Source organism: Nothobranchius furzeri, chromosome 3 (genome assembly GCF_043380555.1).
Source record: "Nothobranchius furzeri strain GRZ-AD chromosome 3, NfurGRZ-RIMD1, whole genome shotgun sequence".
Taxonomy (NCBI): domain Eukaryota; kingdom Metazoa; phylum Chordata; class Actinopteri; order Cyprinodontiformes; family Nothobranchiidae; genus Nothobranchius; species Nothobranchius furzeri.
The window spans coordinates 46442132-46577027 of record NC_091743.1 but is presented as its reverse complement, the minus strand read 5'-3'; the positions used below and the strand labels follow the sequence as shown (position 1 = coordinate 46577027).

Genomic DNA, 134896 nt, shown 5'->3' with positions numbered 1-134896 from the left:
ATCTTTGTTTTGTGGGATACCGCGCGACATGTGCACATGGTCTAACACACGCAGGACATGGGCTCTGGAGGAGCCGGGATAAACACACCTGTAACCTCACAAAGAAAAAAAAGTTTCACTTAAAGAGAAGGTTCATTTGATCCCACTTACAGCTAAATGTGAGACCTTATTTCATGTTTGTGTTTGCAGCTGGAGGAAGGCCACACTGGGCGTCTGGAGCGAACTGAAGACCTGTGGCTGCGTGTGAGGAAGGACCACGCCCCTCGACTGGCTCGCCTGTCTCTAGAGAGCCGCTCCCTGAGGGATGTGCTGCTGCATGGTGAGTCACCACTAAATCCTCTCATTGTTCAACAGCAGCCTCAGCTAAACCCCACAAATAGCTGTAAAACCTATTTTTAAATAAAAGTCCCATGCTGCTCTGAACAAGCTGACTTCAGGTTTTCGTTCAGCACATTAACCTGAGATAGAATTATTCTGCTGCCAAACATCAAGTAGAAAAACCCAAATACTTGTCTTCAGATTGCTGTTTGTTTCTTGTTGAGCTGTATTGTTTTCTCTCAGGCAAGCCAAAGCTGGGGCGGGAGTTGGGTCGGGGTCAGTATGGAGTTGTGTACCTGTGTGACAGCTGGGGAGGACACTACCCGTGTGCCCTCAAGTCTGTGGTTCCACCGGACGACAAACACTGGAACGACTTGGCTTTAGAGTTTCACTACACCAGGTGAGTCAGCAGAATTCAGTGCGAGTGTCACCAGAATCAACCTGCTGGTGCAGGTGAAACATGAGGCAGCAGATTTAGGAGCAGCTTTGTGGCTTTCATTGCACGTGACATGTTTTGTTACGGAGGCTGAACTCCACCCAAATAAAAGAGAAAACTGTTGGTGCTTCAGGCTGGAGGCTGTTCTGAGTCAGCTTAGCATGTTGGAACGCTCCAGTGGTCATAAATATTAGGTACTAAAAGTGCACCGAGCTGGTTGTGATTTACTAGTAAACATTTCTGGTTTGTCCCTGTGGATGTGTGTTTTTCTTAGGTCTCTGCCTAAACATGAGCGGCTCGTAGACCTGCACGGTTCTGTGATTGATCACACTTACGGAGGCGGCTCCAGCATCGCTGTGCTGCTCATCATGGAGCGACTCCATCGAGATCTCTACACAGGCCTGAAGGTAGCTTCAGTCTGCAAACGGCACACACACAGAACTTTCAGTTTCCCATTTATTCCTCAACTAAACATCTGCTCTTTGTCAGGCTGGTTTGTCTCTGAGGGAGAGGCTTCAGATCGCCCTGGATGTGGTCGAGGGGATGCGTTTCCTGCACAGTCAGGGTCTCGTACATAGAGACATTAAACTAAAGAATGTTCTGGTAAGCTCAAAAATATTTAACCCTGTATGAAATCTTCATCTAATCCAGACATATGTGTCAAAAATGGATAAATTAGCCCGTGTCCAGAGCTTTTAACCTGCCGTTTCATTTCTTTCTTAAGATCTCAGAAAATGTTTTCCTAATATTATTTGTTTCCGTTTTACTTTTTACTTATTTTTCTTTGTTTTGCTTAAATAAAATGTGCATTTTATGAGTAAATGTATAAATACATACTCACTTTTCAATATTTTAATCTACATTTGGACCAATAACCCTAAACGTCACCCTACTGCAGGCTCGTCACTCTGAGATGATCAACACGCCTACTAGAAATCCGACCTCGTCTGTCTTGAGTTTTTTTAGAGTTAGACAGAATTTTCTTTATTAAACAGATGACATGAACGTTATTTTGCTGTTCACAGCAAGTGTCGTAGGAATTTTTAGAAACTCTTTTCTGTGAGACGTTAAGGATGCAAAATATTTTTGTATTATTCTTACGTTCAATGTGGTCGTTTTTTAACCTTCGTGGGATTTAACAGTTTAGACTTTTTTCTCTTTCAGTTGGACAAACAGAATCGAGCTAAGATCACCGACCTGGGCTTCTGTAAACCAGAGGCCATGATGTCCGGCAGCATCGTAGGAACTCCCATCCACATGGCTCCAGAGCTGTTTACGGGTATGACCGCTGACCTCTCACACGTTCACCTCACTGGGGAAATCCTGAATTATGAAGTCATTCTGTGTAGTTGGTCTTAGGGCTGTCGCGATTGAGGAATTTCCCCTGCGGTGAGTCAGGGCAGCTCAATATTGCGATATGCGATATTATTGCACCCCGTTTTTATTTATGTACTTAGCAAATTTGTTTGTTAATTACTAAACTCATGGCAATATTTCCTTTGAAACATTGTGCTTACACATTTAAAAAATGTTAGAAAAAATACATGGCCATTTTTAACACTTTATTGAATGCAGATAAAAGGGCAGTAACGGCATTCTCTGACTGAACTTAAAAACAACATTCAGGAGGTTTAACTTTGAAATGCAAATTTGGCTGCAACATCTAACAGAAATAAAAAAAAGTGCCCTACTGTCTCCTCGATCAGCGCGGACTTTACCTCTCAGCATGCGCTGTCGCGAGATTTAATCAAGTGCGGTAATTGCGGTGGCACGTCATGCAGCGCGGTGGGTTTCTTAATATCGCGATATATTGTTCTTGCGATTATTGCGACAGCCCTAGTTGGTCTGACATTTTACAGAAAGCAGCTAACATGTAACAAATACTTCAGATCTAATTAAATTCAGGAAACTGTGCAGATTTAAGAGCAGACATGATGTTATTAGGACAGGAATTTGTAGCGTGTGTGCCTGCCTGCCTGCGTGCGTGCGTGCATGTGTGTGTGTGTGTGTGTGTGTGTGTGTCAGCATAACTATAACAGCCCCCGCTGTGATTCTTCTCCTGACAGGGAAGTACGATAACTCGGTGGACGTTTACGCCTTTGGGATCCTGTTCTGGTACCTCTGCACCGGATCAGTGAAACTCCCAGAAGCCTTTGAGAAATGCTCCAGCAAGGACCAGCTCTGGAATAACGTTAAAAAAGGTAAACGCTGCTCCCAAACATCATCTGTTCATCAGTGATAAGAAATCAAAGTTATTCATCTTCTCTTTTGCCAATGAGACACAAGAGCTTTCCGCAGAAGAGAGATCGCTGCTCTCTGAGCTCATCATAGCTCACTCTGCCACCCACAGCTCAGCCTGAGGACCAGATTGTGTCTCAGAAGATGCTTATTATCCTGCTAGGCTTCAGGCTTTTGTTTTTTTTTTTTACTTAAACATAAACGTTTGGATCATTTAAATGGAATGAAACCACATTTGGACACATGATGAGATGCAGATGTGGACCTTCAGGTAGATTCGGTGTGTTTCAGGTTCCAGACCGGAGCGGGTGGCTGGTTTTGATGAGGAGTGCTGGCAGCTGATGGAGGCCTGCTGGAACGGAGACCCCTCTCTCAGACCTCTGCTAGGTATCGTGCAGCCCAGCCTGCAGAGCATCATGGAACGTCTGTGCGGCTGCGGCTCGGAGCAGAAAAGCAGCAGCCTTGAGGACTCAAACTGAAAACACTCCAGATGAACTAACAGCTACGTGATTCTTATCAGAAGAGGATTTGTCTTGTATTTATGAGGAACAGAGCAGCGTCAGGTGGCCAACCAAGTCCCGAGTTCCTCCCTGTTGGATTTATTTATGAGGAGCTGCCAGACGCCAGGCGTGTGCAGATATACTTGTTTTATTGTTTGTGCGTGGTGTATTTGTATACAAACTCCACACTATGCTTCTCTGGTAGCTGCGGCGCTAACTGCTACATTCTTGTAGAGTTTACTAGATTCAGATTGTTTTAAAGAGTAGTGCATTCCCAGTATTATAAAAAGCATAAATGTAAAAGATTAATTTTAGATTGTATTTAAACTGAACATGTCTGTGTGTATTCAAAAACATCTTTTTTAATAAAATGATCTGTTACAAAGTGGTGTCATAAATATTTAAACCCTCATCCAGGTTAAACAAAGATGTTGGATTAACAGAAATAAGGTGCTTTGTTGTTGGGTTTAGTTTGACATCAGTTACTCTGTACTGTATGTTCCTCTGATTAACATACCTGAGAAACGGGTCGCACCATTTACTTACCTACAAATCCGATTGCACACCTGATCTGAGCAGGTTGTGGAGGATGATCTGCAGTCTGGTAGGTACATTCAGGGTTCTTACAAATTAAAATGATTGAATTTTTAATTATTTCAAGGTTTTGAAATTTTTTTTACTGGAGCGTAACATTTATTTATGATACAATTAGGTCATTTAGGACATAAACATAGCTTGTTGCATACTTCATGCAACAAGTAAAGTGCAGCTAAATTTAGAAAATATTTCAGTGCTTTTGACTGGTTTTGGAATGTTTTCCAGATTTATTTATTTCAAACTAGGAATTAGAAACTTAAATTCTTTATCTGGGATTTTACTGTGAAGGTTTCACTTGGATGTATACAGTGAATTTAATTAGACATTTTCAGTATCTGACACCTCAAAAACAATTGCACAGTTACTGGATACAGATTAACTAGAGAGAAGCTCTATTGAGTCTATTTTTATTATAAAATATAAACGTAGTTGTGTTGGAAAGGCCACCAGGTGGCACACTTGCGGACTCGCTCTCAGAGCAGAGCTGACGACAGTGTAGAGACCACCAAGCAGAGCAGGTGGAGAAGCACATGAGACAGCAGAGTGGAGGAGAGTTTTACTAAGCTAGTTCCCAGGTTAAGTCAGTTTTGTGTGCGTGAATGACTGCTAAACCACACTCACCTACCTACATCCCTGTTAACTAGGTAATCCTTAATGAGTTGGATACTCATTGCTCAGCCCTGTATCATTGTTCTGCGTGCCCCTGTGCATTGCTGTTGCTACTACTTTTCACCTGAGAATAAAGAGGCCAAGTTGAAATAAAGCCTGAACTTGAGTTCTTACAGACACCCCAGGAAGACACCCTTTAACTCCCTCCCTGATACAGTCCATCTACCTACTAACAACAGGCAATCTAACATAGTTGGGAGTAAAGCTGATTCATTCATCTGTTTTAATATTTTACTTCCCAAAATCAATCAATAATCAATTTCCCTCTGGGATTAATAAAGTATTTTTGAATTGAATTGAAAAGCACCTATTTTTGTTACTGGCTGCTTTTAATTTTAGTCCAAACACTGATTTTTGTTATTTGACCCCCTTAACCAGAGGCGGATTTAGCAATTTGGGGGCCCAAGGCGAACACAGACATGGGGCCCCCTTACACTAAATGTTCGACAATCTTACCTTTAACTCATTCACTGCCAGCCGTTTCCTGATCGCTAACGGCCTTCACTGCCAGCGTTTCTCAGCGTTTTTACTGTTTTTTTAAGAGTCACAGAACACTGCGTGCTAGGATTATGTCGACGCCAAAACAACCAAAACAAAGAGGAGACTCCCCTCTTACATCAGGAAGAATCCGTGTGTTTCGAGCGTTATCCGTTCTTTCATAATCCGTTGTCGAATTGTGATCGGCAGACGCTTTCCGGTTCGCGCCTCACTTTTTGTACAGGAACGGCCCAAAACGATCTCCTAACACATGGATGGTCTGCTTCCTGATCACGTGACGTGTGACATATGCGGATGAAGATCGGCTTCAGGGCTGAGATGTTTGTTCTCTCAGGGGTTCGTTCTGATGCTCAAACAGTAAAAACTTTAGCTGTCATTAGCAGTGAAGGGTTGGATCTAAAATGACGACTTTAGTCGTCAATGGCAGTGAATGAGTTAACTGGATTTGCGAAACTCTCCCCTCTTCTGATATGAGTTATTTTCCCTTTTAATTAGTCCTCCTCTTTTTTCCTGTATTTCTCTCCCTTTGAGTGCTTTCAATATTTGCTTTGCTTTCTTTTTGCTGTCACTGCTCCTGTGCTTTAGCCTTAGTTTTTTTTTTTCTATTTTCTATTTTGGTCTATGTTTTCCTCTCTTTAAACATTTTCCATTGTCTTTCCTTTCTGCTTCCTTTTGATGTTTACATCGAAAAACGACGTCACTTTCAGAAGTGAAAATAAAAGCTTTTATGAAGCAAGCTGCTTCTTTCTCTTATTGGAGCCACTAGGATAACTCCATTTCATGCTTAATGTTTTGACTATCGCTTTGAGTTTGTTATGAACGCTCCCGCCTCTCTTCTTATTTGTGGTCTTATGGCACTTGGCAAACAACAATTTGGTGCATTACCGCCACCAACTGGATTGGAGTGGAATGACTACCAATCACTTCCTGTTTGTGCATCGCCGTCTTAATAACCCTCTCATGACCATAATTATAACAGGGCCGCCTGGTATTTTTTAATCTTATGGCTGTAAAACTGTAATAAAATGTGCAAAGTGTGTGTAACTCTTCTTCTTTCAGAACAACCTCAGCTTTCAGTGTATGGTTTGTATTTAGAATTTATTTCTATTAAAGCCTTTAAAAATCAGCTTAAAAGTGAAAAAGGCAAAAAACTGATTTGAATTTTTTACATTTATTACTGAACAGGAACTTCAAAATTACTGGGCAAACTATTTAAACTTTGAACTGAAATACATCTATTCTTAAAAAAGTTTGAACCTTGGTATCTTTTTTAGCAGTTTTTAAGACCATTTATTTTTGTAAACTTTCAGACGTTTTTATTTGATGTGGTAGACCTTGAAGCAGTTTCTCTCCAGCTGCAGGCAGAGCACACCTCACACTGCCATGGGGTGGTTCTCTTGCACACCGTGCACTGCTATACCAAAAACTTTTGTTTTAGCTAATGTAATTATTTATTGTAAAAAGATAAATAATGCTGGAATGAAGCTGAATCTTACAATTAGCAAATAGTTGAGGGTTGTTCAAATAAAAAAATAAAGACTGAACAAACATTCATACCCTGGTTCACCGGAGATCTGTCCTTCTTCGTGGTCACTGTCTTCAGATATAAGCCTTCTGGGACACCTAATAGATCGTGTTGATTTTCTTTGAGGCATTTCCATAATTTCATGCTGGCTTTTTGTGCTAATTAGCTTCCCCGTTCCGTTATCCGCTTTCACCGCGGCGCTGCGCTCCGTTTCAATCAGGCTGTACAGCAGGATTTCCCCTCGTAGCAATGTTTTCCATAACTCTGATTGCTTCATGTTATAGATCGTTGGAAAGCTGCTTTTATGTACTTGAAGGAACCGTTGGAATTATTTGAATCTGATCAGGCATTCAAAAGTTATAAAACGGAGCATTTTGGATGACAAACTCAGCACGTCTCTGAATCTGTGTTGCGATTTGTTGCGCTCAAGACAGGAAATCCTGGCAGCTACCGTAATGTATTGTATATGCACGAAAAGCCCCATTTTTAATTTTTTAAGCACTTTTGGAATTTTAATGATATCTTGAACGGTCAGGGCTTAGGGGGCCCCCCAACACAAAAGGGCCCCAGGCGGCCTCCGACCTATGCCTAATGGTAAAACCGCCTCTGCCCTTAACTGACCGTTAAAGAGGAATACTGTAGAAATCTTATGTGGCAAATCAAATTTAACTTCATGTCAAAAAGACTTAGAAGTTTTAAAAAGACTAAAAGTGTTTTTCTTTTCATAACCAACTCATTTAATCTGAAACTGGAATCTGAATAGTTTTAACTAATTTTAATGATGAAACTTTAAATATGTTCATGAAAACATTTGCATCTTGATTCGGACTGAATAAAAATGATTAGAAAAAAAGAAGAAAAAAGAACAGGTCATCGGGTTTTCACTCTTGGCACCATGAGAGATGAAGAAGTTTACTTCAGTTTTTCACGATGAGTAGAGCATAGTCAAGATAATCAGCTCTACACATCTTGACAGCCTTGTTCCTATATAATAAAAAAATAGCATCGGAGACCCTGCGACTGATCTCCGATATGAGAGACCTATTTCAAAAGAACAGAACACGACATCTTTTGTTTTACTTGTGCCAAACGTAGAACCTAGTATAACAGTTGCATCTTTTCGCCACTGGAGGGCACCAAATCCCCACCCCCTTCGCTTTTAAGCAGTTTACCATCACCAGAGTGCAGTTCAAGCTTTTCACCACTGGAGGGCGTAAACGCATCTCTCAGTTTGTAAATAATTGTCAATGAAAAAACCAGTTTGGAGCACACCTGGGTTTAGCACTTTTAGCAATAGATGTGAAAACTCCAATAAATTATTCACAGCTATTGTATTTAACACTGTTACATAAATACAACTTTTATTCAATTTTAAGTTAAGCAATTGGAGAAAGAGCAGAATTCCTTGTTGCTAACACCACAGATATCATAGCCTTTTATTTTGAAAGAATAAACAGAAAATGTATCTACTGAATATTGCAACTTTATAAAAGTAGTCCCATCCTCCTTAATATTAAGAATACAACAAATGTGAACATTTTTTCTGCTGCTGAAATCAGGAAGCTAAACTGTTCTAAGGATTCGGGTAAACAGTTCCAGCTTTTTGCCACTGGAGGGCGCCAAATACCCATCCCTTTTGTTTTAATGGAACCAGAGTGTAGTTAGTCTTTTGCCACTAGAGGGCGTAAATTCACCTCCCCATTTAAAAATAACGGCATCTCCATGCTTTATGCTACATGGTTTATTTTCCTTTTGTCTTCTGTGTTCACCAAACCCTTTGTTTTACATTTCTTCTCATAGATTGTAAATACGTGTGACCTCCTGGAGTTTGTTTGAAGGTCACACTGATTTAAAGCTCTTTGTTAATTATTAAATATTTTTCTCACGCTATACATAGTTCTGCTTCAGCATATTTCACACTGTGTGGAAAACTGAAACAGTTATAAGTTAATTAGAATACATTCATCTCAAAAGTAACATATGACTAAGCTATCATTACACAGTGGAGCATGAAACATTTGCTTAGCTTGCTAAGTAGGCATTATTATCATTATAGTTTTTTTTTATGTCAAATCTGTTGTGGCTGGTGAGGCATCCTTGGCCTTGGTTTACTCGTGCATGTTTAATGATGAGGAGACAAGCTTCCACAGTACTCCGATGAAAAGATAACAAAAAATTTATTCCACAGCTTGTAATCTTACAGGAGTGTCCAAAATTAAGTTTTCCTCGGTTTAAATAAAACAATGCAGAAACCATATTGCTCCACACCTCACCACGCTCAGCTGGATGTAACTGGTTTTTACAGCCCCACCTCGTGTGTCTGCCTTTTTCTTAAAGTGACAGTAACCTATTTTCTACCCTACATTAATTGACCAAAACAAGACTTATTTTGACAAATTAACATTTTTAAACACACAAAACTGCAGTGATGCGGACGCTGAGCCAATCTGTCGTGGTGAAGAGGGAGCTGAGCCAGAAAGCCAGGCTCTCGATTTACCGGTCCATCTACGTCCCAATCCTCACCTATGATCATGAGCTTTGGGTAATGACCGAAAGAACGAGATCGCGGATACAAGCGGCCGAAATGAGTTTCCTCCGTAGGGTGGCCGGACTCAGCCTTAGAGATAGGGTGAGGAGCTCGGACATTCGGGAGGGACTCGGAGTAGAACCGGTGCTCCTCCGGATTGAAAGGAGCCAGCTGAGGTGGTTTGGGCATCGGGTCAGGATGCCTGCTGGACGCCTCCCTGGGGAGGTGTTTCGGGCATGTCCTGCCGGCAGGAGGCACCCGGGTCGACCCAGGACACGTTGGAGAGGTTACATCTCCAATCTGGTCCGGGAACGCCTTGGGGTCCTGCCGGAGGAGCTGGTGGAGGTGGCTGGGGAGAGGACGGTCTGGAGCTCCCTAGTTGGGATGCTGCCCCACGACCCGGACCCGGATAAGTGGCGGAAGACGACGACGACGAAATACACAAATGGCCAAAAGCGTAACGGCAGTTTCAATAGTAGGCTTGTGCACCAGGTGCATATGCTGTACGTGCACACTCCTTACCGAAAATAACAGCTGAGACAGTCCCTTGTGTGTGTGTGTGTGTGTGTGTGTGTGTGTGTGTGTGTGTGTGTGTGTGTGTGTGTGTGTGTGTGTGTGTGTGTGTGTGTGCGTGTGTGTGGCCCAGAGGACAGAGGACGGGAGAGCGCACAGCTAATTAATTAAATAATTTGGTTCTGTACCTTTCTCTTCAGCACAGCCGACAAAGGTTTAAGATGGGTCTGTCCTCCTGCATGCTCAGATCATTCTCTTCCCTTGCTTGAAAAATTGTTCCAAAATGAAAGTTGAACCTACATCTTTTTTATCTGTGAATTCAATGCTGTTCGGCGAGTCTCAAATAAAAGTTTGGGCATCTTACTGTAAAAAAAGTATACCATTAATGTAAAAAAGAAACTCTAAATAAACTATGTTCACATCCAGAATCAAACCCAGGTCTTCTGCACAAAAGCCCAGCATTTAACCAGGCAAGCTAAAGCTCAAGTGATGTCTTTTGTATCTGTAACATTTATATCCTGATGACAGCTGAAACAACATTCAAAGAACGGTTTGGAGGGCTATGCCTGAGCGTGAACGCGCATGAAGCAGCCTGCTCGACCCGAGCATCTCTCTTTTTCTGTGATTTTACAGAAAAACAGGCAATCACAGTAAAAATGCCAGGGCTCATTCTACAGGACCAGGGCATTGCAGGAGAATGTATGAAGAAGAAATGTATTATTTCTATACATGTTTTGCCTGTCAAACTTCCATAACGTCCCTTTAATTTTTCACAGACTTAAACGTATATGAACTCAAACTTAGCTTCCACATCTGTTCTAAAAACAAGCTTTTTCTGTTGGGAGAGGGGTTGTTTGGGCATGCAAACATTCCCAAACCCATATGTCAAACCATTTGTCTTCTCTGTCCAAAAAGCAAACGTTGTTGTCTTCAAATGATGTCTTTTAGAAGAAGGGGGAAAAAACTACAAACATTTTTCAGAAAGCTTTTGTTTGCTTCCAAAAACTTATTCGATTGAGTCCAAAATCAAGAGAAAACGAAATTCTTTCAGATTTGGAGAAAGGAGCATTGAACATAAATTGTGTCAGTCTATGGTCGTTCCAGGCTCCAGTCCAGCAGGGGGCAGTAATCTATCTTCACGCTGGTTGCCACCCTCCCAAACATCATAAACAGAAGTAGAAAAAAGCAGTCGAAGAAGTAGAAGACCGGAAGTTGTTAGCAAAGTTAGCTTGTTTTTTTAGTATTTTGAGCTCTGTACTAACGTCTTCGGTTTAGTCTCTGAGAGAGTTTATCAGCAAAAGTGACTAACTGTTGCTGATGAAGAAATATTCTTACCAGGCTATAAAAACTTAATTGTCTTCCTCAACCGGGGCGAGTTCTTTCCAGAACCAGAGAAGGAATCTGCGTGACAACCGGTGCTGCAAATCAAGGTAAGCAGAAACCCTGATGGAATTCCCTGTCCTGTGTATCTGACAGAGTCGGTCATTAGTTGGTCATAATGGAGGACCACTAATCGGTCTCTGATCCATCATTCTCAGACTCCGAAGGAAAACTCGAATCAGAATTTGACTTTTGAGTGAGGAAAACCTGTTGGCTCGACTCCGTGTACTTGGTGTTTGAGTGACCACGGGTCTTCTTTTCCCGAATGGCTACATTCTCCGCTGATTAGAGCCAAACCGTTGGATCCTTAATCTAATGTTTAATTCTGAAGTAGCTTTTTAATCAGCTCTCCCGTTTGTTTACTTTGCAGCAACATACAGCAAAACAAAGCGTGCTACTTTTCATCTGTTACGTGTCCCTCACTTCAACCAAAGTTTGTTCCGTATGGATCCAGACTGCATCACGAATACAGGTACTGCTACAGAACGTGTGTGTGTGTGTGTGTGTGTGTGTGTGTGTGTGTGTGTGTGTGTGTGTGTGTGTGTGTGTGTGTGTGTGTGTGTGTGCAAGGCAGCATATACACAAACAGAATACAAAAATGCAGATAAAGACTCAAAGGCATCAGGCGTCTAGTGTAGCCTTAAATAAATAAAATAAAAAATTTAATTGAAAAGTAAGTTTACAAAATGAAAAAGGATTAATAATAAAGGACACATACATGTACATCTGGGTGTTGTATACACACGGATTATTTCATAGATGTTAGTGTGAGGCGGCATAATACCAGTAACAGTTAAGCTGTTGTCTTACTGCAGTGGGAATGAATGACTTGCAATAATGTTCCTATTGACATCGTGGGTGTCTTAATCTGCCACTAATGGTGCTTTCACATCTGGGTCGGCACCGACCAGCCCTGGTAGGGTATATTGTGTTCACGTCTGGGTAGGGCTGAAAGGAATCCTCGAATGGTTCCATTCATTTCATTTCTCGAATCATTTTTTTACTGATTCAAGGCTTTGTTAAATATGTGCACCACACATATTACTGGCGCACAGTGTGGTAATCTAGGTGCTGTGGAGGAAAGTAGAGAAACCAGCAAAGACACAAACCATTGTTAAAAAGCAGAAATGGTTTAAAGTTTGGGATCAAGAGTTAAACTATGGGCAGATTGGCCAATGCTAGCAGGTAGCACGCTCACGATCAAATGGGTTTCTGAAAAAACTAAACTAAAGAATGACTAAACTCTACAAGCTGAAGAAAAAAAACCCACCATTCCCTTTATTTGTAAATGTCTGCAGCCAGTATTGCTATGGGGCAGAGTCACAGCAGCTCTGCCTCATACTGCTTCCAGGACAACAGAAGGAGCATTAAATGTGGGGGAAACGACAATAAATCTGGTCATGTGGTAAGTAGCAGCTATGCGCTGAGAAGAGATTCTGCGGTGATGTCCTATATGGGCCGTATGATTTGTAGTCATTTTATTTACAAATTTTTACAAACTAAAGCCTGATTCATGCTTCTCCGTCTGCGTCAGTGCAGAGACACGCAATGTCCTTGCGGGCCTGCTGGAGAGCTCCGCAAGGACGGACGGAGTCGAGCTCTCTTTTCTAAACATCCGTCAGTCGAGACGGACAATGCAAGCTTGTGATTGGTCAAGACGCTGCTGCGTGTACACTGCCGCCCTTGTGCCCTCAAAAACATAAAGAGAGCCGAGGATAACTAGCGGCAGACACGGAGAAGCTTGAAGAATACCTCGCGAAAAAACTCTAAAAACATGAACGTTTAATTCCCCGTGACTGGAGGAGTGAAAAGATGCACAGCAAGCGTTTTATTTGTGGACGGAAATGACAGGAAACGTGGGTTTAGAGGTGGCGAGCGCATGAAGAGGTGGAGGAGGATGAGAGACAAATTTGTCCGTGCTAAAAAGTCTCTTATATACAAAAAAAAAACAACAAAAAAACGATACAAACACACTATCTTGGACCGGATACCTGACAGGATACCACAGAACAGCGCTACGCCCTCTGTTGTCCTGTTGGGGAATTGCTTTGCAACACTCCCCAGGAGACGGAGAAGTATGAGAGCAAAATGCTTCCGTCAATCCGTGCGTGTCTGTCCCTTGCGGAGCTGACGGAGAAGCATGAACCAGGCTTAACAAGTCTCAAAGTACGTGACAGACATGGTCAAAACTCACTTGATTTATTTTCATTTAAATGGAAGTACAACACATGTCTGAATCAGGGTGTAAGGCAAAGCAGATTAGAAAGTTGTGTTATAAATGTATTTGTTATAATGTAGACAATCATTAATGTTACAATAGCTTTTATAGCCCCATTCACCTGCATTCATCTTTTCTTTCTTTCGGGGACCCATGAGCCGACAGGAAGGGGAGGAGATACAGGCTCCCAGTTAGAGTGGTCTGTAATTCACATTGTGTTTTTGTTTCCTACAGCTGTTCAACAGATGGTGATGGTTAAAGAAGAAGTCCTTGAAGAACAGGATGCTGGTGTGGACCAGCAGGACCCAGAGTGCCTCCACATAAAGGAGGAACTAGACGAACCCTGGACCAATCCGGAGGTAGAACAGCTCCATTTGGAGGAGACTGATGCTGCCACGTTTCCATTCACTGTAGTTTGCATAAAGAGTGAGGGTGATGAAGAGAAACCTGTGTTCTCACAGCTTCATCAGCAGCATATAGAAGATATATATGTTCCAGCCGGCAGCTCAGTTGATCAGATGACAACAAAAACTGTTGGAGAAGCAGAAACTAGCAGGAACCCTTATCTGAACCTTCATGAACAGACATTTGATTCTTCAGAGACAGAAGTTAGTGGAGATGATGAAGAGAACGACGATGTGAATTTAGACTCTGAACATTCAGACTCTAGGCCTGAAACTGGAGATGGAGAAAGTGAATGGAACGAGAGCGGGTCATCTGAGTCAACATTAAACAGTCACTTGACAGCCCACACAGGACAGACATCTTGTGCTTGTGACTTTTGTGGAAAAAAATTTAGCCAAAAGTCACATTTAAACAGTCACATTAGAGTCCACACAGGACAGAAGCCTTTTCCCTGTGAGCTTTGTGGGCAAAGATTTAGTCAAAAGACAACTTTAAACAGACACATGACAGTCCACACAGGACAGAAGCCTTTTGGTTGTGAGCTTTGTGGACAAACATTTAGTCAAAAGACAACTTTAAACAGACATGTGAGAGTCCACACAGGACAAAAGCCTTTTGCTTGTGAGCTCTGTGGAAAAAGATTTAGCCAAAAGACAACTTTAAACAGTCATATGAGTGTCCACACAGGACAGAAGCCTTTTGCCTGTGAGCTCTGTGGACAAAGATTTAGTCATAAGCCAACTTTAAACAGTCACATGTTAATCCACTCAGGACAGAAGCCTTTTGCTTGCGAGTTCTGTGGACAAACATTTAGCCGAAAAACAAATTTAAACAGTCATACGAGAGTCCACACAGGACAGAAGCCTTTTGCCTGTGAGCTTTGTGGGCAAAGGTTTACTCACAAGTCAACTTTAAACAGTCACATGATAGGCCACACAGGACAGAAGCCATTTGGCTGTGAGTTCTGTGAACAAAGATTTAGCCTACAGACAACTTTAAACAGTCACATGAGAGTCCACACAGGAGAGAAACCTTTTGCTTGTGAGCTTTGTGAACAAACATTTAACCGAAAAACAAATTTAAATAGACACATGAGAGTCCATTCCGGAAACAAAGAACTTGTTTAGCTACAACAGTACCAAAAGACACCCATGAAGTTTTTACAATCTGTCAGTTTGTAATCCTAGATCAGGATATTGTATCGCCCATGGACCACTTCTTTCTGCCCTTGTAAAAAAAATTAACTAAATCGCTCACAAGGGTGTTAGTTTATTTTATAAACTGGTGGGGATGATATACATAAATGTGAGTGTGGCTTGAAGACTGCTGGGGACATTATAATAATTTAAAATGATTTAAATATAGGTATTTGTTTGTTTGGCCTTTTATTACAATATACACTGCAGTGTATTGATGGGTGTTTAAGAGTTACCCCTCATTTCCACCGGAGCCGTGATGGAGCCGTCAGCAGCACGTTACTGCAGCAGCACGTCATAGCTGCTGATGTGTACCGCTATGGTCAACAGAACCTTTTCCACCGGAGCCGTAGGCAGCACGAGTCGGCCGCGTCTCAGGAGCAGCATGTCGCGGCCCTTACGCACCGGTTCTATTTTCTACGCGCTACGACTCTGAAACGGGTCAAGTTCGACATTTTTGGGGAAGGAAAGACAGGAAATCGGACTCAGAAACGGAGCAAAGCTTCCCGAGATTTTCAGAATAAAGAAACGTACTACCTTCCCTGACTTAACATAAACGTATTGGCGATTATAAAACGGACAGAACATAATAGACAAACCTTTTGGAGCCATGTTGTAGTTTTCTCCTGCTTGTTGTTGTTTGTTGACTAAGTCACGCGTGATTTTGCTAATGTTGCGTGACTTCGTGCTCTGTCGGTGACAGCTGCTCCCCTGCTGCTTCACGTCTCGTGGGAAGAGCCAAGCAGCAGCATACGCGAGCAAGACGTGCTGTTGCAGTAACTTGCTGCTGACGGCTCCAGTGGAAAGGAGGGGTTAGGCTTAGCTTCATGAGCTTTATTCAGTAAAAAATTGTAAAAGTTGGAATCAGTCCTACTGATCACTGATTGCGAGACAAGCTCCTAACTTCTGAGCCACGGCAGCACTTGCAAACTTTTGCAGAAAAATACCAACAAAATAATACGTAGCTTAGCTGCGTCAAGTTTTGGTTAATCGCATATTCACTCACCAAAGCTGAGCTTTTCCAAGAAAAATATATAGTTGCGGTCTCACAGTAGGACTGCCCGAGAAATTTTTTAAACCAATATCCATCAAAACTGAGCTTTAAGTGCAGTACCAACAGTAAAACTGACAACAAAGTACCAGTTTTATCATGTTTGATATTAACCTAAAGTCAGTGGTGGTTTTACCATTAGGCATATGTCGGTGGCTGCCTGGGGCCCCCTTATGTTGGGGGTCCCCTAGCCCTGACTGCTGGCACCCCTCTGTTAATGCCACAATGGACTATTCCTTTAAGACGCCGATGCACAAACAGGAAGTGATTGGTAGTCATTCAACTCCAATCCAATGGCAGTAATGCACCAAATTGTTGTTTGCCAAGTGCCATAAGACCACAAAGAAGAAAAAGCAGAAGAAGAAGAGAGGAAGGAACGTTCATAACAAACTCAAAGCAGTAGTCAAAACATTAGGCATGAAATTGAGTTATCCTAGTGGCTCCAGTAAGAGAAAGAAGCAGCTTGTTTTAAAAAAGCTTTTATCTTCTCTTCCGAAAGTGACATTGTTTTTCAATGTAAACATCGAAAGGAAGCAGAAAAGGAAAGACAATAGAAAATGTTTAAAGGGAGGAAAACATAGACCAAAATGGAAAATAGCAGGAAAAAAAGAAAGGCAAAAGCACAGGAGCACTGACAGGAAGAAGAAAACAGCAAATACTGAAGGCACTCAAAGGGAGAGAAAGACAGGAAAAAGGAGGATGACTAATAAAAAGTGAAAATAACTCATGTCAGAAGAGGGTAGAGTTTCGCAAATCCAGTTAAAGGTAAGATTGTTGAAAATTTAGTGTAAGGGGCCCCATGTCTGTGTTTGCCTTGGGCCCCCAAATTGCTAAATCTGCCACTGCCTAAAGTTAGCTAAAGGGCTAGCTAGTGTTTACAATTCAGCACGCTGGTTGGATGGGACAGATTTCCCAGCATGCCATGCTTTTTCTTAAATGTTGCAAATTTAACAAAATTCATTAATTATGTTATCTTTATATTCAAAGTAAAATTGTCATTGCTGAAAAGAAATATAGACCTACAAGTATCAGAGAAAAGTTGGCCATAATTTTTGAAGTTATAAGTGAACAAGCGACACCCAGGTTATGAAGTTGGTTAAAATAATTATTTTCTGTGTGGAGTGGAACATGTTAAACAGGTCCTTCACTGAGTTTACTTATTATTTTTGAAAATGATTGGTCACTCTAGAGTTTAACATTTAGACTGAACATGAAAAATTTGTCCTACACATATTTCCTGCATTAGCTTCTGATAGCAAGGATTTGAAAAGCCTGACCACTCTACATCAAGTTGTTTCTTGGACTATCCCATATTGGCTCATGACAGGCTGTTGTTGGCTTAGCGTCCAGGAAACTGCAGAGATCTTCTTGACTAGTAGAAGCTAACCACTCAACACATCAACGTTGCAAGGCAGAGTCAGTGGTAGAGTGGTGTTGCTTTTATCTAATCTGAGAAAAGATGTCCAAATATGAGGAAATGAGACTCCAAATTTTGCTGTCTGAACCTACCCTCTCCAGGTGAAATATACATCTGACCCCCCCCAGGGATGGCTGGATTCTTTACTGAGAGACTTGTGTAAAAGTGGTGGGGACAAAACACCCATTTTTTTATATTTGCGGAGACATGTCCCCAGCGACCCTAGCCAAAATGCCAACTGTGGCCACTCGTCATTACACAGTGATCAGTTGCAGCCTGAGCTGATGTCCCTGGGTTCCACTTTTGGAGTGTTGCGACAGAAAACGTTTAGCATGGCATGTATGCTCTGCTATTAAAGTCTGTGTAGTGTAGAAATATTTGTCTTTTACCAGTGGTTTGTACTTTGTGAATTTCATAAATATAACTAAAGAACTCTTCAGTTTTTTAGCCAGTTGTTCCAGGATTGGCCCCAGCTAGAGTGACAATATGTTGGACTTTGCAGCATTTTCCTTACTTTTCATACATCCCGAAAATCGAGACAGTGTTCCTTTATTAACAGACTTCTGTTTTTTGTTTAAAGCTGGCACTTATAAACTATAAACTGATTGTGTTATGAAAGCTGTGAGGGCAGGGTAACCAAAAAAAAAGAAAAGAAAATTATGTCTGTCTGGAAGTCCATTAGTACTATGAAATAATGTGTTCCTGGTAGATATAAATATATTTTAACCACATATTTACTGAAAAAAATGAGGATTAATCCCTTATAAAAATTATGTTGAACAGGGGTGGGTAACTCCAATCCTTGGGGCTTGCTATCCAGCATGTTTTAGTTATTTCCCTATTCCAACACAGTTAATTCAGTGGTTGAACCACCCATTCAGCAGGTCATCAAGTTATGCAGAAGCCTTTCAAATACTTGCTAATTAAAACCAGGTGTGTTAAAGCTGGGATAAACCTAAAACACGCTGGATAGCCAGGATTGCCCACTCTGTGTTAGAAGATTCCAATGTGCCTCATTTAGAACAATTCTAGAAGGTTTGATTGCAAGACCTAAACAGATGCCCATGCCACCTCAACTGACTCCTCAATGTGGATGAGCAGTGGATCTACTCCAAGCCCCTCCCGGATGATGCTTCGCACCCTATCTCTAAGGGAGAGCTCAGACACCCTGTGGAGAAAACTTTTGTATTCTTGTTGTCATTCTTTTGGTCACTACCCAAAATTTGTGACCATAGATGAGGGTTAGAACGTAGATCGACCGATTGAAACGAGAGCTTCACCTTCTGGTTCAGATATCTCAAAATTAGCATAATCTTTTAAAATATTTTTGTAAAAAAATAATCATTTAAATATATTGAGATCATTTAAAACTACAGGACAATTATATAAAACATTTACAGTGCTAAACATATATGTTTACTTCCGCAGACAGCCATTGCGAAGTCCAGTCTATGTCCAAAACACTGAAGCTTGACCCAGTTGTTCAGTTCGATGGCTCTCCGCTCGCTGTATTCATTAGCATATTATAGTTGTAGCCAAATATCGTCCAACTGCCCCCGGTATTTCCTAGTGCCGCTTTGAAGATTTCTTATGGTTGCCACTAGTGTTTGGCATGTCTTGTAAAGTACCTGTGTGTGTTGAACATCATCTCTCATGTAACCAACCAAACAACCAGAGCGGCAGCCACAGGGTCTTCAGTGTCTGTCGTGGAGGCAAACGCTGAACCCGCTGGTGGTTAGTGATGCTGTTGAGTTGAAGAAAGACTCTTATCAGGTCCTTTTGGCCTGTGGGACTTCAGAGGCCACTGATAGGTACCTGCCGTCCAAGTGAAATGTGGCTCTGGTATTCTTGAAAACCTGGGCGTGGGAGGAGATCAGTGAGACCATGGAGCAAACCCTCTATACGGCGTCGAGGATATTCTTGTCAACTGTTTGATGCCTCAGGAGGGGAAAGCAGTGCACTACCAACACTGTTTGTAGTAGGGACGATGTGCTGCTGACCTCAATTTGGGATGTCGTGGATTGATGCGTGGGACTTCAAAGACCCTCTCAATCCCACCAGCACGTCTTCCAGTGAGGAAGCAACGTTTGGGGACTTTTGATTGGGCTTTCCAATCTTTGGTGCTGAGGCCAATGAAGTGGTCAAAAACTCCTCTGTGGACAAGCTCCAGGGGTCCTCTGGAGAGCACTTCGGGAGAATGGGGTACCAGGCCCTTTGATAAGGGCTGTTAGGTCCTGTATGACTGTTGCCATTGACGGCAGTAAGTCGAATAACCAAAACAAAAGGAAACAGAGTGTACACACAGAGGACAGAGAGTAGAGGAATGCGGTAGAGAAAATGCTTTTACAATGAAGACATGTGGGTTAAAGCTGTTCAAGGTGACTCTTACAGAGTCTGTGATGTTTCTCAGTCATTGCTGTGTCACAATGTTCATCAAAAACAGGTTCCTCAGTAAATGGAGAGGTTGGTGCTAAACCCCAAATAAAATTCCAACAAAGATGAGGTGCTGGGGTTGTGTTGATTCATACAAGTCAAATCTTTTTAAAGCACATTAGTTGAATAATTTAATTGAAGCCTTGATTATTCTGGGAATTCGAGAGAAAAATCAGAACATTAAGATTGGATAGAATGTTTTTGAGAAATTAAGTCAGTGATCTTTTTTCCTCTTCCCTAAATATTTACTATAAAAGATTTGTCATTTTTGAAAATAAATAAATAAATAAATACATTAGTTTTTTATTAAAGGCCCCATGTGTGAAATCCATTGAAATCATGAGGAAAGTATTGCAGCTACGGTGGCTCACTCATGAGTTTGACTGTATAATCAATTTTCAACCTGTCTAGCCTAACCCACACAAAGCTTAAAACAAGCTACTCGACCTCTTTAAAAAAAGGCATTTATAATTATGACTGTTTTATCAACCTACCAGTTCTGAAGGCAGCAAGCTAGTTCTGATAGATCTTGAAGCGTTCACGATTCACACACACAGGAGGGATGACGTCAGCCGGGAGGTCCGGTTTGAGAAACTGTGTTCCCCTGAAATATTCTGTCCCCCGTGTCGGGATTTTGTACTTCAGGCTATTTTCACAAAATTTGCGATAAACTTTTACGGGAGAATGATGTAATATAATGTAATACTGTTGTGCATGTGATTTTTCTTTATCTGGATTTCCTCCTAAAAACAATAAAGATACAGTAAAAACATTCTTGTTCACTCTTTTGCAGCCAGATTATAATTTTTGAAAGTTATGTAAAAAGATGTAATCTCACTCAGTTTAACCATCTTTTATTTGAGGTAGTTTAGTCCTCATAATGGTCAATAAGTTCTGTGAATTTGGAAATATTTGCTCTTGACTGCCCAAGGGAAACGGAATATTTCCAGGGAACATAATTTTCCACAACACAAACAAACTGGCTGCCGCTTCCAAGCTTTTATGGATATGGAGCGATCACTGGCTGATTGTTAACCATGGCTGGTGAGGGAGTGTTGGTGAGCCGGGGACATGCTGGAGATAAAGTAAACAATGTTGACTTATCCACCAGCTAATCGTGGCTCACGGCTGGCGTGGTGGAGATAGGCGTCACAAGTTACCATGGCTAGAGCCGGGGAGATGCTGTGCATGCTGCACGTAAACTCCCACGGATTACCAGCAAAAGGAGACCAAAGTCTAAAGGTAACATTTGAGGAGAAGCCCTCTGTGTCGGAGCGTCTCAGTAACACGTGGAGAACAACATCGCCATTAGCAAAGTGTTGTGGAGCTAACTTAAACGACGCTGATTTAGCCACTGGCTAGCGGACTAGTGCTGGAGCGTGTTGGGCGAGACGGCAGGCTGCGAGAAGAGAGGAGACTTGAATAGAAAGACTTTGGAATGGACACGTTGGGACCGGACCGGGAGTTCTGGTACTAGGAAAAGAAGGATGAACAACTTGAGGTGAGTTTGGGAGTCAGAGACTGGCGTCTAGCTAATAGCGGGCGGGGGTCTGAACATATGCAGCTTTCTTGTGTTGGACATGATGACGAGCTGACAAATTTTATGTTTTGATTTGTTTTTTTATTCAAACTAACAAATACAGCAACGGTGTAGCTATTCTTTTCTATGCTTCCAGGGCGCACTGCTGCCCTCTGCTGGTTCTTTCAGGTTACAGTCATAGTCCAAACGGGTAACGTGGAGCTCGTATGTCCCTAAACAGCTACTATATTTTAAGATGGTGGATGACCATCGAGCATCGACCACATTTTATGTATATAAAAATTTATTACTTCAAGTTGAGAGGAATATTTAGAATTGATGGTGAGAAATATTAGTGAAAAAGGACAAGTTTGTGAACTGGAAACACAGGATTTGATGGTAAACTGGTAAAAATATCACACACTGGGCCTTTAAGTTTTAAATTTTTGAAAAAAGCAAAACTTTTGCACAAAGAGTATGAAAGTTGTCCCATTTCTGGTTTCCGATTAGGAAAGGGCAATTGAAATCACATTTTCCACTCTGAGCATCTTTAAAACTACAACACCAGAAGTAGTTACCAACTTGGGGTTTGTAACCCGCCACCATGGGGGTCCCCACAAGATGGTCTGAGTTGAAGTTGAACATTGACGATTATTGAAAAAACATTTATAAAATCTCAATGACACACCCAATATTATAATCATAACTCTATAAGGGTAAAACAATCTTTGTAGTTTGTAAATTATTTTTAATGGGTGTGTGGGTAGGAGGTGGGGTTGGTGGTCCTTGTCACACAGGAAAAGGGGTCCTTGGAAAAAAGGTTGGGAACCATTCAAAACTGTACAAGATTAGTCCACTGATAGCAGCTTTGTTAAAGGTTTCACAAATTACAACTACCGGTATGTTTGATTTGTGAAGAAAAGTGTTTTCTCTTCCAAATATGGTAATGAAATGTGTTAAAATGTACAAACAGTGAACTTTATCTTGCCTGGCCAGGCACCCCTAAACCTCTTAACCTACAATTGCCCCTGCCTGCAGGTATGGATCCCTCATAGATCTGGACTGTGGGTGCTTTGAGAAGGATTTGGAGAAGAGTTACATAAGGTGTTGAGATGTGGGACATTTCAGTGGTGTCATGTTTGTGCCTGTTTGTGAATTTCAATATTTTTGAACTTTGCTTTTGTTTATTACGTTGATGGTTTTGATCTGTATTGTGTAATTTTTTATTAGAAGTTATTTGGCAAGTAAATGGATTATTTGGAAATGACACCACCCTTCACTTACATATTACCTAGCTTAGCTTCCACTCTTTCACATGTCTTCCCATATCATACCAATTTATTTATACAACACATTAAAACAAAGTGTGACAGCTGATCAAAGCCCTGTACAACAAAACAAACTTACAATACAATAAATAAAAGTCAACAATAAAACACAGAACTAGGAAAAAATGATCACTGACACCAAGTCATATGTAGGTCTTTAATAGCGGCTTAAACGAGTTCAGAACAGTGACATCTTCATTGGCTTAATTCCTCTGAAGGTTGCCACAATTCTGTATGCCTCCCTTGATCTTAAAAATAAGGACCAGAATACTTTTACTCTATTCCTCAAACATCTTCTCACTTAAAATCTTGTAGAACAACTTTGTTGGCAACCTAATGTCAGCTCTCCTAGTAGGGATTTGTATTGGTGAAATTTGGGCGATACGATACAATATACAGTGGTGTGAAAAACTATTTGCCCCTTCCTGATTTCTTACCGTAAATCCTCTAATACAGGCCCGGGCCTGTATTTGACTCAAGCTCATCAAGCTCCAGGCCTTTATTGGAAGGAGGGCCATAATTAGAGGCAGGCCTCAATTTCTATTTGAGCAAAATGAACTAATGGTTCGCTGGAGTTTTTGACAATTAAAATTGCGCCCACATTTTCAAAGTTAAACACATTTCTTTTAACAACGGTAGTTTCTGCTTCAGCCCTCCCCCCCACGCAGCAGCCGCAATCTCACTGATGCGCCTGCAGCCTCTCGGAGTTCCTGCTGCTCTAAACATTAAAATAATTATTTCATTTTCTGTTCCTCACTTCTGATTACCTTCAATGGTGTCTGTTTGTTGCAACCAGCAGGTACAAAAACTAACTTGTTTTTGACTATTTTTCTGTCCTGCCTGTTTATTATCTTCCTGCATCTCCTCTCAATACTAAAGAGAAACTGCTACCTGGGTTCATATATATTCACCTTATGAGTTACCTTTGAACTGCAGTTCTAAAAGATCTACCGACCGCAAAAACAGCAGAGCGCTCGCTGGCCACATCAGTTAGGTGCGTCACCGAGGACAAAACAGGTGATGCGCCCTGATCCACAGCAGCGGAACGCATCAGGCACAAATAAAAGAATAAAAGACAGAAAACATAAAAGGAAATGAGCTGACATGAACGATCGCGTGTTAAATTAGTTTTTGAGGTGGCGACACCTGATGTGATAACGTTACTGTGGCCGTGCTCAGGACGCAGATGTCTGGAGCGCGTCAACAATCAGAGCTTTGCATGCACAAGCTGGTTAAGGTTAGGTTGGGGGTGAGGGGAAGGTTAAATTGCAAGAGGGTAAACGTCACAATTTAGTTAAATGTCCGTTTTACGGCGGGTATCAGTACCGACGCTCTGGCACAGCGCATTGCCTCCAGACGCACAAAAGCTTGCCACCTGCTGACAGCAGGCTGCTGTCTTTTCCGAGGGCTGCATCTTGCCGGTCATTATCACGTGACAGCGACTAGTCGATGACAGGCATAAAAAGTCACTATACAGCGGTGAAGTCGACTAGTGACTAGTTCATACAACCCCTGCTACTGCTCCCCAGAGTGTTCTGCAGCATAATCAGCACGTTCTCTTTGAACTTGATATCAAATTTTCGCCTCTTCTTCGTCTCCGCATGGTTAAAGTTACCCTCGCGGTCTATCACTGGCAAATCAAAAGTGAGACAGATGACACAACCGCCCCCCGTACTTGCTTGTTACCACATTCCACCCGGCCACAATAAAAAAAACGGCCATTATTCACCTCCGCCGACTCCGACACCGGCCAAAATATGATACCCGGCAGTTAATTAAATACAGGCTAATATTAGAGGATTTAAGGTATTTTGCATGTCTGTCACACAAAATGTTTCTGATCATCAAACACATTTAACCATTAGTCAAAGATAACACAAGTAAAAACAAAATGTAGTTTTGAAATGATGGTTTTTATTTTTTAGTGAGAGAACAAAATCCAAACCTACATTGCCCTGTGTGAAAAAGTAATTGCCCCCTGAACCTAATAACTGTTTGGGCCTCCCTTAGCAGCAATAACTGCAATCAAGCGTTTGCGATAACTTGCTACGAGTCTTTTACAGCGCTCTGGAGGAATTTTGGCCCACTCATCTTTGCAGAAGTTGTTGTAATTCAGCTTTATTTCAGGGTTTTCTAGCATGAACCGCCTTTTTATAGCATCTCAATAAGATTCAGGTCAGGACTTTGACTAGGCCACTCCAAAGTCTTCATTTTGTTGTTCTTCAGCCATTCAGAGGTGGATTTTCTGGTGTGTTTTGGGTCATTGTCCTGCTGCAGCACCCAAGATCGCTTCAGCTTTAGTTGACGAACAGATGGCCGGACATTCTCCTTCAGGATGTTTTGGTAGACAGTAGAATTCATGTTCCATTTATCACAGCAAGCCTTCCAGTTCCTGAAGCAGCAAAACAACCCCAGACCATCACACTACCACCACCATATTTTAATGTTGGTATGATGTTCTTTGTCTGAAATGCTGCGTTACTTCTACGCCAGATGTAACGGGACATTTGCCTTCCAAAAAGTTCAACTTTTGTCTCATCAGTCCACAAGGTGTTTTCCCAAAAGTCTTGGCAATCATTAAGATGTTTCTGAGCAAAATTGAGACGAGCCCTAATGTTCTTTTTGCTTAACAGTGGTTTGCGTCTTGGAAATCTGCCATGCAGGCCATTTTTGCCCAGTCTCTTTCTTATGGTGGAGTCGTGAACACCGAGGCAAGTGAGGCCTGCAGTTCTTTAGAAGTTGTCCTGGGGTCTTTTGAAACCTCTCGGATGAGTTGTCTCTGCGCTCTTGGGGTAATTTTGGTCGGCCGCCCACTCCTGGGAAGGTTCACCACTGTTCCATGTTGTTGCCATTTGTGGATAATGGCTCTCACTGTGGTTCGCTGGAGTCCTAAAGCTTTAGAAATGGCTTTATAACCTTTACCAGACTGATAGATCTCAATTACTTTTGTTCTAATTTGTTCTTGAATTTCTTTGGATCTTGGCATGACGTCTAGCTTTTGAGGTGCTTTTGGTGTACTTCTCTGTGTCAGGCAGCTCATATTTAAGAGATTACTTGATTGAAACAGGTGTGGCAGTAATCAGGCTTGAGGGTGGCTACAGAAATTCAACTCAGGTGTGAAACACCACAGTTGGGTTAGTTTTTAACAAGGGGGCAATTACTTTTTCACTCAGGGCAATGTAGGTTTGGATTTTGTTCTCTCACTAAATAATAGAAACCATCATCTTAAAACTGCATTTTGTGTTTACTTGTGTTATCTTTGACTAATGGTTAAATGTGTTTGATGATCAGAAACATTTTGTGTGACAAACATGCAAAAGAATAAGAAATCCGGAAGGGGCAAATAGTTTTTCACACCACTGTATATTGCGATACATTCAGATATTATTAGCAATTTTCTACACTGAATTTAATGTAGGAATATTCAATATACAGTCCAAACTGATACTTAACATGTTCAACATGTATCTGAACCATAACAGAGGGATTTACATTTCAATGGTGGAAACAAAACCCACTGCACACTGCTGCGGACTAGTGGTCGGCATTTGAATTGCACCAAAAGAAAAGAAAAATGTTTGCACATAAATTCTTCCAAAAATTAGATACACGACGTTTGAAAATCAATATAATATAGCTGTAAAAAATATCACAATATATTGCCTTATCGATATTTTCTTACATCCCTATCTCCTAGACATTTTCATACCTCCACAGATATTGAGGTATTTTATCTGATGTGATAAGTCTAAAGATATCCATGAAAGGCTGATTTTGTTGTGTGAGCATGGCCTGTTTCTGAATCCCCAAAACTGTTAAAGAGTACAAATGAAGCAGAATTGGTACAAAACAGTTTTTAATTGGTAAAAACAGGAATAAAGAGACAATCGTTTGTTTGGACATCAGTGTTACAACACCATGACTCGGTGATCCCGATCAGATGATTTTATACATTAAACTGTGTTGTTCATAAAAATGGCATCAGCAGATAGACCCTCCCCTTCCCCCGAGTGACTTCTACTCACGTTTAAGATATGTTCTGGATTCATTTACAGCCATCTGTACAGGAAAAATGGATTACAGCTCAAATCTGTAAATATTTATTTACTTTTACAAAATGAAACCATCTCTGGTCCTAATCTATGAAATACAGCAGTTTAGTCATTCAGCCCAAAAGTTTTCATCCTTCTGATGTTGAAAAATAAAATAATCTGTAAAAAGAAAAAAAAAAAAAAAGAAAAAAAGTTGAATAAAAAAGCCCTCTGAGTCTTTAAATGCAGATTCGAAGGTTTTGAGTTTGTGCAGCTTGAATCAGCCGGAAAAAAAAAAACCCAACAGTGATGAGACGTAGCTTATAGGGAGCATCCCTCAACAGGCAGATTATCGTCCTGTTTTCAAGTTCAGTTTAGAGTTCATGAGCGCAGGAAGAGTCCCGGTGTCGACCCAGAACCCCTGGTTCTGTCACAACTCAGACCTCTGAGTCTGACACAGCAACAAAAAGAACATTTCCCTGAAGGTTTGAGTCTAAAACCAAATGACCCACCCAAAAAAACAAACAAAAAAAAAACTGTCCCACAGTTTTTAAAACGTATCAATAAATCCTGAAACAAAATAAAAACGGTTGATCACCTACAAATCTGGGCGGTAAAACAAAAAAAGTGCATTTCTTCAAGTATGTAAACAAAACAATTTCTTTAAAGGGAGGCTTTTTCTGTCAGTGTGTGGTGACTCCTGAAGTTTGGCACACACACACACACACACACACACACACACACACACACACACACACACACACACACACACACACACACACACACACACACACACACACACACACACTCCTTCAGAGGAACTCCTTGTTTTTCCTCATTTTGTTGAAGGGGATGTCTGGGCCTCCTCGTTGGCAAGAACTGTTGAGGAGAGAGGATCTATGACCTGCAAAGACACACCCCTCCGTCAGCGAGGTCACAGAGGTCACATGGACGTGTTGCAGTGGCTGCTGGGAAGAAAGGGGTGATGTGAGAAGGCGGTGATCAAAATGGTTGGGTGATGAATACAACACAACACAAGGAAGAAAACTAAATAAGGGAAAATAACTATGTGATGATGAAAAATGCACACGCTTGTGGGGGTGGCGGATGGTAAAACGATGCACCAATCTGAAGACAGTGATCCTGATTGGTTGAAAGAGGATCAGAGCTTCATGGAATAAAACTAAAGAATAAAAATCTATGGTTGTTTTTGGAAAGAGAAAAGGAGCAAAAAAAGGTTGATTAGTATTTCCAGGTTATAAACCCACTGTTATTCTGACCTGGTGTGTTAGAAAGACAATAAAGTACCGTTTTTATCCTTTAAACGTCGTTATAAGGAGCCAACAGGAGCAGCAGGAGGCCAGGCCGGGTCTGACTCTGCTTTTATTTACAGATCATTTTCAATTAAACTAAAATAAAATGAACTCTTACATGTCGAAGGTGTTTTAACCCCTCTGGTACTGGAGTCAGCCAGTAGACACGAGTATTTTACTGCATCATACAGCTGGTTTTTTAAATATATTGTAATTATATTTTAATTACACCATAAATAACAGATTTGTTTAGTTTTCTGACTAAAATAAACAAATGAGTTTTTATTAGATGTAAGGTCCAATTTCTGGTTTTATCAGGCTGTTCTACATTTAAAACAGGATGAGTGAGGTAATCAGATGTATAAATGACCTATAATGTGTGTAGTGACAAATAAATGTGTGTTGAGTCGGTTTGCGGAAAAAGATCTAAAACTGTTACTTCTGAATGCAGAACTTTAGAAAGTTCTAGAGTTTTCCAGATGAAGACGATGAACAAAAATAAGAAGCAGCATATCCAAAGCAGTGTGAAACATCAATATATGAGCGTAAACGATGTATTTTTAAATGTGTTCCTAATCGTTAATCACGTTTTGACTCCAGTAGCTAAGGCAGATGCATGTAGAGTTTCAGGTCTACTCTGTCTGACAGGCGCTGGCTCTCTCAGCTTCACCTGCATGTAGAGATGAGATGAGAACAAGACGAGCTGTAACCCGACACAGACGCCAGACGAACAACAGACCAGCAGGGGGCGACACAGACGGGCAGGTAGCAGCACATGGTATGTATTCATGTGTGGTGGTACTCACTCGGACCCTGACGAGTCACCGTCCACCGTCCCAGCCTTGATGCTCAGAGCGACGCCATTCAGCTGATCGGACAGGCCTGGTCTGGCCGGAGCAGATCGGGTCTCGCTGGAGGAGGACCCCTGAGGGGACACCGTGCCCGGTGTGTTTTCACACACTTCACTATAGACGTGATGGAGGCTGTTCCTCTCCACGATGGGAGAGAGCTGCTTCTTCTTTAGGATCCCTGAACAGAATAAAAACCAGATGTCTTTGATTTAAGTACAAATGAAGAAAAGGGTAATGAAATGAAGAATTCTGGCTGAGCGTTACCTTTGTGAGGATGGCTGTAGATGTTTGGGAGAGAGGGCAGCAGCACCGTCATGGACTCCTGCGACCGGTCTTCTGACAATGCTCTAACACTACGACCCAGGACCAGTTCTGGAGTCTCCATCATCACGTTGTCTCCACCTGAGAACTCACCATCACCTACTACTCCTGAGAAGTCTCCAGACCAGAGCATCTTCCCCAAACTGGTGTCTGAAAAACAGAAACGGGAAGACATTAAAGGTTATTTCATGTGTTAAAATAAAAAAATCTGTATGTTGAGGAAATATTTCTACCGTGTGTCTGTGGTCTCTTTGTGCCATTCGATGCCAGGTTTTCCCAGCATTCCTCTGGTGGGAGGGGACCCTCGTCATCCTCGCTGTCAGATGAGTGTGTGGAGGCGTAGGAGCCGCTCTGGTCATCCTCCAAAGACAGATCGCTGTCCGAGTCGCTGTCATGATCTGCAGATTGACAATGACGGTGAGTTCATCTGCAGCAGCAGAGCCAGAGAGGTGGCTCACATGAGGACGTTACCATTAACGTGCTCCTTTGTCTCATGGAAGAGAGAGGCGTGGTCATTCAGAGCGATGTGCGCCTGGCTGGTGTTTAACCCGTCCTCCCTGGCAGACAAGAAAAAGTTGACTCCAGTATGATCCTAAAACCCAGTTAACTTCTGGTGAGACAACTTCCTTACCGCAGGACGAAGGGGACGTAGCTTTGCAGGCTCTTTCCACTCTGCATGGTGCCGTTCAGAGATGCACTGGACTCACCAAACGGGAGGTGGTACAACCTGCCGTCCACATTGCTGCTGCTGTTCCCTTTATAGCTCTGCAAATCCAGTCCAGATGATAAAAAATGATTTGAATTATAAAAAAAAAAAAAAATAAAAAAAGGGATTGTAAAAATAAAAAAAAAACAAGGATTAACAGTTGTTGCTGTGGGCTGAGCTACAGGAAACAAAACCTACAACCAACATTTAAGACTTTCTAATAAACCGTTTTTACTATTAAAATGAAATTTAAAGGAATTCCTAAAGCAAGCTTAAAATGTAATTTTCTGATTAACACTTAATTGGACAATTTTATTTTGAAGCTGATAAATGTAATAATTTTTTTCATTTTTTTCTTATTTTGAAACATTAAAGGTGCAGTACGTAAAAAAATATTGTGAGAATTTTACAGTGAGAAAATCCCTGTTGTTATGCCATTTAATGCTAATTGTAAAGCACATTGAATTGCCCCTGGGTTTGAAATGTGCTATATAAATAAAGCTGCCTTGCCTAATGTTTTGGTCATTACTGAAACATATTTCATATCCAGTTGCGTGGATTGTCAGTTTTTCTCCTTTCAAACAAAGGAAGGAGTGATGTAACTACTGTTTACCATCAGTGAGTGTGGGGTTCCCGTGTCTCCTGTGAGCTAATACTGCAACGCCGACAAATGTAATTTGATGACGGCCGGCAAAAAGCTCCAGAGTTGTTTAAAGTGGTTGCTGTTACCAAATTTTATCACAGGATGTCATTTTACGTCATTTCTACATAATGCACCTTTGTTTTTAATTCTTCATTCAAATTCACACCTAGTGACAATTTAGAGTCTCCAACTAACCTGACAAGCATGTTTTAAATCTGTGGGAGAAAACCTACGCATGTATGAGAACATTCTAAAAATGAGAGAACATGCTAACAACGAGAGAACATGCCAACAAGAGAACATGCTAAAAATGGGATAGCGTGCTAACAATGGGAGAACATGCTAACAACAGAAGAACATGCCAACAATGGGAGCATGTGCTAATGATTGAGAGAATATAACAGGAGAACGTGCTAACAATGGGAGAACATGCTAACAATAAGAGAATATGCTAACAATAACAATAAGAGAATATGCTAACAATGGGAGAACATGTTAACAATAAGAGAATATGCTAACAATGGGAGAATGTGCTAATGAATGAGAGAACATGCTAACAATAGGAGAACGTGCTAACAATAGGAGAACTTGCTAAAAACAGGAGAACGTGCTAACTTCACACAGAAAGGACTAACCTGTGACCTTCATTACTACTCAGACTTTTTAAATGTTTCTGTTTTAAAGTGACAATGTGTAGTTTTTACCATTATTCTCTGGAAAAATCCATCGAAATGTTGTTGTAAATGGATTAAAAGATGCTCAGTTGATGAAAAATATTGGCAGTTTCATAACATATAACCGTAGAAATCTGTTCTTAAATACATGGGAGCGGGTCTCTGGGCGACGCCGTATTGGATGCCATGTTTCATTCTACGGAAACCCGTGAGGACAAAATGCATTTACTGATTTGTAACAAATGGTTACAAAACAATGACCATTAATAAATGTTGTTGTTTTAACATTTGCCTCTTCACTCGTTGCCAGTGATGAAAGGTAATCTGATGTTCTTGTTATATTGCTGGAGGTTGTGCTCCCAGGGATTTTGACCCTAAGGGCCATCCGTTAGTAAGGTCTTCCTTGAACACAAGAGTAATGCTTGCTTGCTTGCAATCATTTAGGTATGCACTGCCCCTTATCGTCAGGGAAAATACACACTGTCACTTAAAATAAAATGGATAAAGATGAATATTTTATCTATTGTATTTATTAGTTTCTTATATTAGGTTCTTTACTTCAAAATTCATTGATCTTCAAAACCAAACTGCCTACACTGATTCAAATTAAGTTCGCTAATGTTTTTCATTAATAGCTCTAAAAAAGTCTAAATTATAAGTCAGAGTTTACCGGCACCACAAATGATGTAAAATGATGCAACAATGTTAGAAATCTGATATTCTAACACTATTTATTAACAATCTATCTATTTAAAGATAAACAATTAAACTAAACTTTAAAAAACTGGAGTCATAGAAGAGACAATGATCTGTATATCAGGTGAACACCCTCCCTCATGGTAACAAACTCACTGATGCTTTAGCTTTGATCATGTGGTCCGGACGTTTTCGGCTGCAGCAGTATTTCATAGCTTTCCTTGCTTCTTTATTGAAGACGATGCGGAAAAAGAAAACAAAGGGACCCTGCAGGTTGAACAAGAACTAAAGTCAGAAAAACAACAGAAAGGACCCTTTAGGTGTCTGAGAGAGTGTCTAAACACTCACCTGGACACAGTTAAAACCTGCAAACAGGTAGTGGAAGATGAGGATGTCGCTGTTGACAGACAGAAGAGCCAGAAAGCAGGTGACAGAAACCAGAAAGAGGACGCCACCTGCAGTTTTCAGGCCTGAGCTGCTGATTAAAACCACAGAGAGCAAACAGAAGTGAGATGAGGACAAACACCTCTACCTGCTGTCATCAGATCTATAAAATAGTAGATCATCTCTGGAGTAGCTCACACTCGAGGCTCCTTCTTCTCGATGCCGCTGTGTTTCAGAGAGCAGGAGGCTCTGGAGGACAGGATGTACAGGAAGATGTTCATCTGTGGATAAAAGCACCACAACCGTCACTTTCATCAGATATAAGCGAGCAGCTGGAGCAGGAGTCAGTGACTCAGGACTGACCGACACCACCAAGGCGATGGGTCCTGCGAAGCTCCAGATCAGCGTGTCGTACATGGACAGCCAACAGAAGTCTGGATTACCGTAGCCTTCAGGGTCCAGTCCCACCGCCAGACCTGCATTCAACCACAAAAATATGTTTGATTTTCCTTTTTAGAGACAAATTCCATCTGACAACTTCTCAAGAAAGTGTTTTGCGTCATGAAGAAGCTGATTTACTGAGTAAAACCTAAACTTATTGATGTCAAGGAAGTCAAAAGGTGACTAAATAAAGTTTTGTTGTTTTCTTTTTGTTCCTATTATTATTATTATTATTTGCATTATGGAGAATCAGTGCTGTGATGATAACATCTGCACACAGCTGTTTGTACATTATGTATTGTGTATAAATTATACCAATAAAACCTATTTCTGACACATAACCTAAATAATAGAAATGTATCTGTGCTGGTTACCTAAACATTAACGACAACTTAAATGACGTGAAAAGTTTCTGATTTACCAGAAATCTGTAAAAAGCTGCAATGTTGACAACATTTCTGTTTTATTTTAAGTATTATGTTGTAACCCTTAATGTGCTTATTGCCTTATGGTAAATTAATCATCCATTGGAAGTATAAGAAACCTGAATTATTCACTTTTTTTAGTCTTTCCTGGTTTTATTTTATTTGTAAACAGACATTTGAATTTATTGTCAATGTAAAACACTGAATTCGTGTTTTATGTCTCATTCAAATGGCTTCACATCTGTGTACTAAGACACAAGATCCAGGCTTGTGGTCCTGGTCAGCAGACGCTTTATTCTGTTTATGATGAAGAGGCAGACCTGTGATGAAGGCGGGAAATCCCCAGCCGATGAGGTAGTAAAACCTCATGGGTCCATAGTTGATGTCTCTCACTTCACTGATCATGCGGTACACATGGAGCCCCTCCAGGAAAAGCCAGGAGAACGAGCAGAGGTAGAAGAAGTGCAGCAGGATGGCAATGACTGTGCAGAGGAACTGATGAAGAAGAGGAAAACGTTCAGCGCCAAGAAGCATCAGGAGAAGCAGGAGGAGGCAGGAGGAGAGAAGATTACCGGGCTGTCAGCGTGGTTGATTCCCAGGATAAAGATGAGTTCAGACAGAAAGAGAGCAGAGGATCCGTTGTTGATGATGCTGGTCTTGTTGCTCTGCATGGCTCTCAGACCCAGGAGGAAGACCGTGGTGAGGAAGAGGAAGCCCAGCGTCACGCCGGCTGTGCTCCATGTCAGGATCTTGATGGGCAGGATCTCTCCGTTCTGACACCAGCATCACGTTTAGCTGTTGCACACTGCTGTGATGATGTTTGTGTTTTGTGTGACGTCTGCGTCACTCACCTCCCTCCTGGAGACGTCCATCAGCACAGCAAAGCTGGTCATGTGATAACACTGACAGCTGATGTGGCTGCTGTTTCTGAAAACCACCTCGCAGCCCTTCGCCGACCAGCCGCCGCTCCCAGAACTAAACAACAACAACAACAAACAACATGAGAACCACACACAGCCTGCTGCAGCGCCCGTGTCCCTGGACTTACAGGATGGTGTGGTTCCAGAAGACACAGATGGGTTTAGAGCGCTCCTCGGTGGTGACCAGGCGGAACTGCACAGTGATGGGTTTGTCGAGCGTGTGCTGCAGCAGCTCCTCATTGTCGTGAACGGTGATGCTGACCACCGGCGTGTTGATGACCGGACGCTTCGGTAAGCTGGGGGGAAAAAACAGAACAACATTTAAAGTTTAAGTCAATAATTATCTATTTCCTGGTTTCATGAGTCCTGTTTCTGACTCTCTCACCGCAGACTCCTCTTGTCTGGATCATAGCTCTCTGGCAAAAGTGAGGCCAGGCTGTGGAAGATGATCACACTGGCAATGGCGTCCTGCGGGCTGTCATCCGGGTGGCGTCTCTTCCTGTGACCTGAGCGGTTCTTCAGCAAAGTTTCTGGGAAAACATCCAGGTGTCTGTGGCCCCTGTTGTCCATCGGCGGCTGAAAGACCGAATCAGGGAGGGTGACAGCGGTCTCCTGGTCCGTGGGACGGGGGCCTCTCAGGGACTGGTACCGCGGCAGTTTGGCTCCGGCGAAATTCATCTTCTTCAGACGGTCAACAGAAATGACTGAGGAGCCCAAACACAGGGGAGGTCAGAGTTATTACTGGTATTGCCTAAAACTATTCAAATAAATCCTCGTTAAACTAAAAGCTGAGCGTTCAAAGTTCACCGATGTTTGGTGTGACGATGGTGAAGGGGCTCAGGTAGGTCTTCCGCATGTTCTGAGCCAGTGTGTTAGCATATTCCTCGTAGCGCCGCAGCAGAGCCGCCGTGCCACCCTCCGTGTGCTGGATCAGCTCCCAGTGCGGCCGCGTGTTTGGAGACAGGATGGCGCTGCCCACGTTGACCAGATTCTGTCAGGATGTGATGGGAGTTTAGTGAGATGGGATGCTGCGGCACAGAGAGGAACATCGCGTCCTAAATCCTAACCTCGGTGAAGTGGACGTCCTGTGTGGCCGTGAGGTTGAAGCCGTGTTGGCTGCTCTCGTGCTGCAGCAGGCTCAGGGTGAGGCGGTACGCCACTTTCACGTCGCTGCCGTACAACTCCTGGGTGTGGGAGGTGGCGTTGGCCAACATGGCCGCCGTCTGCTGAACGTGTCCAGGATGGAGGAGGGAGGCGTTATGGGAAAACTTATCAGCCTGAAGCAGGAAAGTCCACACAAACAATTAGTAAAAAAAAAAAAAAACTAGAAATTGTATTGAAATGATTATTCTGAGCGAGGAGAGGAGCCACGCACCAGAGTTTTGAGTTTGCTGAAGGTGACGGAGGTGCAGTTGAACAGATTTGGAGGAAGCCAGCCTTTGTGCTCATCACAGTGTCTGATGGCTGTGCCTTCAGATGAGGAAACAGCAGAGGTGAGCAACAAGCCGCGGCTGACATGCAGTTTCAGGATGGTTTCATAGATTTTCCATTATTGTATGATAATTAGATGAGCCTTCATACCGAGAGTTCCCTTGGGGCAGGGAACTGCTGCAGGGAGACCAAACTTGGTCCTGGGCCACCATATCGCAGCCTCGATGGTCTGAGGGCAGCTGTCATAAATCACTGAGAGAGGAGGAGAAGAAAACCAAGATTACCTATACACTAATATTTATACATAAAATAATTTAAAAAAAGATTTTAAATGAATCTCAGAGTTTCCGTTCATCTGTCCAGACCTTCACAGCCATTAGGAGAGACCTCGGCGAACGGGTTGTCACAGCCATCACACTGACGCCCGATGACGCCGGCTTTACAACGACACTGTCCGCTCTCTCTGTCGCAGGATCTGGTGAACGAGCCGACGGGGTAGCAGTCACACAGCAGGCAGGTGTCGCTGCCTTCAGGACGGTAGTGGTTGTCCTGGAAACGGGACAGGATGCTTAGTCAGGACTTTTTTTCTACATCTGCACAAACTTCAGCCTGAACGACACCACCGAGCTCCAGCTGCTATAAAAAGAACCAACATCTCCGAGGCTCCTCAGTTAGTGTCTCTGACAGATCCGTTAGTTTATTTTTAGCCACAGCTGCTCTCAAGCTGCACAGCGGTGTCCAATTGGAAAAAGACAAGCAGAAGCTGTTTTAGTAGTAAAAGTAAACAGTCTGGTTTTCCTGTCTTATAAGAGATTTAGTTTTATAAACCATACCGGTGCACCGTAGGTTCTAAAAGTTGCCCACATCACAGCTGAGCTTCAGACGGCAGGATTTGGAGTCTTATTTTCTGATGTTTGGACATCTCGCCTCTGATTGGCTAACAGCAACCACTGACTTGCAACACTGATGTTTTATCTCCACGAATAACACAAGCCCGGAGGAGCTGCTTCTGTGTGCTGAAGTTGCTAATGCTCGGTTAGCTAATGCTAGTTGAGACTATTTCTGCTGTTTGCTGGACGCTAAACCAACAACAACCTCCCCGCTGTGAGTCCAGATGGGTGAGTCCGTGAATGTTAAGTGACAGTGTGACGTACTTCTGTCAGGCTTTTCTAATCCTAGAGTTTCACCGTCTGTTGTCTACCAGAAGCTAATGCAGGAGATAGGTGTAGGAGACTATTTTCATCTTCAGCCTCCATGAAAAACTCAGAGTGACTGATTATATACAGAAATAATAAAAAAAACTTTTTTAGTGTTCCACACTTTGAAGCATCACTTCCTGTTTTATTCTATGCAGGCTGTTTATTTTTATCCCGTCTGCCCACCTGGTACCAGCTACTCAACACGCCTCTTCGTTTCCTCTACATGTCTCCCTTTTGTTGGCTCAGTGTCAGATCCTCGTTGTTTCAGCTGCCGTCACAGAAGGTTTTGTCAAATTCACATCGAGTCGAGCCTATAGTTTTTCTGCCCTCTTAGTTTATAATAATGTATACAGATCTCTACTTCCTGCTGCCTCCTAACTCTGCCTCTGGGTCCTTCACCTGCCTACTGTTAAACCATGAGAAGTACTGTCCAAACTGTCTGCTGTTTGCATGACAGAGCAGGCTCATAGTGAGAACAGCTTTCATGCATCAGTGTATCTATGCAGGATAACTCTTATGAGTTTGTTTTGCAGCCAAAAAAAGTGTACGAAACAACATTTCACTCACATTTAAAACCTCTTTTTTAATGTGTTTTGGGATAAATTTGTATAAAATAATGATAAAACCATGATAGTTGGAAAACTTGAAGTCAACTCATGATATCTGGAAATATTAGAACTAAAGGAGAGTCTTTAACAGATGAATGATTAAGGGCTGCAGACTCACCTTACAGCGACACTCTCCACTCGTCTTGTTGCAGTCTGAATCAAAACCTCTGTCTGTAGGACAGTTGCACGGCCCGCAGGTCTTGTGACCCCACCAGCCTCTAGGACACGGCAAATCAGTCCTGCAGAAACATTAGTTTAGTTTTTTTCTGTTAAGCAACAAAATATTTGCTGAATACCAAACACGAGTGCGTTGGCTACTTTTTCTCGCAGTATTGGCCGAAATAGTTCCTGGGACAGTTGCAGGTGTAACCGTGAGAGGAGCCTGGCTTCCTGGTGCACAGCGACGCGTGTTCACAGGGATTGAGTGAGCACGCATCTGTGCAGTTTGTTCCATAGTAACCTGTAGAGAAATGAAGCAGATGGAAGTGAGCTGCTCTGATGTCAGACTATTGCGGGATTTTGCAGTGAAAAAGCTCGTGAGCATGTACAGACTGACCGCTGAGGCAGGTGCAGGAGTAGCTGTCCCAGTCGTCGCTGCAGTAGCTGCTGGCGGGACAGGGATTAGAGCTGCACGGGTCGGGCACGCTGCAGCCCGACTCCACGTTTACTTTCCTGGCCTGAGTGAAACTCAGAGCTCCTCCAACACGCAGACCCTGAGTGGGAACCGTTCCAAACAAAAACAAATGACAGTTTGGACTCCAGTTTACATCAAATGATCCCAAATCCTGGCAGGCGTGGAACCTTTAGAGGGGACAAACCTGTAGGCAGCCTCGAAAGCCATGTTGAATTTTCCCATCAGGCTTTGCCAAACCGCCTACGTTCACAGTCTTCAGCTTGGAGTCCCTCAGCTTTCCGTCCACCTCCATGTTGGCCTGAAAAGAACCACAACGGTGGACTTAAAAGACCCACGTAAAGGAGTTTTATCAGGAGATCCAAGTACTGAACAGCTCACCAGGTAGAGGCCGTGATCTAACGACAGCACTGCCTTGTGGTGGCTCGCCGCTCCTCCCAGGCTGCTGATGTCCAGCTGTAGATGATGCCAGTCTCCGTCGTTCACCAGCACCTCTTCCACACGGGACAGAGTGGAGTCCTCCCCCCTGTGCAGCCCCATCAGCATGCTCCCCCCTCGAATCTGCAAAACAACAGAGGGAGAAGGAAGAGACAGAACAAAGGGGGAGGCGGGAAGAGGAGGATAAAAACACAATCAGCACTGCAGGTTCAAAAGTTCAAACCTCAAACTGCTGCAGCACATCGAGTGTGTGCAGGGCTGGAAATAGAACAGCTGAAGGGGCTTCTAACATCAAAGAGGCATCAGTCCAGACAAGATCTAAAACTATCACCAGAGCTGCTTCTTCTTCTTCAGCTCGTTTTGTCCCAATGCCTGTTTGATGCAAGCAGATGAGAACGATGTCCGCCTAGGTCAGGGGTGGACACACCTGGTCCTTGACGGCTGCTATCCTACATGTTTTAGTGATTTCCCTGTTTCAACACACTTGATTTCAATCAGCAGATAATCAACAGGCTCCTGCGTAGCTGATGAGCTGCTGCGCAGATGAATCAACTGTGTTGGAACAGGGAAACAAAAAGAGGCAGGATACCGGCCCTCGAGGACTGGAGTTGCCCACCCCTGGCCGAGGTGCTACTCTCACCTGCAGGGTGAGGTTGTGCTGCAGGCCGGAGGCGATGTGAAGCAGCGTGGAGCTGGACTGACGAGTGCGGAACATGAGCTCGATGTGCCAGAGGGTGGAGGCAGCCGCCGCCTCCAGGTTGCTCCACTGCAACAGACTGTTACCCTGGAAACGCAGCGGGTTGGCCATGGCTAGAGAGAAACACAGAGAGGCAGAGAAAAAAGGCATGAGAACTGGCAGGTCTAAGCCTCTGCTGGGGAGTCATCACCCTGACACGTCCTCTTATCTAACTTATCAGATTTAAATGTCACTTTTTACACATGCACATGAAGACACACTGCTGTTGATGCAGCGAGTTGATTATTTTTAAACAATTGTATGGATTTTTAATTGTACTCAGACATTAAAACTTTTCACAGTTTCAAACTTCCACAAAGTGTGGAAGTGACACTTAAGACCTCTCCTCCTGCATGATGCCCAGCAGGCTCCACTCACTGAGTTGCATCGGAGAGAAGATGGAAATAATCGATTAGTGATGACATATAAACCCAACGCACCGAGGCTGCTGGCCCAGGAGAGGCGTGAAGATCAACTACATTTGTAAAACAAGCATAAACATGAGTTTCTAAACTTTTAGCTGTGATTAATACAATTATTTGCTCTTTTAATTTAGTAAAACCACTGACTGGCAACACTGTTTTATTATAGAAGATCTATTTTTATTATAAGTTTTGACAGATAAGGTTTAGACAATAATGAATGAAAGTATTTGTGTGTGATCAGGAGTTCATTTTCTTTGTGCAAAGCTTCAAAAATATTTAAAAAGTAACAACAAAAACTAATGAATTAGGAGTGATTAAAAACTGTTAATAATTTAAAAAATGTGAACTTTGTTTTATGTTTTTTTTTCATGTATTTTTATTCTTGCTCCTTTTAAGGCTTTTACTTTGAATACTCACCCTTTATCTGAATTTTCTTTTTAATGCCTTAAACCTCTGGGTTTCTACGGTAACCAAACACCTTCCTTCACTTTTCTCGTTCAGAACAACACACCCACCATTGTATGGTAATTCCATTTGATCTGCAGGAAAAAGACTCCAGTAGAAGTTCTGCTCTTCCTCTAGCTGAAAACCCAAGCTGCAGTTTTCTCCTGCATGTGTTACTTCCTTTTTTTTGTCTCTTCTCACATTTGTTTGAACCATAAATCAGCAGAAACAACAGCTGCAGCAGATCAGGTGGAACCAGAACAGACACAGGAGAACATCAGGAGATGGCGGTTTAGCTTAAACGCCGTAACGCCATTTAACACCATGCTGCTCTCGGCTGTCATCAACACGCTTGTTTAAAACACGAAACCCAAAGCTGCAGCTGTTCTGGTGTCACCGGCTCGTTTTACGTCTCAGCTTCTCACCCCATGACGAATTGTTGCAAAAAAACAATCAGTTTTGAGTCAAATCCGTTTCTAAATGAATGTTTTGTTTCTACTTTCCTCACCTCTCTCACAGTTCTGCCCTCCAAATCCAAGTGGGCAGTCGCAGCTGAAGGAGCCCCACAGGTTCACGCAGGTCCCTCCGTTCAGACACGGGTTGTTGTTGCAGAAATGTCTTTTAGCAGAGCATCCTGAGGGAGAGTAAAAGAACGCCGTGTTTGATTCGTCCTGTCTCATCACTTCATCACAAAGTCAGACGGTAATCGTGGATTCAGAGCAGGTACAGTGACTCTTCCTTCCAGCTGCGCTCACTTCAGTCAGCGTTATTTCCTCCGCCGGCTTTTCTCACTTAGCTTCACTAAACATTGTTTTACTGGAGAAAAAGAAAAGATAAATAAAAATACGTGAAATGCCGCAGACCTGGCATGGTGCCATTGTTAGCGATGAAGCCGGCCATGTCTATGTGCTGGTTGTCGATGCGCAGGTTCTTCATACATCCCACAAACTGCTGGTTTTGAACAGGGAAGTCTTCTGGGAGTTTGGGGACTCCGCCGAGGAGCAGGGGCCCGGTCAGGTCGAGAGATCTGACAACACAGAGGAACCCCGTTAGACATGAGCAAAACACTCCCCTCTAAATAAATGCATGAAGCACTGGTTGAGAGGAGAGAAATAGAAATAAACAATAAAGTATAAACAAAGCTACACTTAAATGAAAATTTACAAAGAGTAATAATTCAATAAAAATAATATTTAAGAAGGAACGGCTCCTACTTTTTGGATCCTGTTTGGCTCCCTTGAGCTGAACACGAGTAGTTTCCGATCGCATGACCAAACCTCAGCGCCACAGAGGAGTCACAGTTGTCCACGGTCACAACGACCATCTTCTGGTCCGAGGGGCCTTGAGGCAGGCCGGCCTGGTTCAGGATCGGCTGTGAAAAGAGAAGAAGGGAATCACTGATCACTCCTCCTCATTCTTTAGAGGATTAAACAGAGGATAGTCTTATAAATTAATTTCAACCACAACTGGAGCAGATACAGCGTCGCTGTTTTAAATATCTGAGGTGTTTAATAAATAAAGCTCTTCAACAAAACAAATGCATCTCAGCTGCCTTACATTAAAACTCTGATTTATGAGCCAGATTTTAAAGAATTAAAGTAATAAACAACAACCAATCAGCTTCAGTTTAAACCACACACACACACACACACACACACACACACACACACACACACACACACACACACACACACACACACACACACACACACACGCACCTCATTGTCAGAGTAATCAATGGTAACAAAAGAGAGTGGGGCCCGTGGGGTAGAGAGTGATGATCCTGTCAATAAAAGGTCGTGACCTCTTCACACACAGCCCGGCTTCTCGGGGTCACACAGAGCTCATATCAGCATTATGTGTGGGTTCAAGCTGGTGTAGCGAGCCGTTAGCAGAGCAGCCCACGTCCTCGGCTGACCGGCGAACCGGGCCGGACCATCAGGCGGTTGGACGTAAGATCGTAAGATCGGGTGACGTTGTGTTCTGAGGGCTTCATCCAGCAAGCAGCAGGGTGAGGAAATATAATTTTCTGAATGCTTCAGGAATCTTTTTATTGTTAAAATCTGATCCTGTCATTTAGGTAACATCCAACATCTTCATTAAAACCAAACGCTCCACATCCGCTGGCGTGGTCCTGATGGATTTAATTTTAGCTCAAGGTGCCGCCGCAGCCAAACACCTCTCACATGATTTCCACGTTGATCAGATTAGATTAATTCTCTGTGACTTTCTCGTCTGTAACTGAGGTCCTGCAGCTGAATGGATTCTTGTGATCAAAGTGCGGCCTACGCTTGTGACATGAAGTTTGGCAGAATAAGCTGTGACGTCATCGCGAAGGCTTCACACCCGTGTTGAAGGTGTGTGTGTGTGTGTATGTGTGTATGTGTGTGTGTGTGTGTGTGTGTGTGTGTGTGTGTGTGTGTGTGTGTGTGTGTGTGTGAAAACAGAAGATAAATGGTGTGAATGAGCAAGAACACTCAAAGCATTTTCCCCGGGAAGTAAACAGCTCCTGAAAGTCCCCTGGAGCATCCTAATGACCTGCAGGTGGACGTGCAGTCAGTTTTTAAGACTGACCGTCTTGATTCTGGGGAAAAAAATACAATCTCCCAAAGCAACAATGAGCTTCTTATTCAGATTATAGTTAATGTTTAATGATAATCCAGAACTCCACGGGCCGTGCCACTGAGCGTCTTTCCCACAGGAAGCCACAAAACGCTGTGACTCTTCATCAGTCAGAGGTGAAATGTTACAAAAAACACAAACACAGAAGGAAGCTTTCGCTTTGCCGTTTATCCTCCCTCAGGCCAATTTGTTACAAATTTGTCGATGATGAAACAAGCAAACACGTTGTGTGAATTGCCAAAGGTGAAATCATCCGACATGCTCTTTTCCACGGCTTTGCCTGTGTTGTGAAAGCTCTGAAAGCAGGCAGCGCTCCAGCTCTGGCGCTCCTTTCACTGACCTCTGCTGTCATCAGTCACGGCTATTGACTCTCCAATAATGACCGTCTGTCAGGACGTCTCTCTGCTCCACAAAACGCCATCCTGTCAGAGCTGATTGGAGCACACATATTTGCTCTGCAGCACATTAAACACGGCTCTCGCTGCCGCTACAGGGGATTATGGGAATTTGAGTTTCCTGCCATGGAAGGTGACAGAAGTTCAGACAGAGCGCGGCAGCAAGCGGCACAGATAAAGAATCCAAGATTGACTAGAAAAACCATAGCAACAAGAGGGGTCGGCCCTGAAGCGCAGCGTCTCCAAGTCAATACTTCTCCTGCTTTTCTGTCCTTGAAGGAGAAGAGAGGGGCACCGTCCCCCAGGGCCGCATCATTCACTAAACACTGTCCCAAAGGAAGCAGGGACAAACACAAAGGCAGCGGTCATTGCCATTCTCCACAGTCCCTCGCCATACCCAAAGCCTTGTATCAATCAATCTACTCACCCCACCCCACGCCACCCCCTGTGGACAGGGACAGGTCACAGTGGGACACCGTGGGACACCTACAGAGGGAGGAGCCCCGTTTCTACCTAAGGGACTCGGGATGCAGAGGATTAGTTCAGCTGGAGCAGAAGGAGGAACCGCAGACCCTTCAGTCTATGACCAGAACTTGTAGATCATGACCATGGGTTTACTGGACTCCAAACACCTCCACGATCACCAGAGTTCATTCCCGTCCAGAACCTTTGGGATGATGTGGAACAGGAGGTCCTCATCATGGATGAAGCTGATTCTGTCATGCACCAGAACGTCCGTGGGACATCTTGTTGGTATGACACGAGGCTTTAAGGTGGTTCTGAATGGAAAATTTGACAACTGTGTGTTTGATGATGTTTTGCAAAATTATGTCATCATATTATGTGAGCTCTTAATTAATAAAGCCGTCCATCCATGGTCTATTCCCACTTCTCCATGCAGGCCGGGTCTTGGGGGGGCTGTAAATAAAGCTTATATTTTAAAATATAATAGCTTCAAACTTCAAACCAGTGTCACAGAAAGGTGAAATCAGTATCGGATCAGTACCAGGTCTCATAGAATCCTCAAGCTGTTTTCACCCCACAGGTGAGCACATGCAGCCCACTTGCACTGGAGCATTCAGGCTGGAGAAGCCACCAAATAAGTGGTGTTCCACCACATTTGAGTTTGCTGTTTCTAAAATGATTAATGAGACTTTGATGTCTGCAGAGACAAAGAGGGAAAGAAGAGAAAAGAGCCAAAGAGTCAACAAGTTTTCCCCTAAATTTCAACAGGATTCGCCCCCTTCATCACTTCTGCTCGCTAAAATCTGACATGCTCATGTAGTCGTGCACACTGAATAGAAAATGCGATCCGCAGGGGGGTTGCCTGGCAACATCTTTATGAGGCAAAGTGACTTCCTCAATGGACAGAAATCATGGTGTGTGTGTGTGTGCACGCGTGTGCGTGCGTGTGTGTGTGTGTGTGTGTGTGTCAGGGTATCTGCAGGTTTATGGGAGCCAAATTTAAGACTTTTTAAGACCATTTTGAGGCCACTTTGACCAAATTTAAGCTAATTGTTTAAATTAAATTTCTGCTATAATTTCCAGCTATTGCCTGGAACCGGTGTTAACCACTTTGCGAACGTAGGATTAGCCATCCATTTACCATTAAACTTGCACTTCCCCATGGCACAAGCTCCCACTAGCTTAACCAGCTAATGTGCTCATCTAAAAATAGCCCCCTTTCACAACCACAACTTTTTGCCAATATCATACACAAAAAAATGCTCATCACTAACTAGAAATTCACAAAAATTTCAAAGAAATAAAATAATCTAGTTTATTGGGTCTTTGGTAATTTAAGACCTTTGGAAACTGTACATAAGGATTATTTGTCATTTTTAAGGATTTTCAAGGCCTTAAATTTGGAAATTTAAGACTTTTTAAGACTTTTCAAGGACCCACGGATACCCTGGTGTGTGTGTGTGTGTGTGTGTGTGTGTGTGTGTGTGTGTGTGTGTGTGTGTGTGTGTGTGTGTGTGTGTGTGTGTGTGTGTGTGTGTGTGTGTGTGTGTGTGTGTGTGTGTGTGTGTGTGTGTGTGTGTGTGAAAACACTGAGACAGCACAGACAACAGCTCTAAACATTCCAGCACTGATTGGGCTGTTCTCATATTCCTACAGAAACATCTAGAAGGCAAATATATGCAGAACAATGCCGGCACGTCTGGAGACACACCGAGTTCCCACTCACTCAGTAGTTTTCATTCACTTAACCCCCCTCATGTCTGAGTCTCTCCTGTCAGTGTCTAGTTGGCTCGCCTCCAGATCATCATCAGCCTGTCAGCGGTAATTCTTTAGTCCTTTAGAGGAGCACTGAGGAGGTGAAACCACTAACCACACCCACGTCACACCCACCACAGACAGGCTGAATGTTCTAGAGACCACCAGGAAAGAGTGACAGCTGCCAGTTCTCTGACTAGATGACAAATAGTCTCTAAATAAAAAAATAAGAGCCGATGGTACTCTGGATACCTGGTACACGTCAGGGTTGTGTTGTTTAAACAAACAAAATCAAATTTCCACCTCATGTTTGCATCCTTTACATAAAAAAACTAAACGTTATCTATGGTGATCTATAGAAACGTGTCTTCAGTTTGGTTATTTTTGCAACAGTTTACTGTCATTTGTGACTTCCTCCTTTTCTCTCTCGTTCAAAGCTGAAAAATAATTTCTTCTGTATTTTCTAGCAGGAGCTAAAACGATCAGGGGCCTCGTTTATAAAACTTTGTGTAGAATTTTTCCTAAAACACTTCAGAAAAAAATTTGTACTTAAGGAAAAAAATTTTTCCGACCTAAGAAACACTCCTAACGCACAGCTGCACGCAATTCCTGTTATATAAATCACAGCTGTCCTAGAAATGTGCTCAGGTGTTTTTGAATCACACACCCACTTTCTGCCATAAAATATCCATGCAAAGTGTTTCATGAATAAGGTGGCTGATCGGTGGCATTTCACAGGTAACCATGGCAACCAAGACAGAAACTGAGGTGCTTGTGTGTGGCGTGATCGCAATGAACTCAGTAAATTACTTAATTTAATGAAGTGGTCAGATGGAGGCAAAGAGGAAGACGGCAATAATCATTTCAATGATACCATCTAAAACAGCTGCAAGGTATTCCAGAGCTGAGGGGGAAACTCGAAAGGTGCACAGGTGTCCAGTTTTAGTTTATATTACAATTAACAACGGATGCGTTGTCATGCATCAGACAATTAATGTTCCTATAAGTTTAGAAGACGTTGATATGGACATAGCTAGTGTAATATCTTACTAATATCAGTTCAGAGACAGGAGCTGGGTCTGTGTATGTGCGTTCACGAGTCTTCAAGCCTGAAAATGTGTCTTAAATTCAGCATTTGCCATCTCGCTGGCAGTCCCCATCTCCAACATGTGCTTACACCAGGGACAGAATTTGCTTAAAGTTGCCGCATTTCCTGTGAAGTGTTTGTTTTTAAATCACAAAGTTTTTCATGGAAAATAATTTCCTCAGTTTCCAGTAGGGTTGGGCATCGAGCACCGAGCAACGATCGGAACAGTTGTTACGTCGATATGTGTTCCCCCCTCGAGATCTGTTTCTTTTGTACTCAGCTGCAAGTGGAAACGACCCAATTAGAGCCCTGCACTGAAGCCCTAGGCCCGAGGGTTGGCCCGGCCCGGCCCGGCCCGACGGCCCGAGGGCTGGGATTCGGGCCAACGACTGTGTAATTACCACGGACACGGGCCGGGCCGGGCGCCTTTATTTTTAATCGAATTCATTAAAAAAACCTGAAACACTTAAACGCAGCAGCACCTGCCTGCTTCTCACGCACCGGCACCCGTTAGCTCAGTTAAGGTCTGTGTGGTTTATAAATAAGCCTATATAAACAAATTCTCCAACTGCTGATTGAAACATTTGCCCCTATTCTAATATGCCATTTTATGTCCACTTTGATGTGTCAGAAACCATTATTCTCATGAAAAGGTGGGTTAAGTGTCTTGCCCAAGGACACAACAACAGCGACAGACTAAGCTGGGCTCGAACCTGCAACCTTCCGATTACGGGGCGAGCACTTAACTCCTGTGCCACTGTCGCTCCAACCATAACCCATAGCATTCATTGCTGGGTTTTTTTCTAACTGGAGAGCGCATTTTCAGAGCGGCAGATTAAATTTACAAACGCTATATTAATTGGGGGCGTTTATTTAATCTGCCGCTCTGAAAATGCGCTCTGCAGTTAGAAAATTAGAATGCAAAATTTTTTTCTAATTGCACAAGAGCGCATTTTCTGAGCAGATTAAATTTACAAACGCATCCAATTAATATAGTGTTCGTAAATTTCATCTGCCACTCAAAAAATACGCTCTGTTAGAAAAAAAGCTGCATTGATGCTGTTTTTCTTTCTTTTCTTTCTTTTTTTTTAAATGCAGAACGCTTCCCACAGATAATTAGAATGCTGAGCATTCTATCACGCCAAAACATTATGAAAGGTAAAAAAAAATAGTCGGGCTCGGGTCGGGCCAGAGAATCCTCAAAACCTTTTCGGACCGGGTCGGGCTGGGGCTCCACCCCCTCGGGCCGGGCCGGACACGGGCTCAGATTTTAGGCCCGTGCAGGGCTCTAGACCCAATCACAAAAGTGACTCTCTACTCCAAACTGTTTTGGTCAAGGTACTGATTCAGGGGGATGTCACTGAGATACATCTACTCCATCTAACCATAACCACCCAGTCACCAAAAATGTATGTTTGCATAAATATAAAAATAGAAAATATTATGTTTAGCACAATTTTTATGTTTGTTTCAGGGTTATGGTTAGGGTAAGGGTTGGGGTTAGGGTTAGGACACATTTTTTGTGAGTGATGGTTCTAACTCGCAGCTGGGTGCAAAAGAAACAGATCTCGAGGGGGGAACACATATCGACAGAGCCGGATTAAATAAATGGACTACACTAGGCAGGCTGCATTTTTAGGGCCCCCCCCCCACCCCCACCCTCCATCGATGTTATGTAATGAATTGAAATCTGAAACTTACAAAATTTACTTATAAAAGTTCATTCACATTTTACATAGCCTAGTTTTTGGTTACAAATTGGTTGTTTGTATGCCAAAATAAGTCATGTGTTGTAGGCTGTTGCCTCTGCTGAATCAGAAATTCTGTGTCAATTTTCTGAGTGTGAACTTATTGTTTTGCTATTTGAACATTAATAAAATTATTTGACAAATAATTAATAAAACCAGCAACACTTACCAAGGAAACCATTTAGCATTATCTACTCCGGGATAATCTTCAGCCTTCCAGCATCACATGGCCTCAGTCACAGCAGAAACACGTCTAAAGAAATGTTCCTTGGTTAAGCTTCAGTCTATGTCTCCAGATTTCCTCTGTGATGCAGAAGAATATCCAATATTTTGAGAGGGATAGTTTAGTGCAAAGTACTCATCAGTTTGGTACCACTTTGCAGGATCAGATGGGTAGCTAGTTGTTAATACCCTGTCTGGGTCTAGAGGCTCCTATAAGACTATATTGGGCTCACTTCTGGCTGGCTGCTGTTCTTCCAGTTTGTCCTTCTGTGAAGGCGCTGATGTTGACGGCGTTGGCGCTACATCGTCTTCCGCCGCATCTTCCACTGCGTCTTCGGGTTGTGTCTCCTCCGGGTCTTGCTCGGGCCCGGCCTCTGGCTCTGCTGACTCGAGCATGTTCACAGCTGTCGGACGGCTGCCCGAGCAGCCCGACAGAAACTTCTGTAAGGCCCCCCGCTGTCTCTTCTTTAGTTCCTCTTCATTTTTTTTTTTTACGTTTTGCCACACACGAAAGCATCGTGAAAGTTAGCCTACTCAAAAACACCTGCTAGCTTTGTTGTGTCCCGCTCTGACTCTGACCGCTTCTCTGACGTCCTTCATTGGGTGGCGCCTTAACCCTCTGGGGTCCAGGGTGTAATTTGCCGTCAGTTTTCCTTTGTATTTCCAAAATAAAAACCATAACCACTACCTTATGTGGTATCAATCTTTTCAGCACAACCTGGACTTTATGAATCTATGCTTATTTTTTATATTTGGACATAAACGGGTTGCATATTAGACCTTAAATCACTCAAAAACATAAAATCTGAATAGGAAAAAAGTTGTTTATTTTACTGTGAAACCAACAAACATTTATGACGAATGTTTTTTATCATTTAGACTGGTAATCTAGACTGTACATTTATAAAAAATATGACTAAATATAGCAAATAACTAATTTAAAAAAATTATTAGCTCTCTGGGATCCAGAGTGTAAATCACCGTTTTTGACTCATTTTGGTTTGTCTTTTGTATTTTCTAATAAAAACAATAAATATTGCCTCATGGGGTATCATTAATTTCAGGACAGCCTGGACTATCTGAATTTATACTTATTTATTAATTTGGCAATAATATACATGGATTTTGGAGAGAGAAGAGTGGCTCTGTCTCACACCGAGATCTGACAGCTGCGCGGCGCCGCCCACTCCTCTTGTTGGATCTCTGAGGAGCTGGATCTCTGCCTTCATCCTCTACCTCATCATGACCCAACTCTTCTATGAGGAAGGATGGATCTGCCACATCGTCATCAACATCCTCGCTATTTGCCTCAGACTCCGGCTGCGAGTCTCCGTCCACTTCCTCTGCTTCCAGTTCTAAAAACAGCCGTACTATCTGAACTGCCTGGTGGACATTTATCCTTCTCATCATCCTTTATATAAGCCTAGTAAAAGCCTACTAAACTGCAGCGACAATATATCTGTCCGGATCGCTCCAAAATACAAAGTTTACCGTCAATATCTGTCTAATTGTTTGTTGTTACTCCGTTCGCGCCACTCCTTTCCCTGCGAAGCGGCTCCTTTTTGCGCACATCTCGTTACTCGTGCGGCCTTCCTTTCTCTCTCTCAGCTACATAATACTTTTTGTCAGCTGAATATGTCAGACTTCCACCAACAGCAAAAGGATCTCGTGTTTTTGTGGGTTTTTAATGTTCACAAGCACATTCCCGCTCACAGATTACTAAACCGCTGTTTTGACAAGTTATCAGATTGTCTAAAAATAGGTCATTTTTTAGTTTAGTATAACTCCGCTTTTACGTTGCCTATTAACAAAATTTAAAAACTGGGGTGTAGTTTATAATCTCCTTTTTAAAGCCGAATTGAAACCGAAACTCAGGGAGGCGGAGTCTTGCTGCTACAGCGTCCCAAATCAGACCTGTTCAAAAGACGCGTATACTTGTCCGTGGACCCCAGAGGTGTGACGTAGCCAATGAAACGGTCTATGGTTAAGATAAACATTGTCACTATTTTTAGTTAATTGATAAATTATTTAAACAAATTGTAGATTGGAGTCCTAGCTACAAATTCTATCATAGGACATTTGTACATTTAATTTTTAATTTATTTATTTATAATTTTGTTCCTCTGTCTGGGCCCCATCCAGCCAATCAGGCCCTAGGCACGTGCCTACTTTGCCTTTGCGTTAATCCGGCTCTGCATATCGATGTAACACTCTGGATGGTGTGAAGTGAGTTTGTCCCACTGCAGAAATAAAAACACACACGGAGCGTCAGCAGTCAGACGCAGCTGCTCACCAACACTCGTGTGCGTGAGCGTCAGAAGGCTGAACAATAACCTGTAGAATAATTAGTCATCATGCTAGAGCATCTTCTCTGTGGTGGACCACACCAGCTTCTGCCATAATAAATAATAATAATAATAATAAATCACACACAAAGTTGTGAACATTTTAATTTCCTCTCTGAACTATTTCTGTTGAGAGTTTTAATGTTTAAAACTTGTTAGATTGTTACTGACAGCAGCTACATTTAAGTTTCACTTCCTGTTCTGAGTCAAAGCTGCTGCAGCATGGAGGTGTAGTTCTCAGTCAACCTGGACATGATCATCCTGGGAGTTTTAGCTGAAAACAGCTGCACGTTTCTGGATATGTTGGAGACATTTAGCCTCTCATCCCAGAGGCTTCTTCCAGACTTTGGTTGTGGTCAGAAACAAACACACTGGTTGTGCTGCAAGTCTTTTTTTTTCCTCCAAAACATGTTTCTGTCAAAATGAAGGTGATGTTATTGTTCATAGAGTTAGAATTCATGTTGGAGTTAAGATTATTTCATCAAGTAGGACCTATGGTTAGCTGGATCGTGTAAAACATGTCATGTCTTGAAAGAATCGGAATCGGGAATCGATAGGAACCGGAATCGAAACGAGGAATTGGAATCGGAATCGTTCAAAATCAAATGATGCCCAAACCTAGTTTCCAGACCCCATTTTACGTGTAGGTAAGCTTTATAAATGTGGCCCCTGGTTGTGTCATTGCTGCCTTCCAAATGGAAAGAGACACGCTGCTAGTGTTGGTTAGCTTCAACGTATAGCGGTCATTTATTTTATGTAAGGCCTGATTCACTCAGCAGGATAATTATTGACCCGATTCTCACCCTTCAGACTAGCTTAAGAATGCACCTGATTACCATGGCTCTAAAGATAATCTTATCAGACATTCCTGCCATGTGTGGTGTGTTAAGAGTGCTCTGGCTCGCTTTAAACGATGTTGGAACTCGCGGATGATACATCAGGAATATTCAACATGTTGGATTGTTCTTGTTCCGATTTTGAGGACAAACAAGCATGCTGCCTGTTGTGTGTGAGGTGACAGCAACACTCTCCTCCTCCTCCACCACCCCATTTGTTTACATCACATTTGATCTCCAGATGTTTTGCAAAATTTCCCATCTAATTTGGGAATGATGAGTAAAATGGGTCCATGTGTAGTGTGTACATTTTGCCACACACGGTAGGTCCAAAAGTGGATTATCCAGGACTTTATCTCCATATGTGGGTTCTCTTAGGCTTTGAAAATCTTCAGACAATATTTTAAAATACTGCCTTGTGAACTGGGCCACACACACACACACACACGCACACGCGCGCGCACGCACACACACACACACACGCACGCACGCACACACACACGGAGCAACGTATGTTAGAGACATCTTTATTAGCTTCCAACCTCACATCTGCCAACATCTGAGAATCAGGATTCACAGGAGAGAAAAAAAAACAAGAAAATACTACAAGCCAAAAGCCCAAGAACAGAAGATGAGCAACCTCAAACACTCGTGGGGGTTGCTTCAGTGCTCTCCTCTGGTCCCAAAGGCCTATTACTACAGTTGGTTAGAGTCAAACAACTTAAGAAATGTAACTATTAAGAAAAGGTTTTTAAAAATGCTGTTATTGCCAGTAATAATGTCTAAACGAACAGTCAGCCTCTCACCTTGTTATAGTAGTGAACCTCCACCGTGTGCCACTGACCATCACTGACTCCTCCTGGGATAAAAGGAGAAACTGTGGTCTTGGTTTCTCCTGAGGAATAATGTGATGGGAAAAGTTTCAGGACATTAACAGAAGGAACATTTTAAAACACATAAAACATGAGGAACTCTGTTGATGAATGAGTCGTGTACCTGCAGAGAAGGTAAGCTGTATCTGCTCACTGATGATCTCCATGGCGATGAAGTCGTGTTTCTCGTTAAAGCGTCCGTTGTAGAGCAATAAACCATTTTGTTCTTTGGTGGCAAATCTGAAAAACACAAGTTATGAATTATTTAAAGCTTTTTTTTTATTACAAGTCAAAAAGCATCTCAAATATTTATAAAATATTACATGATTCATAAATAAATGCGTTTAAAAATAAGTTGTCTGTCTAAAATGAAAGGAATCACTAGAAAGGAACAAAAATAGAATAAGTCCAGCTTACGATAACAAACAACATCTGATTCATACTGTATAAAAAAGCACATGATCACAGTCACACACAGTCTGGTTTGACCTATTTAACAACATCTGTAGCATTTCCTCACGTTCACCTTTCTAGGGCAAACCTATCACTCCGTAATAAATTATCATAATCAGGAAGCGCTCAGGGCTTGTGGAAGAACACCAAACATAATGGGGTTTATGAAAAGCACAAGTCAAACGGGAAAAAATCTGTTTGCAGTCAAGGAATCTGCGTAAGCTGAATTAAATGATAACTTAGAGGAAAACTAGGGCAAAGTCAAAGCTGCAGGGTGAAGGATCGCAGCACTGCAACACAGTTAGACAGTTCAGAATAATGACGTCTTGGAAATCTGTTTTCCTATAGAAGAGAAGGTAAACAGCTGCTGAGTGCAGCGTCTGCGGCACATTTCTGTTTCTGTGCAACGCTGCACTAACAGCATATTAATGCACACTTAGTTCATCTCAAGTGTTCAAACAGGATGTCGAAGTGTTGAATATTATGGGTGGAACTGGGCCAGGTTTCTATATAAAATAAATCCATACTAACAGAGCAGATTTATTCAGCCTACAGAGGATCAAAAGACAAATCTCCTGAGCATATCGGCCAGCTGCCAGCTCGACATTCCCGCATCTGTATTTTCTGGTCAGTTACTCCACAACAATGCAGCTTCCTTACAGGAGTGATTTCACTTCTCTTTCAGAAAGGTCACTCTGACTCTTCCTCTCTTCTCTAACAGAGCCACGTCTTGAAGAAAGACGCCATTCAGACATCCAAGTGTCCCTACGTGCTGCCAGGCAGCATGAGCAGCTCCTGCCTCTCGCTCAGCCATCGGGGTCAGAGGGGATGCAGTACATGATGCTGTTAGTGCATTGTTCCTGGACCGAAGAGCAGCCAGAGGGCACGGCAACACTGACCTGCTTACTCAGATAAAAACATATCACTGTGACCCTGAAGGAAACGAGGATGCCGATGCTTCTGCGGATAATAACGCTGGAGATGCACGGAAGAGGCACGGAAAGAAGAGCAGAATCATCATGTGGGGGCTCTTCATTCTTTGACATATCGATTTAAAAGGATGCTGCCACACTTCTTCTCGACCCTCCCGAGCCCTCTGAACTATGAGGGTAATCAGCCAGAACTAAATGGTGATTTTACTGGCATCACTGCACGTCGCATTAGGCACCCATCAGTAAAAATAACAACCAGCTTCCCCTTATGTGAAGAACCATGTCACGCTATGCTAACACGCTGAGATACATGGGATGTGAGCGCTGAGGCGGAAAGGTCCTCTGTAAGGGAGACAGCATGTCAGGGAAAACCCTTCAATTCACCTCCGAGGTCACTTTTTCACACGCTATTCTGATCCGTGTCTTCTGATTATCTCAGTAAGTCTGACTTTAGGAGAAGGCAGAGATAAATCCTGTTAAAGCAGCGGGTTTTATCAGTCGGAGTCCAATCACAATAAACTAATGACCTCTCAGATTTATAAAGAAAATCAGAATGATTGTATACATTAGATTATTAAATGTATTCGTCGTACACAGTGCTGTTGTATAAAACGCCCAGACCTAGCTGAAACTAAAATATAAATAGCAAAGGAAAAGCCTTTGCTGAAACATGACTGCATCTCTGATGAGATGAAATTTTGTCAAAATAAGTCACATTTTTTCCAGTAATACTGAATCACTCCTAATCAATATTATCAAAAAAATCAAAAATAAATTCAGATTTTGTGCTGTAAATGAGGTAGATATGTAAAACTGTAACATTTTTTTATAAAAACATGGACGTAAATATCACACCTGATGGCATGAAGCCAGCTTCTGTCAATGTTCAGAGCTGATGAAGCAATTTAGATCATTTTAAAACTAAATTTTTTCTTTATAAGCCCTTAGGGAGCCTCAGTCACGCCCATCTACGTCCGGACCACGGGTCCCCTGAAGAACGAAAATATGAATGCAGGTCAACGGGGCTAAAAATCCTATTTTCTAATTCTGCTTGTTGTGTGCCATGGATTTCACGTATGATGTCCGTGAATTTTAAAGACACATTTTGATACCCAGATCGCGCTTATTTTCGAACGTGGGGAAATGTTATTTCAGGTTTTGTGTGAAAATAAGTCCAGGACTACAAATGCGCTTCATGAAAGTGACGTCATCGAACCAGACACGGAGAAAACTGAGGGGAAAGTGCTGGAAGTTCAGCAAACTTCCCCCAGGAGGAAAGAACCACCACAAATCTGGTCGTCTGGTAAGTAGCAGCTACGCTAGGGGGGAGGAGATTATGTGGTGATGTTACATATGCGACGTGCCGATTTCTGGTGTGTAGTCATGCTAATTAAGAACTTTTACAAGCTAATAAATCTCAAAGTACATAACTGTCATGGTCAAAACACCCATCATTACTTTTCATTTCAATTGCAGTACAACATACGTGTGATCCAGGGTGTCAGGCAAAGCAGATTAGAAAATAACCTTTTTAGCCCCCTTGACTTGCAGTCATGTTTTTGTTCTTCCGGGGACCCGTGAGCCGACCGGATAGGGAGGAGACTAGGCTTCCTATTATCTCCTCTGGTTTCTGCTGTGGTCAGACAAACAACAAGCAACCCAATGGGCACTGAAGTTAACCCTTTAATGCCTGAAATAATAAATAAAACAACATTAATGTTTAAAAAATGGTTTTAAATTAAATACGTTTTATCAAAAGTTTAAAAAATGATGTAGTTATCAGATTAATTTTATTAGGTAATCATAAAACAGCAGCAGCAATAAATAAATGAAATGGACCTGTGGCACCAGTAGACCCTCCACCAGAGGGCAGTAGACATGTGTAGGACAGGATTTTGATGAAGGTACTAATCCTGATACCCCATCTGGATGCTTTAAAGTCAAAAAGGTTTGATGTTAATTTGAACAAGAAGGAGTTGAGTAGATGAACTTGAAACTTCCTTTTTTAAACAACTTTCAACAATATCTGAACAACTCTCAGACACCAGACATCAACTCCTGAAGTTCACTGGAGAGGGTCAGAGGAAATGTGAAAAGCTTTTAGTTAACCAGACACTGTCTGAAGCTTAAACAGGCGAGCATCTCTGAAGAAGCCTGAAGATGACTTCAGCCTCATTATCATCAAACCCAGCTGAGCTGCAAGGATTTCTGCCAAGATGAAGAGACAAATTTCCAAAGAAGTTTCAAAGTCAAATATCTAATAACTAACAAAAATCTGCATTTAGATGATTCTAATCCAGAGTTGTCTGTGACAACAGACTCTGTTTCTAACAAAAACTAGACAAACACAGGTTTCAGGTGCCGCAGCCGCTAAACTTCACCTCAGCAGCCTCAAGCTGCCAGAACCGACATCTCACAGCAGCTACTTCACAGACCCGCCACAGAAACGCGGTCCGGTTTCTAAACTGGTCTGAGCAGTTTTTCATCAACAAGGGGCGGTCATCTGATCCTGCCTTAAAGGAGACTGAGTCTATAAGGCTCACTGAGAAGATTTAATTTCTACTGTGAGAGTCAAACCACCGCAGACCAAAGAGTCACAATAAGTCAAAACACACCTCGGCTCTGTGATGGTATCTCACTTACTGTTTGATCCATGGTGAAAAGAAAAGACACAAAACTGGCTAATCAAATGTGCAGTTTGAGTAATCCGGAAGAACTGATTTTTACAAATGTTTAAATTTTCTGAACAAGCTTTTAGAAAACTAAATTATATTTTATTATGTTTGCTAAACTTAATTTGTGGAATGATCTCCGGCTCTCATTGGAGCGGTTCGCAGCCGAGTGTGAAGCAGCTGGGGTGAGAATCAGCTCCCCAACATCCGAGACCATGGTCTTGAGTCGGAAAAGGGTAGAATGCCTTCTCCAGGTCAGGGATGAGGTCCTGCTCCAAGTGGAGGTACTTAACCCTCTGGAGGCAGGCGTTGCAGATTTGCAACAGTTAAAACCTACCTACCTGGTTACTCCACACACGTATTTCATGAGCATTTTTTAACTCAGAAGTAGCCCTGAAGGACTTAGTTGTTCGTCCTTTTATCAAAACTTATTTTGAGACCGAGAGGGTTAAGCGTCTTGGGGTCTTGTTCACGAGTGAGGAGAATATGGAGCGGGAGATCGACAGGCTGATTGGTGCTGCGTCTGCAGTGATGCGTGCGTTACCGGGCTGTCGTGGTGAAGAGGGAGCTGGGCCAGAAGGCAAAGCTCTCAATTTACCGGTTGATCTACGTTCCTACCCTCACCTATGGTCACGAGCTTTGGGTAGTGACAGAAAGAACGAGATTACAGATTTAAGCGGCCAAAATGAGTTTTCTCCGCAGGGTGGCTTGGCTCTCCCTTAGAGGGATAGGGAGAGGAGCTCTGTAATCCAGGAGGGGCTCGGAGTAGATCCACTGCTCCTCCACATCAAGAGGAGCCAGTTGAGGTGGCTCGAGCATCTAGTTAGGATGCCTCCTGGACGCCTCCCTGGTGAGGTTTTCCAGGCACGTCCAACCGGGGAGAGCCTCAAAGGAAGACCCAGGACACGCTGGAAGGACTATGTCTCTCGTCTGGCCAGGGAACGCCTTAAGATTCCCCCAGAGGAGCTGGCCCAGTGGCTGGGGAGAGGGAAGTCTGGGCCTCTCTTCTAACCCCGGCTTTCCACGGGAGCCGTCAGCAGCGCGAGTCGGCCGCGTCTCAGGAGCAGCATGTCGCGGCCTTTACGCGCCAGTTCTATTTTCTACGTGCGACGCCTCTGAAACGGGTCAAGTTCGACATTTTTGGGGAAGGAAAGACAGGAAATCGAACGCGGAAATGGAGAGAAGCTCCCGAGATTTTCAGAATAAAGAAACGCACTGCCTTCAGGTTGCTTTACTTTTAAAAACAGTTACTAACTGTGCGTCCCCGTGAGAAGTTATCACCTAGCTAGCGGTCTCCTTTGTTTTTCAGGTCCGTATTGGCGATTATAAAACGGACAGAACATAAAACACAAACCATGTTGTAGGTTTCTCCTGCTTGTTGTTGTGTTTACTGACGAAGTCACTCGTGTGACTTTGTGCTCTGTCGGTGACAGCTGCTCCCCTGCTGCTTCGCGTCTCGTGGGAAGGGCCAAGCAGCAGCTTACGCAAGCAAGACGTGCTGCTGCAGTAACGTGCTGCTGACGGCTCCGGTGGAAACCCGGGGTTAGACTGCTGCCCCACAACCCGACTCCAAATGAGGAAGAGAATGGATGGATGGATAGATGGATGGACGGACAGATGGACGGATGGAACATGTGGCATATAGTGGCTTATTTTTTAGTTAAAGGTCTACTCTTTTTGAGACTTTTTGGAGTAGCTGTTTTGGGAGCTTCACACATTAACACAGGATCTAATATGATCTGAGTGTGTGTTAGAGAGGACTCTCGGATACCAGCACACCAAACCTCAGCTCAATATCTGTAAAACTAACTGAGTTCTTTACCTTTTAGTTTAGGATCCTAGCATTATTGTCCAGCTTTCATCTTTTGGTTTCTGGCCCAGAAATAAAGATTTCTCAAAGAACACCAGCGCTACTTTCTTCAGAGTTACAGAGGCAAAAAAATAAAATAAAAAATGAGAATTTGGAGAAAATATAGAAGAGCAGAAACTGGAATGAGAGGAGAGAATAGCTGCAGTAATGATGCGGTATATGTGAGACAGCTTCTGTCAGTCTTCACCCCACTGAGGAAGACTGTGCTGAAATAGGCCAAACACTGAGTCACAGCTCAGAGTGACACAGTGACTGTAATGAGACCTGACTTTATGGGATTAACATCTCAATACAAAAGCTTCCTCTCTACAAACTAATTTTCTCTAACGTTTGAGTCGTGTGTGACTCAGATCTAACAAGCTACTATAGCAGAGAGGCTTTAATCTCATACTTAGGTGTGTTGCTGCCAGGTGGAGGTGAGAGCGCAGAGAGGGAGGATGTGTGGATGGCTGAAGTGAGAATTCACTGAAATCTGATGGAGGAGGTGGAGGAGGGAGGTGGAGGGGCTTACGTGAGTGAGAGGGTGAAGTGAAAGCGCTGACGGAGGCCCTTGAAGGTGAGGAAGGAGTTTGGGGGGAAGTTGCGTGTGGTCATCTCACAGTAGGGCTTGTCGTAGCCGCCCGGCGGACACTCGCACTTGAAGCCGCCGACCAACAGGTTCACGCAGGCGCCTCCATTCCTGCAGACTCCCGGAGCGCATCGACCTGAACGGGAGGACAGCTCGCAGCGCTCGCCTGGAAAAGTGGAGGGAAATGAGGATTAATATTGTTCATGACAAGCTGGATGTCTGCAGCCAAACCAGCTGGGACTTCACACAGATTCATGCAGCAGCTGGGTCACGTGTGTCATTATAAGAATATAATAACAGAGAAATGATTTCAAACATCTGTGACTGCAGGACTGGTACGCTAAGAAAAGGTTGGCTGGATGCATCTAAAAATAATCTGAATTTCAATCATAAACTGCCATCCTTAACAGGGTTTCCTCTCTAGCAGCATCTTTAGTTCGGATCTTTCTGCTTGCTGTCTCACCTACAACTCAGTCTGTCTACTGCAGTTTGGGCTCAATTCATATTCAGCAGAGCAGCTCGATGGCGCAAACGCAGCGAGCTGGAAGTGTTTGTGGAGACAAAATGATGATTGCACTTTCTACAGAGCGTTAATGCTCGTGATGATCATGCTGAGATTGTTCACAGCTAGCAGACGATTGGAGGCTTCATTACTACATGATCAGAAATCAGAGCGCATCTGTCCTGCTGCCCATAAACACTTTATTTACTGAAGTCTCAGTCCAATTTAATGCTCTATGAAATTATAGCAACTTCTCTCTTAAACTGAGCAACAGCAGATTAAATCAGACCCTTTTGGTCAAAAGCTGATATTTAAGATTTTCATTATGGACTTATAGAAAAAGAAATCTGTCATTTGAACACAAACCTGGAAGGATCAGGTTTTCATTAACACAGACAGAAATCTGGCCTAAAACACCAAAAACTCACTAATAAATATTTTTCTACATTAATTACATGTAGCAACACTGATTTATAACACAAACCTAACCAGCTGAAAATACAGCTTCAGTTTGATGGATATTTTTAATTATACCCAGCTATTTTGAATGATTCATTCATAAATTAAATACAATATTTTCTATAAATTATTTAGATAATATAAATTGAGTTATTGTAAAAATTATGTTTCTCAAAAATTTCTAAGAGATCTCATTTGAACTGAATTGTTTTAGGGCAAAAATATCTCTTTTGAGAACATAAAGTGTTAAAACAAAATATAAAATTTACATTGTTATAATAATAATAATAATAATAATAATAATAATAATAATAATAATAATAATAACAAATTACACAAAATATATAATATAAACTGAAATCAAATTTACAGTTTTTAAAGTAATAAATATAAAAATAAAACATAAAAAACTTTGTAGCTAAAAATATTTTTAAATTCAGTTTAATATTACTCATTGAACTCAGTGGCCTTCACCTTTAAAAATTTTTTTTTTTAAATATATCTTAATATGTCTTAATGTAAAGCTTTGGTTACTGCCCCATCATAGATATGATCAGTCTATCCTTAGTAAATGGATACGTACCACAGGATTTTAAGGTTGCTGTAATCAAACCTTCACTTAAGAAACCTTCTCTGGATCCAGATGACCCAATGAATTATAGACCAACATCTAACCTTCCATTTTTATCTAAAGTACTTGAGAAAATAGTGGCCATCCAAGTATGTGAGCATTTAAACACTAATGAACTGTTTCAGGAATTTCAGTCTGGTTTTAGAGAGTATCACAGCACTGAAACAGCATAAGTGAGAGTTACAAATGATATTCTCATGGCCTCAGATAAGAATCTTGTGTCTGTTCTAGTCTTGTTAGATCTCAGTGCTGCTTTTGACACAGTTGATCACAATGTTCTTTTAGAAAGACTTGAACATGTTGTAGGGATCAAAGGAACAGTGTTAGGCTGGTTTAAATCCTACCTGTCTTACAGATTTCATTTTGTAAATGTACATGACAAATCTTCTTCATACTCCAGGGTTACTTGTGGAGTACCACAGGGTTCAGTGCTTGGACCAATTCTTTTTACTCCAATTGGTAAAATTACTAGACAGCATGGGATAAACTTCCACTGTTATGCTGACGATACTCAGTTATATTTATCCATTAACCCTGATGAACCTAATCGGTTGGGTACATTACAGGCCTGTCTGGACATAAAAAATTGGATGACTCTAAACTTTCTGCTTTTAAATCAAGACAAGACTGAGGTTCTCATCCTTGGACAGGAACTTCACAAAAGGAAACTGCTTAGTCAATCTGAACGGCATTAAATTAGACTCTAAGAACAAAGTAAGGAACCTTGGTGTTATCTTTGACCAGGACATGTCATTCAAATCCCACATTAAACAGGTTTGTAGGATTTCCTTGATCTACCTTCGGAATATTGCTAAGATTAGAAGCATACTTTCCAGGAGTGACGCTGAAAAACTAGTTCATGCATTTATTCCATCAAGACTGGATTACTGTAATTCATTACTCTCAGGAAGTCCACAGAATGTAGTTAAAAGTCTTCAGCTTGTCCAAAATGCTGCAGCAAGAGTTCTGATGAGAATTAAAAAGAGAGATCATATCTCTCCTGTCTTAGCTTCCCTACATAGGCTACTTGTTAAATTCAGAATAGATTTTAAGATCCTTCTTCTCACATATAAAGCTCTTAATAATCAAGGTCCATCATACATTAGGAATCTGATTGTTCCATATGTTCCTAACAGAGCACGTCGCTCTCAGAGTGCAGGTTTACTGGTGGTTCCCAGAATATCTAAAAATAGGATGGGAGGCAGATCTTTTAGCCATCAGGCTCCTCTCTGGTGGAACCAGCTACCAGCTTTAGGGGCTCGACACACGGGAGAAGACAAACGACCCCGATCAGCGAAATTTGTCGCTGTTGCTTTTACTACCTGACACACGGGAGGCGACCCGCGGCAGCGGCCTGTGGCAAAGCTGTCTACGCGTTCTGTTCCATGGTGAAATCGAAACTTCCGTTGTTTTGTTTGGCTGTGTCAGGTTGGAGGGAACTAAGGTTATTTACGCAGTTCAGAGTTAAAAAAGTGGTAGATATGATGTTTCACAAGGTGCTGCTGGAGTTATGTGAAATCTTACTTCTGATTTTACTGTATAAAACATAATAATAATCAACTTCTCCTTCATGTTTGCTCGGAGATGTACGGAGCATCCTGTCCGCTCATTGGTCAGTGAATGAAACCTCCGTTGATTGGTCCTCGTCTGAGCGACAGCGATGAAGAGTTGAAAATATTTCAACTTTCTGGGATTGCGTCGCTGGGTCGCCTGTGCACGACACGTGCACGAGTGCCAAATTTCACACGCATGTTTTTTACGTTTCGCTTAGTAGGAGGGAGACCCGCGATTATCGCTTTGTCATGCATGTCTCATTGAAAATAAATGGAGGAGAGGCGATGTCGCCTCCCATGCGTCGAGCCCATTAGTCCGTGAGGCAGACACTTTGTCTACTTTTAAGAATAGGCTGAAAACATTTTTATTTGATAGGGCCTATGGTTAAAATCTGATGTTAGCCTAGATCTGGACAAGTGGGGAGTAAAGGGAGGTGGAGTGTACAGTCGGTAAAGACAGCTCTCCCTTGCCCTGCCTCCAACATGCCTCCATCTAAAAGGCTAGGTTATCCAGAGTTATCTCTGTAGTTATGCTGCTATAGGCTTAGACTGCTGGAGGACATACTGACCACTTTCCTCACCCGACTACTTTCTTCTACAATTTGCTCTTTAATTGTATTATTTCCTGCTATTTCAGCTGTTAACTTTATTTTTTCTCTAAGCTTTTTTCTCCCCAGAAGAAGCTACAATGATGTTCTGCTGAGCTGTGGTGGCCTCACGGAGGGGGCCAACGTCTAGCACACTGCTGCTAACCACTTAAACATTCTCCGCCTCCTGATAACATTTTACTCACTTTGACATGGAATGTGCTACCACTAGTTTACCCGTTTAATTATAGATTCACTAAGATAAAGATAATGAAGTTTATCTCTTACTAAACAGAATATTTACTAAGAAATCACAATGTAGCCATAGCAACACTACTTAATACATATGGTGTGTGTGTGTGTGTGTGTGTGTGTGTGTGTGTGTGTGTCTGCTCTGTCTTCTTGAGTCGTGGAGGATGGCTGCTTATACTGAGCCAGGATTCATTGGAGGTTTCTTCCTGTTAAAAGGGAGTTTTCCTCTCTACTGTCGCTTTATGCTTGCTTAGTATGAGGATTGCTGTAAAGACTCTGACACTAGTCTGTGACTCGATGCAATGTGCTGGATTCCTTATATAGGAAACTTTTTACTGATTGGCTTAATGAACTGACCTGTATTGGAATGGTTACTGTGTGAAGTGCCTTGAGACGACTCTTGTGATTTGGCGTGATATAAATAAACTAGAATTGAATTGAATTAATTTAGTGTCACTGCTGACAGATCGATGATATTTGCAGCTCAGGCTGAAGAGGACAGCAGGTGAAATCACCCTCACCTATCAGACCCTCGCTCATCATCAGCAGACCAGATGGCTGCAGCAGCTGAGGAGGCAAGACTGGTCGCTCTCTCATGCAGAAGCAGGGATTTGTGTAAAAGCCACTAAGTCAGCAGTGTAGAAGACTTTCACAGGACTACTGTAACACCAACATACACACATGTACGTACACACACACATGCACCTGCATACGCACGCACACACAATTTACTCTGACTATTAATCACTCCATTCACAGAGAAAGCTTCTATGTTTTATTGCTGTTGTTGATGGAACGTTGAGAGAGGCGTTATAAAGTTGACATTTTAATAGTCTGATAGAAATTTTAGACTTTGGTTAATGTCGACTGTTTTCTGTTCAGGTTTGTCTGTAGATCTTAAGACCCAACAGTCTAAGATTCACTCTGTGAAGGTTTTGATTCAAATGACTGCCTGACTTTACTTTAACAACAGCTCATGTAGATGGTGAAGTCAGATGGGTTCTGAGAGCCTCCAGGACAAACGTAAGTCCTGATTAATGGTGGAAGCAAAGAAAAAACTCTGAAATCACACAAGTATTTAAATGCAAAAATATTTTTATGGAAGCTGAATCAAATCAAACAGACCAGATAAAAACAAAAAAAAATCACTGCTATTTATAACTTATTTTCATGAGAGTGAATGAAAAAAAAATCCTGATGAGCACATCTACAGATAATTAACATAGACAGATTATTTAGATATACAGATTATATAAATTTACAGATATCTTACTCAAAAAATTATTTTTGCCATACGTTAATTCAGAGATAAATTTTGAAATAATAAAATCTTAAAACTAGAAAAATTAAAATAAAAAAAGAGGTCAAGTTAATTGTAAAGGAAGATTTACATGGATTAATCAAAAAATGTTAAATGTAAAATAGAATTAGTTGTTAGGATTAGAATAATTAGCTGATGATCAGAAACAACGTTTGGTTTGACAATAAATCAGAAGTTTTATTTTTCAATTATTACAATAAATACAGCTTCAATTTGCTCCAAATCATAAAAAAACAAATAAATGCACCCAGGATAAACTTATTATAATTTATATTTATCAAAGAGAAGAATTTTATGGAGCTAAAATTAGATTTATAACAAGATGTTACGTTTAGGGGCAGCAGTAACTCAACAGGTTGAGCCGGTTGTCCAGTAATCAGGAGGTTGCAGGTTCGATCCCGGCTCCGGACAGAGAATTCTGCTGTTGTGTCTTTGGGCGAGATACTTAACCCACCTTGCCTGCTGGTGGTGGTCGGAGGGACCGGTGGCGCCTGTGCTCGGCAGCCTCGCCCCTGTCAGTGCGCCCCAGAGCAGCTGTGGCTACATCGTAGCTCATCACCATCAGTCTGTGAATGTGTGTGCGAATGGATGAATGATACACTGTGGTGTAAAGCGCTCTAGAGTCCTTACTCTGAGAGGTGCTATACAAGTACGGGTCATTATCATTTATTATCAGTTTTATTAGTATAAACACCTCTGTCTGATTACCTGAAAGACTTTATCTGTAGATTTTATGTGACAAACAAGTGAAGCTCAGGAACCTTGTGTGCTGAGAGAAAATTTGATCATAAATGTTTTGTAACATATAACAGTTAAATCTCCTCAATAGGGATCTAAATCAGCGGACCATCTTTTCACATAAATGAGCAAAACTAAACTCAGATACAGTATTTCAGTGAAGCTAATTTCTGATGTTTTACCTCGTTCTAAAACTAATAAACATGATAAACTGATAAATATACCTGTTCTAAGCTATCAGGATGTTTTCGTGTTGATATTTTTAGCCTCCACACCTTGTCACACAGTAATTATTATTTTTTTCAGAACAAACTCCTAAACAAAGCCTTTCTGTTGCAGCGCTGCATGCTTTGTTAGTAATTCACCCACTTGCTGGAGGCAGCAAAAGCTCCCGTGTTCCTGTAAGGTGGGCAAACTTCCCACTGGTAAACATCACTTTGTGCGACTCTGGAATGTGATTACCTACAGGGAAGAACACCTAAACCCAAACACGCTTCTTGGTTTTCCTGCCTGGTTTCTGCCAAACATCCCTGAAACAAGGTGATTCCTGCAGTAGTGCTGTACAATACTGCAAAATTTGGTATCAATCCGATACCAAGTAAATACAGGGGCTAGAATTGCCGATACCAATACCGATACTTTTTACTACTAGTCTAGTACTATCTAGTTTTGTGGGATTTATTAAGATAAATAAGATCAATAAAACTTGAGTTTTCAGACAAAATTCTCATATTGATGATATATTCATCATCAATATGAGACTCTTGTCTGAAAACTCAAGTTTTATTGATTACTTAATTATTTTATAAATTTTCCTTAAATAAATCATGTGTACGATGATAATAAAATACAGGGAACATTTTCGGGCAAATAACATTTTTATTAGGAAACTCAAAATGGTTTAAAAATGGTTAACAAGCTCAAGATTTATTTCTATTGGAAATCTATAAAGCTGTGTAAAAAATTCCAAACAGCGCTCCTTTTTTGGTCTGCCATCACGCAGCCACGACAGTGGTCTCTGCTGTTCTGTGCTTGTCTCGTGCTGGAGCGCTGTTTTACTTTTTTTATGTAATGGCGGACTGCCCTGTTGACTGACATCCATGGCGTTCCAATCACAGTGCTTTAAGGGTTTTTTGGGCCAATCACAGCGCTCTTTTAGTGAGGTAGGGGGGATGTCCCTGCAAACAAATATGGCTGCCGCTCGAAATGGTCCAATCACAGGTATCAGCCAGGTAAACTACAAATCAAGATGGCTGCCGTTCTGCAGTGGTCCAGCCATGGCGCTATATAGATTTCATGGGCCAATCACAACACTAAGTAGGCGGGATGTTACTGGAAAAAAAATAAATAAACGTGACTAGTCGGAGGTCAGCCGCTCGTTTGAAACAGCTTTGGCATCAAGTTTGGACTATTATGACTTTAGCTTTTGTTTGAGTCAAGATCAGATAGAAGTACTAACGTTTATTTAGGGAAAGGATGTGTTTTGTATCTTCTTTGACGGAGTTTGGTGGACTGCCTCGTTGACTGACATCTGTAGCGGTGAGTACGTCATGGCTTTCAAGGCTAGAAGAAACTGAATCGATACCATCACGCAGGTATCTAATAAATACTCAATACCAACGTGAGATCGATACCATCGATATTTTAGATCGATCCGCCCAGCCCTATCCTGCAGCAGCAGGTGAGTCTGTGGTGGGAACCAGCTCGCGCCACAGAATGAATGAATCAATAATTCACACCCGTCTGATCTATTTAGGTCTTCCTATAGGTCCAACCTGACAAACCCACTGTTTGCTGCCAGCATGAATCATTAAGCAGCAAACAGCACAAACACCTCAGAGATCCAGGAGGAAGATCTCTGCTCACTTAATACTCACATGCATGGGCGTAATTCACGGGGGGGAACGCGTGGGACATGTCCCCCTCACTTCCCATAACAGTGCCCTCTGTCCCTCGCACTTTTTCTTCATCTGTTTTATCTGTTTATATGGGGAAACATATTTTTCCGAGCCGTCTTTAAACGCACCTTAGGCTAAGGCAAGCATCCAGTGCCGACAGGTGCTGCTGAGTGAATAGAGGAGCAGCACAATGTTCAGCAAACCAGCCAGAGACAGCAGTTCTTTCCAACCAAACTGTGTAAGCTGAGTTATGCTTTTGCGTGCAGATAATGTTAGCTAAATGATAGCTTGGTAGCCTGACAGCCAACATCATGTTAGTTAGTTAACAATGTTGTGTTTCTCCTTTTCTAGTTAGTTATTGCTGGGAATAAACCCCATTATTGCTGAACTTGTGCTCACCGTGACTTTCCGCATGTTTGAAAGAAAAAATATTGTCAGGATAAACAGGAGAATCAGGGAGGGTCTGTAGGTAAAACGAGGATAAGTGGCTGAGAAATGATGGCATAAAGGGACTTGAACATTTTTTTCCACTTTCACTGTAACCCATCCTAGTTTTATCTTAACACTTTGCTTTCCACATTTTCCATTTATGTGTCTTTTGGCCACACAGACAGAGCAGTGTGAGGGAGAGTCTGTAGGTGAAAAGATAATGTAAGTGGCTGAGAATAATGGCATGAAGAGATTTGAGGTTAATTTCCATAGTAATGTTACTGGTGCTTATCCTAACTCTGTTCCAATATTTAATTTTCCACCTTTACCTATATAGCCACAGCAGAATGAGCAGAGTCAGGGAGGAGACATCAGACCAAAGGACAGCATCAGGGATGGTGATGAGGGTCTCCATGGGTAAGGAGAGATTAGACCTTGGTAAGAGATGGGAGAAACCAGGCAGGCCTTAGGAAAGGGTTTCCAAAGATCTTTCAGAAATATTCTCATTAACACTTAAACAATGTTTACACTGTAATTTAATAGGTAGCCCAGGAAGGGTATTTTATTTGTTTATTATTTATTTACAGATATAATTTGACTACTGCATTATTTCTATCATCTATCTATCATTTTTATCATGCCATTTTTCTTTATCCTGATTATTTTTGCACATATGCTGTCACATTTCACTACAATGTTGTGTTCAGTGTTGTATGACTTTCTATGTGAATGCATTATATATTATATGGCTTATTTTGCAACACTCATTAAATCTTAAGTGCTAGGCAATCATTTTTTTCCCAGCACAGTTGTTTTGCTCAGCATTTTATACTCAGTGTTGTAATTTGGCCCTTGATGATTTTCATGAATCTTTTTTTTTCAACTGAACCTGAGTTTGGCGGCTAAAATTAACAGTTGTATTTATAGTTTAAAGAACTAAAGTTGGTTCACTGGTGCTGTGTGGCTGTTATTAATGTTGGGTATTCAAGAATCTTTTTTCATTTTTATTTTTGGAAAAAATGGCCCACTACTATTTAAACCGTCATTTGTTCATGCTAAGCAGGTGGCGCCCTGTAACTTTAAAATTAAATAATAGTAATAATCATTACTGTATTTGAACTGTCTTTGAACCACTTCGCTAATAACTAAACAAGTGATTAAATGTTTTTATCTACCAAGAAATGTAATATTGAATGCGAGAAGATAATAAATAACTCTGAAAAAAATTGTCCCCCTCACTTTTGAGATGATGGTTACGCCCCTGCTCACATGTTCTGGTAACAATGAAGCCAAACAGCTTTATCTGAGCAACTGGTGAGCTTTAAATTTCACTTTAAATAATCAAAACACAGGAAAAATAAACATATTATTAAACAAAGATATTCACACCTCTGCCTCTGCAGATTATATTTTGTTTTTATGAATTATTTATCTGCAAAGTAGACTTGTGGCATTTCTACTGGCATCATGAATGAATATCTGAGGATCTTCACACTGAGAAAATCAACCCACTAAAATTAAATGCATCATACAAGACTGGTTATTACAGGCTATCTGAAAATATACCAACATCCTGGGATTCAAGTCTCCCATTGCAACAGATCAGCTGTTTATATATCAAAGTATCAAATAAAGCATTTTTATTCCATTTGGAAATGTCTAAACGTCAACATGGATGATGAAGATATTTTTGAATGATCATCTCTGTTTCCTCAGAGGTCCTGAGGCTGAATGAGAGTTTCTAAGCAGCTTAGTAAGAAAATGTGATAACTTAACAGAGAACACGTTTTCTTGTAAACTCACTAAAAAGAGGCAGAGAGAGAGAGAGCTCCACTTTACACACAAACATCCTTCATGTCTGCAGCAGGGAGGAGGTCCAGGGATGCATCCACTGTGGATTATGAAGGTGATTAATGAGATGAGCTGATCAATAAAGCCTTGGATACATGTCCTCCAGCTATATTTGTGATCCAGTCTCTTCATTAACTCACAGTTTGCCTGAAGCCAGAAGACAAAAACATACTAAAGCAGTTCTCAAGCTCTAACTCAGCTGTAATGAAGTTAACACCAGGAAACATTTTAAAGAGCAAAGTTCACAAAATTAATGCAATGTTCCTTTTTTATTTATATAGTTTGGGATATATTTCTGTTTTTATATTAGTGTTAATCACAAACATAAAGCAGCAAGAGAGGAATTGAATGTGGGGGCAAAGTGACTGTTCTGCTGGTAGTAGGTTTGCAGACGAACAAGGAAGAGGACAGGTTTGGACCGGACCACAAGCTATGGATCTCTCTGGCACTCATTCAAACTCTGGATATTCTCAGTCCATCCTGGAATGTGTGTGGTGCTCCAACACTCTTCTTGTTATTTTCCACTGCTAACATGGCAGTTAGCAGCTCGGGCTAGTGTTTAGCTTAGCATTGATCTGCGATTAGCGACCGCGACCAGCATTTATATATAGCTGATAGTCAGTGCGGTTAAATGCGCACTGACCAACATCTAAGTTGATCCAGGTCGATCTTATTGTAATAAGCTGGGAGTCTTAATCCTAGTTTATATGCGCATTAGAAAGCTGGCCTCCCAAATAAAGTTTGTTCTACTCCGGTACAGTAGGTGGTGACATGAGCCTTTTCATGTTGGCATTCTTCCTGTTAGCTTATAGCAACACAAGCAGAAAACAGAGGCTGAAACAGGATATGAGCAATGGCTGAAGGAATGTTCATCAACAACGCTGGAGAACAGCTTATTTGGTATGTACTGTCCTGTTTTATGGTGCTACACATGTTGCTTTGTGACGATGCTCTTGTCACTTCCGGAACACAAGCATCCAACCAGTTCAGTTCAGCTAACCCATTTACATGGTACATGGTAAATGGCCTGTATTTGATATAGCGCCTTATAGTCCTGGAAGCCCCCAAGGCGCTTTACAACACAATCAGTCATTCACCCATTCACACACACATTCACATGCTGGTGGGGATGAGCTACCATGTAGCCACAGCTGCCCTGGGGCGCACTGACAAGAGGCGAGGCTGCCGAGCACTGGCAACCGGTCCCTCCGACCACCACCAGCTGAAAGTATTTGGACTGCTACTGCGTTATCTGGGTGCTTCAGCTAGATTAGAACCAGCCTGCTATCAGCCAGACTAACGTGTTTACATGCATTAAAAAACAGATGTGAGTCTTTTTAGAGCAATGCTTCAGTTTTCTGATGTGCATGTAAACACACTGAGTGAAATTTGCTGGAACATGCAGATGTTTGCAGATGTGGCTTGCTTGTTACGTTATAAACCAGCTTTTCTCAGACTGCTCCCTCGACTTTTCAAGATTACTAATTTAGAACAGAATAAAATAGAATAGAATAGACTGCATTGATGCCACAGCGGGAAATTCACTTGTTACAGCAGCACCAACACGTAAGAGAATAATTTGAAAATAAATAATAACAAAGGTACATGTACATACACATGGGCGGTAATCTAGTATTTTAACGTTCGAACACTAAAAACCATGAACAAAAAAAATAAATAAATAAAACTTGGGTTCCAATACTATGCAGCATACTGCAAGAGACACAGACATTCACTGTATTGCACGAGCATTGTACACATGATTATGCTAGATAATTTACACATAAAGCAGCTCAGACACAGCTCGGACGTTTTGGTATGCTACATATAACCACCCAGGCTGCATTTATTCAACAACAACAAAGTATATGTGGCTTTCCGTTCTACTGCCCATTTAAATGTCAAATAGTTTTGTTTCAGTTTTAATGATGGTGAGTTGAATAAATTCCTGCACTAAGGTTAGGGTTGGGTGATTCAATAAATTACCATTAATGACCAAGTGGGTCTTTGCTTTTTAAATAAATGTAGTCCTCAAAACCCATTTCTGCTGCATTTGTGAATAAGGCTTTAGAGCTCACGAGAAAATACAAGGACCTCAAACGGACCCAGCTGCAGGATCGGAACACCACCAGTGCAGATCTTGTTCAGTAATGTCAGTAGTTAGGTATGAGGGTATATGTGGGCACAGGGAGGAGGAGACTTTGGCAGCAAGAAAAAAAAAAAAACAGTGCAGACCGATAAATTTTCTGCTTAAGACCCAGAGATTGGACTGTTGAGAACTGAAGTGAATCCATTGCTTTGGAGATATCCCTTTTCTGACTGAATTGGAGAAAAAAACTGAGTTCTACTATCAGTCCTGTCTCCTGCCAACAGCAAAACATCCTCCTACAACCATTCATGTGTGGGGTTGCTTCTCAGCCTCACAGCTTGTTTTACAAAGAATGGTGCCTAAACATCATCCAAGAGGAACTCCTCCCAACCATTAAGGACAGTTTGATGATGAAGGTGAAGGAATAACGTATGGCCTGATTCACACAACAGGATTTAAAATTTGTTGAACAATTTTCTACGTGTGAGACCGCCACATGTGGCAAAAGAAATTCGTGGATTTAACAGATGTGATTCAGTGCGTGGTGCGCGGTACACATAAAAACCTACACACTACACATGAAACACCAACATTCCTCAGTCAGATGGGAAATCATGCTAAACTTCTCAAGGTGACTTTGGTTTAAGCAAATATAGTGAAGGAGTGTACATCATGCTTCTATCACCTCGCTTTCTGATTGGCTACAGGTCACATTCAACAAGAGGTACCATTGTATCTGCTCAAAAATCATACCAAGAAAATTCAGTGCAGTGCAGGGCAGCTGTGTCATGGTCTGTGTCTCTTTGTGTTCCTCTTGTGTCCCCTGGCCTTCAGCCCTCCAGATATTCCCTCTCAGGTTCTGTGTTCCTTCAGTCTCCCCACCATAATTTCCATAGGTCTATTATTCCAGTTTTGTGTGTGTGTGTGTGTGTGTGTGTGTGTGTGTGTGTGTGTGTGTGTGTGTGTGTGTGTGTGTGTGTGTGTGTGTGTGTGTGTGTGTGTGTGTGTGTGTCTTTTCCCAGTTGGGTCTGGTGTCCTCTCCTGCTCCTCCTCCCTGATTAGTTATCACTTTCACCTGGTTCTCTCCCCTCACACCTGCAGCTCATCATCCTCCCATTATGCCCCAGTGTATTTAAGCCCTGTTTTGTCTCAGTGTCTTGTCGGTCCATTGTTGTTTAGTATGTCAGCGTTTTCTGGTGCTCTGTGTGAGCCTTTTGTCTCGTCCCCAGACTTTGTGCTCTAAGTGAGCTTTCGGTGTCCTGTGCTCCAGGACTTTTGGATTTTTGGCTCGCAGCCTTTTGGATTTATTTTTGTTGTCATCCTACAAATAAAAGGATTTATTCTTTACATCAACTCCTGCCTCGAGTCATCCTGGGTATCTGCATTTTTGGGTCTTAACCATCCCTTAACGTGACAAGCTGTGGCTGCATTGTAGCTCATCATCACCAGCATGTGAATGTGTGTGTGAATGGGTGAATGACTGTGTTGTGAAGCACCTTGGGGGGGTTGTACAATCCTAAGAAGGCGCTATACAAATACAGGCCATTCACCAGATTACAGTGTGCCTATTCTTCACTTCAATTAATGACTCTCTGCAAAAACCTCATGTCAATGAAAACCTTAGAAACCTATAAATGCTTGAAAATTTACTTCTGTAAACCATAGAAACAGCTGACAAAAAGATTTACCAACACTAAACTCGTCAGCTGAGCTCAGACTCCATTCAAACTCATCTCTGCTTCTCCAAAGTGAGATTTGTCTACGGTCAGATGTTAATTATTCATAAACTATAAACACAATCTCACTTCCGAACATCTGAACTATCCCTTTAGAGAGATAATCCCGGTGGGCAATTTACACTAAGTCGTTGTTACTTCTGAGACGCAACGGTGATTTCTGTTGAGGAATTTGAATCCAGAAGGCCTTTTTAAGAGCTTTGCTGCCAGTAAGGATGTCACGATGTAAGCCAGGAGGAGGTTAGGACCCAAGGCAGGAGTTGTAGAAATGTAAAATCCTTTATGGGGAATAATGGTCCAAAAGTAAAATCCAAAAGGGGCAGGTAGCCAAGAACCAAAAATCCTAATGCACAAACAAAAACTCTAGAGACCAAGAGAGGGAAACGGGACAACGCTGACACAAAAATGAACCGACAACACATTGAGATGCAGACAGGGTTATATACACAGAGGGAACATGGAGGGAAACAATCAGGGAAACAGGAGACAGGTGTGTGGGGAGTGAGATCAGAAGGGATCAGGTGAGACTAATTAACTGAGTGGGGAAACTGACTAGGTAAAATTAATCTACAGAGAACTAAAGATAAGTGAACTAATAAAACTAGGCATCAGAAGAAAAACACTAACAAGGATGGGATAACTAAATCTGAAATCACAAAGGGGGAACCTGAGGGAAACCTGGAGGGAGCTGAAGACCTAAGGGGCACACAAACCTAAGGGGAAAACCTGGAGTGGGCTGGGGAACACAAGGAGGCACCTGAGGGGGGGGGGGGGACGCAGACAAGGAGACACATGAGGAACCCAAGGAGACATATAAAGGGGAACCTAGAGAGGGCAGGAGAACACAAGGTGACACATGAGGGGGGCGCAGGACGCAGAACATGACAAAGGAAAAGAGGGAGGCTGGCATGTCTCTGCAGAACAAAAGCATTCAAACGTTCTAATTTTAAAACAGTACGTGTAGCTGCCGTCGAAGGCAACTCTTGCATTTAAGTTCATTTTATTGGATTTAATGTTGAAACAATTAGTAGTTGAAAGATTGAGATATAATATTTCAATAGTAATTCATGTTCTGTTCATTAGATTTATATGTTTAAATGTGTATTTGTACTAACTGTGCAATTAGAAGGGAACCTTTTCTATAGTTCCATCCATTGTTGCTAAGGGGGCATTTTTCTTGGCACACTCAGCAAGCAATTAAGAGACGAGCCACGAGGTTGCACGCCTGCAGTAAGCTAAATAAAAGGGTGCCTTTTTTGGACTACCTCACGGCGTAAGGATTAAAATTTATTCCCTTTGAGTGAGGCCAATGAGGTAAATGTTTTCTTTTGTTTATTATCATTGTATGTAAATACGCGAGTATTGCATGATATTCTAGTGCAATTACCGCAGTGTGAAGTGTAACGTGTATTTCATTGATCGATTTGTTGAAATGTTTGTTATATAATGCTTAAGGACTTTATTAAGAATATTCATTTAAGTTTGTATTTCTTTTTTTTTTTTTTTTGTTCTGACGGCATTGTATCGGCTGTGGTTGGACATCATTACATGTTAAGACATGTCGAAGAATCCTCCTGTCCGAAATAAATGTCAGTAAAAACAAAGAACAAGTTGAGCTTTATTAAGACTCGAGGGGAGTAACAGTACGTGTGCCTGGCAGCACTTTTTATTCGTGCCATTTCCCAGCAGCCTACTCAAGAGGCTTTTAGCGTTTGGCAGGTAGTCATCTCCGACACTGTGAGATGGTTTGAAAATGGGAGTGTGAACATTTTTTTTACATCAGTTCCTATAAATGCATCCTCAACACAAAAGGGATAAAAAAAAAACCTTTCACTCCTCAGGGGGATTGAGCAGTTAACAGGTGAATAATCATCACATTCATTAATGCAGAAAGGATGGAGTGTAAGTCAGAGAACATGCTGCAGCTGCTGCATGTTTCAAACAAAAACATACTGTTTTTTTTAGCACTGAGTGACTCAGCCGGACCGAATCATTCACTTCGTCCCTTTGGATTTTGATTCCTGCGACCATCTGGTTACACCTACGGTCCAAAAGTTCCCAACACACTCACCATTAACACACAGTCCACAGATTGTCTATCCATCTTTGTTACATATATAATCACAGATTTTCACTCTTACACTCCCACCCAAACACACACACACTGAACTCTATAAAAAGAGGAGCCTGATAATCTCTGCACCCATGAAGGAAGAATAGTTGGAGATCACAGGAAACAACCTCAAACGAACCCGTCTCAAAGACGTTGCTCGATCAGCGTGTTTCAAACAGCTGAAATCATCATCCGCAGAATCACTTTCACATGACTCTGTAGCATCTGCACTGCATCTCAACAGCTTCTGGAGCTAAAACAACTCATGGAAATTATTTTTGCCAACTGCAGATAAAAAGACGCCCACTACACCCACTTCCCTCTGGCTGTTGATTCACGTTAAAAGCTCCAACAGTCCAACTCCAACACCCACAACTGTGCAAAAACATTTAAGTGCCACTCGGTTGTGGACTGAGTGACTGAGCCCACACAATCAACAGATGACACTATTTCAGGCTTCATAAACGAGTGAAGGAAAAAAATCTGTTTTGATCAGTCTAATGGGAATGGTAGGAATTGCTGCTGTGAATCCAGGTTTTAACTATGAGCTTTTCTAGGAATCAGATCGTTTATTTAACTAATCAAGTTTTAGCTAATGGGGGAATTGGATAAAAATAAGCAAGTTTATTTTGTAGGACAGAAGTAGCTCAGGGGGTAGAGCAGTTTGTCCAGTAATCAGAGGGTTGTAGGTTCAATACCGGCTCACGGCAGAGAGTTCTGCTGTTGTGTTCTTAACCCGCCTTGCCTTTTGGTGGTCAGAGGGACTGTATTTTAAGTTCTTCATTGAGGTCATGTTGAAACAAAAACAATAATGAATAAAAAAATATTCTTCTAAAATAACTTCTCCTAAGTTATGAGTAGTATTTGATCACAGTTTCACAGCCAGAACCACAAATCCTGTTCCAAATATGAACAAAAGAGCGATTTAAGTGTAACGTCCAACAATTCAGCTTTTAGGTACAGTTGACATCTGGTCAAAAAGGAGACACGAGACTGCATGTGTCCCCTCTAAATCAGCCTGCCTTCATCCCACCAGCTGAAGCTCAGAGCCTGCAGCTCTGAACACAGATAACGAAATGTCAACAATAACATTCTCTCCTCAAGGTCCAATCTTTCAGGACTCTTCATGCCTCCATATAAGGAACACTCGCAGCCCGGATTTCCTAAATCAGATATGAACTTCTACAACTTATAAGCTAGATAACCATTAAATAAATGTTTGTTTATTGCTACTTGTAATAATTATAATATAATGAAATGTTTCATTAATCTGTGCTCAATGATTAAAGTTTGAAATGAATGTTGTGTTATGATTATAATGATTGAAATACGTTTCAGCATGTTTACATGACACGTCATAACCATTTGCACTCCAACAAGGACAAAGTAAGGTTAAGTTAAACCATGACACATAAATAGTCCTTTACCCCAGTCAGAGCCTCTGGTATCAAAGAAGGCGTGTTTCTGAGATTCTTGATAATATTCCTCAAACTTGTCAACCTCTGGTTGACTACACAAATCATAACATGAGAACATTAAAACTAGATTACTCTGGTGATTCCTCAGTTTTAGAGAACGTTTCAGACCGGCCATCTGAAGCAACACCTCTTTAACCCATCAAAGATTTTGACACGTTGTCAAAACCTTTTTGCACCTGCAAAGCTGATAAAGCAAACAGTTCCTGCAGAACAAGCTGAGATTGTTTAGACTCAAAGAGTCTGCCAGACGTGCGGTTCCATCCATCTGTTGTGACCTGGAGACATCTCTAACACCGGTTTAGTGAGGCCGCAGTTTCTTCTACGGACCGCGGTGCCTGGAAGCCCGAGGACTTCGACATTCCGGATCTATCACAAGGGTCTCCGAGAACGGGTAATGTAGGCACACAGATAGCGTCTGATGTGCAGTTTCATAGCTTAACGCAAACCAAATTCTTTTACATCCAGAACTCAGCTCTCCTAGATAAAGAAGTTCTGACTAACATCGCATTCACACATAGGCTTCATACATCATCTTTAGTTCCATCCGTCACAGTAAAATGTTAGTTAACTTGTCATGTTTTAATTGTTGGTAAAATAAATTCTTACTTTTATAAACCTGACTCTTTTCTGAATCAAAACGAAGCGTGTACAATCCCCTGATAAATAAAGGATCCTAGAATCTTCTGATAAACACACAAAGACCAAGCAGGGCGATATTCTATATTTAGATAGAGTATCACATCTTATTGGCCATAAGTAGAGGTAATATATATATTGAGCTCTTAAAGCACTCAGTTTACCACACCCTACATAAGGAAGGCTACCTTTGTTTTCCCCCTAGAATGTGATCAGAGCTTTGCGTTGATGTCAACAGAGAGCTTCATGGTTGGGTTTGTTTTTCTAGACCATAATGTCGTGCGAGACATGACCGTTTACCACCGGGATAAAGTCCAAAAATTACACTAGATAAAAAAGGCTCACTAGTGAGTATGAATGCTACTGAATCAGGAAATCCTATTTAAAACGTTTGGGAAAGTTTCTGCAACACAAGCCAATAAAACACTGATTTAGATCTTCACAATGTTTTTGTTATAGATCACACTTTAAAGACACACTGTGCAAAATTTACACCTTAAAATAATGTTTTATGAAAAGGTTTTGGCAGCATACTGTCATCTATTATGATCATTTCTGGAAGTACCAACTGCATGTTGCTTCACGGCAGTATCACGTAGACCACATAGACATTTGTTTTATGGCCACCAGCCTGGCCTCTTCAGGTGCAGGAGCCAGGATCACCCAGCCCCGGTGATCAGCCCGACACCGCCTCTCCTCCTGCTCTCTTCCAGGCTGCTGAGGAGCACAGCTGAGCTGAATCCCTCTGACAACCCACACCTGGGATAAAAAGGCTGTGCCTTCAGCAGTCTGGGAGGCAGCAGTGCAGGGGTTCTGCTGTGCTCCAGGCCTCACGCTTTGTTTTGAACCCCTTTTGTGTATTTTAGAAGATTTATGTGGTCGTTTTTAAGGTTAACTTCGTAGTTTACCGACTCTGGGATTTTAGAACACTGTGTTTTTGTAGTACGTCGGTTTTTATTATCAACGTTGAGATTTAAAAAAACTCCTTCTAGTCTGGTAAAACTTTTAACAAAGTTTTAACCAGGGGTTTTTATGTTGATAATTAGTCCTTTAAATGTTAACCCTTTAGTCTTGGTTTTCGTTTGGCATTATTTTAATAATGCTTACCATCTGTTTGCACTTGTTTTTAGAACCTTTTATAACAATTAAACCCATTTTAAACCCACTATCATCTTTCTTATGTTACCCCCTCCTTCACATTTTAACACCTCCTGTCGGGGACGTAACATTTATCTGTGGTTGACCTGCAGTTTGGAGACTTGAGCAACGGCAGATCCACCAAAGAAAGCTAGAAAACACTTAGAGGAATCTAGGAAAAGAAACTGCGAACAAGCTAGAGCAAGAGCAAAGACCAGAGTTAATAATGGGCTGGCTATTTCTCGCTGGAGAGATCTTCTTGAAAGAACGGCATGTACTACGGACTCTGACCTAGCCGTGCTGCTAATGGATAGGTAAGTAATAAATGATTTCACCGGGATTATTGTGTTTGGTCGGGCATAAAGTTGTCCTGTTAAAACTTTATTCTAAGCTGCTTAATGTGTTTGTTTGTGCATGCGAGTTGGAAAACAGCCAGTAAACATGCCTCTTATGCCCAGCAGAGATATTTGATTTTACGACAGTGACGTTACGCAGCAAGCCTTGAGAGGGCGACAGAGAGCACATATCCGTTCAGGAATGCGTCTTTAACCTGGAGCACAAATGTTCTGAAAATGAAGATGAACGAGTTATGATTAACTGGAGTTTTTGTGAATACATGATGTAGGCAGAGGGTTGGAAATGTTTATTTGCACATCGTAGCAAACTAATCACAGCAGGAGCCTCATCAAGCTCAAAGGTCTAATGGAGCTTATTAAGTCTGGGTTTGACCCACTTACCCTCTGAATAAGAAGATGAGAGAAACTACCTTCATATTCATAAAGTATAAATTAGCATCCTTAACATTTTTATTCTCTCTGTCATCCCTTTACCTATAAACTAGAACACATGGTCTTTCAGCCCTTTGAAGATCTGAATAAATAACAAGGGCTGCAAATGTAAGGTTTATTATATCGTTATTATTGTTTATTATGAAATATTTCAATCTGGATTTGTAACAACACTGAGAAGTGCACGCATAGATATGCAAGAGGTTTACTGGTTTCCATGAATAACACCAAATTATTTCTTTAATTGTTTTAAAGAGCAGCCAGGATGCTAAAGGAGATGAGGAAAGATGTAAACGTTAGGGATGAAAACCGAAAGAAATTATGTCAACAATTAGAACCATAGCATTAGAAGGACTGTAAAACTGACCGTTTAAGCGTCAGAGTCGCATTACTGCATTGAACAAGCCACAGCTGCAAGTATAATCCCTGATGAAGGTATTACTTTACACCAGAAGATAGTGGAGCTGTGTAATGTCAATCTGAGCAACACCTTTGGGTGTTTCTATTGAAAGTTTTGGAGATTATTGAGTTTAAAAACTGCTCCTCATTCGGAGACTCCTGACTGAGGAGAGGAGACGAGCAGAGCAGAGAGGAGAGACTTACAATGCTGCCAGGTCTGTTCACTGTTGACAAAGCTCTTTGTCTGGTAACGGCTGACTCTGATTCTGATTCTGAAGAGGAATATTCACCCCCTAATCAAGATATTCACATCCAGTGAGAAAGAAAGTGACGCTGCAGCAGCAGAGTGCGTGTGCTTCATGAGAGTAAACACGCTTCACACACGATCCAAAGCTTATTTCATCGTGTTCAGGACATGGTGGGTGTAGAAAGCATGGTAAACACATCTAATAGTTACAGACGTAGCGGGAATGTAAAAAAAAGAAAAAGCGCCAGGCAGACACGGTGGGTGTGAAACTGGAAGTAAAAAGTGCATCAGATATTTGATATGAATATTCCAGCCTTTGTAATAAAACAGCATTACTAAAAAGTGAAAAATGTTACTTTAGAAATCAGTACGAATGTCTGACTTTTATAAAGCAAAGAGTAAGTTGTCACATGATGGATGAAACAGGGAAAACGGGGTTCACCTGATGGCCTGTTTCAGCCGTGGTGTTTTGGTGATTCTGGTGTTTCCCTTGGTGCACGGACATTTTCAGTGGCTGAATTTTCAGTGCATCCCTGGTAAACATCACGGTCCTAACTGGACACTGGAGCTGAATTAACATGTAGAGGACGTGTGTAGGCAGCCTGGCTGAAAATGAGCCTTAAAGGTGTGCAAAACACCAATCAATTCTTTTTAGACCTTGTTGTTTGTCTTTGCTTTGAGTACGGACGACGTGTGCATCTTACGCCCTTTTCAGATTGACAGTCTGGAATATGTGTGGACAATTCGGTCCGGTTTTTCAGACACACCACTTTTGTACCTGAACTTGTCCTTTCGGCTGCCTTCACACAGCAGGGAAAAGTTCCAGATGTCTGAGGGGGAGGGGGTGGGAAGGCTGTACCCAGATATTGCGTAAACATGGTGCGGCGGGCGTACATGCGTCATTTACCTTAACAAAGCCATTCAGTCAAACATGGCCGACGAAGAGTTATAATTCCTCTCACTGATCGGACTTATGTTAAGCATAATTCTGCGCACACGAAGACGCATAAGAGACCTGGATGATGAAGCTCAATGGTTAAAGGAATCACGGAAGCGGTGTGAAGCGCTCCGTCGCGCGTCTAGGCGACGGTACCGTAGGAGTTGAGCTGCCATGGTTCGCCGCATGCTACAGGAGCGAGCTATCTAGGTGCGCACAGCGTCCCCCGGTCCCCTCCTCCTCCTCCTCCCTGTCCGGATCTCGACCTCACCAGTCGGTCTGAAGCAGCCACCCTGTCCGTGACAAGTCCGGTCCTGTTACTAGGGGCGTCGTCCGGTTTAATTACGGAAAAGGTTATCCGGATGTTTGTATTCAGACACAAAGGTCTTACGAACAGAGTCCCGAAAATTTCTGTTTTTCATGGCCTGTCTGAAGGGGGCTCTAGAGAGTTTGAAGAGCCCCTTAGTGCCTCTCAGAAACCAACACAAGAGATGATATACAATCACTGACACCAGCTGTAACTTGATAGCTCAGATTAACCAATGGAGTTAATGAAGTATTTGTTTTCTGGTGTTTCACAGTACTTGTGAGTGTTTAATGCTGTAAAGCAGTCAGACTGATCTCAGTTCAGAGAACCAGAAAGTCTCATGAAGCTAAGCGTTAAATCAGCGCTAGGCACATTTAAATGTGACTTTCTGCCAAGTGATACAACTCAGGCTCAAACTTTCTCAGACATCTGAGAGGGAGCTGCAGGCTGCAACTCTAACCCAGCAAGATAACGGTCCCACATCTGTAAATGACACATCTTCTGCTGCATGCAATACTTTAAAAGAGATTAATCAGCTGGAAGATGAAAACACAGTGGAGTCTGTAAACTTAAAGGATCTCACCTGTGTAGTCCTCGGAGCACTCACAGGTGAAGCCGCCCTCCCTGCTGCGACACACACCGTTGGCGCCACACGGTTTGGAGTAACAGAGGTCGATCTCCGTCTCGCAGTAGTCTCCAGTGAAGCCGGTGGGGCAGCGGCAGCGCAGCCCAGCGATGGGGTGGATGGGTCGGAACAGGATGGTATCAGACGACACAAACGGCGCTAGGCTGTCAAACTTCAGCACGGACACACACTTCATGTAGTTCTCACACGGCTCCCGCAGGCAGATGTTGTCATCAAAGGGAAGAACTTCCTGTGAGGAGATCTGCGTCAGGAGGCTGCGGTTCAAGTACAGCCTTTCCTGGAGTTCCTCTGAGCAGAAAAACTCCCCGGTTCGAAGCCCTCTGTCACTCCCAAGACCTTTATGTTGACCCTCTCCAAACACAGGCACAGCCACAGATAAGCTGACGTTAAGGATGCGAGCGCTGACGTCTGTGTCATCCTGGATGTTGAAGACGACCACATCTTCGGGAGAAGCGGACAGGACCCGGGCCACTCCGTCCATGAACTGGGTCAGCAGCAGAGACAGGAAGTGCTCCTGAGAGGTGTTAGCCAGACGTAAGGTGATGCTGTTGGACAGCATCTCATCTGTGATGATGGTGACTTGGAGAAGACACTGAGCTGACACAGAGTGGATCCCATCTGGCAAAAAAGAACAAGCAACATCAAGACGTTTATGGGTAAAGCCCACAGACCAAAGACTTCATGTTGAAAACAAAACAAAACCCAGACTTTTCTCCTTGCAGTTCATTTTTCTATCCACACTATGACTTTGTATTGACTTCCATTCATTTTGGTAACTGCATTCATGCCTAACCCTAACCATAACCAGTGTATTCCTAAAGTGAACTGTAACAAAAACTCAATTCACATCTTACCTCTAAACCTCACCCCTAAGCCTAAAGTAGGTGGTCCACCGTATTAGGACCGGGTTTTGGCCCTAATAAGACCCATCAGCCTTCAGAAGATTGGTGAAAATGCCAGTTTATAGGATAGTTAAACAAGTACACACACACACACACACACACACACAACCTTTCGACACAGTCTAGGGAAAAGATCAGTGTAAACAACGCAACTGTATAACTGTAAAATCTCACCATTATTTAATATTTCATAGCACCGACAGACTGTAGCTGTGATCTAAACGATGTCCCTATCAGATCTAAAATACATCAACTGGTCCTCATGTGGGTGTTTCCAGCAGAAGGAAAAGGACTCTGGCTCTCTTGTGTGTTTTCAACAGTTCAGAACTCCAGCAAATATTAATAAATTCAAACAAGAACAAAACTCTGGAGAGGTTATTGAAGTTTTACAGAGATTTTAAGAATAAAAAAAAAATACAGCATCAAACCAATGTCTAATCGACCCCTGATGCACCACCAACTAGATCTCTTCTTTTGGGAGCATCTGAAGTTTTTGAATGCCAGCAAGTGACTCGTGCTCAGTAAAATTGGATTTAGACATTTCTAGCATTTTTTTTTTCAATCAGGACATTTTCCTTTTTAACTGTATTAATTGCTGTGTTCTCTAGTATTAATGAATGCCTTGTGCGTCGTTCTCAGTGGGGAAAAAAAGCACTGTTGCTCCTGACTCAGGAAGTAGAAATTAGAGGAGAGGCGGGCAGAAAACGTTTGGATCTGGAGTGTGTGCAACGCAACTCTACCATTTCCTCGTTTGCTCTGCAATGTTGATGTTTTCTCTTAAATAGCACAAGCCTAAAGGACTTCTGCCATGTTGTGGAGTTGCTAATGCTAATGCTTCTACTAGCTGAGATGTGCTCTGCTCTCTCCTGGCTGCATTTATTCAATGTAAACATTAAAGCTTAAACCTACCAAAGAGCAGCTGCACCAGTAGTCCTGATGAGTTAACAGCTGCTGAAACAGAATAACGGCACATTGAGGAGAACAACAATAACAAGCTTTGTCTCCTTTTTTTTTGGCTGAAACAAGTGGTTTTTGTCAGGTTTTGTGCCAGAACAGATAGCGGAAGGGTGCCAAAAGAAAACCAGTCTTTCAGTACAGTCCAACTTTGTAATCAGAAATTTCACGGCTGTGTTCACAGCTCATCATTTCCTTCTTTGTCCGGAAGCTGAGACGCTGCTTCATTATATATGCTTTAGGTTTCCCAGCTTAGCGAATCCCTTATTTCTGCCCCCATACCATTGATTCTTTGGCTGTGAATGCAAACATCGAGTGTATTCGTTCCTCTATTGTACAGATGTCTTTTGTTCTATTGTACAGTAGGTAAAATACATGAACTCGCATGTAAGCCCTTTATCCACCAAATCTGATTATGCGTACAAATAACATGCAGGCACATAAAAGTGTTCCAACATAAAATTCTGGGTAAACATGCTACAGCTCAGGTTTACACTGACTGCCCTTCAACTGGAACATTTCAGATAAAAACAACTTCCTTCAGCCAAATTTCTCTGACAGCAGCAATCCTTGCATTGCTCACTGAGGGGTAAAATTATGATGAAGATTGCAATAATGGCCCTGAATCAGAGAGCGAGACCAGGATGTTGCTAACAAGCCCAAACCCCCACAGTAAGGGGTAAGCCTGTTCCTAAACGTGCAATTAACCTGGATCAGTTGACTTTCTGCCCGGCGACAAAGAGAGTCACAGAATACAGAGACAAACCTGGAGTTATTAAACAGTCTGGTTTAAATATAGCTATGGGTGCAAATTTTACTGACTCATAATTATCTTTTTAAGTAATTGTTATCATCCCATTTGTGTAGCATATATATATATATATATATATATATATATATATATATATATATATATATAGGGCTGCTCGATTATGGCAAAAATAATAATCACGATTATGGTGACTGAAATTGAGATCACGATTATTTAGGACGATTTTTCAATTTATGTTGATTTTATTTGTTTTTATTCAGTCATAAAATTGCTCAGGGGACAATCAGGACCAAAATAAGAAACAAGATGATCACTAAAATAACTCCTGGTTCCCAGTATAAAAAGACCAATATACTTATAGCTCATAGTTTATGACCCAAGGGCTATAGACCTTGGTTTAACTCATTTAAGTCTAACCAGTACAGACCCAAATACCAATATCTTGCAAATACTGACAGCAAGAATTATACAGTGGCATTTATAACAAATAAATGCAAATAAATTGATGTTCACAAAATGTTGCATAACATTTATTGAGTCGTGTCAAGGTGCTGTAGCACCGTGTCCTCAGAGAGATTAGTTATCAGCGTGAGGAACTTATTTCTACCTTATTTATAAACTATTTATTTACAGGCCCATCAGTTAATGTAATAATTGTCCCGACCACAGCTGCACCCCCCACCCCCCCACCCCGGTCTCACAGCAATCAGGGGCAAGCTGCACGTGTGTTTAGCACGCCGCACGCGCACATTTAGCTGTTTTTAGCTGCTCAGGAGACCGCAGGTGCGGTGTGTGTGTCACTCACTCTGGTTAATCCAACAAGGAGCCGGCTCCGAGAGCTGTCTTTAGCGACCGACACATCACTGCATCATTCCCTTTCCTAATGTTGTGAAGAACGGTCCGGAGCGCAGGTGGAGTGTTTAGCTAACCTGCAGGAAATGTCGACGACAGTTATCCAGAAAGTAGCTTTTGGGTTACCAGAGATGTTTCTCAGGTGTTCGCTAGGTACTTTTAGGATTAAAAAGTCAAGAAGGGGGTCTGAAAAGCTGCTAGAAATAGCGTCAAAGTCGCTAAGTTGGCAACACTGTGGAGGAGCGCTTCATTTGCAACTTAGGGCAGCACAAGCGGGAGGAGCAAATAATCGGCTTGTTATGTTTTTTATAATCGTTCAAAACTCAGATCGTAATCGTGATTAAAATTCGATTAATTGAGCAGCCCTATATATATATATATATATATATATATATATATATATATATATATATATATATATATATATATATATATGTATGTATAGCTGCCATAGTGGCTGGCCACCATCTTGGATGGTTCCCATTCACCCCCAGTGCATTTATTTCTACTGAGGAAGGTGTTTAAGGAACAAATAAAACCACTTATTATGCTTTTCCCACACCATCAGACATGTGGTATGGGCATTAAAGCAAAAACATAGATACAATAAAATCAAATACATTAAAAATATTCAAATATAAAATCCCAACAGGTAAACTAGAGAAGTCAATTGTAGTCCCACATAATCTATTTTCACCAGTGCGCCAGTTATTGCAACCGTAGGCTGTACCACCTCGCTGGCGGGGAAGGAGCCGGAGCTTGTGGCAGAGGTTGAGCGGTACCGGCTAGATATAGTCGGACTCACCTCGACACATTGCATTGGCTCTGGAACCCGAGACCTGGAGAGGGGTTGGACACTCTACTTTGCTGGAGTTGCTCCGGGTGAGAGGCGGAGGGCTGGGGTTGGCTTTTTGTTAGCCCCGAGACTCTCTGCCTGTGTGTTGGGGTTTACCCCGGGGGACAAGAGGGTAGCTTCCTTGCGCCTTCGGGTCGGGGAACGGGTCCTGACTGTTGTTTGTGCTTATGGGCCAAATATCAGTTCAGAGTACCCACCCTTTTTGGAGTCCCTGGGACGAGTGCTAGATAGTGCTCCATCAGGGGACTCCATTGTCCTGCTGGGGGACTTCAATGCTCACGTGGGCAATGACAGCTTGACCTGGAGGGGTGTGATTGGGAGGAACGGCCCACCTAATCTGAACTCGAGCGGTGTTTTGTTATTGGACTTCTGTGCAAGCCGCAGTTTGGCCATAACGAACACCATGTTCGAACATAAGGATGCCCACCGGTACACTTGGTACCAGGGCAGCCTAGGTCACAGGTCGATGATAGATTTTGTAGTCGTATCATCTGACCTGCGGCCGTATGTTTTGGACACCCGAGTGAAGAGAGGGGCGGAGCTGTCAACTGATCACCACCTGGTGGTGAGTTGGATCAGATGGCAAGGGAACATGCCGCGTAGACCTGGCAGACCCAAACGCATAGTGAGGGTCTGCTGGGAACGCCTGGCAGAAGAACCTGTCAAGACGGTCTTCAACTCCCACCTCCGGCAGAGCTTTGACCACGTCCCGAGAGCAGTGGGGGACATTGAGTCCGAGTGGGCCTTGTTCCACTCTGCGATTGTCGAGGCGGCTGTTGCTAGCTGTGGTTGTAAGGTGGCCGGTGCCAGTCGTGGTGGCAACCCCCGTACCCGCTGGTGGACACCAGAGGTTCGGGGAGCCGTAAGGCTGAAGAAGGAGGCCTACAGGGCGTGGCTGGTCTGTGGGTCTCCGGAGGCAGCAGACAGGTACCGGATAGCCAAGCGGGGTGCAGCAGTGGCAGTTGCCGAGGCAAAATCTCGGGCGTGGGAGGAGTTTGGTGAGGCCATGGAGAAAGACTATCGATCGGCTCCAAAGAGGTTCTGGCAAACTGTCCGGCGCCTCAGGAGAGGAAGGCAGCAACTCGCTCACACTGTTTACAGTGGGGATGGGGAGCTGCTGACGTCAACTGAGGCTATAGTCGGACGGTGGAAGGAATACTTTGAGGAGCTCCTCAATCCCACCAATGCGCATTCCGAGGAGGAACCAGAGCTGGGAGGCCTGGGGATGGACTGTCCGATCTCGGGGGCAGAAGTTGCTGAGGTAGTCAAACAACTACACAGCGGCGGAGCCCCGGGGGCGGATGAGGTTCGTCCTGGGTATCTCAAGGCTATGGATGTTGTAGGGCTGTCATGGTTGACACGTCTCTACAACATTGCGTGGTCATCGGGGGCAGTTCCTAGGGAGTGGCAGACCGGGGTGGTGGTCCCCATCTTTAAGAAGGGTGACCTGAGGGTGTGTTCCAACTATAGGGGGATCACACTCCTCAGCCTCCCTGGAAAGGTCTACGCCAAGGTACTGGAGAGGAGGGTCCGATCGATAGTTGAATCTCAGATAGAGGAGGAGCAATGTGGTTTTCGTCCTGGCCGTGGAACTGTGGACCAGCTCTATACCCTTGCAAGGGTGATGGAGGGGGCATGGGAGTTTGCCCAACCAATCCACATGTGCTTTGTGGATTTGGAGAAGGCTTATGACCGTGTCCCCAGGGGCACCCTGTGGGGGACGCTCCAGGAGTATGGGGTGGGTGGCTTTCTGTTAAGGGCCATTCAGTCCCTTTACCAGAGGAGCGTGAGTTTGGTCCGCATAGCCGGTAGTAAGTCGGACCTGTTCCCAGTAAGGGTTGGACTCCGCCAGGGCTGCCCTTTGTCACCGGTTCTGTTCATCACTTTTATGGACAGAATTTCTAGACGCAGCCGTGGTGTGGAGTGTGTCGAGTTTGGTGGCAGGAGAATCTCGTCTCTGCTTTTTGCGGATGATGTGGTCCTCCTAGCTTCATCCAGCTCTGACCTTCAGCTCTTGCTGGGTAGGTTCGCGGCCGAATGTGAAGCGGCTGGGATGAGGATCAGCACCTCCAAATCTGAGACCATGGTTCTCGACCGGAAAAGGGTGGCTTGCCACCTCCGGGTCGGGGGAGAGGTCCTACCTCAAGTGGAGGAGTTTAAGTATCTCGGGGTCTTGTTCACGAGTGAGGGTAGGAGGGATCGGGAGATCGACAGGCGGATTGGTTCGGCGTCTGCAGTGATGCGGACGCTGAGCCGATCTGTCGTGGGGAAGAGGGAGCTGAGCCAGAAAGCCAGGCTCTCGATTTACCGGTCGATCTACGTCCCAATCCTCACCTATGGTCATGAGCTTTGGGTAATGACCGAAAGAACGAGATCGCGGATACAAGCGGCCGAAATGAGTTTCCTCCGTAGGGTGGCCGGGCTCAGCCTTAGAGATAGGGTGAGGAGCTCGGACATTCGGGAGGGACTCGGAGTAGAACCGCTGCTCCTCCGAATCGAAAGGAGCCAGTTGAGGTGGTTTGGGCATCTGGTCAGGATGCCTCCTGGACGCCTCCCCGGGGAGGTGTTTCGGGCATGTCCTGCCGGCAGAAGGCCCCCGGGTCGACCCAGGACACGTTGGAGAGGTTACATCTCCAATCTGGTCCGGGAACGCCTTGGGGTCCTGCCGGAGGAGCTGGTGGACAAGGCCGGGGAGAGGACGGCCTGGAGCTCCCTAATTGGGATGCTGCCCCCGCGACCCGGACCCGGATAAGCGGAGGAAGACGAAGACGAAGACGAAGGCTGTACCAAAAACGGGCATTGTTGCCCACCTCCAGTTGGGTTTGGAGAGTGAGGAACCCATCCAATATGTCCGGCGACGCTGTTACGCCCTCCAGCGCCCAATGGCGTGTCTATGTATTCATGTCTATGTGAAAGACAAATTCCCATTTGTTTACATAGAGGGGGTGGAGCTCAAACATATTCTGCAGGGAACCACTATGAAATGTTCCAGTTTTTCTTGGCTTCAATACACATGCATACATACATATAGGGCTGCTCAATTAATCGAATTTTAATCACGATTACGATCTGAGTTTTGAACGATTATAAAAAACAAAACAAGCCGATTATTTGCTCCTCCCGCTTGCGCTGCCCTGAGTAGCAAATGAAGCGCTCCTCCCACAGTGTTGCCAACTTAGCGACTTTGACGCTATTTCTAGCAGCTTCTCAGACCCCCTTCTTGACTTTTTAACTTAAAAGTACCTAGCGAACACCTCAGAAACATCTCTGGTAACCCTTAGCTACTTTCTGGATAACTGTCGTCGACATTTCCTGCAGGTTAGCTAAACACTCCGCCTGCGCTCCGGACCATTCTTCAGGACATTAGGAAAGGGAATGATGTAGTGATGTGTCAGTCGCTACAGAAACGGCTCTCGGAGCCGGCTTCCTGTTGGATTAACCAGAGTGAGTGACACACACACCGCACCTGCGGACTCCTGAGCCACTAAAAACAGCTAAATGTGCGCGTGCGGCGCGCTAAACACACGTACAGCTTGCTCCTGATTGCTGTGAGACCAGGTTGGGGGGTGGGGGGTGCAGCTGTGTTCGGGACAATTATTGCATTAACTGATGGACTTGTAAATCAATAGTTTATAAATAAGGTAGAAATAAGTTCCTCACGCTGATAAATAATAACTAATCTCTGAGGACACGGTGCTAGTGCACGCTTCTACAGCACCTTGACACGACTAAATAAATGTTATGCAACATTTTATGAACATCAATTTATTTGCGTTTATTTGTTATAAATGCCACTGTATAATTCTTGCTGTCAGTATTTGCAAGATATTGGTATTTGGGTCTGTACTGGTTAGACTTAAATGAGTTAAACCAAGGTCTATAGCCCTTGGGTCATAAACTATGAGCTATAAGTATTTTGGTCTTTTTATACTGGGAATCAGGAGTTCTTTTAGTGATCATCTTCTTTGTTATTTATTTTTGTCCTGATTGTGCCCTGAGCAGTTTTATGACAGAATAAAAACAAATAAAATCAACATAAATTGAAAAATCGTCCTAAATAATCGTGATCTCAATTTCAGTCACAAAAATCGTGATTATTATTTTTGCCATAATCGAGCAGCCCTACATACATATATATATATATATACACATACTTATATATATACATATATATATTTTATGGGGCATAAAAGCATTTAGTCAGCCACCGATTGTGCAAGATCTCCCACTTAAAATGATGACAGAGGTCAGTAATTTTCATCATAGGTACACTTCAACTGTGAGAGACAGAATGTGAAAAAAAATCCATGAATTCACATGGAAGGATTTTTAAAGAATTTATTTGTAAATCAGGGTGGAAAATAAGTATTTGGTCACTTCAAACAAGGAAAATCTCTGGCTCTCACAGACCTGTAACGTCTTCTTTAAGAAGCTTTTCTGTCCTCCACTCGTTACCTGTATTAATGGCACCTGTTTGAACTCATTATCTGTATAAAAGACACCTGTCCACAGCCTCAAACAGTCAGACTCCAAACTCCACTATGGCCAAGACCAAAGAGCTTTCGAAGGACACCAGGAAAAGAATTGTAGACCTGCACCAGACTGGGAAGAGTGAATCTACAATCGGCAAGCAGCTTGGTGTGAAAAAATCAACTGTGGGAGCAATTATCAGAAAATGGAAGACATGCAAGACCACTGATAATCTTCCTCGATCTGGGGCTCCACGCAAGATCTCATCCCGTGGGGTCAAAATGATCATGAGAACGGTGAGCAAGAATCCCAGAACCACACGGGGGGACCTGGTGAATGACCTGCAGAGGGCTGGGACCACAGCAACGAAGGTCACCATCAGTAACACACTACAACGGCAGGGAATCAAATCCTGCAGTGCCAGACGTGTTCCGCTGCTGAAGCCAGTGCATGTCCAGGCCCGTCTGAAGTTTGCCAGAGAGCACATGGATGATACAGCAGAGGATTGGGAGAATGTCATGTGGTCAGATGAAACCAAAGTAGAACTTTTTGGTATAAACTCAACTCGTCGTGTTTGGAGGAAGAAGAATACTGAGTTGCATCCCAAGAACGCCATACCTACTGTGAAGCATGGGGGTGGGAACATCATGCTTTGGGGCTGTTTTTCTGCTAAGGGGACAGGACGACTGATCCGTGTTAAGGACAGAATGAATGGGGCCATGTATCGTGAGATTCTGAGCCAAAACCTCCTTCCATCAGTGAGAGCTTTGAAGATGAAACGTGGCTGGGTCTTCCAACACGACAATGATCCCAAACACACCACCCGGGCAACAAAGGAGTGGCTCCGTAAGAAGCATTTGAAAGTCCTGGAGTGGCCTAGCCAATCTCCAGACCTCAACCCCATAGAAAATCTGTGGAGGGAGTTGAAAGTCTGTGTTGCTTGGCGACAGCCCCAAAACATCACTGCTCTCGAGAAGATCTGCATGGAGGAATGGGCCAAAATACCAGCTACTGTGTGTGCAAACCTGGTAAAGACCTATAGTAATCGTTTGACCTCTGTTATTGCCAACAAAGGTTATGTTACAAAGTATTGAGTTGAATTTTTGTTATTAACCAAATACTTATTTTGCACCCTGATTTACAAATAAATTCTTTAAAAATCCTGCCATGTGAATTCATGGATTTTTTTTCACATTCTGTCTCTCACAGTTGAAGTGTACCTATGATGAAAATTACTGACCTGTCATCATTTTAAGTGGGAGAACTTGCACAATCGGTGGCTGACTAAATACTTTTTTGCCCCACTGTATAAATATATACTCTTCACATCAGGAAGCTGTCACCTTGTTCATTTTAGAAGAACAAAAAGGTTAAATGTAAGGTCATAATGGCAGACTGTAGCCTGTTATCTATTGCCTACTGTAGCCTTGAGAGCAAACTCAGAACGGGTCTGGTCAAATAAAATGTTTTACAAAATCAGGCCTCAGCTTTTCCTTCTAAAATGATGAATGAGAGGCTTTGTTAGTGGCGTCTGGACCATTGGTCTGGACGCACGCCAGAAAGAAGAACCTGTGAGCAGAGATTCACACAAATAGCAGAGTTTACCAGATTCCCCGTTCTGGCAGCGGCTGAGTTTAAACACAGAGTGCCAAGAGAGGGGGGTGGAGGAGAGGTCGTAGAGGAAGTGAGACAGAAGCATGTTCGACACGGCTTTAATCCCTCAGCTTTCAGTCAGGCGATTCCAGCACAGTAATAATATGGGACCTCGGAAGAGGAAGTGGGGGGCTAAAACAAAAAATAAATAAATCAAAACATAGAGACAAGTGAGGGTTGGGCTCTTCTAATTAGCACTTTACTATAAACACCCACATAAAAAACATACACCTGTGCACACAAGGAAGAATGTGTATGAGCTACGGGTGGAAACTAGTGTTTTATACCACAGAGTGAAAGACAGCAAAGATAATTTTAGTAGTTTTTATGTTTGATGAAGAATTTACAAGTGAAAAATAAGACATTTCCCCCACAGTCATATCAAAAACTTTACTGATTAACAAAATAAGTAATTCAATAGTTGATACAATTAAACAGTTTGTATAATTTTTGCTTTTTACAAAATGTTCAGATTTATTTCCACATAATGTTTTCCTTGTAGTTTTGTTTGCTGCTCATGTCTCAGTCTTCCTTTAGAGTTGCTACACTACAGCTCTCTAGCAACTCTTCACCTGCACAAACCATCCATGACAGTCTGATCTTATGATTTATCATCTAATCTTTTCATACCTTACGTTATCTAATCAAATACAGTTTATTCTTGGTATTTAATCCTAGAGGTTGAATTTCCAGCCGTCAGGACATCAGGTTTGAACTTTCATTTGGGTCCATCTGCTGTAGGCTTCACCTAAACTCACTCTGGTTTTAGATCTTTTATGATCGCTTCTTTTCTGAGGAGAATAATGTTCTGGGCTCAGAAGCAACTGTTTGACTTGCTGAGTCCGCCATTTTCCACAGGGCCATCCTCGCTGTGCCGAGCGGACTGCAATGGCGCCCTCTACTGGCTGGTAGATGTGAACAGAAACCCAGTGTCGTGCCCGTCAAAAGAAAATTTTGATTATTATTTTAATTAACTCATTCACTGCCAATGATGACTAAAGTCGTCATTTGCATTTTTTTTACTGTGTGGGCGTCGGAACGAGCCCCCACGCCGAGAGAACAAACATCTCAGCTCTGAAGCCGATCTTCATCCGCATACGTCACACGTCACATGATCAGGAAGCAGAAAATCCATGTGTTAGGAGATTGTTTTGGGCTGTTCCTGTAAAAAAAAAAAGTAAGGTGCGAACCGGTTCAACAACGAATTATGAAAGAACAGATAACGCTCGAAACACGCAGATTCTTCCTGATGTAAGAGGTGAGTCTACTCTTTGTTTTGGTTGTTTGGCGTCGACATCATCCTAGCACGCAACGTTCTGTGACTCTTAAAAAAACAGTAAAAATGGTGAGAAACGCTGGCAGCGAAGGGCTACAGTTTTATTCTTCTGTTGTACATCACCTTGGTGGCATGCTCATGCCTGTAAGGTGCTTTATAAATAAAGGCTGATTGACTGATTGAAGGGCTTTACCGATCAGGAAACGACAGTGAATGAGTTAAAATATAGCTTTTAAATGAAATTCTGTTCCTTCCTTCTGCACACCTCTTTAATGCCCATGGGAGGTATTAAAAAAAAGCTTTTAATTAAACTGTTGCAAATCCAACCTTTAGAACTCATTTACCAAATCTTATCTATTCTAATCTTGTATTTCCTGATTTCACCTAATCTCAGTAGCGGTTTTAGGCACGGGCAGACAGGGCAGTTGCCCGGGGCGGCATTTTTTCATGACACAAAAGGGGCGCACAGGCGCTGATTTAAAAGAAAAAAAGAAATCTGCGCCGCACCGAGGTTTTCTCTTATCGGTTATATGACAGTGTCTGGATTGGAAACAGCGAGTTGGCGCCCCCTGCAGCTGCAGGCACTCCTGCTGACCGAGAACGTTCACGTGCTCCGTGTGTGTGTAAGAAGAGGAAGGGGAGGGGTGTGGCGGGGGAATTCACCTCTGCGTCTTTCCAAATGAAAAGCGCGGTTAGGGGCTGAATCAACTGTATTAACATGGCTAAAGTCAATCTTGATGTTCTTCCATTTAACGCACATTTCATTCATAATATCATAAACACAGGCCTATCGTTCTTTCAGGTGTTTCTGAATTGTGTGAAATGACCAAATAAAAAAAGGAAAAACAAAACGATCGAGGTCAAATTGTTTAGTCCTGACTAAAGGAAACTTATTGAGTCAAGAGCCAAACAGAAGAGATGAACATAAAAAGGCTAAAACCACCAGGTGCCCGATTCAGGAAGAAAAGAGGAGATGATGCATGTTTTCAACCAGGTAACTGGGATTTTAACGGTTAAATTCGGTCAACTAATTGCTAACAGAGCTAATAGGGCTGAAATATTGAAACGAATATTCAAATGGTTCGAAAAAATTCATTGAATCGTTTTTTACTGATTCAAACTAGGATTTGTTAAATGCTCGCTGCAGCCTGTGGCCTGCCTGAACAACAACACATGTTGATCATGTTCACATAATAATAAATAAAACAACTCTACAAGCAGAAGAAAACTCCCCAGTCACCACTAACTATCCTGTTTATTTATTGCAGATGCCTGCACTGATTATTTTTACATGATTTGTTCTGTAAAAATTGGCATTTTTGGTAGTCTACAGTTTTTTATGTTAGTTTAAATTACAATTTCAGAGGCCATTCTAAAATATTATGGATCATGATAAAGATCTATTGGAGATCTACTCCAACTTTTGGACTGCTCTGCCAGTCACCGTGGCTCAAGCTGAGAGGAGCTTTTCAAAACTTGATCAAGTCATACCTGAGGTCACCTATGTTTCAGGGGTGGCTCACTCACCTGGCTCTGATTAGTATCAATCACTCAGTAGGGGAGCAGATTTCATATGATGACATTATTGATGACGTTGCATCAAGGTTAGGTTTTAATTTTAGTTTGTGTTTTCTGTTTTAAGTGCAATGCTGTAGTGATTATCTTTAGTTTGTTATGTGTGAAATATTTTTGCTATTTAGAATATTTATTATATATTATGTTCATATATTCTTAATATTTAGTTATTGTTTGTTTTTGTATATTTGATTCTATATATTTTGATACAGTATATAATGTATATTGCTTTACATTCTGACAACTTCATAGTAATTAATGTAAATATGTGCAACTTAGAAAAATGAATGTTCAATAGTCGTTCTAATAAAACAAGCCTGTTTGTAGAAAACATGCGTGTGTTCGTGCAGGTGGGGTGGTGTGGCGGTGGGTGGGGGTGGGGGTGGGGGGGCGCACAAAGGGTTCCTCGCCCGGGGAGTAATTCCATGTAGAACCGCCACTGCCTAATCTAATGATAAATTATCAAATCTTTTTTTATCTCATCTCTTCTCATTTCATTTCTTTTTCTTGAATAACCAAATTTTATCTGATAACAGAAAAATGCACATAATAATATATTTCTCAAACAAGAAAGGAAAACAAATACAATATATAAAAATACATTTGTAAACCTGGATAGGAAAATGTGTGTACATGTTTAATGTTTCAAAGGAATTCCTAAAATTCATTCATTCGCTCCTTTTCTCATTCAGGTGAAACCTGAAAAATTAGAATATGGTGCAAAAGTTCATTTATGTCTCTAATTCAACTTAAAATGGTTAAACTAATCAATGAGACTGACTCATTATAGACAAAACCAGATATTTCAGCCTTTATTTGTTATAACTGTGATGATTATGGCTTACAGCTTATGAAAACCCCACATTTAAAACCTCAGACAATTAGAATATTGTGAAAAGGTTCAATAATCTCGACTCAAAACGTCACACTCTAATTAATCCAGAACACCTGCAAAGGGTTCTTGAGCCTTTAAATGGTCTCTCAGCCTAAGGTGGATTACTACTGACCTTTTGCACCATATTTTAATTTTTTGAGTTCCACCTGTAGAAGGACCAACACGAATTAAAATCGGCACTAAAAATTCGCTCTCAGGCAGGCTTCTCTCCCTCTTTCTTCTCAAAAATGTCAGCACATTTTCCAGACATCCCATATTGTGGATGGCATGGATGAAAACACTAAACATAGAACACAGGCACCTCTACGTGACAAACTAAGGCTGTTTGTATCGAAACTGCATTGAAATACAATCTATAAGTGAGCATTTAAAAGCCATTTTTACACAAATGAAAAATCATGCCTAAATCACATTAGCACAGAGAGCTGGTCATTATGGTAACTTTACCTTCTGCACAATGTTGCAAAAAGGAGGAAAAAAACTCAATTGTCTGTTCTGTTTGTGTATTTTTAAACTAATCGTTTTAAGGGAACGTCAGCTGACTTCCTGTAGAATAATGCTAACAAGGTCATAAGAGCTGTAAAGGTCACATATGTGTACAAGATGTCATGCTCCTTAAAATTCAGGTTTTAATGGCGTCTTTTATCATAACGGACCAACTTTATAAAGCGTCAGCGCTACACATTTCATCATGTTGTAAATTAGATTGTTCTATGCACGCTTTGTAACAACAGTCGTCTTTCTGTTTCTCTTCAAGTTGGATAAAAACAGATACTATGCAGCAACAGTGGCCAGAACAACACCGCTCTAAACAAACTGGGACTCTTAAAGGTTAGGTCATGTATAAGGACAGGCATCGCCTTAATTACACCCCGCTGCCAATTCACATTCTCTTGGATGGAGGCTCAGGCAGAGGTCCAGAGGTAGATGCAGCGCTGGGAAACTGAACGCGAGGAGAATCTCCTCTCAAAAGAGCCAGACCATCCTTCAAAGCGGTCATTCTCCACGGAAGTATCCTGCGCTCATGAAACGGAGGGTAAGCTGTGCCTCTCTGGGCCAAAAAGGAGGAAAAATGGGATGCTTATTTGGTAAAGAGACAAGGTGCCAGCTCTGAAGTGTGATTCTGCTTTCAGCTTGCAGCTCGACCCCTCTGGGCCTCTGGGTGCCAGGAATGCACCCAGGGAAGGGAAGTGGTGCCAGGGAAAAGATTAAACACACACTGTGGTTGCTGCAGAACTGCCAAGGCTTTGTACGGCCATGAGTGTGAATCCATACGTCACTGCAAGAGGTGTTGCTAGCAGGGAATCTGTGAAGGAATATAATTTAAAAAAAAAACTTGTTCTCCACAGACAGCTGATGCAGTGAGGTCAACAATGATCTGGTTCATTAGAATAAACATCTCAAGATGTGGAGAGGCATTGTTAGACTGGAGATTAGGGATTTCACACAGACAAGATTAATTATTAGCTACAACCCATCTAACTTCTCAGAAATGTGTGGGTAGTAAACATTCAGCTGAATGCTAAATAAAGGCTGTTTGCCTTAAACAAACATCTAATCAAAGCAGGGCGTGTGGATTCCTGCTGAAGACTGCTCCATCAGTCCGAAGCTGGCATAATGAAGAGGAGACAGAGAGGTCAAGACAAAGCCAGAGTACAAATCAGGGAGACGGACCTAATTAGAACACAAAGTCGGCATCCCATCTCCCAGCTGAATCCCAGAAAATGTCACCAAAGTCATGGTGGATGAAGATCAGCAGGACTGTGACCAAATCACTGCAGACTGAGACATCACCCTGCAGCAAGGCAACAACTCCAGCCCTCAGCAGCTGAGCTCGTCACTCTTCTCTCAGGTTTCTGTAAAAGACCTCCAGGTGGAAGAACGAACGTCTGTCTCACTGCCGGAGCTCAACTAAATAAAAAAGCATGTGTGTATGTGTGTAAACTCACAGGTTAGGAAGCTGAGTTTAAAGCTTGTTCCGCTTCCAAAAACGATCAACGGAGCAGGAGTGCACATTCCTGCCGCCACAAGAACCAAAACTAATGTTGCATCAAATCATCAGTCATTAACCAAAAGCAGGAATTCCACTGAAGGGCAGAGAGGGGAGATCTAGAGTTTTACTTTAGATAAAAGGCAGGCGGCGATCCTTGAAAGAGGAAATATAAGATTCATGCTGTGCACAAATCTTGAGTCATTGTTTAAGGTTTTTGCAAGCAGTTAGACTTAATTACCGTTGCTTAAGGTGGTCTGAATCATTAATGCTTCAGTCTTTATGTTGGACAGATGAAAAGTTTTGGTTGGATTTGGTCTGATTTTCATTTTATTTGTCCTTTTATATTTAATGGGGGACATATTATTTGCACCTCACTTTTTTTCTACTATTGTGATGTCACAATAAAGAACATAGACCCCCCCCCCCCCCCCCCCCCCCCCCCACACACACACACACACACACACACACACCAGTCGATGCTGAGGGAGGCTTTTGCTCTGGACTTGGAAAAGCAGCAGCTCAACTCTGAGCTCCTCACTTCATAGCAGCCAATCAGGGTGTGAGTGGGTGTGGCCAGCAACAGAGTATTCGCATAACTACTCATTATGGAAGGTACCGAAACTGTCAAGAATATAGCAGGAGAGACTGCTTTATGAGAGTGATTTGGTGTAAAGAACTTCGTGAAGATGTTTTGTGTTGATCATAGACATGCACAATAAGCCACTACGGTTGGGTGCAAATGCAGCACAAAGAATAAGTGACAAAGCACCAAAAGTATACAAATAATAACAAATTGAAAGATCTTAAGAAAGCTTTAAAAAGTGAAAACACTTTGACAGAAACTTCCAAGTGACTCGTTCCAGGAGGCTAGGATTTGGATTATATCAACACTGTTTGTGTGTGTGTGTGTGTGTGTGTGTGTGTGTGTGTGTGTGTGTGTGTGTATGTGTGTGTGTGTGTGTGTGTGTGTGTGTGTGTGTGTGTGTGTGTGTGTGTGTGTGTGTGGTCAAAGTCCCAAACTCTTACTGCTCCACCTCCCAGCAAGGACATGAACCACTGAATCAGACCTTCTGCTTTCCAGAAGGAGGACAAATGCTTTAGACTCTATGGAAAAGTACCATTTATCACGGTGACAATGAATAATCACACTCAAACAGCCTTTTATCATACTTTTAATACATGAGGAGTGCCTCCCTGAGCCACAGTGGTGTTTAATCTCTGATCCGCTTCCGAGGGCGGCTCATTGCTTCGCAGCAGAAGAGTGTCATGTTTGAGGAAACCTCCGGGTAAGAAGGTAATGAGGTTGAGCAGAGCCCGTCTTAGATGTTTAGCGTCACAGAGCTGCAGTGTGTGCTGCCCACACCCGGTGCTTAAAACATCAAAGAGCGCAAAGCCGAGGTCCCGTTTGATGGATCAATAGGGAGATCATAAATTAAAAATCATTTGGGGATCAAAAGGGGAATGCAGTGAAATGTGCTGCGGTTCACAGCACAACTCCAACAGGAGAGCGGATCATACTTACACCTATTTTATAAAGTTCAGGTTCCAAAAACAACCACACAAGCTACTAAAAAGACTAAAACTAAACTTAAACGTAAACAAACAAAAATAAAAATAAACAACTTTACTGAGTATAAGGATGACATGGAGGCTGCAGAAGAAAGCTTAGTTAGAAGTGTGTATTTATCTTGAGATAAAAAGTCATTTTGTTTTCCTGAGATGAAAGGTTGAAAATGCACTTTTTTTCTCATGATAATTTCAAAATCACAACTTAAACAAATGGTGTACTTCCTTCATCGACCACCGCTTTGCTGTTATGGGTCTTTCTACATGGAATGACAACTGAAAAACGATCTAGCTGTTTTTCAACTGATTGTTATCAGATAGCTTAGCTTTACTTTGGATTAAGTTTTGTTAGCTTGAGAAGAAACAAAAATAGCATGTTTGCTTATAAATAACAGAAAAGTTGGTTCATAATCTCAGCATAGCCACACAAAAAAGAATTAGAAAGCTAACAAGCAATAACAACATTGCCTATCAAAGTTATGCAGAGGACACCCAGATCTACCTAGCTCTAAACTGTGGTCCCCTAGACTCACTCTGTCAGTGTTTGAAGCAAGTCAATGACTGGATGCAATCAAACTTCCTTCAGCTAAACAAAGACAAGACTGAAATTATTGTCTTTAGAAAAAAGAAGTATGGGATGGAGGTTGTTGCTAACTTGGCTCCAGAGGAATAAAGGCCCAGGTTAGAAATCTTTGTGTCATAACTGACTCAGACCTGAGCTTCACTGGTCACATTAAAGGGACTTTACGGAGTTTTGAATTTTTATGCTCGCGATTGCCCCCTCAGGCCAAAAGCGTAACGGCAGCTTCAATAGTAGGCTCGTGCACGAGGCGCGCATGCTGTACGTGCACCCTCCTTAACGAAAATAACAGCTGAGACCAGTGGCAGTTCTACATGGAATTACTCCCCGGGCGAGGCCCCCTTTGAGTTTGTGATATTATGAATGAAATGTGCATTAAATGGAAGAACATCAAGATGTGATTGACTGTAGCCATGTCAATACAGTTGATTCAGCCCCTCATTTGGGAAAGACCCAGAGGTGAATTCCCTCGCTGCACCCCTCCCCTTCCTCTTCTTCATACACACACAGTGCACCTGAACCCTCTCAGGCAACTGCCCTGTCTGCCCGTGCCTAAAACAGCTACTGGCTGAGACAGTCCCGTGTGTGTGTGTGTGTGTGTGTGTGTGTGTGTGTGTGTGTGGTCCGGAGGACAGAGGACAGGGGAACGCGCAGCTAATTAATTAAATAATTTGGTTCTGTACCTTTCTCTTCAGCACAGCCGACAAAGGTTTATGATGGGTCAGTCCTCCTGCATGCTCAGATCATTTCCTTCCTTTGCTTGAAAAATTGTTCCAAAATGAAAGTTGAACCCACATCTTTTTTATCTGTGAATTCAATGCCGTTCGGTGAGTCTCAAATAAAAATTTGGGCATCTTACTGTAAAAAAAATATACCATTAATGTAAAAAATAAACTTTAACTAAACTATAATAACATACAGAATCGAACCCAGGTCTTCTGCACGAGAGTCTGACGTCTTACTAGGTGAGCTAAAGCGCCAATGACATCTTCTGTATCTGTAACTTTTATATCCTTGATGACAGCTGAAACAACGTTCAAAGAACTGTTCGGAGCGAAAATGGCTATTTTGTTGCTAATTTGCAGGAAATATCTAGAAGAAAGTAGCTAAGGGTCCTCAGAAATGTAGCTAGGTTCATCACTAGGCGTTAGCAACAGCGACAAAGTTGCTGAGTTGGCACTACCTCTCTCTCTGCTGCTAAAGCTACCGATAGCAAATACTACGGGCTATGCCTGAGCGTGAACGCGCATGAAGCAGCCTGCTCGACCCGAGCAGCTCTCTCTTTCTGTAATTTTACAGAAAAACAGGCAATCACAGTAAAAATGCCAGGGCTCATTCTACAGGACCAGGGCATTGCAGGAGAATGTATGAAGAAGAAATTTATTATTTCTATACATGTTTTGGCTGTCAAACTTCCATAATGCTCCTTTAAGGCTATAAGTAGATCAGGGTTTTATCATCTTCATGACACAACACGACTCAGAGGTCTCATGTCCAGACAGGACCCAGAGAAACTCATTCATGTGTTCATCTCCAGCAGGCTGGACTATTGCAATAGTCCAGGGATTCCCAAAGTGTGGTGCGCGCGAGCTGCCGCTAGGGGGTGCGCGAGGTGAAAAGTGTAATGGCTGCGGAGCTCAGAGAAGTCTGTCATATGTCACCATTAGCGTAGAAACTCATTTGTGGGCGGGCCTAAGAAAAAATTAGTGGGCCCAATAAATGTAATTGAAAACAAGTATATTTTGCGTGTGCGCGTGTGTGTGTCCTCCACATGTGCCCTAGCTTCATAATAACAATGCGCCAAGCTTCAGCACTCTGGCCTGCGCACGCCGATATGTTCCGTATTTGATCATTTTTAACGGTGTTGGAGGAATCTGAAGGTGGTGAGTCATTCTGGCAGATTGTTATTAACACCCTGTCTCATGCAGGTGTTCTGACATTGTAAACCTCACACACAGAACATTGTGGATGTAACTAAATAAATCAAGAAATGATTCCCATTCAGGCTATTAACAGCCCGCTGAAGATCTGAAGTTCAGAGTGCGTCTGTCAGAGGTTCCAGCGGAACCACGGCTCACGGGTGCATAAGTGAGCACATCTGGGCTGGGCAGAAGTAATTTTACAACACTGGTTTAAATAGCGCCAATAACGAGACGTGGCGACTTGAGCGGCTCATGGAGCTGTGCCACACACACACACACACACACACACACACACACACACACACACACACACACACACACACACACACACAGGGATTCAATAAGCGCGCATGCTGCACAAACTCCGGCTCGCCATCAGACTGAAGACAGAAATGAACGCTTCCTCCTCTGATAAAAACTTTTAAGAGGTTTTATAACAACATTTTTCATTCAAGGCCAAATTAAGATATTAGCTTCTATTTTGGTATTAAAGTCGGGTCCGCTCCAGCCAGTGACTCCGAACCTGAACTCCTGTTACTGCAGCATTTGTTATTCCAGTCCGCGTGGCAGCGGATCGCAGATTCAGCCACACCATAAAACAGCAATAAGTCGGTCTGAGGCAAAATATCTATTCCATCTTTTCCCCTATAGACATTTGATTACGCACAAGTAGGTGATCAGCTCAGGTTTACGCAGAGCAGAAGGAAGGAGAGCGCTCTGGCCGCACAGGTTAAACGTTCCTACTTTAAGAAAACCGTTAAATTGCATTGTTTATGTGCTACCTGGGCACTCTAAATATTCATTTAAAATTAAATCAAAGGAAATTGTAATGGTATCGAATGCTTTTAAATTACTATTTAAAAAATGAAAGTGATGGGGAAAAAGGTCGATCATGTTTTTTTAACCCTGTCTGTTTAGCTTGACGTCTGATATATATATATATATATATATATATATATATATATATGTATATATGTATATATACATATACATATATATATATATATATATATATGTATATATATACATATACATATATATATATGTATATATATATACATATACATATATATATATATATATATATATATATATATATATATATATATATATATACATATATGTATATATATATATATATATATATATATATATATATATATATATATATATATATATATATATATATATATATATATATATATATATATATATAGCCATGCCCTGATGTGGGGGCTAGGTCGACATGGTCGGGACATAGAAGGGGGTGCGCGGCTAAATAAGTTTGGGAACCACTGCAATAGTCTATTGACTGGTCTTCCCAAAAAGAGCTGTGCAGCAACAGCAGCTTATTCAGAACGCTGCTGCTAGACTCTTAACAAGAACCAAGACAACCGAGCACATCACTCCTGTTCTTAGATCTCTACACTGGTTACCAGTAAACTACAGAATGGATTTCACAGTGCTTCCAATAGTTTATAAATCACTCAGTGGCATGGTGCCAGAATACATGTTGGATCCAGGGGTGGACTGGCCTATCTGGCATGCTGGCAGTGTCCCGGTGGGCCGCTTAGCCAAGTGGGCTGCTTGCCCAGCTTGGGCCGACACTACTCCACAGTTGGTGATCTGCAGAACATTAGCTACATGGTAACCCGAAGCTAACAGAGTTTTTCAAGGTGTTTTTAGCAAGAAAAATGCAGTAGAGTGATGATGTAGGAGTTGTTTTATTGCGTTAGCATGTAGCTAAAGTCCCGATGATTTCTGCCCGTGGAGAATGAGCTGATCTGGAAGGCCAGGGCTCCCAGTCGCAGTGGTCTGACCCTGCTTGTAATTTAACAGTCCCAGTCCATATTAGATCTCACATTCGGCCTAGAGATGAGTCCGCGGGTGGCAACACCCCCCACCCCCACTGCTCTCCCAATTGGGAGGGCCGACAATTCGTAAAAATGCCAGGGCTGAATTTTGGTCCCAGTCCACCCCTGGTTGGATCTACTTCCGGCATATATGCCCAGCAGGGCTCTGCGAACCTTAGGTAACAGTCAGTTGGTAGAACGTCGGGTCAGAACCAAATAGGATGAAGCTGCTTTTAGCTACTATGCTGAACACAGATGGTATCAGCTTCCTCATGACCTCAAATGTGCCCCAACTCTAGAAACTTTTAAACTGGTTATGCTGGATGTGTCTTGTGCGTGATCTTAAATGTGTTTTAATGGGAGGGGTTTATATATTTTATTTACTTTTTACCAGGCCATGTCAAAGACGAATTTCTGTTTTATTCTAAAACAGACAATAAAGTTCTCTATCCTGTCTGTCTGTCCGTCCGTATCTATCTATCTATCTATCTATCTATCTATCTATCTATCTATCTATCTATCTATCTATCTATCTATCTATCTATCTATCTATCTATCTATCTATCTATCTATCTATCTATCTATCTATCTATCTATCTATCTATCTATCTATCTGTCTATCTGTCTATCTATCAAAATTGAAAACTTTCATATATTCATATACCTTTGAATTAATGTTCTCATACTGCACGTTCTGCACTGTAACTGCTCATCCTTTAACTTTGTCTGTTTCTTTTTAAATAGTACTTCCTGCCAGATTTATCTTAATGTTCTTGCTATTCTTGCTAATGGAAAGTACTGAATTGCTGTATGAAACGTGCTATATAAGTAAAGCTGCCTTGCCAACAAGTTTCAGTAAAGATATGCTAGAAAATAGAAATTTAGAAACAGACTATGTTTAACATTTCAGTTCATGACTTTATAAATGAATTATAAACTCTTTAAATAACTAGAATAGCTAATTAAAAAGGCTGGGGCTGCTTAATACACCAAGTGTGCTGAATTTGCAATATCTTTATAAAAACAATCAGTAGTTTGTTTAGAAGCTACTGGTGTAAATCAGAGACACATGGGGACAGTTTACTGCAGGTTACTCAAACAAACCACAGATTTATGACCAGAGTGGAGGCCTTCTGGGACCAACAACAGCTCGTTTCTTTAAAATGAATTAAACACTCTGCCCTCGGAGCTGCTTGTAGTCCTGCTCATTAATTAGTGGACTCAGCTTTGTGGGTCCTTTGGCTAATTAATCCCGTGTCTCTGTCAGTAGCTGGCTTGTGCTTGACAAGTCAATGAGAAAGCTCCAGTCTTAGCAGGTGAAAATCTTTTTTCTGGACCAAGTCAACATTTAAACAAAGATGCTTTTCCTCCATGGGCACATATTACAGAGATAACTTTAATCATTTGGTTCCAACTGATTATGGACACAGGAAATTAGTTCCCTCAGCCAGGACCAAAGATTTAATCCTCTACTTTATACCAGTCAGCAGGCTGGGGTTCAGTGAAGCCCTCTGGTGATAAGAGTAAGTAATCAGCCCTAGACAAGCACTAATGAGGCCTGATGTGGGATTAAACTGAGTCAACAGAAGTTTATCTTAACGGTGAAGCTGTGCACCTCTGCCAGAAAAAAAAGTTTATAACAACTGTTAGATCAAGCTTATCCAATGACTCCTTCATTAAGGCTAAGAGCACTCCCTTTGGTGTCCATTTAATTTAAAAGCTGGTATCTCGGGTTCTGGTGATCAAAAGGGGGATGCAGTAAAACGCTGTTGTGAAGCGGCCCGTTTGAATTAAGCAGGGCTGAAAGGTGAAGCACACTCAACCGCTGAATGAATAAAGGCTAATGGCTGTTAGGGCTGGTCGGGATGGAGGCTGTAGGTTATTTGGGGGGTGGGAAGTTAACTCTCCCACTCACAGTCTCGACTTGTCAAGACTTTCACTTCACTGCATAAAATACTTTTACCAACTCCGGCCAGGCTTTCATCCAACATTTCCATCTCACTGTCCTTGAGAAAGACGACTAAGGTCACCCCACTCTTCAAAAAACGTTAAGTTATGCACAAAACTACTGTTCCCTGAAGGAGAGGAACGAGGTACAACGCATATAGTATGGGATATCACGCCCTCGCGTGGTCTGACTGAAGACAAATATAATCACGCCTTTAGGCCACATGACGTGACATGGGGGCAGGGTCCATCTGCTCTTAAATACCCCCTACTCACACATCATGCTCCAGTTTGATGACTGCTCTTCGCCGAGCCCAGCTGCACGGCGGGGCAACAAAGGTGTTGTACCTCGTTCCTCTCCTTCAGGGAGCAGTAGTTATATGCATAACTTAACGTTACCTTACAGTCAATTTACTCGGTACAACACATATAGTATGGGACATGTTTACACGCCCCGCAGAGCAGTCATCAGAAAATCAGGCCCAAAAGGCGATGCTTTAAGGTTGGTTTGTGCTTGACGCGTCCGCGAGGTCCGCACGGCTCCGCGCGGAAAAGTTGCGTCATTTTGCGTCATTTTAACAACCACGGCCCTCCACCGTTCCTCCGCACGGCCCAGAATTTCCGCAACGCGCACCTCGGAAAATTTCTAACCACGCGGACGGACGGACGCGGAAAAACATGGCGGACCGGTATGGCAGAGGTTCGTAAATACAGACATTTGTATGATTCATCTCTCAGAGATCACCGTGATCAACATGTTGTAAATAATTCTTGGAGAGAAATAGCTCGCACTGTCGGAAAAGACGAGGACGCTGTTAAAAATGTTGAAATGCCATGTTGTAAACAGTAATTTCTACTTCTACTATGGTGTAGTGTTGGATGCATGCCGTAGAGCTCCATGCTGCCCCCTACAGTTTGGGAGAATATTGGCTCACCGCAGAGACAAGCCGCATGAACCGTAAACGCTGCGAGTTGTGAAGCGTGTTCCATCCGCGAGCCGCATCACCAAGCGCAAAGTGAATGCGTCAAGCATAAACCAAGCTTTAGTGTGAGCCTTGTGATCCAGCAGACAAAACAGAGTGAGCTAGTGACAGTGCAGTCACATCTAAACGGTAAAACCGAGTAAAAGTGTGCGGTGAAGACCAACTGGCAGCAGCGCAGATGTCGCCCACCGGGACTCCTCTGAAAAGGGCCCAGGATGCCGCTACGCCTCTGGTCGAATGAGCTCTCACTCCCTGAGGTAATTGGAGACCCTTGCTGACATAAGCAAGAGAAATAGCCTCCACCACCCAATGGGAGAGTCTTTGTCTGGACAGAGCTTTACCCCTGGCTGGATAGGCAAAACACACAAACAGCTGATCACAAAACCGCATACTCTGAGTACAGTTAATGTAGATGTGTAAAGCGCGCACTGGGCACACAAAATGAGGCCACTTTGTTCCTCTGAAGCAAAAGGAGGCGAATAAAATCTAGCCAGCTCAATGATCATGGAGCTGTAACTAGATGGAAGCACTTTTGGGAGATAAGAAGCATTAGGTCTTAATGTGACCTTGGCGTCATCAGCAGAGAATTGCACACATGACGGGTGCACTGAAAGTGCATGCAGGTCGACGACATGTTTGGCAGACGCCAGCGCAAGAAGCAGAGCCGTTTTGTATGATAAGATTTTTATATCAACTGACTCAAGTGGTTCAAGCGGTGCGTCACACAGAGCATCCAGCACAACTGTTGGGTCCCAGGCAGGAACGCTTGGTTTAATTCCTGGTCTCAGTCTGTGGACCCCTCTCAGGAAACGAACCGCTAAGGGGTTGGCCTGTTGGTCATAAACTGACCACAATGAGCTGGTCTCATAGGGTCTGAAGAGAAGGGCAACCATGGTCATGAGTCAGGGGGCATCATTGTGGGAGAAAGCTGCTGACATGCAGAGTGTGATGATGGTGAACAGCTTGTTAAGAACGTACATGATCATAACCCAGTATTTCACCAGACTGCAATGATTGGTGACTCGTTGGGGACAGAAAATTGAAAGTGCGAACAATGAGAGCCGAGTCCTTGTTGAGAAGCGTCCATCTTGTTTTCCAGTAGCGCCGCACAGCCACGTGGAAAATGAAGCCGTGCAACTAAATAAACCAAGACCAGCAACAGGTCAGTCTGCCATGACTGATTGGTGTAGAAACAACAGGAACCGAAGCATGTTGACATGGGAAGCCGTAAGACGAGGTTAACAGACGAACCGACAAAAGACACAGGACTGACGGGGCTTAAATACACAGGAGCAGGTGATCAGGTCAACAAGAGGCAGGTGCAACCAATAAACACAAAGAGGGGAGATGAGAGGCAACCAAGGCTGGGAAGCAGAACGTGACATAAAGTGAGTTTTAAAAACATCCGGCCTCCAGAACATACTTATAAGCAGCACTGTTTGTTTGACGCCAGACGGCTCGCAACGCAACAGGTTCTGATCTCAGCTCTCATCACACTCTCACACAGCTTTTTTCTATAAATGTTGTGATGAGTGTGGGACTTTGGTTGTGTGTCAGAAGTATATTAATAAGAGTACGCAGAAAAAAACGTTTGTATTGTTTATATAGCGAGGGCAAAGGTTCGTGCGTGTGTGTGTCGGGGGGGTTGTTACGCTTAACCGACTATATGCTGTTAAGTGCATCAATAACTGGTTAAAGAAATGTAGGAAAACGTGCGTCCCTAGTTATTATTGTGCAATTCTTTTCAGCACAATTGCATTTTTTCAGAGTCCAAATTGTGCTATGAGTTCTTCATGCTTTTTTTCACATTCACATTGTAAACCCTCCCAAAGTTCTCACACTTTCGGACTCGAGAAAACTATTGAGTTACTAATAACATAATTTTCTCTTGCAATGTTTTACAGAGATGGAAATTCCTGTGAGATGAGAGCGAGGCCCAGTGGACGTGTGGATAAAAACCACTAAGGGGTTTCCTAATCGCCAAAACAGTGGAACAAACTGTTGTTAGACGAGTCTTCAGGGCAGACAAAGACAGAAAACTGAAGCAGATTTGTGTCTGATCAGTGATGCAACTCCTCACCTTCTCCAAACAAAGAAACAGGACTGAGCACCAGCAGCTTGTGTTTAACAGAAAACCAACGTGAAAGTCTCAAACTGAACTCTCAGAGAAAGGAACGAACAGCATGCTCCAACACCCACACAACAGATTTACTGCTATCTACATCCAAGTGATGCTGAGAGACCCACAAGTTTAGCTCTAGCGTGCATTCATGTTTGTCTTTGTTTCAGGAAAAACAAGTAAGAACAATATTAATAAATTTGGCTTTGTTTTAGAAATAAAGATGGAAAAGAGTCTCAGTGGTCAACAACACCTAATGCCTACAGTGTCTGTGGAGTCAATCATGAAAACTGCTTGTGCAGCTCAATGTCAGGTGAAGGATATCAGGCCAGAGGAGTCGAAGCTCCCTCTCCTCATCTCTCCATTGGGCAGGACAGCTGACGATGCTGGTCGGAGGCCATTTGTACTCATTTTCAAAATGTGCCTCAGCGTCCCCTGATAACGTTTTTCTGCTGCATCTGAAAACCTCAAAGCAGCAGGACATTCCTCAAGTTCTCCTCCTCATAGTAAAAGCAGCTTTAAAGCCATTGAGACGGTCCTACGCTTCCGATCCCATCATTTGCATTTCAAAGGAAAACCTCTGTCAGCACAACGACAGACACCAGCCTGCAGAAAGACGAGGAAGCCGTTACGCAGACACAACTATAGTGATTTCATATTAATAAATATCTAGCAGCACAATTACAGCGCTGTTATTATTTAGATGCTTTTCCTCAGGATACGTAAATGTGCTGATAGTAACAAATATTAATCATTCGTGTGGTTTATCTAACTCTGCTGATTATTTAGTTTGGATTAGACAGCAGTGGGACATCTTAACCGCCTGAGCTGTTAGGTTCACCACCTCCACCACTCGTACTTCCCGCCCCCGTGTCTGAAAGGCTGACAGGCTGAGCTGCAACCAGGTCTGACACGAAATCAGAGCAACAAAGTGGAAGAAAACAGGCTGTTGGATAATCACACTCAGCTGAGTTAGAAACGTTTTCTTTAGAGGGTTTCTGTACTTCAGCTGAGGGCTGGGCGATGATTATCGCTCCATATTCTGAGGTTTTGTCGTGATTATTGATATAAATATCCTCATATTTCAATATGTCATTTCTAAATGAATGTAGTCATTTCAAATCCTTTGTGTGTAAAGTCGGTGTGGTGACTCTAACACGTGGCTATGATGTTTTTTCTCTCAGCTTGCACGGATAAAGTAGAATAGAATTTGATTTGGAGCCAGACATCTGAAACACGATTGCATATTGGGGCCACAGACTTAAAAAACAAGAGTCTAAATTAAACGTTGAAATGTTATTTTCAGAAAGATGTCAAATTAACTTTGTGGTTTTTATTGAATAAACTATTTAAAAAGCTTCTTTGCTTTTCTACAAAACCTCGAATAACTGTATTTAATCCTCCACAATAAGAGTCTTTAAGAGGCATCTGAAGCTTATAACAGTTTGGAAAAGTCAAAAGACTTCTCCTCATACTCAGTCATTTAAAAAATAACTCACTTGATAAAACCCGTGGGTAATAAAATAAACTCCATAGGCTTCAGGAGAAAAGTTATGTTTGATTCTTTTGGCTATTTTAATATTAACAGAGTTTCCTTAACAGATGAGGGAGAGTTTTTCTGCTGTAACAGAGCTTCAGCTCTTATGTTTCAGTTGTTTTTTCTGCATACACGTATTTTAATAAAGTTTCCTTTTTTATCCCACTCAACAGTCTTTCATATATCCTGAAACAATAAGCCCACACACACACACACACACACACACACGCGCACACACACATTACTAAAGCTCAAGTTTATTGTGTCCAATCATTAATTTCCTGAAACAGTATTAAACCAAATCCTAAATGGCGTCATTCAGGGATGAATAACAGGCCTGGCTCAACTCTTTAAAGGGCAGAAGCACCGGGGGAAACAAGTGGCCACAAAGACACAAGGGTGTGTGTGTGTGTGTGTGGGGGGGGGGGGGGGGGGGGGGGCTGCTCTAGACAGAGTTTGCTCCTATTGTCTGATAGGATAGCGAGGACAAAGCCGGACAACACTAAGATATATGCGAGCAGTGCAAGACCTCACCCCAGCGATGTGCCGACCCTAATCCCAAATGTGATTTCCCCTCCTAGCGCAGATGATGTCATCTTAACCCCCTACACACACACATATACACACACACACGGTTCTCCCAGACCTTCAGAGCAACGTGGCCCTCAGCAGGATGTTCTAATGCTGGCAGCGAGAAACCGGATACGCTCCGAGCGCATCTGTGTCACAAATCAAAGGGCTTCACAACGACACTATCATATCACCGGGAGCTTTCAACTCACTTGTGCTTTCAAAACATGAGGGCCTCTGAAAAGTGTCACATGCAAGATCAGACTTCATCCCTCTCGTGGAAACTTTGTACGTGCAGCCGTTTGGCGGCTGACTCCATGCATGTCTTGTAAAAGTGTCTTCGGAGTGAAAGCAGCCGGCGGGACAGGTCGTTGTGTCCCGGAGCATTACAGGTCCACAGAAAGTCCTACATGCTTCAATGGAAACAGGGAGCTGGGGGGGGGGGGGGGGGGGGGGGGTTGCTCTTTGGAACTTTACGTGCCTCCCCTCTTCCCCCACCTCCAGCCCATAAAAGAGGCCTTACCCCTTTGTCCCCACCCACAAGGAATTTCTCAGGCATTGCTGGGTTCACCATGACAACTAGGTGCTTAATAAAGCATTTCTCTTTGGCATTCTTCTTTTCACGGGGGAGTTGGGGGAGTTGGACAGTCAAAGGAGGGAGAAAGAGGAGATGGGGGAGGGTGGAGGAGCTTGAAATGATGGGAGGGTAAAAGGGTGAGAGCCATAGACCTGAATTAAAGAGAGGAAAAGGGTGGATGGCGACAGGCGAGTGAAATGGAGAAAAGAGAAACAGCATCAAGGTGAAAGTTAGAGAAAACATTCCACACAGGTCTGCGAGGGTGACTAAAGTCATCGGAGCAGGAGGAGGGCAGGGGAGGACCGCAGGGTGACGTGACGACTTCGATCGGAGAGCGTCACAAGCTGTGACTCCCAATCAGGTGACAGGAAACGGGCGTTCATCAAGCAGAGAGAACAATGAAATCCAAGGAGGGCCTGAGTGAAATAATTACACAAGAGTGTGGAGAGGAGAAATCAGAGCAGGCCGGGGGGGGGGGGGGGGACACATTCATCACAAGACCTGCGCAGCTGATTGATTACACAAGACAACATCACAGGAGTATAATACACTAATGAAATTACCCGGCTGCAAAAGTTTTACTTTCAAAAATTGTTCAAATTCCAGGCCTGTAGCTACGTCTCATACAAGAGACGACCTAAAACTAATCCAGCGGCATTCGTTTCAATTACCAGAACGATCAAATAAAACAGCAGCCTACCCGCCTCACCTTAACCCGAGCTCTGACAGATCTCCATCATACTAGAGACGGTAAACATGACTCATATCAGCATATTTCTACGTCTGCCACAGGTCGTGGGGTTGAGCGCCAGCCGGCTTTGGCTCACAAATATTCAACAGCAAGCATCCGCAGTTCTTTTCTGCTTCTCAGCAGTGGTCTGAGAGACCAAACGCCTGCTGTCCACCCATCTGAGAGCTCGCCCAACCTGCAATAAGATGTGAGCCGAATCAAAACGCTGTCATCAGTCACAGAGGCGTGTTTGGCTGTCAGAATTTCTGCGCTGCTGGTTTTGAAAGTGAAAAACGATGCTCAATGAGGGTTAAAAAGGCTAAAGTTTCTTGGTAATGTGCTGTAGAGTGAAACAGGGTTTTGAGCATGTTTTTGCAGCACAGGGAATTTTAAACAAACCAGTGCCAATCCCGCAACGGCTACTTTATTATGCCAAGAATGCACAAAGATTGACACGTAAACAAAAGTGGTAACTATCCACAACAAAGACTCCTCGTATTACCAGGTATAATGTGCTCAGGAGTGGGAGGTAATAATTAGCTTTACTCTCTATATGAAACTGATTAGGGCTTTCTGGATGAAAGCAAAGCAGAGATAGAAAAAAAAAGAATCTCTGCCATCAAATGCAAACACGTACTTATGCAGGCTCACGCTTGCCTGGGAACACTAGATGAGCTCCTGCGTATGTCAACACCGGCCTGACACATCCCAGCATACAGATGCACGTATCTAATCCCGCAAATGAAAACCTGCCTCTCACCTCACAGCGTGACCAGGGTTCTCCTAATAACACGACGAAGAAATAAGCAAAAGCTGTCCTCGCCTCAACGCGGCAGAGATTTTAATTTAGAAATCAACACGTCCCTCACATCTGACATGTCTGGATAACACAGAGATATGAGTTTATTATGAAACTTATCTCCCCATCATTCAGTACCTGCACACCAGTGCTGTGGATTAGGATCCCTAACTGGCTAATTAATTGGTTAGCATTAGTTATTTATGCATGTGAGCACAGACAGTGCGAACAATCCCCGAGCTTAGTGGTTGTGTGGTGCCTGTCTTTGGTTCTGAACAATTACAGAGCTTCTTGAGGAATTTGAATCTCCACTAATACTCTTATTTATGACAATAAACTAAATAAAGATATCTTCAGCGGTCACACATGCTTGTTCTATTCTGTACTGTTTCAATACATTCTTTGTTTTTCTGTGACCAGCAACAAAGAGATGGGAAGCTTGTTATGATCACTCCCACCAACCTTCTAATCACAGGAATGTGCTTGTTTCAGAGGAACCAGACTTTCCTTTATAATTGGTCTTGATTTCAGCCGATTTTCAAGATTTTCTTTGGATTCGAACTGCTTTTTCACTCAGCGCAGTAATTGACCCTTTTCAGAGAAAGTTGTTTAGTTCTTGCTGCTGTTTAAATGACTAAACTCAGACCGGTGACATAAAAAGGCTCTCAAACACAAGGGATGAACCAGTGTTGCGTTGACACACAACCTAACAAAGAGCCTTCTTACCAGAGGTCTGACACAAAGACACAATGTGTTACCAATAATAACATAAAACTAGAGATGCTCGATATTGGCTTTGTTTTACTGATATCCGATATTGTCTAACTCTTAATTTCCAATACCGATATAAATCGATGTATGCAGGGTTCCCCTTAATAAAAAATAAATAAATAAAAATCATCGAGGTTGCTAACATCACACATCTCTTATCATGAATGCTTAAGCTTTAAACATTATCCATACAAAATTGCAACAACTTATTAATGGAAACAAATGTCATATTTAATTTGTCTCCAACAGCAGCTGAATGGCATTCTCCTTGAGATAATCCTGACAAACGCTCTGTGACGCAGTTAGGTCAAAGATAATTATTAGGTTCATGATGGGAAAATTTTTGATAAATAAGGTGATAAATAATACAAGTGAGTTAATGATAATGAGGTTCAAATGTTTTAGGTTTTGAAAACAGATCAAAGTGAGACATCACTGTTACAAACAATCTTTGCTATATTGTCTGTGTAAATGATAATGACCCGCACTTGTATAGCGCCTCTCAGAGTAAGGACTCCAAAGTGCTTCACACTACAGTGTATCATTCATCCATTCACACACACATTCACACACTGATGGTGATGAGCTACGATGTAGCCACAGCTGCCCTGGGACGCACTGACAGGCGAGGCTGCCGAGCACTGGCGCCACCGGTCCCTCCGACCACCACCAGCGCGCAAGGTGGGTTAAGTGTCTTGCCCAAGGACACAACAGCAGAATTCTCTGTCCGGAGCCGGGATCGAACCCGGACAACCCGCTCAACCTGTTGAGCTACTGCTGCCCCGTTGTGTAAAACACAACAGAGCAAACGCTCTGAACTCAGACCTATCATTGACGTAGTTTCCGTCTCCTATGCTCCCATCCTGGTGTGTTTATCTTACATTTAGAAATGAAAGAATTAACAGATCATGAACACGCTGACACTATGTTCAAGCATTAAGGTGTCAATGTGCTCTTGGCACCAGGAAACCTTGGGCTGCAGTTTGATGATTGACTTTGTTGCCGTTTCATCTGAGATGCGACCGCATGTCTTGAACACTCAGGTGAAGAGAGGGGCGGAGCTGTCAACTGACCACTATCTGGTGGTGAGTTGGCTTCAATGGTGGGGAAGGAAGCAGGTTAGGCCTGGCAGGCCCAAACATATTGTGAGGGTCTGCTGGGAATGTCTGGCGGAGTCTCCAGTCAGAAGGAGCTTCAATTCCCACCTCCGACAGAACTTCGAACATGTCCCGAGGGACGCGGGGGACATTGAGTCCAAGTGGAACATGTTCCGTGCTTCTACTGTTGAGACGGCTGATCGGAGCTGCGGCCGCAGGGTTGTTGGTGCCTGTTTAGGTGGCAACCCCAGAACCCGTTGGTGGACACCGGAGTTTGGTGAGACCATGGAGCAAGACTCTGGCTTCGAAGAGATTCTGGTCAACCATCCGGCGCCTCAGGAGGGGAAAGCAGTGTGCTACCAACACTGTTTACAATGATGACAGTGTACTGCTGACCTCTGCTCGGGACGTTGTGGATAGGTGAACGGAATATTTTTGAAGACCACCTGAAGACCCTGGTAAAGTCTATTCAGGGGTTCTGGAGAGGAGGGTCGGTCGGTCGGTCAGATTGTCGAAACTCAGATTCAGGAGAAACAATGTGGTTTTCGGCCTGGCTGTGGAACACTGGACCAGCTCGATACCCTTAGGGGGATCTTGGAGAGTGCATGGGAATTTGCCCAACCAGTCTACATGTGTTTTGTGGATTTGGAGAAGGCCTTTGACCGCGTCCACCAGGGGGCCCTGTGGGGGGTACTCCGGGATTATGGGGTACCAGGCCCTTTGATACGGGCAGTTAGGTCTCTGACCGACTGTTGTCAGAGCTTGGTCGCATTGCCGGAAGTAAGCCAAGCTTGTTTCCGGTGAGAGTTGGACTCCGCCAAGGCTGCTCTTTGTCACCGATTGTGTTAATAACTTTTATGGACAGGATTTCTAGGCGCAGCCAAGGTGTTGAGGGGATCTGTTTTGGTGGCCTAAGGATCGGGTCTCTGCTTTTTGCTGATGATGTGGTCCTGTTGGCTTCATTGGGCAGTGATCTTCAGCTTTTGCTGTAGCGTTTCACAGCAGAGTGTGAAGTGGCTGGGATGAGAATCGGCACCTCTAAATCTGAGACCATGGTCTTAAATCAGAAAAGGGTAGAATGCCTTCTCCGGATCAGGGATGAGATCCTGCCTCAAGTGGAGGAGTTTAAGTATCTCAGGGTGTTGTTCACGAGTGAGGAAATGATGGAGTGTGAGATTGATAGATGGATTGGTGCTGCGTCTGCAGTGATGCAGGCATTGTACCGATCTGTCGTGGTGAAGAGAGAGCTGAGCTAGAAGGTGAAGCTCTTGATTTACTGGTTGATTTATATTCCTACTCTCCCTTATGGTCGCGAGCTTTGGGTAGTGACCGAAAGAACGAGATCGCTGATACAAGCGGACGAAATGAGTTTTCTCTGCAGGGTAGCTGGGCTCTCCCTTAGAGATAGGGTGAGAAGATGGGTCATCCGGGAGGGGCTTGGAGTAGACCCGCTGCTTGAGAGGAGCCAGTTGAGGTGGATTGGGCATCTGGTCAGGATGCCTCCTGGGCGCCTCCCTGGTGAGGTTTTCCGCGCACATCCAACTGAGAGGAGACCCAACGGAAGACCCAGCACACGCTGGAGGGACGATGTCTCTCGGCTGGCCAGGGAACGCCTTGGGATTCCCTGGAAGAGCTGGCCCAAGTAGCTGGGGAGAGGGAAGTCTAGGCGTCTCTGCTTAGGCTGCTGCCCCCGCGACCCAACTCCTGATAAGTGGCTGAAAATGGATGGATGGATGGAACTTGCTGATGTTGCTTTATACGTTTGTACCTTGGAGAACAGTTGTCTTTGTAAGTATCGATGTGTTTAGGGAATGTTTGGGCGTGTGTTAAAGTTACTTATTTGATAAAATGTACGCAGCGTGAGTGTACTCATGCTAAGCGAGGATAATTGCTAAGTGCAACAATAAGATGTGTGTATTAGACAGAAATGTATTTTTTCTGTTTCTGTATATTGTAGTTACGGTGATAAAATATTCATAAAGATCTTTTAAGAAAAGCAAGTCTTGGGTGGAATTTCTTGCTTGTTTTAGTTGTTTGCTAGCTGCTCTACACATGGCTACGTGCTCTAAGAACAGCTGATCCTCAATATAGGTCGAATTCCTAATTATTCACAAGTTGTACCAAATAAAACTAAAATATCTCAAAAACTAAACCTCAGATCTGTCGCATTTTGGCATTTTGAGAGATAAGAGATGAAGCTGAAGAGTTTGATGTATAATATGTGCATGATATCTAAAAGTTGGGTCACTAATGGTGTAAAAACCGATACCGATATTTTCTGATATTACATTTTAAGGCTAATGTCGGTAGACCGATAATATCGAACACCCTTACACAAAATAATACTGTTTTACCAACAAAATGTTGAATCTCTTATTAATAATTATTTTAGGCTTGACACAGCTTTAGTCCTCGATTGCCCACTTTCTTCATTTTTAATCACAAATTGCACCAGTTTCTATCTCAATAGGCACAAGAACGTAGCCAAAAAGTGAAAAAGCAGCTTAAATGCTGAGAAAATGTTGGGAGACTCACAGAATGCCTGCTCCAAACCACTTTACAACAATGTCTGGCAGCAAAACAAAAAGAAAACTTTAGCACACTGTACAAACGCATCCTTGAATATTTTTAAAATAAAGTGAGATGCAGATTCGGTCTGGCTTGAGCAGCTCATTAGATTCATGATGACTAAAATAAACTTCCAGTCGAAACGTTACTGGCATTTACTCACATGAGTTTGAGCATGATGAGAGACAGTGCTCATAAAAGATGTTGATCACAACCCAAAAACAGACAAAAGAGCCCATCAGAAACCATCTATCAGAAGGGGCCTCTGGAAGGAAAGCAGAAAGAGAAAGGGGAGACTCAGGAGGTCTCTGAGGAGACAAGCTTGTGAAAATTGGGGTCAGCAGCTTGTATAGATGGAGCACATCTTCCTGCTCCATCGCCCCCCGCCCCTACTACCAGCTCCAGCATATAAACGGTTAAACACCCGTACAGTAATACTGTACCATCATGTACCCTGTTTCCACAACATGTCCTCCCTCCCCTTGTCCTCCCATCTCCCTCTGTGTCCTTCTGTCTCCAACAGGGTTGCTGACACATGAACCCCAGCAGGTGCTGGACGCTCCAGGGAGACACCGCCTCTAATTGGTCCTCAGTGGAGTCACAGCTGTTGCCCCCAGCCACAGCCCGGTATGAGCTCCAGCTCCTGCCCCTCAATCGACAGCTCACTATTGTCCTCCAGAGAGGCTACGCCGAGCTCCGATCTATCATGACGACTACCCACGCTAACCACACAGTAGCTGCTCCCCAATGTCACCTCATCATCAGACAGGCATGACCTTTAACATGTCTCCATAGGAATCATATTATCTTTCTAAAAACGTTACTGCTTCAAGCACTGATTCAAAAGTCCAGCATCTCAACTATGCTCACGTTTTTCTGTCAAGGTCAAAAAGACGGCAGATTAAAACAGATCACTCTTGAGTCAGATCAGCTCACACTGCAACATCCAACACACACGCGCGCACACACACACACAGTCTCTGTTTAGGAGCAAACAGCACTTAAAGGATTTGTTCAGACATGCAACGTTAAAAGAATTACGACGGGTGAAAATTACAAACGAGCTATCTATCATCAACCTTATATATATATAGTTATGTATGATTACAGCAGGATAACAAAATGCCTTTTAAATAAACATCAGCTCCTCATTCTGACTCTGATTAGGCTGTAAAAGTTTATCATAATTCAATTAAGTCTTTCATTGGCAGGGAGGGAGGGTATCATAAGCAATTATGGGCCATGATCAGTCTGCCCAGTGGCGTGCGGATCCCACAGGACGCAGACACGCTCAGACAGTCATTTATATTCAGACAATAGACAGAACCAGACATGTGTATAAACAGCCGCAGGTTAGGAATCCAAAGCAAATTATTACGTGATTAAGAAAGATTATTCAGATAGTTTTATAAACTACTGTTTGGAAGATGATGGGCCTTACAGTTAATTCCTCACTCGTGAATATTTCTATTGGAGGTGAGTTACTCTGGAATAATAAAACGGCTCCTTCTCCTGTGAAAATGTGAGGGAAGACATGAAGCGCGTGAATGAAAACAGATATGCTACACTAAGCCCAGTCTCTTATTACTGCACTGTGCTGCACTCATTGGGTGGAGCCAACAATTATCTAACGGTCTCACCTGACACCGAGATCCTCATGGAGGCCTCCAGAGGCCGGTTGTTATCCAGTGCCTGGCTCAGCTGAATCTCCCCCGTGCTTTGGTTCAGGAGGACGAGGTTCAGCTCGTTTCCAGCCTCAAAGCTGTAGTGGAGCTGGTCCGAAACATCCGGGTCGAAAGCAGGGATGCGTCCGATCACTCCCGTGGGAAAGCTGCTTGACTTGTCCGTTACGTAGTTATTAAAGATGATCTGGAAGTTTTTAAGAACAGGTACGTTGTCGTTCTTGTCAACGAGTTTAATGTGAACGGTGGCCCGGCTGACCAAAGGAGCAGAGGTGGCCTGGACCACGATGACGTACTCAGACCTCAGCTCGTAATCCAGATCTATTAATGCAGTCAGTTCTCCAGAGAATATGTCCAACTGAAACACCTCTGGGATGTTCCCTTCCACTATCTGATACATAATCTGCGCATTACTGCCTTCATCTGGGTCCGTTGCTAATATGTGTGCAACCACAACACCTATAGGGCTGTTTTCCTCCACCATGATGTCAAACTCATCCTTTTCAAACACAGGAGGGTTATCATTCACATCCAGGATTGTTACATGTATGTGCACTGGTGTTTTCAGAGCAGGAACGCCTTTATCTACAGCAAAAGCCTGCAGGCTGTAAACAGGCACATTTTCTCTGTCTAGTCTGCGCAGCGTGCGTACGATGCCAGAGGTAGATTCAATTATGAAGTCCCCATCTCCATCCTCCCCTCCCTGGAAAGTGTAGAAAACCCGCCCGTTGAGCCCGGAGTCTCTGTCGATGGCGGAGACCTGCACCACGCTGGTGAACACCGGCACATCCTCCATCACAGAGCCCACATAGTGGTCTCTGATGAAACGAGGGGAGTTGTCGTTTACGTCATTCACCAGTATCTCTAGATAGGTGGTGTCAGATTTCTGCGGGATGCCGTTGTCCCGAGCTGTGATGGCTAATGTGTAAGAAACCTGGTCCTCGTAGTCCAGCTCTATCTGTGTGGTGACAGCTCCTGTGTCTGGGTCAATGTCAAACTGAGGAATGTTGTCATCCATAAAATAGGTGATGCGTGCGTTCTCACCTGTATCTTCGTCTGTGGCACTTATGACAACCACAGTGGTGCCAACAGCTCGATCCTCATTAATGTTGACCGTATAATGTGAGCTCTGAAACACGGGCCGGTGTGTGTTGGCATCGGTGACATTTACGAACACCTTAGAGGTGTCAAAGAGGGTACCATCGCTAGCGGTGACTGTGAGGACGTATTGGCGTTCTAGCTTGTAGTCTAAGGGCAGCGCCAGGGTAATCAGACCGCCTCCGCTTTGACTTGTGATGGAGAACCTGTTCCGAGTGTTTCCACTGGATATCTGATAAGTCACCACACTGTTGATGTCCTGGTCCACAGCTGATACTGTCACCACACTGGTGCCCACAGCTGCATCCTCATTCAGACGCATGTAATATGCTTTCTGAGTGAACTCCGGGTTGTTGTCGTTTACGTCTAGAATTGTCATGCTGATGCTAGCTGAGGATGACATGAGAGGGTAGCCGTGGTCGCGGGCCTCCACTCCAAAGTTGTAAAAATCTACACTCTCTCTATCCAGCTCTGCCGCCACTACAATCCATCCAGTGCTGTTGTTGATGGAAAAGGGAAAGTTTGGTGTGGTTTCAGTGAGGCGATATTCCAGCCTGGAGTTTTCCCCCGAGTCTGCGTCTACAGCTTGGATGTGGATGATGGAGTAACCCAAAGGCACATTTTCCAGTACAGTTGCCTGAAATGGGGTGCTGACAAAAATGGGGGCGTTATCGTTGACATCCAGCACCTGTACTGTAACCAAGCCACTGATGTTGGACAGCGGAGGCCGTCCTCCATCCTGAGCTCTGATCCTTAGGGTGTATTCTTTGTTGGCTTCGTAATCCAAGTGACTCACCAGGTCCAATTTACCTGTCTGAGCATCAATGTAAAACTGACCGCGTGTGTTTCCGCTCATGATGCTGAAGTGGACCATAGCATTGTTTCCTCTGTCCTGATCTGTGGCTGTAACCTGTAAGATCTCAGTATTAGGGGTCATGTCCTCAGGCACCTGGACCACGTAGCGTTTCTCACTGAACTGAGGAGCGTTGTCGTTGTCATCTTCCACCACAATGTGAACAGTAGCAGTGGCGCTGCGGGGCCCTGGGTCACGACCCTGGTCATTTGCTTCAACTAGCAACACATAGGCCTCCACCTCCTCTCTGTCTACCAAACCTTTCGTTCGGATTACACCGGACCTGGAATCTATCTCAAATGCATCATTGGACCCATTACTGTTAAGGATGTGGTAGAGGATGTTACCATTAGCAGGTGCATCCCCGTCAGTAGCCCTCACAGTCAACACCTCATAGCCTATTTCTAAGTTCTCCCTGATGCTTTCTTTATAGTCTTGCTGCTCAAACACAGGATTGTGATCATTGGTGTCACTGACTGTGATGGTGAGGGTGGCCATAGCTGTACGCCGGGGTGTGCCATGGTCAACTGCAGTCACACGAAACACATGGGTGTCTTTAGTCTCCCTGTCCAGCACCTCTACCGTCGAGACAACACCGCTTGAGGGGTCCACAGCAAAAAGATTGTTAGAGCGGCTGTCAAAGAGAGCCTCTATAAAATACTCCAGCCTGCCCGCCTCCCCCTCATCCACATCCACAGCTTTCAGAAGAACTACCGAAGTGCCAACCGGCCTGTTTTCTGAAGCGGACACTTGGTACATCGGGGGCTGAAACTGGGGGCTGCTGTTAATGCTTCTCCTCCTCCTGCTCACGATACCTGAATCTGACTGAGCTGCCCTTTCTAAGACTTCCTGTATGTGTGCCTGCATGAAAGGACCCTGCCCCACGCGCCAGTGGATAAAAACTGTATAAACATTTAGTCCACTTCCTGTGAGTATATCACAGAGCATGTCCAGCTCCACGAGGGTTTCCTGTCTCCAGCACAGAGTCTCGGACACAAACAAGCCCCCCTCTGAGAAGTAAAACTCGGGATTGTTGACGACCTTGCAGCGGAGCGGGGGACCAGGCAGCAGACCTCCCACTGGAAATAAAACTGCGTCTGCTTGGTGGCACTCTGAGCTGTGGCGGCTTAACAAACTCAGGACCTCCATGTCCCACTGAGGTTTCCTTTTACGCATGTGTGAACAGTTCCTACCGTGCACATGTACATCGTACTGACTGGTGAGGAGGTGCCTGTGGCCGGAGTCCCTGCAGTCTGCCACAGTGTACAAAGTGAACGGGTTTGACGGCAGCAGGGCGCAATGTATGGAGTCCGAAACAAACACGACGCCCGCCGCCGCGTCAGTCTCCAGAAAGCGCTCCGTGAACTCCGGCGCCAGCACCTGATCCAAACTGCACCGTGCGCCACGCTCCTCCTCCCCGGTCACCACGGTCCTTAGTCCCGCATCCTCGCCGATATGAACGGTGTAACAGCGCACCAGCGAAACCAGTTTACACCACAGCAAAATCAGTCGCAAATCCTGTTTAACGAAGTGCATGGCTCCTCGGTTTGAGTTCAGCCGCGGACAAAAGTGCCAAATGCTGCGGCTCCTTATTTCTTTAAACTTTCCTCCAGCAAGTTTCCCTTTGTTGCAGAAGAGCCATGCTCTCAGCGGGCGCTCCGCGGGGTGAAGAGGAGAGGAGGGGGGGTCCAGCAGTAACCTTGGCCGGCCGGAGCAGCTCTCACATGGACGGACTCATTCACACCGACCGGATCAGCAGCAGCAGCACCTCCGCTCGGTCCGCGTAACTTTCCTAGAATGATGGAAAAATGGCTCCTGTTCCCCATGCGCCTTGAGACGTCTCATTAACATAAACCAGTGTGTGTGTGTGTGTGTGTGTGTGTGTGTGTGTGTGTGTGTGTGTGTGTGTGTGTGTGTGTGTGTGTGTGTGTGTGTGTGTGTGTGTGTGTGTGTGTGAGAAAACAGAACTGCTGTGAGTCTACGGACGACACAAACCCTGCCATAGAGATAAATGGCAACTTCCTCAAAGCTTCATTAAGATGAACACAGACCAGCAGGACTTCAGACTGGGATTAATGAGTTTACTTTTCAGTTTGCTCCACACTGGTCTCACATTTAGCAAATGCATTGTGTTTTTATGGTTTTGATTACAGCAAAACACTTAATCCTGATCTCAGTTACACAGATCTAAGAAATGGTAGCACATCATCCTCCCGAATCTTTACCTTCTCACCACCCCCACTTTCTACTTTGAGAAACACTATTAGAGACTGCTGGCTTTAAAAGAACAAAGCAAACAAGGCAAGCCAGTTATAACAGTGAGACCGGACTAAAGGTGACCCAAATATTTCAGATGAATACATTTACCACATTCATTGTAAACACGGTTACTATAAAGGGATGATGAAATATTTCAGACGCTAAAAATACATTTTAGATTTGTAAAGTACACCCTATAGTGCTTATTATGAGGTTTTGCAAAAATACACCGTTTATGGCAGCATTTATTTTTTTGTACTGTTATCACCACAGCACAGTGGATACAGAACCATACCATACTATACCATACACCATGTCCTATTTATAAAGCAAATATGCGATTTAAACTTAATTTGGTGGACTGTGATTTATTTCTATTCATACTACTGCTGGTATGCTGTTTGGTTTCTTTTGGGATGTTGGTATGTTATATCTTGAACTACAGCTATAAAAAGCTCTACAGCTAAAACCAGTGCATTTACTGAAATGTTGTGCATTGTTGCTATTCAAATAGGTTAATAAAATAAAATATTGATGTGTTACGCAGCTCTTTATGCTGGTGAACCAGTTGCATGAGATAGTGAGTGTATGTGTGAGCTGCTGGTGCTAAGTTGCTGTTATTTTGAAGTTAAGAATAAACCAAGACAGCTAATAACTGCCTTATTTTTCACCATAAATCACCACATGCTACATCAGTGTATGCTTGTGTGTGTGTGTGGGGGGGGGGGGGGATGGAATGAGGGAGGGGTATAGATGGTGGGAGGGTTAAGGTTTAGTTTAAAGCAGAGCTGTGTGTAAAGTTTACACGTTTGTGTAGCAAGCAGGTGCACCATTTTCTAAAGCCATCAGATTCTGTGACCTAGTTACTATAATAAGAAAACAAAAAAGGGATTATTATAGCAATTTATTAGACAAAAATAAAAATAATATCAAAGCAACTTGGGGAATACTAAATAGTGTAACAAAAAGAAATAAAACAGCTTCAACTGTTCCACGATACTTTGTAAATGGACAGTCGGAATCTAGTGAAACTAACACAATAGTAAACGAATTTAACAATTACTTTACTAATGTGGTACCAAACTTAGCAAACAACATTCCTAAAAGAACTAATTATAACATCAGTGGAAAAATAACAAGTAATAAAAATAGTATACTTCTGCGTCCAGTAACTAGCGATGAAATAAGAATCATTGTAAATAAATGCAGAAAATAAAAGAACTACTGACTGTAACGATCTAGACATAACATTAATAAAAATATAATAGAAAATATCATCCATCCCTTCACTAACATATGTAATTTATTTTTTACAACAGGAACATTTCCGGATAACATGAAAATAGTGAAAGTCATACCAATATACAAAAGTGGTGAAAAACACACTTTTTCCAATTGCAGTCCTTATCGCAATTTTCAAAAATATTAGAAAAACCATTTATTACTAGGCTAGATGAATTTCTGACAAAAAATATAATAAACAACAGTCAATATGGTTTTCAACTTCCATGGCACTAATGGAACTAACAGAAGACATATCAGAAGTCAATGACAAAAAGAACCATTTCATAAGTATTTTTAATAAAAATATTTATATATTTATTGATTTAAAAAAGCATTTGATACAATAGATCATGAAATTCTTCTTAAGAATCTTAGTAAATATGGTATCAAAGCAATGGCTCTAAAATGGTTAACAAGTTATTTGAATGACAGGAAACAATATGTACAAATAAATGACATTAAATAAAATCTACACGATATTATTTGTGGGGTACCACAAGGGTCAGTACTGGGTCCGAAACTATTATGTATATAAATGATATTGCTTCTATATCAAATATATTAAAATGTATTCTATTTGCGGATGACACTACCTTTTATTATGCAGGAGATAATATCAAACAGATGGTAGAAACAGTACAAACTGAGATGAAAAAAAATAAAATTATGGCTTAATGGGAATAAATTCTCATTAAACACTGATAAACCATGTTTCATGATATTTAGTAAAAGTAACTCGAATAATACAAGTCTATTAAATGTAGATGATATTAATATTACAAGAGTAAAAGAAGTAACATTTTTGGGAGTTATAATCGATGATACTGTATCTTGGAAGCCACATATAAACAATGTGAAAACTAAAATAGCTAAATCCATGCTGTAGTTCTTTTTTTAAAACACGGAGCAGAGTTGTTTTCCCGCTACGGTTTATCCTCTGCTGCCTGCGGATAAACGGAGATGGAAGTGACGCCACCATCAGCGTCAGCCTGAGGAAGTTTGCAGCCGCAAACGAAACGTAGCGGGAAAACAGGTAAACAAAACTGCTCTGTGTTTTAAAAAAGAACTACAGCATGGAATTAGAGATATGACACAGCAAGAACACACCTAACATGTTCAAAGTAAAATAGCTAAAACAATTGCAATGTTAGAGTAAAATGGTCACTGGATGATAACTCCCTATATTTATTATATAACTCACTTATTGCACCATATTTGAACTATTGAATAGAAATCTGGGGCACAACATATAAAACTTATACAAATTCTATCTATATATTGCAAAAAAAAAGCAATAAGAATCATTACAAGGAGTAATGACAGAGGTCCATCTAACCCGTTATTCATAAAAACAAAAACATTAAAATGCTATGACCTAGTGGACTACAATATTTCTACATTTATGTATAATGCAAACAAAAAAACCCTTCCTAAAAATGTACTTAGAAGATTTATAAAAAACAGAGTAAATATGAACTAATAGGACAGGAATTATTTACAATATCTAAGCATAGAATAATTATAAAGGAGCACTGTGCCTCTATATATGGAGTTAAAATATGCAATAAGCTAGGTAATGTAATCAAGGATGCAAAAACAATATTTACTTTCAAAAACTAATTAAAAATGAAATACTGGAATCATATACGTGCAAATCAATTATATATAATAAATAAATAAATAAAATAAAGCTATAGAGATGTGCGTAGGTATATTCATGTGTGTATGTATAAATATGTATGTATGTATGTATGTATGTATGTGTATGTGTATATGTAGTGGATACATGTGTATGTCTATATGTATATGTATAGATGAAGTATGTGCGAGCATATGGGCATGCGATGCACTTTAATGTATACATGTATGAATAGGTATATGTGCAAAAATCCTTTTGCTTTATGTATTATTATTATTACTATTAATTTTCTCTTTATTCTTTACAAAATGAACTCAAGTTAGCTAACCAGTCGAGCAATTACTTTGTATAGGCTAATTTATAATTATTGTTATTTCATTGTAAAAATGTCGTTTTAGTTAAAAAGGGGCAGATAACATAAGTTTTCTTCTTTCTGTTCCCTTTTCATTTTCTTGGTTTGAGAAACCTCAATTTATTTGTTAGTATTGTTTTTTTCTATTTTAATAATAAATGAAATAAATAAAAAATAAATAAATAAACCTATGGGGGCAGCCTGAAAAAAAGAGGGTTGGACCTTTGATTGTTTTTCCAGGATGAAGCTTGCTTCAATGACTTTTTAAATAATACATACAGCACATTTAATAGATCATTTTCAACAAAGTAGGTGAACAGATGCCTATCTCTTTTAGAAAGCAGCTGAAAACTAATATGTGGCTTTTGTATGAATTACTGTTCACCTTCTTCTTCCATAGATTTTCATGTTGGTGTTTCTATCATTTCTGTATTTTTCAGGCTCCCATGTTTAACTTTTTCATTTTTATTCTTGTTTTATTGTGATTTATTTCTCTTTTTTGATCATTATCTTTTTAAAATCCCTTTAAAATTGTTTTGTGCTTGTGAAGCACCTTGTTATATTTATCTAGAGGGTTATTAAAAAACATTGTGCCTTTTCTTCCTCTTTCTATTAAACAAATGTATGAATTACAACAAAAATCTAATAAATGTGATGGCATTAGGTATCTCATGGGGCAATAAAATGTAATTGTCATACAAAATGTTGAATAAATTGTCCTTACATGGAAAAATGAATCTTATTCTTCTTTCTAGTGAAGATAAAGTGAAGCATTTCTTATGCTACAACTTGCTGGTGAATTGGAGAACTTTCCCAGATTTGATGAACTTTGAAGGGCTCACTGCTGACTTCCACTGGCCTTTTATGAAAGCCTCACAATCTGCTTTGACTTGAATCTCTGATGCATCTAACTTGAGTTAGACTGAGTGAGTGTGCCTCTTGCAGGGATCCTCTCAAAGGATATGGCAGTTGTGACTTCAGCTGAAACACAGTCATCTGCTGACTCCTACTGGCATTTTGAGCTAATTGCAGCATCTAAGATGTGACCAAGTGTTTATCGAAGGGCTCTAACTGAGGGAGCATCTAATGCATGCTGAAGCAGAACTCAGTTGTCTCGCTTGTCTAACAATGAGAGGTTTTGTCTTTCCATTTCAGTTTTATCTGTGCAGCTTTTGTGCAATCTATTTAAAAAACCGTTTTGTGTGGCCATTTCTTGGATGATGACATAATTCATTTTTTGGCATCTTACCATTGACTGGAGAGGTGGTTCATGGTTGTGAAGTCGGGGTCAAGAGTTTCAGAGGGGACAGTTTGCTTCCTTGGATCCAACTGTAACACTTGTTTAACCCTCCCACTGTCTTTATGTGTGACCCCGCGAGGAAAGTTGACCATTGAGCAGGATTGATGGTGTATCCCTTGAGGTCCACGTGGCAGGGGTGAGGCGGTGCTCACTCCTCACCCCTGCCACGTGGACCCAAGGGATAAATGGGGTGGGAGTTGGGGGGTGTGGGGGGGGGGGGGTGCAGTTTGGATCGCTGGCTGTAATGCACATAACACACAAGCTTGCAATATAAAGCAAGACAACACCTGTCCCCCTCCAGCTCGGCTGTGTGACTGCACTAACCTGTCCTGTGGGACCCTCACCATGTAACCCTCATGTCCATGCTGCCTCTGGAGGAGCAGATAGGAGACAAGATCTCCTGTAACTTGAAATGAACCAAAGCTTCCTCCCAGTTTCTCTTTAAGCTGAATTTAACATCAGTTTATCTTCATGAAACAAAAGAATAAAGTGGAACAAGAACTTCTATCTTCTATTTCTCTCTGCTTTTAACTTCTCTGTGTCCCTAAATAAAAGAGACAGATGATTATGCTGCAGCCGCCGTCACTGACCCCGCTCCCTCCCCAAGACCGGACCACCCGACATCACAGCACTCGGTCTGACTGAGCGCTTCCAGGAGAAACAATAATGAAATTATGGAAATAATAACGCGTGTTTGGAGGAGCGTCCTCCGATCCTCTGTCTTTTGTGAGCAGGCAGGCAGGCAGGCAGGCAGGCAGGCAGGCAGGCAGTCTCTCTCTCTCTCTCTCTCTCTCTCTCTCTCTCTCTCTCTCTCTCTCTCTCTCTCTCTCTCTCTCTCTCTCTCTCTCTCTCTCTCTCTCTCTCTCTCTCTCTCTCTCTCTCTCTCTCTCTCTCTCTCTCTCTCTCTCTCTCTCTCTCTCTCTCTCTCTCTGATCGAGCAAGCGGAGTGCGCCACGCGACAACCCGCTCAATCAACATATTTCACGGCCCAAATCCATCAGAACCAATCGGGCTGATTCAATTTGGGTTCGGTCTGAGGTTATAACTCCAGCGCTCAGCCTTGCAGTACCACATAAAGGCAGACCAAAGTTTCCTACCCGGTAAATGTGGAGAACGCCGCTCTGACAGATCTGGATGCTGCGCTGGTGCCGCCGTTAAAATAACAACACTACATTCCACTATAACTGATTATGGTGCTCTTCTATGATGCAAACTCGTTTATGCCCGCATCTCATGCATTATTTTCATCAGCTCTATCCTACACCTCCCGGTCGGCCGTCAGGAGTGGGGGTGGGGTTGCGCGGGGTTTGGCGGCCACAAAGAGAGGGCTCGCGAGCCGGACGTGGCCCGCGGGCCACCATTTGCGGACCACTGCTGTAAAGCATTCAATCTATAGTGATCCTGTTTCTCTTCATAGTTAGTTAGTTAGTTAGTTAGTTAGTTTATTATTCTGCTTCCGTATGTTTTTTGGCATTTAATTACTTCCAGAATTCTTCAACTATTTACACAATTTTGGTATCAAAACGTTCAGCTCGTTCAGCTTATGCCGGCAATGACTTTTGGTATTAAAATATTTTATACGTTTTGAGATATTCAGATTTTTCTGCAACCTGGTGGCCACGACTCTTCTTTTTCTTTTACTGAAACTTACATTCTTGTTTTCTACAGATCTGTGGACATCAGTTTCTCCGTGAAGACATTCAGCTCCTGTTCCTGGAAAGCCTGGTCCTGTCATCCTGAAAGGACAGAACCTCCTTCACCGCCACCATCCAGCCCTGACTCCTGTCTGCCTACAGTTATAATAAAAGTAGCACCGGTTTCAGGAACTAGAAGTTTCTGAGGTGACGACTGCAGGAACCACAACTCCACCTACAGCACCAACACGTTACAGCCAAGTGCTCATTCTGCAGACCGCTGAGGTACAGCGTACACTCAGAGTGATCAAAGCTGCAGAGAAAATACCACACACACACCTGCCTGCCCTGGATGACATCTTCACGACTCGCTGCCTTTAGAAAACCAGAAACATCCGAAAGGACTCAACCCACCCTGCCAAACATCTCTTTAAACTTCTTCCATCTGGCAAAACGATCCAGGACAATAAAAAAAACACACCAGCTTTTATACAGGAGCCATCACTGACCTGAATACTGATGCTAGGAGGTCACTAACAGGGATTCTGTGGGACAATCAGTGCTCTACAGCACCTTTACATTTAGCTAGCTAATCCTGATACCTCAACATGTGACTGTTTACATTCACTGTCTGTTTACCTGTATTTCACTTTAGATTAGATTGTCTTAGTACCGTGTTTCCTTTTATACTAATTTCTGTGCACCTTAAACTGACTGTGTTTGCAAAAGGTGTGTGTGTGTGTTTGTGTGTGATATCAATTTTAGCCTTGTTTATTTATTATTTATTTAACCAGGAAGGTCCCATTGAGATTAAAAACCTCCTTTTCAAGGGAGTGCTGGCCAAGAGGCTCAAAACATGACAGTTACATTTGTTTTAGCTACACAGACATGTTATTTACAAAATTACAGAATGCAGTAACAACACAGGGAATCTGTCTCATGGGCTCTCAGTCTGGGTTTTAAATTGTCCTTATATTTTACTACATCCTTATGAGCTGTCTTTAGTGAGCGCAAAGACATCTTTGTTGTAGACCTGTGCAATGAAACAATGTTTTATCCTGAATTTCTGAAAATATCAGATATGTAAATAACAGGTTCATTCCATTAGGTATTTTATTCGTTTTTTATTTACTTTTACATATAATCAGAAAATTTAAATATGATGAAAGTCATTTTACATTCCTAACAAAGAACACACTTTGAAAAATCCCCCCGTAGCTTTTGGCTTACGTCTGGGTGACCCCTAGTGGTGAATACATCCAACTGATACAAGTCTGATCACATCAGTCCGTGTTTTATTATTGTTTATTTAATAGGGACAGATCGTGTCAGTGTCTTCATTTTATTAATATCAATGCAAGTAGCAGTAATAAAATCATGTTTAACATGAGCTAATGCAACAATCAGTACTATATATGAGGTCATTTTGGTGAATTTAAACATAACATAGCATCTTCAGGAAACCAGGAAATAGCATCTAGGATGAACTAGTACGGTCTGTATTTTCTCATCGTGGATTGGGCGATCAAAGTTTAAAATAAGTGGCTGAGAAAACCTTTGGGAGTGGCCTATTATGGCAGTAGAATAACTAGATAAATGAGCTTTCTGGCACAAATGCTGTTTAAAAGCTGGTTACTGAAGAGCTGAGCAGATCCATCAGGGTATAATGTGTCAGGGATTTAGAAATGTGGGTGGGGGTGAACTGGACCACCCAGAGAAAAGCCCCCATGCAGCACAAAGAGACAGAAATAAATTGATCGGGTGATCTTTTTCCTGTGAGATAATCCTTGTGCTGCATTTTTTATACTCCATGGTGGACGGAGTAGATCCTAGTTAGAAACACCTCCTGACTGCATGTCTGACCCCAACAGGTTTTGCGTTACCACCCATCCCCACGTGCTTCTGGCAGCTCGTCCACATCCAGTGTCTTTGTTATCCAGACTTCTTAATGAGAGAGCTACATTTCGTTTTAAAGGTTTGGAAAAGTTTCTTCTTCTAACGCTTGGGTTTCAGATACGATAATTATCGTACTTGTACCATAATTTTGGGCTCTGTACGATGTATGATCAATAGTTTCAAAAATCCTCAAATGTACGATAATTTCACATTGCATCTAGTAACACCTTCTTTTGCTGTGGCTTTCCCATGACAATTGCATAATTTTAAACTGTTAAGAAGTCAGATTTCACCTCAGTGCTTACAGGTTTATGCTATTGTGTCTATTACAAAAACTGACTCTGGATCTGTACAATAAATAGCCCAATCACATCGATATGGCCTACTCTCGCGAGAAACTGTAAGGTTATATAATGTGGCAGTGGCCCGCCAGTTTTTGCTGTTTGCCCGCGAGCGCGCCGAGTTAAGTCTAAGCTAGGAGGACAGAGCGACGAGACAATGGCTTCTAATCTTAAAAGAAAAACAGAGAAGGGATGGATGAAGGTAAAGCAAAGCAACACCGGACACAAGTTTATCATCCTGCGTGGGAGTTGGACCCTATTTTGGCTTGCACCTGTTACGGGGAACGAAACCAAGGCCTTCTGTCATTGCTGCAACATCCAGATGGTATCAGAAATCAACGTTCTCAAGAATCACGCAAAGAGAGCTAAACACAAAGAAAGGGTAAAATGCATTGCGCCAAACCAGACATCTATACTTAAATGTCGCCAGCAAACTAATGACAAAGAGAAGTTTGAAAATGATGTGAAAAATGCTGAAATCAAGCTATGTGGCTTTTTAGCCGAGCACAAAATTGCAATGAGAAGCACAGACCACTTAGTACAGGTGGTTAAAGGCATTTTCAGTGATTCAAAAATTGCTCAAGCTGTTAGTTTGGGGTGCACAAAAGCCACAAACATTGCAAAGAATGTATTGGACAATGCTACTTTGAAGAACTTTCTGAAATATTACAACGTAAAAAGTTCAGCATCCTTGTAGATGAGTCTACTGTAGCATCATGAAGGTCCTCTAATTTGTGGCAAGGGTCACATTTTCCCAGCTGGGTCAAGCTGGGTCAGACTGTAACTTTCAGTTCCACAGATTAACCCAGGAGCCCTGATGTCTGCTAAAGAATCATCCTCATCTGCTGTTGTTCCGTCCCAGAAGAAGGACACTTCAAATTCACGATAATAATCTAAATAATAATATTAATAAACTCTTTGACTTTATTACTGTTTATTATAATCGTCATAAATAATCACATGGCTCAGTATAAATGTATGTTAATTACTGAAATGAATTATTATGGTTGGGTATAATTATGATTATGGTTGATGATCAGTAATGTGTGTTCAGCAAACAAGAAGGTCACCTTCCACTTATCCATCTAACACAGAGTTTATCCAGAGTAACGGGTAACTGCCATCACGTTTTTGACGCATGACCAAAGTTTTCTTGCTGAGAGTGGGTGTGTTCTGAGGACTTTGTAAAATTAACCTCCCGCAGCTTTCACGTCAGTTCGTGAACCAACACCATCCTGAGGAGACTGGAACGGCTGCCCTGATCCTCTGCCAAGCTGTTCTGTCACGCTGATGAGAATAACTACGAATAAACGTAACTGTAGCCAGCTGACGCAAAACTCCTCAGAGTTATTGATTTTTGAGTTGAGTTAAGACGAAAAACTCCTTCAGAGTTAAGCCAAACGCTCGACACTGTGTACCCGGCGACATCTCTGGAGCAGAGGATCAGTTCACTCGCGTCTTCTCTACCGGACCGAGTACCCTGAGGTGGACAACATCCTCCTTGATCCCCAGATCCACACAGAGGGTCGTCTGTTGGGTGAGGTAACACACAGAATGTGTTTGATGCTGTTTTCTCTAAGTAAACAACAGTTAGCTGCAAAACATCATTTTCAACCCAGAACGCGTTCCTCACTCTGAAAGAAACCTGAGAAATTCATTCACGCATCCAAACTCGTATTTCCCATTTAGCTTTCATCCAGCCACAGGTTTGCTTTTAAACAAGTTTAATATCAAAGCTGTTAAAAATTGTCATTAAATTGTCATCCATGAATTGTCATTTTTAATTGTCATTTAAATTGTCGTTCCAAATTGTCAAGTTAAAAATTGTTAGTAATAAATTCTTCATTTTTAAACTTGCCTCATTCTTTGAAATGAACCACAGAAAGGAATATCTGCCAGTTAGCACACTGTACTTGGGCGTAGGGGTTATGCAGCAGCTCCAAAACACACGCATTAACCCTGCAATTGTTACCCCCAAATTCCACTACCTCCGCTCCGCTGCGCTGCGCTCCACTCCGACACGAACGTCGGAGCAAAATCGGTCCCGTTCTAGTCAATCAGAGCAATTCCACTACTGCGGCCGTGCTCCGGCAGTGCGGCGCCGTGCGCCGCCCTCTGTTCCGGTGTTGTGCCATAAATCGACTCGCTGCCAAAAAATGATTAGCCACTAAAGAAAGGAAGGGGGAAAAAAATCAAATCGCTGGAGAATTGTTTATTTACATTTATACAACGTTTACATTCAATACAGGGCGCCATTTTACATTGTTTATTTATTTTTTTGTATCAAGGCTGTAACATAAAGAAAGCCAGTTCTTACCACAAACCATCTTTCAATCGCAAATATTGCAAAAAGGATTAATATATTCTCATTGTGAACGTTTAAGACAAATAGCAACACTTAAAACAACGTCCGAACTGGAAAAAACTAAGCTACTCATTTTTTGGCAGTGAGTCGATTTATGGCACAACACTCCTGCTGTGGCAATGGACCCACAAGCGCGCACCATTTACCCTTCTCTGTTTCCCATGCTGTGCACTGTGCCTCGCTTACTGGACATCAAGGACACTGACCACATCCAGCTCATCGATGACCAGTGGAGACAGCTGGTTATCACGGACCTCAGTGACAGTTACAAAAGTATGGACGTGGATGCATTCTGGTACAACTTATCCACCATGCAAGACATGAGCGGGAAAAGGTTGATTGCAGATCTTGCTACTTTTGCCTTGGATGTCCTGATTTTTCCCCATTCCAATGCTTCATGCGAGCGAGTCTTCTCAAAAGTGAACCTAATAAAGACCAAACCCCGCAACAGGCTCATTACGGCGAACCCTCAATGGACTAATACAAGCTTCTGAGTGTTAGCAACGGAGGAGGATGCCCAGAGTTTGCTCCCACAAAAACTATGTTGCACTCCATGACTTCATCAAACTTGTACCGAAGCAAGGCCTCCACATCTACTGCTGGCAATGCTGCGACAGACAGTGAATCAGATGAGATCGAGATCAGCAACTAGGTGAGTAGGCTTCTTTGTCATTTATTGGGTCAGTTTTCCCAGTGCTGTGATGTTTTGTCGCAT

General features: G+C 42.6%; 3 protein-coding genes across 8 annotated transcripts in view; 2 read left to right on the top strand and 1 right to left on the bottom strand.

Moving 5' to 3' along the window:
• Window positions 1-3877, top strand: part of dstyk (dual serine/threonine and tyrosine protein kinase) — a 41441-nt gene extending 37564 nt beyond the window's left edge. The window contains exons 8-14 of one of the 2 annotated variants that reach the window (XM_015959870.3): window positions 190-319; window positions 562-718; window positions 1029-1161; window positions 1244-1357; window positions 1919-2033; window positions 2821-2955; window positions 3284-3877. In XM_015959870.3, coding sequence (XP_015815356.1) covers window positions 190-319; window positions 562-718; window positions 1029-1161; window positions 1244-1357; window positions 1919-2033; window positions 2821-2955; window positions 3284-3471 — 972 coding nt within the window. In that variant the 3' untranslated portion in view covers window positions 3472-3877. Of the gene's footprint in view, window positions 1-189; window positions 320-561; window positions 719-1028; window positions 1162-1243; window positions 1358-1918; window positions 2034-2820; window positions 2956-3267 lie in introns of both variants that reach the window. The other variant, XM_054748927.2, reaches the window with a different exon arrangement.
• A 7128-nt stretch (window positions 3878-11005) lies between these two features.
• On the top strand, window positions 11006-20693 carry LOC107385918 (zinc finger protein OZF). The gene is made up of 3 exons (XM_015960077.3): window positions 11006-11251; window positions 11572-11673; window positions 13654-20693. Exons 2-3 carry the CDS (start codon window positions 11646-11648, stop codon window positions 14949-14951), a joined length of 1326 nt encoding a protein of 441 aa, XP_015815563.3. The 5' UTR covers window positions 11006-11251; window positions 11572-11645; the 3' UTR covers window positions 14952-20693.
• Window positions 20694-26607: 5914 nt separating this feature from the next.
• celsr2 (cadherin, EGF LAG seven-pass G-type receptor 2) lies at window positions 26608-124046 on the bottom strand. 5 transcript variants are annotated; one of them, XM_015959871.3, is made up of 34 exons: window positions 119119-124046; window positions 81599-82279; window positions 58871-59093; window positions 52557-52672; window positions 52367-52455; window positions 41300-41457; window positions 40949-41112; window positions 40594-40719; window positions 39121-39290; window positions 38424-38603; window positions 38230-38343; window positions 37968-38124; window positions 37730-37871; window positions 37530-37650; window positions 35970-36153; window positions 35755-35856; window positions 35549-35643; window positions 35241-35450; window positions 34981-35164; window positions 34559-34877; window positions 34302-34469; window positions 34105-34228; window positions 33826-34026; window positions 33574-33748; window positions 32751-32863; window positions 32586-32668; window positions 32352-32481; window positions 32160-32270; window positions 29916-30049; window positions 29756-29841; window positions 29518-29682; window positions 29228-29434; window positions 28919-29141; window positions 26608-27767 (listed from the first exon to the last, which is right to left on the bottom strand). In XM_015959871.3, the coding sequence occupies exons 1-34, from the start codon at window positions 122645-122647 to the stop codon at window positions 27743-27745; spliced, it is 9009 nt and encodes a 3002-aa protein (XP_015815357.3). In that variant the 5' UTR covers window positions 122648-124046; the 3' UTR covers window positions 26608-27742. The 5 variants fall into 5 exon arrangements, with proteins under 5 accessions (XP_015815357.3, XP_015815359.3, XP_015815360.3 ...); XM_015959873.3 differs by having other exon boundaries at window positions 26608-27764; XM_015959874.3 differs by having other exon boundaries at window positions 26608-27703.
• Between the last annotated feature and the right edge of the window lie 10850 nt (window positions 124047-134896).

Coding starts and splice junctions, on each gene's coding strand:
- celsr2 (XM_054748925.2), bottom strand. CDS start 122,647: ATGCACTTCGTTAAACAGGATTTGCGACTGATTTTGCTGTGGTGTAAA. Junction 59,094..81,598: donor GTGCTCCGAGGACTACACAG/GTGAGATCCTTT, acceptor CCACTTTTCCAG/GCGAGCGCTGCGAGCTGTCC. Junction 35,857..35,969: donor CTCTCCTAATGGCTGTGAAG/GTCTGGACAGAT, acceptor CTCCTCTCTCAG/TGATTTATGACAGCTGCCCT.
- LOC107385918 (XM_015960077.3), top strand. CDS start 11,646: ATGGATCCAGACTGCATCACGAATACAG. Junction 11,674..13,653: donor AGACTGCATCACGAATACAG/GTACTGCTACAG, acceptor TGTTTCCTACAG/CTGTTCAACAGATGGTGATG.